Source organism: Podarcis filfolensis, assembly GCF_964270895.1.
Source record: "Podarcis filfolensis genome assembly, chromosome: 3".
In the NCBI taxonomy this organism is placed as follows: domain Eukaryota; kingdom Metazoa; phylum Chordata; class Lepidosauria; order Squamata; family Lacertidae; genus Podarcis; species Podarcis filfolensis.
In genome coordinates this window covers 114394675-114531003 of record NC_139606.1, presented here as the reverse complement: position 1 = coordinate 114531003, position 136329 = coordinate 114394675, and the positions used below count along the sequence as shown (strand labels likewise).

General features: G+C 44.6%; 1 protein-coding gene and 4 long non-coding RNA genes across 6 annotated transcripts; 2 read left to right on the top strand and 3 right to left on the bottom strand.

Annotated features, from left to right (window-relative positions):
- Positions 1-11439: 11439 nt before the first annotated feature.
- LOC310759256 lies at positions 11440-16464 on the bottom strand. Its single transcript, XR_014546287.1, has 3 exons — positions 16377-16464; positions 13937-14057; positions 11440-11567 (listed from the first exon to the last, which is right to left on the bottom strand). It is a non-coding gene; the product is annotated as an uncharacterized lncRNA (long non-coding RNA).
- A 15443-nt stretch (positions 16465-31907) lies between these two features.
- LOC310758787 lies at positions 31908-35948 on the bottom strand. Its single transcript, XR_014545903.1, has 3 exons — positions 35816-35948; positions 33601-33848; positions 31908-32086 (listed from the first exon to the last, which is right to left on the bottom strand). It is a non-coding gene; the product is annotated as an uncharacterized lncRNA (long non-coding RNA).
- Positions 35949-35996: 48 nt separating this feature from the next.
- Positions 35997-45860, top strand: LOC310758747 (uncharacterized protein). 2 transcript variants are annotated; one of them, XM_083605667.1, is made up of 5 exons: positions 35997-36158; positions 39897-40017; positions 43249-43280; positions 45204-45345; positions 45721-45860. In XM_083605667.1, exons 1-5 carry the CDS (start codon positions 36086-36088, stop codon positions 45761-45763), a joined length of 411 nt encoding a protein of 136 aa, XP_083461793.1. In that variant the 5' UTR covers positions 35997-36085; the 3' UTR covers positions 45764-45860. The 2 variants fall into 2 exon arrangements, with proteins under 2 accessions (XP_083461793.1, XP_083461794.1); XM_083605668.1 differs by lacking the exon at positions 35997-36158 and adding an exon at positions 36165-36441.
- Positions 45861-46594: 734 nt separating this feature from the next.
- Positions 46595-86269, top strand: LOC310758909. The gene is made up of 4 exons (XR_014546084.1): positions 46595-46607; positions 79030-79514; positions 80128-80534; positions 85998-86269. It is a non-coding gene; the product is annotated as an uncharacterized lncRNA (long non-coding RNA).
- Positions 77326-88741, bottom strand: LOC310758870. Its single transcript, XR_014546033.1, has 3 exons — positions 88637-88741; positions 87431-87466; positions 77326-77449 (listed from the first exon to the last, which is right to left on the bottom strand). It is a non-coding gene; the product is annotated as an uncharacterized lncRNA (long non-coding RNA).
- Between the last annotated feature and the right edge of the window lie 47588 nt (positions 88742-136329).

The window sequence follows — 136329 nt, the reverse complement described above, 5'->3', positions numbered from 1 at the left end:
TGCTGAAGCATTTGCTCCAAATTCTTCAGGTCGGGCATTGTTTTCTTTATCGGAGAAGACTGAGGCAAAGAAGGCATTGAGGAGTTCAGCCCTTTCTGTGTCCCCTGTTTGCATTTCACCATCTTCTCCTCTGAGTGACCCCACTGTTTCTTTGTTCTTCCTTTTGCTACGAACATACCCATAAAAGCCTTTTTTGTTGCTTTTAACCTCTCTAGCAAGCCTGAGTTCATTCTGTGCTTTAGCTTTTCTGACTTTGTGTCTACACTTGCTGGCTATTTGTTTGAATTCCTCTTTGGTGGTATCACCCCTTTTCCATTTTTTGTACACATCCTTTTTTAATCTTAACTCAGTTAAAAGTTCTTTAGATAGCCACCCTGGCTTCTTTAGGCACCTTCCATGTTTCCGTCTCATTGGTATTGCCTGAAGTTGTGCTTTTACTATCTCCCTCTTAACAAACTCCCAGCCATCATGAACTCCCTTTCCTTTTAGTATTACTGTCCATGGGATCTCACCCAGCACTTCCCTAAGTTTTATGAAGTCGGCTTTCTTAAAGTCGAGAAATTGAGTCCTAGTATGCTTGGCTGCTCCTTTCCGCTGTATAGTAAACTTCAGAAGAGCACGATCACTCGCGCCTAATGATCCTTCCACTTCTACCCCACTAACCAGGTCATCAACATTGGTTAGGACCAGATCTAAAATGGCTGTTCCTCTTGTTGCTTCTCCCACTTTCTGGACAATGAAGTTGTCTGCAAGGCCAGTGAGGAATCTGTTTGACCTTATGCTCTTGGCTGAGTTTGACATCCAACAAATATCCGGGTAATTGAAGTCCCCCATTACTACTATCTCCCTTCCTTTTGCATGCTTGGCCATCTGTTCCAGGAAGGCATCATCTATGTCCTCCATTTGGCTTGGGGATCTATAGTAAACTCCCACAATGAGGTCACTGTTATTCTTCTCTCCCTTAATTTTGACCCAAATGCTCTCACTTTGGCTTTGAGGTTCTAAATCTTGGATGTCTTCACAGGTATACACATCCCTGACATATAACGCCACTCCTCCTCCTTTCTTGTCTGGTGTGTTTCTCTGAAATAGATTGTATCCCTCCATTATTACATTCCAATCATGGGACTTATCCCACCAGGTTTCAGTGATGCCTATTATTTAGTTTGCTGTACCAAGAGCTCAAGCTCATCTTGTTTATTTCTCATGCTTTGCTCATTAGTGTACAGACTTTGAAGTCCATTAATCATTCCCCCGTGTCTCTTATTTAAGGATTTTTTCCTCCCACCACTAGGTCTGCGTGCTGTTTGCTCCATTCGGTCTATGACATTTGGATTATCATCTTCATCAATTGATAGACTCCTACCTTCAGCAGCACTGTCTCCCTCCCCCACATTAGTCAGTTTAAAGCCCTCCTGATGAGGTTTCTGAGATTTTTTGCAAAAACATTCCTCCCAACCGTTGTGAGGTGCAGCCCATCGCTTGCCAGAAGTCCATCTTCAAGAAACTGCAGTCCGTGATCTAAGAATCCAAACCGTTCCTGTTTACACCATTTGCGAAGCCAGTTGTTCACTTCCACTATTTTTCCCTCTCTCCCTGGGCCACATCGTTCAACTGGGAGGACAGATGAGATGACAATTTGTGCATTTAATTGCTTCAATTTCCTGCCCAGAGCCTCGTAATCTTTTTTGATCTTCTGGAGGCTATTGCTTGCAGTGTCATTGGTTCCCACATGAACCAAAAGGAAGGGGTATTTGTCAGTGAGTTTTATGATTCCTTGCAGTCGTTCAGTTACATCTTGGATCTTAGCCCCGGGGAGACAGCACACTTCCCGAGACATCTTGTCAGGCCCACAGATCACTGCTTCTGTTCCCCTCAGTAGGGAATCCCCTATCACCACTACCCGCCTCCTCTTAGGTCTGGTCGGGGTTCTTCCGTGAGCTGTCCGTTCCAAGGTCGCCTGCACATTCCCTGAGGACTGACTTTGCTGCTCGTCTTCATATACCTGATCGACTGTAATGAGGGAGAGATCCTCAAATGGAGTCTGCTCTTTGTCTTCCATGCTAGGGGAGAGGACCTCAAAGCGATTGTGTATTTCTAAACAATCAGAGTGAACCCTGGGCCTCCTACTTCTTTGAGTCACGTTTCTCCATATATCTGGCTCCTGTGTTGGTGAACTAGCCTCCTTCTCAGGGGAGTCCCCTGTCTCCTCCTTGGTGGAGACGGTGTGCTCTGTTGCTTCCAAGAAGAGCTCCAGCTCTCTAATTCTTTGGAGCGTAGCTACACGTTCCTCCAGTTGCTGGACTTTGTCTTTTAAGAGGGCAATCAACATGCAATTGCTGCAGGTAAAGCTGCCTGCAACCTTTGGCAAGATGGCAAACATTGCGCAGGAACCACAGGCGACTGCAGCTGTTCCCTCACCCTCCATCTTGAGAACGTGTCGTTGGGGGTGACTACAGCGGTCCTCCATCATAAAAAGTGTGAAGACAGGACAAATAAATCCCCCCAAAAAAAACCTAGGTCTCCCCCAACAAACGTTTGAGACTAGCTCCCCTAAATCTAAAAGATGGATCAAACTGCGCACGCCCTGCAAGCTCTGATAAGCTCCTCCCACAGCTAATCACCTGCCTCAACAGAAACCCTGCCCCCTCTGACCTTTGCACAGGGAGAGCAGCTAATCAGCCACAAGAAACACACACAAGAAAACCCCTTTTCTTCAGCTGCTGCCCTGCAAGCTCTGATAAACTTCCTCCCACAGCTAATCACCTGCCTCAACAGAAACCCTGCCCCCTCTGACCTTTGCACAGGGAGAGCAGCTAATCAGCCACAAGAAACACACACAAGAAACACACACAGAGAGCCTAGGACTTGCCAATCAGAAGGTCGGCGGTTCGAATCCCCGCGACGGGGTGAGCTCTCGTTGCTCATTGCTCGGTCCCCGCTCCTGCCAACCTAGCAGTTTGAAAGCACATCAAAGTGCAAGCAGATAAATAGGTACCGCTCCGGCGGGAAGGTAAACGGCGTTTCCGTGCACTGCTCTGGTTCACCAGAAGCTGCTTAGTCATGCTGGCCACATGACCCGGAAGCTGTATGTCGGCTCCCTTGGCCAATAAAGCGAGATGAGCGTCGCAACCCCAGAGTCGGTCACGACTGGACCTAATGGTCAGGGGTCCCTTTACCTTTACCTTTAATCATGTGGCTATATTACTTCCAGTAGGTCTCTAAGTGGGGATCATGAGTAGGAGATTGCTGTTGTGCTTATGTTCTGCTTCCCAGAACACCTTGTTTGGCCATTGCAGGAAGCAGGTGTTTTCCCTGATCCAGCAGGGCTGTTCTTATGAAGCCACAATACATGAGTGGTGAGGTCCCTGCATGGCTTGTGGGATGTTCCTCTGGAACGTTAGGTCTTGAGATATATGCCCTAAGGGGGTGCACCTAAAATAAGATTCGATTCTGAACCCATGTCACCTTGGAAAGTGAGTCACTTCAGCTCGGATCGCCTTGGGCACGACACAGTTTGGCTCAGAAATGAACCATTGTCAGAAGACAAGTAAATGTGTCTAATGTAATGATAAAAAAATCGCTTAAAAAAGGTAAAAAATGAACCATCCTCGTAGAAAGTCGAAGGCTTCATATGACCTAATTGACTATAATGAGGCTATCAACACATGACAACAAACTCTGCTTCTCCTTTTCATTTGATCGAAGTGAGAAAATGGGGAACTGTGAACAGGTGCATTAAATCATTAACCCAGTTTTCATTCTTGTGTAATATATTGGATTAGGGTGGGGGTGGGGGGTAATAATCTGAAGCTCAATCCAGGCAGGGCAGAAGTGTCATTTGGAGGTGATAACGTCCATTGGAGAGTTGTTCTTCAATCAATCTTGACTCAGGTTGTGCTGTAAGATCAACCCCTGCAGTTCAATTGCGTACATGAGATGACCATAGATCAAAATACCTCCTGATGATAGCTTGCCAGCTGCACCCCTTTATAGGAACGTACGAAGAGCCTGCTGGGTCTGGCCAAAGTCCCATATACTCCAGCATCCTATTCTCTCAGTGGCAAATTCTTCAAAGGGAAACCCACAAATAGGATTCATGAACAAGATCACTCTCCCCTTCTGTAGTAGCAGAAGCATCACTTCCTTCAGCCATGGAGGCAGAGAATAACCATCATGGCTTCTGAATTCTTGATCTCAGCCCAGGTTAGGCCACTCCAAAATGCTATAGATGGGCCTGGCTCTGAAAGATGTTTGGAAACTTCGATTAGCATAGAATGTTGTTGCCAGGTATATCAGTTTTTACAACTGATTGTATCCCATCAGTCACTGCAGAACTCCAGTGGTTACCAAGCTGTTTCCAGGGTCAATTCAAAGTATTGATTTAGACTTTTAAACCTATAAGGTAAAAGGTAAAGGACCCCAGGACAGTTAAGTCCAGTCAAAGGCAACTGTGGGGTTGTGGCGCTCATCTTGCTTTCAGGCCGAGGGAGCTGACGTTGGTCCACAGACAGCTTTCCAGGTCATGTGGCCAGCAGGACTAAACCACTTCTGGTGCAACAGGACACTGTGACGGAAACCAGAGTGCACTGAAATTCCATTTACCTTCCCGCCACAGCGGTACCTATTTATCTACTTGCACTGGCGTGCTTTTGAAGTGCTAGGTAGGCAGGGGCTGGGGCAGAGCAACAGGAGCTCACCCCATTGTGCAGATTCAAACCACCAACCTTCTAATATCACACACACACACACACACACACACACACACACATCTATAACTTAAATATTTTAAACCTAAAAACAAAGAAACCCAACGTTGCACAAGAACTTGCATCTATTGGGCAAATATGTGGCCACGTAACCAAATCTATGGCCCATCTGAAAAGCAAAGCTGCAGGAGGCAATGCATTTCAACTATGTTGCTCAGATCGTTTGGTCAATTCCTTTGCTGCACATGGAAGCATACACCAAGTTAGTGGAAGTTCGACAGGGCACCATAAACCTTTGTTTAGTTTAGATAAGAGATAGAATCAGTATGTAATCTAGCTATGTTAACACATTGCGGTTTAGCTGGGCACTTTCATAGGCTGTGGGGAAATCCACCATCAATGCTTTGAGGAAGCAGAAATAGGCATCTGAAATCCAACTCACTGTGAACTCTCCCCCCAAACCACCCCCCCAAAAAAGTGATATTTCTCATTTTCTTGCCATTCATGAACAACTTCAGAAACTGAATCACAATCACAGGTTGGCTTCACTGCATTTGAGAACAAGCATCTGGCACAGCTGTGTGGGTTTTAACCTTGTGAGCCATTAGGGCTCTACACATATATGGTGAGGCCAGTACAGCTAGGAGAATGGACCTGCAGTGTCAAAGCCTTCATACTGTATATGTGTTGGCCATGAATAGAGGCACCGGCTTGCGAGGGAATTTTTTTTTGGAGGGCTAACATTGTGAGGACTTTGGGAGGAACCGGAGGCAGAGCTGACTTCACGCACAAAGGCGCACTCCTCCATTGTCTCCCAAGAGACAGTGGATGCCAACCAATCCAAAGAACCTCAGAACTTCAAAGACAAGAATAACGTTAATATATATTAAAATATTTATTTTCATTTGTTGAGGGGTGATTTTTTTATATATATAACTATTGCAACATGTTCAACCAGCCAAAGTTTAATTGTCCTAAATACTCTGGTTTTGCTCCTAACATTAAATTGTTTGTCATTTTAGCAAATGAGAAAGCAAAACTATCAGTACAATCATGGGCTCTGAACCTGTTGTCTGTTTTCTTGGAGAGGTCTTTAACTGAACTTTAGAGGGGGGAAAGAGAGAGGAATTCTGAGTCATCTTGAATGTCACAGTTCTGATTGATTTACACACACATAGATGTCATTTTGAAAAACTGCGGCCAGATAATGAAACTATGGAAATTATCTCTAGAATGATATGGAATATGTTAGCTATTTATGAAAAGGAAAAACAGGTCTGTGGGTCAACATTTTCATGAAATCACACAACGCCCTGCAAAAATAGCTTCACTCAGCTAATCTGGTGCAGCTTTGTCAAATCTCTGACCAACACGTATACGCCCTCCATGTATGCTATTGCACAATCTACCATTCCAAAATCTCACAACCACCTATAAATACCGGACTTGTTCTCAGGCTATGCTGTTTTATTATCTCTACATGATTTTAAGACACGAGGCAACTTAAAACCATGAAGACTCCTTCCACTCTCTTCATGTTTTCCCTTTTGGTTCTCCTCATTACACCAGGTAAGTTGCATGACAACCAACAGCTGTCCATGAGATGTGGGAATGTCCCAGAAAATTCATGTTATTGGAGCAAAGCTTTTCAACAAACCACTTTTCAGAGAACTTACCCGAGGCATGCAGTGGAAAGGCATCTGTGGAGCAACTGGATTAGCTCCATTTTGTGATATATCAGTCGGTATGCACAGGGATTTCATCAGATTTCATTTGTGTGTGAGAGAGAGAAAGATCTTACTGGGAGAGGATTTTTGCAGCTGTGGAGGGGTATTAACCCTATCTTCCCTAGCTGCAGTGTCTGCAAAGATCCACCACCACCCCTTATCAGATAACAATTACACTTGAAAAAATCTTCTCTTAACATCAGTTTTTAAAAAACCCTCAAAGTGGTTCCTTGAAGAAAAATCACAATCAAGATTGATAACAATACAGAGAAAACATGGTGTCCCAATGGACAGCATGCCTTCAACATTTCTTCACACAGCACATAGTCAAACTATGGAGGCAATGATAGCAATCAACCTAGATGACTTTAGAAGAGGATTGCACAAATTCTCAGAGAAAGTTATCAGTGGCTACTAGCCACGGCCCCTATGCTCTGCTTGGCATTGCAGGAAACCAAGGGAAGAGAGAGTGCTGTTGCACTAAGGTCCTGCTTTCAGGTTTCCCACAGGCTGGCAACTATGAGAACAGGATGCTAGTCTAGATGGGCCATTGGCCTGACTCAGCAGGCTCTCCTTATGTTCCTCTTTGTCAACAGAGCCCACTTTAGTCCTCTGAGGCACAGGACTGGGGTTTAGCAGAGGGATCTCACACACAGTCCATGATGGAGGCAAGCTTTTATCTGTTGATAGTTGCCAGCCATCATCTCCCACCGAAGTGGGAGACTTTTAGAAGACATCTGAAGGCAGCCTTGTTTAGGGAAGCTTTTAATGTTTAATGGATTACTGTATTTTAATATTTTGGGGTTTTTTTTATAAGATTTTTATTAAGATTTTTACATTACAAAAAATAAAAACAAACAGAAAAAAGAAGGGAAAAAAAGTCTTTCCATCACATTATTTTTCATTTACTTGTTTCTTAGACCTCCTCATACCTCTCTTTTTTGTATTCCAGTTCAATTTATTAGCTCAGCAATTTGTTTCCCTCTTTATTCTACCCAAATCTTTATTCTTAAATTATTGTGATCTTGAAATTTTACTTTTATAAACCCATTTTTTTCATATTCTTTTAACCCATTACAGCTAGAAACCTCTTAATTTTAATCCAACATTATTCTAAAGTTCATTACTTTTACAATATCTCTGTAAATAATCTTTAAATTTCTTCCAATCTTCTTCCACTGACTCTTCCCCCTGATCTCGGATCCTGCCGGTCATTTCCGCCAATTCCATATAGTCCATCATGTATTTTAATATTTTGTTGGAAGGCACCCAGAGTGGCTGGGGAAGCCCAGCCAGATGGGCGGGGTATAAATAATAAATTATTATTATTATTATTATTATTATTATTATTATTATTATTATTATTTAGAAGGAAATGTATACTTGCCATATAAGTAACTTTCTTTTTGCAGCAAAGGGTGCTCTTATCACATTTCCCAATGAGTTTGTAAGGAGCTACAATTCATTCAGCACATGATGGAGACAGGTTTTCTCCGCCACCACCCTCTCTCCAACAATGCAGGAGAAATAAATTCAGTACTGGCCAATATTAGTGGTCTTTTACAATTATTGCTAAGACAGTACAGTGGTACCTAGGGTTACAGCTCTGGAAGGGGAATAGGGGTCTCCTAACAGCTCTCAGCACCCTTAATAATCTGCCCAGAATTCTTTGGGGAAAGTCGTGACTGTTTGAAGTGTATCATATGGCTTCATCATAGAGGTGAATGTGGCTGTAGTCTGAGCTGTGACCATCAGAGGGGGTAAAACAGTCAAACGATTCCTGTGTATGAGAAGGCCCTTTGGGTGATTCTTGGCTGAAGGAGTTAGCCTCAGGGAGCTTAAACTGCTTGAGTGTTAAGATCCCTCTGCAGGCATTTCTCCAGTGTCATTTCTCCAGTGACATGCAGCCATTGGAGAAAGGGGGCATGATGTAAATTGGGATAGGGGGCATAAAACATAAAAGGTGGCCCTGATTCAAATTAAATATGTGAATGCTCTACATGCAGGCAACGTGTAGGACTAAATCCTCATATTCAGTTAGGACAGGGAAGCAACTGGACAAATGAAGATGGAGAAGTTGTTTTAGTATGAAAGAGCAGTAGAGATGAGAGCTAGACTCTATGCATCAGAAGAGAGGTAATGTGTATAAAAACAGTGATTAGAAATGTGGATGTTTAAGTCATTATATAAATGTCTCAATTAGTATTTTTAGAAAAGAGCGGAAAGGGTTGAGATGTTGCATTGCAGGGGGTTGGGCTGGGGTCCCTTTCAACTCTGCCATTCTATTATTCTATGTACCGTATTTTTTGCTCTATAAGACTCACTTTTCCCCTCCTAAAAAGTAAGGGGAAATGTGTGTGCGTCTTATGGAGCGAATGCAGGCTGCGCAGCTATCCCAGAAGCCAGAACAGCAAGAGGGATCACTGCTTTCGCTGCGCAGCGATCCCTCTTGCTGTTCTGGCTTCTGGGATTTAGATTTTTTTTTCTTGTTTTCCTTCTCCAAAAACTAGGTGCGTCTTATGGTCTGTTGCGTCTTATAGAGCGAAAAATACGGCATGTTTAATCAGGGCTATGCAGATTAAGGTAAAAGGTAAGGGGACTCCTGACTGTTAGGTCCAGTCGTGGCCGACTCTGGGGTTGCGGCGCTCATCTCACTTTACTGGCTGAGGGAGCCGACATACAGCTTCCAGGTCATGTGGCCAGCATGACTAAGCTGCTTCTGGTGAACCAGAGCAGCGCACAGAAACGCTGTTTACCTTCCCGCCAGAGTGGTACCTACTTATCTACTTGCACTTTGATGTGCTTTCGAACTGCTAGGTTGGCAGGAGCAGGGACCGGGCAACGGGAGCTCACCCCGTCGTGGGGATTTGAACTGCCGACCTTCCGATTGGCAAGTCCTAGGCTCTGTGGTTCAACCCACAGCACCACCAGTGCAGATTAGATGTTTGAAATCAGGACTGGATCTGTAACGATTTCCTTTCTGGTGATTAATCAGTAGTCCCACATTCTCTTGCTTTTAAGAGTCAACGACTGAAGGAAGATGTCCCACGCAGCTTTGCTTGGAAAACCATCACCTCCAGCTACCATGGCAGCCTGGAAGACAGTGTGGTGTTGTGGTTAAGAGCGGTAGTCTCGTAATCTGGGGAACCGGGTTCGTGTCTCCGCTCCTCCACATGCAGCTGCTGGGTGACCTTGGGCCAGTCACACTTCTTTGAAGTCTCTCAGCCCCACTCACCTCACAGAGTGTTTGTTGTGGGGGAGGAAGGAAAAGGAGAATGTTAGCCGCTTTGAGACTCCTTAAAGGGAGTGAAAGGCGGGATATCAAATCCAAACTCCTCCTCCTCTTCTTCTTCTTCTTCTTCTTCTTCTTCTTCTTCTTCTTCTTCCTTGTGAGTTTTTCACGAACCCCACAGAAACATCTTGACTTTGTTTGCTTTAAAGCTGTTCTCTTCAATAAAAGCATTGTCACTGAGCAACTGGTTAACCGTGATTCCTTCTGTTTTTGAAGGAGGGGGCAAGGTTGTTTCATTGTCTGTAGCACAGTTTAGAACCTTGCGGATTACCCTCATGGGAACTGAACCTCAGAGAGTGGTCCACAGAGTCTGGATTGCACCCCGGCAATAGAACTCTGAGTCCCTCTAATCCAGGATTAGCCAACATCATGCCTCCAGATGTTGTTGGGCTGGAACTCCCATCATTCCTGATTATTGGTCATACTGCCTGGATCTGATGGGAGCTGGAGGGCATGGCCAGGAGGTTGGAATAGAAAGGACTCACCACATCACTGACAGTGTGGGTTGTATTCAAAGCTTCTGCCCTTTCAAGTCCTGGAAAGAGCTGAGAGGAGCGATGCAAGAACAGGCACCGCTGAAACAAAGTCAAATATGAGTGACTGGTGCCTGGGCCAATTATCCCATTCATGAATGGGCTTTTAAATAACTCCTGCCATTTTGCCAACTCCGTCATTCCACATATCACACATTTCCCCCATTTGGCTAATCGACATCACATCATCCACACAATGGAAAAGCCACACCCAGAAGTGGCTTTTACGTTGTGTGAGCCAGCTGCTGTCAGGGACCGTGCTGAGGAGGGCTGCACAGAGGAGGAATGGTAGCAGCCCCCCCCCCCCCCCGCTCCTGATCAGGATCCTGAATCTTCCCAGGAGCAGGAGGACAGTATAGATTTTGAACAGTGGTTTGCAGAGGGGCATAGTTCAGAAGGCAGAAGCTGAGAAGAAATGGGTGGGGAACAGCTAGGAGGAGGAGAACTGGGAGAGAGAGAAAGTTAACAGACTCACTGTCGTTAGAAAGCGTTCATCTACTCAGCCAAAGGTCAAGGAGAGGAGATAAGGTGGCAGCACAGAAAGCACAGTGGTTGTGAGACCAGGTGGCAAGACACGGTAGTGACATGTGTGGCCATTCCTAGGAAATGGATTCTTTGTTCTCTCGCTGTGATCATTAAAATTTCTAATTGGTAAGAAGACTCCTTTTCCTTTGTTCTACTTATCTACTGCCAAGATGGGAAGGAAGACAATTCCCTGAAGCCAGACAGCTGCTGAAATGATGGGACACACACACACACACACACATACACACACACACACACACACACCAAGAAGAACCATCTTCCCTTCAGATCAGCAGATGCAAGGTGCGTACAATGTGAATATAATTCTGCTGCAACAGGAACTATTCCATCAGATTTGGCCATTTGGTGCAATCTAGCTCATGTAAACAAGGTGGGAGATTTGGCAACCGAGTTCAGTGAAGTATAAATGGTTAAACATTAGAATTTGGGCTGCTCTTATTCAGAGACAACTTGCAGGGTCATAAAAGTGTCACTATCTCATCTGTGTGCTTTAGGTCCATTGGCATGTGGTTGTACAGGGGGTGGGGAATAAAAAAGGAGTCAAAAGAAGCAATCCATAATCTTCCCATTCCCAAACATGAACAGATCCATTTCAGTCACGAAGTTGCATTACAAGTTGTTTTTATTTAGGTGGGAGGCAATCACATCTCTCTGTGTAGTAAAATCCCAAGTGTGTGGTCCATAGAAGTTTCACAGCGGCAGGAGGCAGTGAATTCCAAGTAGGCCATTGGGATGTGGCCAGGCGGTCGCCAGTTAACGCCTGCACAGATAAGGAGGACACAGAGAGACATATTTTATTCTGGAAAAATTCGACTCGAAAGTAAATTTGGTTCATATGAAACGTACAGTCATTCCCTGACCAGCTACAGAAATGCGAAGAGGCTCATTCAGCAAATCCCCAGCTGTTAAGAGCATATGGAAAGCCTGCTTGGATCTGACAAACGATCCATCTAGTCTATCATCCTGTTCTCACAGTGGCCAACCAACTGCCTATGGGAAAACCACAAGCAGGACCTGAGCAGAGCAACATCGTCCCCTCTTGGTATTCAGAAGCTTACTGCCTCCGACCATGTAGGCAGAGCATAGCCACCATGACTAGTAGCCACGATACGGTAGCCATTGTTCAAGTAAGATGAGCGGAAGAGCACTAGATTCAGCCCACTGTTCCAAATAGCCAACAGGTAATATGTTCCTGGTCCAAGTTGCATCTTCAGATGTCTAAAAACTCATGTGTTATATCATACCTTGGTATATGTCTGGCAAGGGCTGACATGTACCGAAGATTTCCTAAGGATGCTTTTAGCCATAGGTTTGGTTCACAGTCTTTAGACTTTCGGGGAAATTGCTCCAGATCAACATATCTGCAATGGAATTCCACTGCAGAGCAGAGTATTGCGGGGGTGGGAGTGGGACTGATAATCTGAGATTTATTTCTTTTTTATGAAGTGACTAATAAATGGATTACTAAGGAGAATGATCTTTATTTAGTGCACTTTTATCAAGAGTACTATCACACTGGAAGTTCTTTAGTTTCTTAAACATTTCTTCCTTTCTCTTTCTCTATTTTCTCTCTCTCTTCTCTTTCTTTATTTTTGACTTTCTCTCTTTTAATTCCCTTTCTTCCTTTTACTTTATCTCTTCCTCTTTGTTTGTTTGTTTCTGTCTCTCTTTTGCCTCTGGGTTAATGTTTTAATTTGGATTTAAAAAATAATAATAATGAGAATAATCTTTGTATTTTTCTTTATAAACTGTATTATTATTGTTATTTTTAAAAAAGTACATCACTTCATATTTTTACCATATAAATCAATAATCATAAATACATGTGTATATAACCTGCATTTAATCAACAAGGGATCTTGATTTGCTATTGTTTAACGATAGTAAAGAGAAAACTACTTCCACCAAATTAGGCTGCTGAAATAAATAAATCTAACCAGAAGTGCATTCTTTTTGTTCTTCCACCAGCAGTTGAAAATTTTCTTATTCCAGCAGGCTTTGGGGGATTCATTGTTTTCAGGAAGGATACTACTATGATGTTTTTACTGTAATTATCTGTATGTTTATATATTCTATATTCAGTGATACCTCGGTTCTCAAACACAATCCGTTCTGGAAGACCGTTTAAGTTCTGAAACGTTCAAAAACCAAAGCATTTACTTATGGAAAACTCAATAAGGAAGCCACCTGGCACGTTCAACTTCCAAAAAGTGTTCAATGATTGAAGCATTTACTTCTGGGTTTATGGCGTTCGAAAACCAAAACGTTCACCAACGGAGACGTTTGAAAACCGAGGTACCACTGTATTGTAATTCTATTACAGTTTAATTGCTTCTTAATAATCCCCTCTCAATGTTTTTAGCTGTTTCTATTTCATTTGTAAGCCACCATAAATCCCTGCCATGGAAAATGATGGGAGATAGCTAATAATAATAATAATAATAATAATAATAATAATAATAATAGGAGGAGGAGGAGGACTATGAGTTCAGTTCAGTTCTGGTGCTCAAAACACCTTCTGAGCTCAAGATTCTTTAATTCTAAGTGTATGATTTTTCCACCCAGCTCTCATTAGTAGATTATGGTGTTCTAGTAAAAAACAAAGTAGAGCCAAAACTTAAAATCTGCTGTCTTTATGGTGTTCATTCAGGTTCTGTGAGGGACACAGATGTGGGACTCTTGTCTGCCCCATGAGAAGCACAACAGAGAACACATCCAAACCTATTTTGTGGCTGTTCACATTACATTTATATTTTTTTGCTTTTCCCACAGCCACAAGAAAGGGAGCCCCAAGTGGCAACAGGTAAATTGTCTTCCATGACAACCACTCCACCGTTACTGAACTCTCTGGGGAATCCCTGAAAAGCTTCAGAATATCACAGTTCAGAAACTATTGCTCTAGGCTTTCCAAAGTTTTGTAAGTTGGATATTAGCTAATGGGCAATGAGAGAGTTGACTCAAATGCATGGATGCTGTCTTCCATAAATTCACTTGGAGGCAGTCTGCTTTTCACTGGCAAACAGGGGTGCCAACTTGACTATTGATGGGCACTGAAGGGATCTTGACCCTGGCTCCTACGTTGGCAAAAATGTGCCTTGTTCTCTTTCAGCCAGAGATCTTTGCTCTCACCTGCAGCAGGCAATCTTTCTAGCACAATTCCCGATGCGCTTGTAGGCACCAGGACATCTGCGCCTCACACATTTTCCATGGGCTTCACGACACTGCTTGGCATTACCGATTTTAGAAAATCCTGCAGACACACGGTGACACAAAATCAAGTTGGAGCAGAACTGAGGACTTTGCAGTTTGAGGCTTCAGCATAAACAGACCAGCATTTCCTATTATTTTAGCATTGCCAAGTACGACATAGTCAATTTTATTTATTTAGCTTGTATGGTAAAACTAGGGATGTTAGAGAAGTCTGGTGAAAACAGAAAAGGAAGCAGAAATTGCCAATGTTCATTTATTCACCCCATTCTCGAATGGAAATCATTCCAACTTAGGGTTGCCATATTTCAAAAAGCGAAAATCTGGACACAAAAGTTGTTTCTGAGCTATTTTTAAGGAAATTTGCCAAAACAATAAACACTTCTGGCATGGGTTGACATACACCCAGGTTTCCCCAGACATTTTTACCGATTTTTGGAAAGTCCACACGGGCACTATTTCCGACAGATGAATCCCGGATATGTCTGGGAAATCCCAGACATATGGCAGCCCTATTCCAACCAATATGATAGATAGATAGAATATTTATTTGCATCGGCCACTAGCCATAGCAATAAAATAAAATAAAATGTACTGAAGATAGAGGTAAAAACCTAATGATAAAAAATACATTTTGGGGGTTTACATCAATATTCAAATAATAGATCTTATTCTCATTGCCCCTGCTTGCAGTTTTTGCTGTCACCTGATCATCTTGATCTGCTAAAGGAAAGGACACAGTAGCAATGGCTGAGTGACCCGGCTTGGACAATAATAGAGGGCTAATAACCTCACTCCTCAAATCCTTATAAAGAGTGCAAGCCAGAAGCACATGAACCACTGACTCAATACAGTGCTACCTCGGGTTAATTCGTTCCGGAGGTCCATTCTTAACCTGAAACTGTTCTTAACCTGAAGCACCACTTTAGCTAATGGGGACCTCCTGCTGCTGCCGCACGATTTCTGTTCTCATCCTGAAGCAAAGTTCTTAACCTGAGGTACTATTTCTGGGTTAGCGGAGTCTGTAACCTGAAGCGTCTGTAACCTGAAGAGTATGTAACCCGGGGTACCACTGTACTTCCATCTCCACAGGGACCTAACAGTTTTTCCAGTGGAATTTTTTGAAATCGACCCTCAAGTGCAGCCGAAGATGGTATATTCAATCTTGCCAAAGTGAAAGCACGTCTGTGTTTTGGAATTGTTAAATTTTGCAAATAGGGTGCCAAAGTGTCAAAATGACTAGGTGGGAAATAATCATACCATGGACGAAATTTCCTTATTGTGGCCAGGTTATTCTGTCACTCGATATCATATAGGCACTGTCTGATTAAATTATTTGCTTTACTGAAACCCCGTGTTAGTAGCTGCTGTGGTGATAAACCAGAAAAGCAAAGCTTTTGGTTGACAATTTTAGTCCAAGCACTCTCATGTGTGTTATTTACTGTTGTTGCTTTCAGTCTGCCCACATTAGGTAACTGATCACATCCCACCCATCCCATTTGCACTGAGATTCTTTGCATTGAGAAAAAAAATGGGATAGAATAACACAATGGCAACATAACTTACCTAATTTATGCAATTATGGAAATTTGCTACAACAGACAGCAAGGTGGTGTTGCTGGACTACAACTCCCATCAGCTGCAGACAGTTGTCCAATGGTCATGGCATATGGGAGGTGGAGTGCAGCAACGTCTGGAGGACCACAGACTCCCTGCTAAGTGACAGAAAAATGTAACAAGTGAAGCTTCCCCCACCATTTAATTTTCACACCAGGAAAAGCTTCCTCTACTAAATTTCTGCAAGCTAGACTCACTGCATATGTTTGCAAGGACTTGTCCAAGACTGAGCCATGGCTTAGTGGTCAAGGATTTGCCTTGCAAACAGAAGGTCCTGGGTTCTCCAGGTAGGGCTAGGAGAGACTCCTTCCAGAAATCCTGGAGAGCCACTACCACTCAGTGTAGACAATAATGAGCTAGATGGACCAATCGTCAGTAGAAGGCAGCTTCCTATGTTCCTAAGACAGGAGCTCCTTCCCATTCCACAATCAGAAGCTTCTGGGCTAACAACTGAATCTTACTTCCACACTGGTAGCAAAATAGTGTCCCCAACTGCATCTAGGCATCAGGATAAACTAGGCGGCAACAGAGGAGAATGACTATGGGCCTCAGGAGGAACACCTGGGAGCCGCTGCTGATGCCTCCAGAATTTGTGAATATCCTCATACAGTCTCATCTTCATCCTGTCCTCTACCAAAAGTTCTTACCTGCTTCTTGTCCACATGGGAGTAAGCCCCGTCAAATCACACTTGATTTTCACAGAGTTTATACAGAGACAAGGGTTGTTTAAAAAAGATGGCATTACCTGGAACCACCAGCATCATCATGCAGAGAAGCCCAAAAACAAGGTGAAGGAGCCTCATGGCTGAAGGTTCAACTGCAATCTACCACCACTGGCAACCTGAGATGGAGAGGGGATGTAATGCGGATATTTAAAGGCTTCTAGAGATGGTGACATACCAGGTTGTTGCAAAAAGGGGAAATCCAGACTTGGTTTTGCAAGCTCTTCATGTCAACAACCTGAGGCCATTTCACAGACCCAGCATTTCACCATGTTAGGGGCATCTCCAATGAACTACTGGTTCGCATTAGAGGACTACAAGGTGGAGATCTCCCTTAGCATTCCCATCTTGATATTTTACAATGCATCTTGATATTTTTTTTATAAGATATTTATTGAGGTTTTACAAAAAGAAAGTTTACAAAAATAAAACAAAAAGTCATATGATACATAAAAAAGGAAAAAGAAAAAGAAAAATACAGAGTTCAAAAGACAAATAGATACGAAAAAATTAAAAACAAGTCCGTTTTTGTAACTTTAAATTCATTTAACTTGTTTCCTTGACTCCCTCACACCTCCCCTTTTTGTATTCCCATTTAAATAATCAAATCAGCAAATCCTTACCCTCTTTCATTTATCTTAACTCTATATCTTAACATATTATAACTCTATATTTTCATCCATTTATCAATTCATTTTTGCATATTCTTATTAACTTTTGTTGCTAAATACCGCTTATTTCCAATCCAAACATCATTTTAACATTCATTAATTTTACAATATTTCTGAAGGTAGTCTTTAAATTTCTTCCAGTTTGATATTTTACAACCCATCTTGATCATTTTTTAAAGAAATGTAGGGAATGTCATCAGACTAAGTGTTCTGTAGAAGTTTAACCAGTCCCAAAGACTTCCAACAAAGTCTCAGCACTACAAAGATGTAGACATGACCACCAACTTGGATGGCTTCAGAAGAGGATTAAACAAATAATAGTAATAATAATAACTTATTATTTCTACCCTGCCCATGTGGCTGGGCCTCCCCAGCCACTCTGGGCAGCTTCCAACAAAATATTAAAATACAGTAATGCATCAAACACTAAAAGTTTCCCTAAACAGGGCTGCCTTCAGATGTCTTCTAGAAATCTGGCAATTGTTGTTCTCTTTTACATCTGGTGGGAGGGCATTCCACAGGGCGGGTGCCACTACTGAGAAGGCCCTCTGCCTGGTTCCCTGTAACCTGGCTTCTCACAGTGAGGGAACCACCAGAAGGCCCTTGGGGCTGGACCTCAGTGTCTGGGCAGAATGATGGGGGTGGAGATGCTCCTTCAGGTGTACTGGACCAAGGCCATTTAGGGCTTTTAAGGTCAGCACCAATGCACTGGGAGCCAATGTAGGTCTTTCAAATGATGGAGGATAATGTCTACTGACCCTAAGGACCATGTGCTCCCTCCATTTTCAGATACAGTTTGCCTCTGAATACCCATTGCTGGGAATTGCAAGTGGCAAGAGTGCCATTGCTCTCAGGTCCTCCTTACAGGCTTCCCATGGGCATTCAGTTGGTCATTGTGAGAACAAGATCCTGGTCTAGATGGGGCTTTGGCAGGGCTCTTCTTGTGTTCTTATTTTGTTCATAAAATTCCTAACCACCATCGCCGCCACCCCCACCCGCCTTCACCATAAGGTGCTTGGGTTCTTAATGGAATCAGTAAAAAGAGAACAGCAAAGGTCACAGCAAAGGGACCTAACAGGAAACCAGCTGAAAGATGGGGTTATCTCAAAACTTTTTTGCCCTTTTTTATTATGCAACTTCTCACTCAATGACCTCCAGGAATGCCCTCAACCTCTGTTTCTATGGCCCAGAGCTACTGCTGGGGATTTTCAATGCAACTTCCAAAGAACTGGTATGCACCAACTGGCTAGAGTAAAACTGTGTTGTGCAACATCTGCAGCCTGTTGGAACAGGATGCTGGACTAGATGGGCTAATGGCTCTTCTTATGCTCCTACAGTCTTTGCAAAAGAGTCTGGCAGGCACCTACTGTTGTCATCAAACATGTCTCGGCCCAGATTATTTATTGGACTCCAAAAGCCCAACAAATTACCTTCTAGACAGCCTATTCGTTCATCTTTTTTAGGAATAATGAATCAGATCAGTCATATCGCACTGTCCTAGTGCTAAGCTAACCCATATAATGTTGTTGTTGTTGTTGTTGTTAAGAATGGAGAGGTTTGATCTTCCTGCTGTCCATGGGACTCTCAAGAGACTCACATTATTACTAACGTATTGAACTTTATTAAATTTCAAAACACAATATACAGTTATCACACCAAACAGCTAAATATACACTTTTAAAGCACCCATAATATACAGAATATCAACAGTCACCATATTCCTATAATATCAAAATAAATATCTGTTTTTTTCTTCCTTGTCTCCCATCTCTCACTCACTTAGTAAATCAATCAATCTCCTTTGTTGGCATCGTAAGAGTACCATCATATACATAGATTGGAGCCCAGCACAGATAACAAAACATAGAAGGAGGCACTTTAGGATAAAACTGTCCAGACATTGTGAGATACAAAAGTGGCTCTTAGGACATATGGTGACCCAATTTCATGGCGTCACTCAAAAATCTTTACACATTCTCCACAACATCATTCCTACAATTAGTCAACAGACGTGGGTGGCGCTGTGGTCTGAACCACAGCGCCTAGGGCTTTCTGATCGGAAGGTCGGCAGTTCAAATCCCCACGACGGGGGAGCTTCCGTTGCTCAGTCCCAGCTCCGTTGCTCAGTCCCAGCAGTTCAAAAGCATGCCAGTGCAAGTAGATAAATAGGTACCACTCCGCCGGGAAGGTAAACGGCATTTCCGTTTGCTGCTCTGGTTTGCCAGAAGCAACTTAGTCATGCTGACCACATGACCCAGAAGCTGTCTGCGGACAAACACCAGCCTATGGAGCAAGATGAGCTTGCAACCCCAAAGTCGTCTGCAACTGGACCTAAGGGTCAGGCGTACCTTTACCTTTACCTTAGGTCACCCTGAGAGAGTTGGTGCCATAGACCCCCTCCTTCAATAAGGGGAGCAAGTACTTTTATTTCATTGCCCATTTTATGCAAAAATATATAATGTGTGTGATGGATTGGACCTGCTTTGTGCCACGAAGGCAGTGCCATTTAGAATATGGGATTCTCAAGAACCTACTTTGCAAGACTGCAGACGGCAAAACATTAAATCTTGCTAGGGAAAGAGCTCTGCATAGATGGGGATAATAAAGGATATGTAAATATGGAGCATCCTGGCCAAATGAGGATGGAATTCCCAACCCCAATGGGGAGCAGGTTTTATTGGCTGTGCTGCTAAGGGTTTGGAATAAAATCTCTATTATTCTGTGCTTGAATGTCTGGAATGCTTCTAATTGTGGGAGCATAAGCAGCGACTCAAAGGATAAGCCACAGGTTCTGATTTTCTGCTCTTAATGCCAGCCAACCATTTGGAGTGGTGGGATTCCGCCAGCATACAGAAAGTTAAAGAAGACGGATCAGACTTAAAACGTAAGTGGAGCCAGAATTTTATAGTGGTGAACCACGCTTTGGTTTCCAGAAGCCCTTGGCCTGTTTCCAGACACATGGCTGCATACAGCACACAATTTGGCAGTCCCAGGATTTTGCACAGAAATTTTGATTGGATGTGTTCCAATGATTGGTTAATTGCACCAGCCTATAATGGGATGCCATACAGAAGTTTTGGGCCTACTTTGCATTAAAGCATTAAAGACCTTTAGTGCAGCTGGGACGTTTTGATTCCCTCTGTTGAAGAAGAAACAAGTAATAGCCGAGCAAAAGTATCCACTCCATTAAGTGCGAGTTTACAATGGTTATCCCAGGAGGAGTCATATTGGAAGTGAATGCCTAGTTTTTTAAAAAATTTCAACCTGTTCCAACAGGTTACCACTGCTATATCTCTCTCTAAGCAAACGTGTTTCATATACACCCTTAATATTCAAATGTCTATAGTTTTCCATCGTACATACTATAAATCCAACTGTGTATGGAGTCATATACCATTGATAGAGCCGTTTATAGCGATTTTCTTTAACTTTAATGCAAATATATTTCACTGGCTCTTGAATAATATTTTTCTTTTTTTCTTTATTCTAACCTATTTTCCTTTGCACCTAGCTGAGGTTTCAAAGCTTTCTCCAATCCCCATAAAATTGAGATAAAACTCCTCCCTTTAAATTATAAGATCCAAGCTGAGGAATGAATTTAGCTGTTTGCTAACTTCCCTACATCTTTGATGAGCTCTAGTCTTGAAAAGAGTTTAGATCATTATGAGAATTTTGGGTCGTTAAGTGTGGATTATTTTCATTTCTTTTGACAATGTGGAAAGAAAAAGAAAAAGAAAGAAATTGTGGAATCGTGCATTTGAGAGAACATGAGAAAGTGCTGGCTACCTGAGATAAGAGGCAGAGGTACCTGCTCAGGCACCCGGAGCGGTGCGGGGGCAGGGCTAGCCAGCCTGCGAGGGTAGTGCTAGCCACCCACATGACAAGCATACCTAGCTGCTCGCCGCCCTTGTGGCGAGCGTTGGGGGGCACTGCTAGCCGCCTACGCAGCGAGCATCCCTAGCCACCCACTGCCTGTTTTGGTTTTCCCAGTAGTGATGTATTTTTTTAAAAAAAGTAATATTTATTAAGTTTTAAAAGATAAAACACAAACAATAACAACAAATAAAAACACAAAAATGAAAAAACAAAAAGAAAAATCCAACAATAAACAATACATAAAAACAAATTAAAACATCCATAGTCATACTTTCGTTTGCTTGTTTCTTTGACTTCCTCACACCTCCCTTTTTTGTATTCCGCTTCAGATTATTATTTCAGCAAATCCCTCCCATTTTACCAGAAATTTTGTCTGTATACTTAGCGTACTTTCCTCAACCTTGTTTGAGCTTTAAGTTAACCACATATAATTACATAAACTCTCACATCATTTACACAAAATCCAGGAAGTGTCTATCCACCGTTGTTCAATCTCACAAATATTTTACTTTGTTTTACATTAAACTTTGAGCTTAATATATATTTTATACACTTTGAATTTCCCAAATTTTCCCCCTCAGCACCCCCCTGGTCCCAAAAACTGCCTGTCCTTTCCATCCATTCCCTGATGTCTCTCAATCTGGAAATCTAATATCAGAGGCTCTTAAGTCCCCTCCAGGCCCCTTCTGCCGATTTTGTTTATACTCTTTGATACCAACTGACTCATCTCTGAAGTATTCCATCCTGACATTGAAGTTACATCCTTTATGCAATTCAGTTAGGTTTCCAAGGTTATAATTGTAATTTGAGTGATCTTTCAGAAGGTATATCCAAGTACCTCCAAACCCGTAGGCCCCCAGACCATCTGAGTCTTCCGAACCCAAGTCCATGTCCATATTCCAACAGTCCACAGATCCCTGTGAAATGGGATCTTTCCATTTTACCAATCCGAACTGACATCCTGTTATAACAATCTGTCCCTCAGCAAAATCCATGTCACATGTCCTCGGTTTCTAAACCTCAGTTTGCATCTGTGGAGTCGAAAGTTCCTCATGTATTACTTTAGTTTCTTCTTCCTTTCCTTCTGCCAGTTCACCATTCTTTTCCTGTTCCCCACTGTCCAATCCGATCATGTCATCCAATTTCTTATGGATCCCTTCCAACAGAAAGTTTATTTTGTGTATTTCATTTATTATTACTTCAGATGTCTGCATTTTAAATGCTCAAGGTCAATTCCCAGACTTTTATCTGCAGCTGGCACTTGTTCCTGTAGCAGTTTCAAAGTTTCAAAGTTTCCCCACTAGAGGGATACAATTTAACTATTTCCCAAGTGCCAGTTCAATTTCAAGAAGAAGTAAACAATGTTGCAGGTCTCCATTTTGAATGCAAAAGGGGGTAGAGGAAACTGTATCTTTTAAACAGCTGTCAACATCCATTTGTAAGAAAAAAGAAGTAATTTTTAAAATCAATTCTTAGCATTCAGGCAGCCTGTTCCCAGGTCAGTGCTGAGATGGTTTTGAGTCCTAATATTGTCCAAATCAAAGTTTCCCCCTACTTCCTCCAAAGGGGGTAGGTACCTTAAACAGCGGATATTTAGACTTGCAAAATAAAATTGCAGGATTTTTGCTTGTAGTGTCTTTGCTTCAGGCTATATACAAAAGCGGAAGGTGGACTTCCTGTTTAAACCTTCCCGCTATTAAATCCAGATTAACTCTTCCTCTTTAAAAATTTCCAATTAAAGTTTAATTTCTTTAAACCTTGGTCTTTATCTTAAATCTTCTAATCGGTTCTACTCACGGGTAGTTACTTTTAGAGCCGAATTGTCCAGAAAGAAATCAGCGCTCTCCGACAACAGCTGTGCGGCTTCACTCCGGGGACGAAGCGGTTGATCCGAAGCACCGCGCTGCTCACCCCGCCTTGCAACGGAGCCTCAAAAAAAGGACTCCTCACAAGCAAGGGAGGTGCAAAAGGTGCACGCCGGATCCCAGGTCCACAGGCTTCCCCCGCCTGTGGTTTCTAACGGGTCTCCGCTTTCGCCGCAGCGACAGACCCTAAATCCCCGGAGCGGTTCCCCTGGAAGATCAGGGGAAATCCGCCATTGTCGCTGGCGCTGACCGGAAGTTCCCCAGTAGTGATGTATGGAAGTGAGAGCTGGACCATAAAGAAGGTTGATCACCGAAGAATTGATGCTTTTGAATTCTGGTGCTGGAGGAGACTCTTGAGAGACCCATGGACTGCAAGAAGATCAAACCTATCCATTCTGAAGGAAATCAGCCCTGCGTGCTCACTGGAAGGACAGATCCTGAAGCTGAGGCTCCAAGACTTTGGCCACCTCATGAGAAGAGAAGACTCCCTGGAAAAGACCCTGATGTTGGGAAAGATGGAGGGCACAAGGAGAAGGAGACGGCAGAGGACGAGATGGCTGGACAGTGCTCTCGAAGCTACCAGCATGAGTTTGACCAAACTGCGGGAGGCAGTGGAAGACAGGAGTGCCTGGCGTGCTCTGGTCCATGGAGTCACAAAGAGTCAGACATAAACGACTAAACAACAGCAATAAGGCCACTCAGAGTGGCTGGGGAAACCCAGACAGATGGGTGGGGTATAATTAATAAAATTATTATTGTTGTTGTTTAAGTGTAGTTTTTTATTGCTGTTTTATTGTTGCATAAATTGTTTTGATGGGGTGCAGATGGGGCCTAAATCTATTTTAAATACATGCATGAAAAGGAGGACAAATTCTTAATGGATTGTGCCAGAATGGTGGGGATGAACTCTACAGCAATTCTAACTTGAATTGCTCACAGCTCTGTCCAAAGGGCTATTGGCTTTCTTGCTCTCTTCATCAGGGAACAAGACCTCCATTGTATGCTTATCTTCTTCCATCATAGCAGAGGCTCTCGGTGACATGCACATACCACATACACCATGCCCTGGAGCTATCTATGGCTAGTTATTTTTCTTCCTACCCCTTGGGGATTTACCAGGACTCAGTATCCTGTAAAAAAAAGAACAGGAATATCAAGTCACACAATACAATCTTTTTTAAATGGTGCCCTGCATGATGATGAGGTAATGAAACTTTTGAGAAGGAACCAAAACCTCCTAGATTACAGGTGAACGTGTGGGGGGGTGTGGGGTAATCCCCTAACTAGAGAACAGAAGGTCAAAGGTTTGAGGCCACATTTAATACAATGGGAATTCCTTCTGACTAAATGTGTTGTATGGCAAACATAGCTTTGGCAGGTCTAGTGCAATGACAGAGGGGTGGGCTTTGCTATTTTAAAAGTCCTACCTTATATTGTTCCTCTAATTAATTTAGAGATACTATTATATGGGTTAAGAAGATCAAACCTCTCCATTCTTAAGGAAATCAGCCCTGAGTGCTCACTGGAAGGACAGATCCTGAAGCTGAGGCTCCAATACTTTGGCCACCTCATGAGAAGAGAAGACTCCCTGGAAAAGACCCTGATGTTGGGAAAGATGGAGGGCACAAGGAGAAGGGGACGACAGAGGATGAGATGGTTGGACAGTGTTCTCGAAGCGACCAGCATGAGTTTGACCAAACTGCAGGAGGCAGTGGAAGACAGGAGTGCCTGGCGTGCTCTGGTCAATGGGGTCACGAAGAGTCAGACATGACTAAACAACTAAACAACAACAACAATAATGAGAAAAAGGAGGTGGTGAAGAGGAGGTGGAGAATAATAATGAATCATCTCCAGGATGGAGCTTTGTCAAAAGGACAAAATAACACAAACAACCCAGAACCCCTCAACTAAGCACACTTTATAGGGAAGGGCCATAACTCAGTGGCAGAACATCTTCTTTGCTTGCAGAAGGTCTCTGGCACCTTCACTTGGGATTGTGAGAGAAAACGGCCAGAAAGCCTGGAGAGTCTGACCTAAATGGACAACTGCTGACAAGGCAGACAAGGCTAAGTGGGATGTACCAATGATCTGACTCTGTATCTGTTCCCATGAAACATTTATTCATAGCCAGCATAATTTTGAAGGCATGAAACTGGGCTTTTTATTTCCATTATTTTAATGGTACGCAGCAAGGTGCCTTTTCATAGCAGAGCATCTTTTGCTTGTGGTCCGAAGGACAGTATTCTTCATCGCAGAAGCCTCCTATATTTTCACATTTAGCTTCACCTTCCTTTTTGTTATATTGTCCTGCACAAAAGAAGAACAATTGTGAAGGTAATAAATATACCGTATTTTTCGCTCTCTAAGATGCACATTTCCCCCTACAAAAATTAAGGGGAAATGTGTGTGCCTCTTATGGAGTGAATTCAGGCTTCGGGCAGCTATCCCTGAAGCCAGGAGAGCAAGAGGGGTCGGTGCACACTGATCCCTCTTGCTCTCCTGGCTTCGCTTCACTGGAGAAGCGCTGCGCAGCTTTCCCTCTCTGCACAGTGCCCCTTCAGCAAAGCGGAAGGAGAAATGGAAGGGGCTCCGTTTCTCCTGTCACTTCGCTAAAGGGGCACTGCGCAGAGAGGGAGAGAATTTTTTTTCTTGTTCTCCCCCTCTAAAACTAGGTGTGTCTTATGGTCGGGTGCGTCCTATAGAGTGAAATATACGGTACATGATTGTATGACCTCGGCTATATCTCTCCCCCCCAAAGGAAACACTATTAGCAATGGATTTCAAAAGGGGTGGGGAAAACAATTCTTATTTGTTGAAATTGTCCACATTATATAATGCCAGCCACCCAGAGTGGCTGGGGAAACCCTGCCAAATGGATGGGGTATAAATAATAAAAATATTGTTAAAAATATTATTATTATTGGTGAACAATGGTAGAAAGCAGAGAGATTTCTGACTGCCTTCCTGGAGTTCAGTGATGAGGGAGGTATTCCTTTAATGCAGGGGTGGGGAAAGTTCAGACCCAAGAGCCATGTACAGCCCACCTGGCCTCTCTGTCTGGTCTTTGGGACTCTATACACATCCTTGCCAACCCTGCTGAAATATACTCAGAGTCGAGAGTGGATTTCATGCTCTTTATTCAGCTCATAGTGGGGAGGAGGAATGGAAGTTCCCCCAGAATGTCTGCTTTATATACATTATTTACACAATGGGCCCCACGTGATTGGCTAATTCTGGGATTCTCCTGTAGGCCAATCAGGTTGTGGATTCAGTTCCACCTGGAGCTGGATTGGGTGGTTTCTGTGGACCAATCAGACTGCTGCATTCTGAATCCTATGGTTCTAGGACCAATCAGACTGCTGCATTTGGGATCCTATTCAACTCAGGACATAACACCTGCCTTGGGCACTTTTGTGTGGCTGGAATGTGTCCATAAACTTGTATGATGGAGGACATGGCGGAGGGGTGTCTGGTGCACACAGACCACAGCCCTCAAAACATCCTCAGACTCCTCTTGCAGCAGAGGACAGGGCTTAAAACCGCTTATGGTCCCTGCTCTTAGACCTCAGAACCCTTGTTCAACATAGGATTTAGGATAGCCTCCTTCTTCTCCCTCCCTCCTACAAACACATTAACTATTCCCAACCGCTTCCATAGAGATGTCTTTCTGCTTCTCTGTTTCCTCTGTCCTCCATCCACCTTTCTCCTCCTTTGTCTGAGGCTTGAAAAGCAGAAACAACCATTCCCGAGGCTACACCTCTGTTCTTCCAAACAGATGGTTTGGAATGGGAAGGAAACATAGCCAGCATCCCCTCCATCAAACTCAATATCCTCCATTAATAATTTGTCAGGCTGCGGGGGGGGGGGGGCAAAGCCACAGACACAAGCTCCAATTCTTTTTATAAAGTTGCTCAAACCTCCAGATGTCAGTAGACTTTCACTTGTAACTCACTAGGTAACTGGATAGAATTAAGATTGCAAGCCGTTAGAATGTAACTGTCCATCCAGTCAAAGTTAACTGTTGCAATTCTCCTTTGCTATAAGCAGAGTCTGAGTCCAATTCATAAAAAAGTTCCCTTTGCACAGCCTGTCGGCAAAGATCGGAAGCTGACTTCCTGTTTCGCTTCCGTTCTGCCAAATTGTAATTTTAGAGTCTAATTCTAAGTTTAAAATGTTTTATTGGCTTTTACCTCTAACTAGGAAGATCTGCTGCTTCTGGTGACGGATCGTAGCTTCGGCAGCAGGCTGCATTGTTGCCGAGAGTGATCTCAAGCCTCTTCCCCTTCCCTCCCATGCACACAGCAGCAGCCAGGAGGCGACCGGGGGGGGCGAGATTTCTCACTCTGCTGGACCCCTCAGGTCCCCACTCTCCTGTGGGGGTTTTTGGGGGGTGTGCTGAGCTCTAGCGCTGCCCTCCAAGCCTCTCTGCCAGCTCTGTGTCGCAGACGACACTCAGCACACTGCCATTGTCCTGCGCAGCAGACCGGAAGTCCCAATGTCTTTGTCTTTGTTTTGTAATTTCAATGCATGTCTTACCTGCAGAAAACAGAAGCAAGTCAGAAAACAGAAGGACAACCACGAAAAGCCAGCACAAACGCATTGCTGAAGTTTTACTCAGATCTCAGGTTGAGCAGCAAGAGCAGACTACTGAGGCAGAATACTCTGGTGATCGTTCTGTGCCTCCTGGACCGCTTAATAGCCACCTATTTGTAGGGTTTTGTGATATACTGACAAGTAAGCTCTGTGCATTGGTAATCCAGATGTGATGCACGTGATGACAGGAACTATTCATCAAGGATACAAAAGAGGAACATAAAGTGAAATTCATGACATTAACCGTGAAATATTTTAAGAGTTCAAGGATTCAATGGCATCTATTGTTTTAACAGTTGCTGTTTCCTGCTTTCAGTATTGTGGTCCATGGTTGTTGCTCCTCAAGGAAACACGGAGTACCAAAGCAAGGAAATACTGAACAGTGTGCATTAACTTAAGGAAGTTTTTTGGAGTCGGTGCATTGTAAATTTGATTTTATAACCCTTTGGATGACAGCTGAGTGGAACACTAAGAGCACTATTGCTATTCTGCTGGCAGCCACCCAGAGTGGCTGGGGAACTAGAGCCAGAAGAGCAAGATATATATATGTAATAATAATAATAATAATAATAATAATAATAATAATAATAATAATAATTGTTATCTGAGAAAACTGTTGTGATTGTTGTTGTTGTTTAGTTGTTTAGTCGTGTCCGACTCTTCGTGACCCCATGGACCAGAGCACACCAGGCACTCCTGTCTTCCACTGCCTCCCGCAGTTTAGTCAGACTCATGTTTGTAGCTTTGAGAACACCATCCAACCATATCGTCCTCTGTCGTCCCCTTCTCCTTGTGCCCTCAATCTTTCCCAACATCAGGGTCTTTTCCAGGGAGTCTTCTCTTCTCATGAGGTGGCCAAAGTATTGGAGCCTCAGCTTCAGGATCTGTCCTTCCAGTGAGCACTCAGGGCTGATTTCACAGAACCAAATGCCTTGAATGCAAAAGTGCTCAGTTTGCATAGGAGACTGTAGGAAAGGTGTTGTTTTGGTGCTTTGAGAGCATCCACAATATGGTTGAATGCAACTGGGGTAGATTTCATAACAAGAAGAAACTACACTGCATTTAGTCAATTCATTATTTCCTTGCTTTGGTACACTGTGTCACCTTGAGGGGTACTAGGCATGGAGTGCAATGCCTGAAGCAGAACATAACAATAGATGCTATTGAACCCCAGAACCCTGAATAAATATAATGGAGAATGCCATGGACTTTACTGTCTCCTCCTTGAACATTATGGCTTCCCAATGAATAAAATACAGAATATATGGCGATTAACTCTTTTTTTTTGCCTCCTTGATTAAGTTTATATCATCACGAGCAGTACATTTGAATCATCCATTCATAGGGCTTAGATGTCAGTGCGTTACAAAACCCCGTCAATAGATCAGCATTCAGCCTTCCATAAGACACAGAACATTAATCAAAGTATTCTGCCTCAGTAGTGAACTTCTGCACCCAGAGCATGTGGGCCTGTATATGACAGCAGCCTCCCTAATTATTCCACTCAGCTGCCAAGCAAAGGGTCTGAAATTGAATTTACAGCCCACAGAATGCTGAATGTTAATGCACTGATCAGCACTTCCTTGATTTGGTACTGTATACTGTGTCTCCTTGAGCAGTAGTAGACATGGACCACATCACCAATATAATTTTGTTAATATATTTATTAAATTTATGTACCACCATTTTATCTGAAGATAACAGGGTGGTTCACAACATTAAAATACAAAATGAAAACACAAAATACATAATAAAACAAAAGCAAAACAAACCAATGACAAATAACAAACAGAAACTAGAAACGTTATTGAATCCAGAACTCTGCATGAATAACGTCATGAACTTGACTCTTGTTTCTTGAAAATTCCCAACAGAAATGCTGAGGGGTGGTTTCTGTCATGGCTAAAGTCTTTGAGGGGAGATACTGGAAAAAGATGGAAGATTCTAGAAGGTTCATTTCTTTTGGAAATATTGTTTTGACAATCTCAAGGTCATGCTAATAAATTTGTGCACTCAGCAAGCTGGTCATTCTCTCTCTCTCTCTCTCTCTCTCTCTCTCTCTCTCTCTCTCTCTCTTACTTTCGTTTGTACCTTGCATGTCTGAAGTTCTTTTTCTCTGAAGATTTTTTTGTAACAAAGTCTTTGCATTTAGTAAAAGTTTCTATTTTACTGATGAACCTCTGACTCTGTATTTTACTTACTACACAATGCAGTTCATCAGTTTCAGTTCCTCCCTCGTTACACACCGCCATGGCCTCCTCTTGCAGTGTTGGGAACAAGACATGCACGACTTCAGTATTGTGATCCTCTACAAGAACAAAGGTGACCGCTGGACTGTAACAACTACTGTGGGATCTCCCTCCTGAGTACTCTGGGGAAAACCTTCATCTGTGTAGTCCTCAACAGATTACAGTCACTAGCTAAAAGGTTGTTGGACGCGGGTGGTGCTGTGGTTTGAACCATTGAGCCTTGGGCTTGCCAATCAGAAGGTCAGAGGTTCAAATAACCCATAATGGAGTGAGCTCCCGTTGCTCTGTCCCAGCTCCTGCCAACCTAGCAGTTCAAAAGCACGCCAGTGCAAGTAGATAAATAGGTACCGCTCTGGCGGGAAGGTAAACGGTGTTTCCGTGTGCTCTGGCTTCCATCACGGTGTCCGTTGTACCAGTAGCAGTTTAGTCCTGCTGGCCACATGACCCGGAAAGCTGTCTGTCAACTGTTAACAGAGAAATCTGAGGGCTCCCTTGGACAAAAAACAAGGACACCAACCAAGAATGCCAGAGCAAAACAGCAGCCTTGATCTTTATTGAAGACTGTTGCGACAGGACTCCCACCGGCCGCAAGGTGAAATAAGATGGAAGCCCCGAACCAAAGAGAACCCAAACTTTTATTAGATGTTAATCCCCATGTTACACCCCCCCCCCAACTACATCACTGATACATCATGGTTACATCATGAAAGGGGAGTCTGGTGGAAGTAATCTGAGCATCCTGGACCCTGCACCCTGGTTCCCCTTGCCCTCCACCAAACACCCATCAAGTGTAACAAAAGAGATATTTACATTTCCCTGTTTCCCAGCCAAGTTAATCACACCCTTTTGTGAGAGCCAGTGTGGTGTAGTGGTTAAGAGCAGTAGACTCGTAATCTGGTGAACCAGGTTCGATTCCCCGCTCCTCCACATGCAGCTGCAGGGTGACCTTGGGCTAGTCACACTTCTCTGAAGTCTCTCAGTCCTACTCACCTCACAGAGTGTTTGTTGTGGGGGAGGAAAGGAAAGGAGAATGTTAGCCGCTTTGAGACTCCTTCGGGCAGTGATAAAGCGGGATATCAAATCCAGACTCTTCTTCTTTTGTCTTCATCTGGGTTTGTTATTTCTGGAATGGCTATCTGTCTGGCACTCAGGTATCAGGATGCCAGGAATTATCACTCAGGCAGTCTGGCTGTTGAGTAGCTGAGCTCACTTGTCTATATGAATTTCTTCCCAGTTTTCCCAGTGAGCCAGTACATAGATACATTTGTCAGTGAATTCTTACATTTGGTATTGTGTAGCAGAGGCCCTTTGAATAGACAGGAAGAAACTACGATGAAGTGTTTTGTGGGGACAAATCACAAAAGCCACAAAAGTGATTGTGCTGATTTTGGTAGTGGGCTGCATGTGTATGATATCTGCTGGAGGGGCAACCCCCCCAACCTATAAATAAATTCCTGCAACAGGACAAACACTGGTTCTCTTAGCCTGAAAGCAAGATGAGTGCTGCCGCAACCCCATAGTCATCTTTGACTGGACCTTACAGTCTGTGGACTGGACTTTACTTTGACTGTGACCTTACAGTCACTTGCTGAAAGGGTCTATCCGAAGTCGCAATGCAGCTTTGGAGCTCAGAGGTCAACAGCCGACATAATTTTCTCACTGCGTTAGTTGTGGGAGAAATGTTGAGAACAAGGATGCCCTGTGTACACTGTCTTCATAGACCTGACAGAGGTCTTTGACCTTGTCAGTTGACTCACCGCACAGCTCAACAAGATAGGATGCCCACCTAATTACAGTCATACCTATTGTTACATTAGCTTCAGTTTACATCTTTTCAGGTTGCGTCCCGCGGCGACCCGTAAGTACCGGAAAGGGTTACTTCCAGGTTTCACCGCTCGCGCATGCACAGACGCGCAAAATGACGTCACGTGCATGCACAGAAGCGGTGAATCACAACCCGCCCATGCACAGACATGCAGACATCGGTTGCGTTCCTTTCAGGTTGCGAACAGGGACGGATCCCGTTCGCAACCAGAGGTACCACTGTATATGAATACGGGAAATGTTAATGTTATGGGTACTTAAAAAGTGTATATAGTTAGTTATTTGGTGTGATTCTTGGGTAATTTTTTAAAATTTAATATTGTTAAATACTAATTATCAAAAAAGAGAGTGAGGAAGTAGAGCAAATGGATGTAGAGAAGAATGACAATGGAGACAAGGCTGAGCTGGAGGGCCCAATGGTCTAACTCAGTATATATTCCCATGACACATTCATTCACAGCCAGCACAATTAGGAAGACATTAAACTGGACTTTTTATTTCCATTCCATCCTGACTTGCTCTTAAGAGGGTATGCAGCAAGGTACATTGTCGTAGCATAACTTTAATTCCGTGTGACCTGAAGGACAGAATTCTCCAGCGCAATGACCTCCTTCCTTGATACATGCTTCTTTACCTTTAATTATATAATCCTTTCCTATACAAAAGAAGAAGAATTGCATGAGAGGTGAAGGAAATAAATATAAATCGCTGTATGACTTCAGCCATAACTCCCTCCGAAATATATATATAAAATGTTTGGGGGCACTCTCATTTTGACTCAAGAAAATCACCATTTTAAAGTTCAAATCAGGGGAAATAAATACAGTAAATGGACAAAAATACAAAGATTCACAAAATGTTTAGGGGTATGCGTACCCCTGCATCCCCCCAGAAAAAAAAAACACTGCTCTTAGCAATGGATTTCATAAGAGGTGATGGGGAAACATATTAACAAGGGACTGGTTGACAATGGTAGGAAGTGGAGAAGTTTCTGATTGGCTTCATCTAGTTTGATGAAAGGAGAGGTTTTTTGTTAATGCAGGGGTGGCGAAACTCAGGCCCAGGATTCAAGTATATGCCACATTGATCCAGAATAGATTCCAATGAATAGTTAGCAGAGTAACAACTTAAACACGTTGCAGGATTCCCAAAAAATAGACCAGAGGCAATTCTATTTCATCCAGCAGAGCTTTACTGCTACTGAAAGCAACTGAGCATAATGGTCACAAATCCAATACATTCAGGATTGGCACCGTCCATAAGAAATCCAGTTGCAGCGGACCTAACTTAAACTTACAATAACTTAAAATAAGTCTAAACCTTAACGCGAAGCACACTATGTACAGAACACCACACCAGAAGGAAAAGAGATAGAGTGAAACCCAAGTTCCTTCTGGCCTTACTTTTATAGCCAGCATGACCTCTGCAGAAGAGATAAGAGAACCAGTTCAAACCAGCTGTACTCAGCTTCTCTGAAGGAATAACCCAAACATCATGAACCTTCTGCTTGTTTCTTTTGCACAGACAAGCTTCCAGAAGTTTCCAGAACCCTCTTGAATGAAGTAGAATAGGAAAGATCTCTACACATCAGATCAATACTTTCTGCACTAAGAAATGCAAACTGACAGTATAGTCCACTAAGCCTCCCTGTCAGGCCCTTGGGATTCTTCCCTATACGCCTCCTTGGCTGTTCTTGCTCATAAACTTGTGGGCCTGGATGGAGGACATGGGATTGCGTGAGTAGAAAACAACCTATGGGGCACAGTGATTACAACGCTCAGAGCATTCTCAGATTCCCCTTGCTGCAGAGGACAGGGCTTAGAGCTGCTCATTGTCCCAACTTTTAGACTTAAGGACCCCTGTTCATCATAGGACAGAATCTGGGACAGTCTCCATTCTTACCCTCTTCCCTAGAGATATCTTTTTGCTTCTCTCTTTCCTTTCCCCTCCATTCACCTCCCTCCTCTTTCTCTGTGGCTTGTAAACAAAGCCAGCATCTCCTTCATCTCCATCACACTCAATAACCCTTTCCATTCATAATTTGTCAGGCCGCAGGGGGGCAAAGTCATAGAACATAACATGGGCATGATGGCACTGGATGACTTCCAGCCCCATTTCATTCTTCTGTCATTTCTGTCTGGATGTTTTTAACTTCAATGCATGTCTTACCTGCAGAAGACAGAAGCATCTCAGAAAACAGAAGGGCAACCATGAACAGCCAGCGCAAACTCATTGTTGAAACTTGACTTGGATCTCAAGTTGAGCAGCAAGAGCAGACTACTGAAGCAAAATACTCTGATGATAGTTCTGTGCCTCCTGGAAGGTTGAATGTCCACCTATTTGTAGGTTTTTGTGATATACTGACAGGTAAGCTCAGTGCATGAGTGATCTGGTTGCAATGCACGTGATGACAGGAACTATTCATCAAGGAAAGAAAAGAGGAAAATAAAGTTAAGTTCTTGATATCAACCATGAAATTTATTCAGAGTTCAAGGTTTTAGTGGCATGGATTACTTTAAACGTTGCAGTCAATATAAAATTTGCAGCTTTCGGTATTGTGGTTCATGGCAGATGCAAATTTATTTATTTTTTAATAAAATTTTTATTAAATTTTCTGTATTACAATTTCAGATCAACATTTCACATACTTAAAATATCAACGATTTCCCTTCTTCTCTTTCCACGGTTCATTTTGCACATCTTACATCCCTGCATATTTTACAAAAACTTTACCAATCGGTTTTCCATTATTACATCCATCAAAGATTATTTACACTGTTGAATTTATCTTAATGCTGCCAGCGATTTCAGCTGTACACAGTTATTTTCCATATACTCAATAAATGTTTTGCAATCTTCTTTAAACGTATATTCTCCTTGTTCTCTTATTCTATATGTTAAGTCTGCAAGTTGTGCATATTCTGTCAGCTTAAGTTGCCAATCTTCTTTGGTTGGGACCTTGTTCATTTTGGGGTTAACAAAACACGGGGCGCGGTTGTTACATACATAAATAACCTTTGGCAGATGCAAATTTAGAGGAGCACAACTGGTTTGTCCACACTGGGCGCCAAGCTGAGAAGGCACCACAAGGGGGACTGCAACAATGACTTAGAGGTGAGAGGCAAGTGGGAGCTGAATTTTGTTATCGCACACAGCACCGCTGAAATATGAAAGCCCAAAGCCTGCCACTGCCATGGCTGTTTCTGCTCAAGGAGCCACGGAATAACAAAGCAAGGAAATGCTGAACAGTGTGCATTAACATGATGAAGTCTTCAGGATTCGGTGCTTTGTAAATTGGGTTTTATGACCCTTTGGTTTACAACTGAATGGAATGCTTTGACTAAAACAGGGAAGGCTGTTGTGAAACAGGCCCCCATGCCTAGGATGCTCAGGCTGGGAGAAAAGTCTTCCATGGGTTTGGGTGTACTACCAATCAGTTTAAGCCATATTCATTATACATTTGAGAGCAACCAACTTCTGAATGCTCCTAGAGTACCAAAAGCTCATCTTTCCTGCAGATAGATTCACCTGTTCCAGGCTCCTAGTATAGGAGGACTCAGACCATTCTCATCATCGAGCCCTCACTGGGGATAATGTACAAATTTCCTTCTCTGCCCCTGCTCCTTGATATGATGATGGTGGTGATGTTGATGCTTGCACCCCTCCCAACTGACTGGGCTGCCCCAGTCACTCTGGGTGGCTTCCAAGAGAATATAAAACACACACAATACATCAGAGATTACGGTAAAAGCTTCCTGATACAGGGCTGCCTCATAAGAAATCGCCTGCCTTCCACTGGGTTGTAATCCAATAAAATTTCCCTGACTGTTCCTGTTGCATCTCCAGCACTGAGGAAATGATTCATTTCACTGAGGCAAAGATCTACATTGGCTCCCAGTATGTTTCCAAGCACAATTCAAAGTGTTGGTGCTGACCTTTAAAGCCCTAAATGGCCTTGGTCCAGTACACCTGAAGGAGCGTCTCCACCCCCATAGTTCTGCCCAGACACTGAGGTCCAGCGCCAAGGGCCTTCTGGTGGTTCCCTCACTGCGAGAAGCCAAGTTACAGGGAACCAGGCAGAGGGCCTTCTCAGTAGTGGCAGCAACCCTGTGGAACGCCCTCCCACCAGATGTCAAAGAGAACAACAACTACCAGAGTTTTAGAAGACATCTGAAGGCAGCCCTGTTTAGGGAAGCTTTTAATGTTTAACAGACCACTGTATTTTAATACTTTGTTGGAAGCCACCCAGAGTGGCTGGGAAAACCCAGCCAGATGGGCGGGGTATAAATAAATTATTATTATTATTATTATTATTATTATTATTATTATTATTATTATACTAAGAAAGAGGTCTGTGTTGCTACTGCCAAGGCCACTTTCTCACCCTCTTTATAGAAGTGGTTTTCCTGTGTTTTTTTAGGATCCCTGGTGTTGTTATAATATCTTTCATAACCCGGTTGCCTGGGGGAAGCAGGGAATGTATGTAATTGTATGGAGTGAGGGGGAAGTGTTCTTGGCAGCCTCGGGAACTGTTGCCAAGGGAATTGGAACCTTGGGCAGGTGACCCTTGTAGGGCAGTTAGGCCAGCGAGGAAGGAGATGGGGAGGAATGTTGAGCTAGTGAGATAGAGAAAAGTGCCATCGGGGGCTTTTGAATGACATTGGATGACGGGAGACAGCACTCAGAGCCTTGGAGTGGCTGTGGTGGAGGCCAAACAAAACATCAAGGTGGAACAGAAATGGCTGCAGCTGTACACTTTGGGCTTTCAAACTGCAAGCGCCACACTTTGCGAGGCCAAAATTTGGTGCTTCCTCACCTCTCACCTTCTGTTCTGCTCAATTCACTATGCCATAGTTGCAAAGCCTGGGGCACCCCTAGGCTCAGCACCCAGTGTCACACAGCCCTAACTCGGTTTCTGACAGCTCTGGGGGCAACCAGGAGCCCACAACACCCAGGAGTAGCATGGGGGCATCACCTCATGGGGGCACCCAGGCAACTCTGCAGCATCAGGTGGGTCTTGACATGAAAAAGAGACTCATGATTAACTTCTTATTTTTTTAGGGATTTGCAGTGGCACCAGATTTCTACTTCATATTTAAATTTTGAATATGGAGGAGATTTCATACCAAGAAGAAACTACATTATATCGAGTCTGATCTTTATTCCATCTAGCTCAATATTATTTCATTTTCATTTATTATCCACCCTTCATCCAGGGTGGGTTTCCAATGATTAGAAATGCAGTTCTAAATGAGATCACAAAAACAGGGTTGGTCTGAAAAGATACATCTCAGTCATCTAAGGCCAGAGTAAACAGGTTTGTGGAATGTTGGCTGCAGCTACATAGACTGTCCTTTGACTCATCTCCTGCAATCAATATCTTCAGTGGAAGAATGTATGCTATAACCACCTGGGGCTTGACTGGGCCAAGCAGCACCACCAGTACGTTTCCGAGCACAATTCAAAGTGTTGGTGCTGACCTTTAAAGCCCTAAACGGCCTTGGTCCAGTATACCTGAAGGAGCGTATCCACCCCCATCATTCTGCCCGGACGCTGAGGTCCAGCGCCGAGGGCCTTCTGGCGGTTCCCTCATTGCGAGAAGCAAAGCTACAGGGAACCAGGCAGAGGGCCTTCTCGGTAGTGGCGCCCGCCCTGTGGAACGCCCTTCCAGCAGATGTCAAAGCGATAAACAACTACGTGACATTCAGAAGACATCTTAAGGCAGCCCTGTTCAGGGAAGTTTTTAACGTGTGATATTTTATTGTATTTTTGGTTTTATGGAAGCCGCCCAGAGTGGCTGGGGAGGCCCAGCCAGATGGGCGGGGTATAAATAATAAATTATTATTATTATTACTCTCCTCTCGCCACCCACAAATCAATCTTGACCCTGGGGTGGAGCTGCAGATGGTGTCATTGGGCCATCGTGTGAAAAAGCTGTCTCAGCAGCTCCCTTGCACCAGAGCCAGGCTGGTTGCACCCCCTAAAAACACACACACACAAAACACCCAGTGCCATGGCCTCCCAGCCCCGCTACGCTATGCCACTGACTGTCTTCACTTCAGTGTGATAGTAGGGATAACACTCTTTGTAGTACACCTGAGCATTAAAATCTAACAAATCCTTGTACAGAAGAAGACAATTATGAGCTTCAATGACATCATTCCTTTTAACTTCTGATTCCATGTCTTGTTATAGCCACATTTGCAGACTGAAACAGTTCTAAGAGGGTGGGGGGTGTTGTGTTGCGGACTATAAAATCAGTCTCTGCTAGGCTCTGGAATGTCAGGTTTCACCGAGAGCTAATATTGTTAGAATTCCTGATCCATGATTGCAGTCATGGGATTTTTGTCTATTAAAGGTAAAGGTACCCCTGCCCGTCAGGGCCAGTCGTGACCGACTCTAGGGTTGCGCGCTCATCTCGCTCAAGAGGCCGGGAGCCGGCGCTGTCTGAAGACACTTCCGGATCACGTGGCCAGCGTGACGAAGCTGCATCTGGCGAGCCAGCACCAGCGCAGCACACGGAAACGCTGTTTACCTTCCCGCTATAAAGCGGTCCCTATTTATCTTCTTGCACTTAGGGGTGCTTTCGAACTGCTAGGTTGGCAGGAGCTGGGACTGAACAATGGGAGCTCACCCCGTCACGGGGATTCGAAGTCCTAGGCACTGAGGTTTTACCCACAGCGCCATCCGCATCCCTTTTTGTCTATTACATGACGGTATATATTTTCACTCCACAGAGTGGGAAGTGACAGAGGCAGGGTGTTTGTGTTACTGTGTTCTGTGAAGTGGGACTATTGCTCTTTTTGTTCTTTTTCTCTTTGCTGTCTGATGCTAGAGAGAGAGGGAGCCATGTTGCAGTGCTCCATGTGTGTTTATATGTAAATAAAGTAGATTAGCCAAAATGCTGAGTTGCTGAGGTCTGTTACACACACTGCGAACACTCTGCGGATCCCTATGTGTGCCGATGTCTGTTGGCATCGGTCTCTGTGATGTTTGGGCTGAAGAAAGCTTACGAAGCTCCCGAGCAATCGACCAGGAGGGAGAGAACATGCCAGTCGGGCATGTGTCTCTGCCAGGGTCCTACTCGAGTGTAGGACGAGCTCCTGACAAATAAATGGCTGATCTATATTTGTATGTGCATATGTGTATGTTTGATTGGAAGCTCACAAGCAGGAACCGAGTGTGCCAGCTTGTGCCCTCCCTACTTATGATTTCACAGCAACAGGGTACTCGCCAGCCTACTGGCTCCAATCTTCAACTAATGATCACTGCTATTCTCAGCACCACCCAACTCATGAGTTTGTGTCGCTCTATTTTAAAGCCATCCAAACTGGCAGACATCACTATATATTGTGGTAGCAGGTGTTATTCTTTCACAATGTGCTGTTTGAGGAAATGCTCCCCCCCCCATGCCATGAATCTCCCAACAATCTGCTTAACTGGATGAATATTATGAGAGAAGAAGGGACAACATATCTCTATCTGGCTTTTCTATGCCACACACCATTTCATGTGCATCTATCATGATTCCCTGTTCCTTTCAGACCCAATATTTCTGAAGATAAGGCTCGCCTGTGGTCTGTAGAGACACGAGACTGAGATCAGAACATTCAGCTTTTAAAGTGGGCTCTAAAAATATGAGATTGAGGGACTGCAGTACATTTGGTTCCTCCCTATCACCTGTAAATGAAGAAACCCAAATAAGGAGTTGGGGCAGAGAAGCAAAACAATTCAGATTATTCCATTTAAGGAACATTTCAGTTCATGTCCACCGGAAGGAACAAGATTTCCCTTTGATCTGCCGAGAAGCGACTGGATATATGCAGAAGCGCCATCAAGAGAACGCTTCGTACAAATATGCCCCCTTTAAGAACCTTTGCCAGCTTCATGAACTGTTGCAACCATCCCATGGAGAACCACAGTGCCAACCTGTTTTAAGGGCTTGGTGCTTTCTCATCTCTCAGTTTTGCTGATCCTCCCCAGCGGCAGAGTCTTCCCACCTGTCTTCTTCCAAACATGAAGACCTTTTGCATCAGTTTATTTCTGGTCTCGGTGGTTCTCCTAGATGCATCTGGTGAGGAGCTATTCAAGATGGACTTTGGGAAGAGCATTTGTCAAGGTTAAGGGTTCACCAGACACTCAGTGGCTCCAGGGTGTGTCAGTGGAAGAGACAGGGGCATAAATATTCTCCACTGACTTAAACTGAGCTAACAATTGTTATCTCTCTCCCTTAGCAACTGCTCTACAACTCTCAGGATTATTTAGGGGAGAACTCTGATGAGGACTTAAAAAACAATAATACTATTCACGTCTTCAGGTTGAGAGAAAATGGGCTCCCAACATTCCATATCTTACTTTTTAGGGGTGTGCACAGACCACAAGATGAAACTTGTATCTGTAACTTTGGGGATATTTTCTGCACCTCTCCAAAAATCTATCTTTAATAGAGGGTTTCCTTTCTGTAGGCTATATGGTTCCAGCACTAAAGCGATGTATTGATGCTGACGGCTATTGCGCTATTGACTTATGTCATCCAGGTGATACATTTATTCAGCGATGCTACAGAAGGAGGCCTTGTTGTCGAAGGTGAGAATATGGGGGCGGAGGGACAAAATGGGATATAAATAAAAAGTCTAGTATGTTGCCTTGACACTTCCCCCCTGAAAACCCACTCTTTCAGCAATTGGTGGGAAACCTAAATTGCTGTTGGTTTTGATTCAGCATTAAATGTCAGGTTTTCCTGGGGGAAGCTGTGGGAACAAAAGGAAAGCACTCAGACATGGATGAGAAAAGCACAAACCAGAGCAAGGACTTCTGAGCTGGAGCAAGGACATCTGAAGTTATTTTCAGTGTCTTGGTGATTCAGATGTAAAGGGGGAAAATCCTGCAGATATGTGTCTGATCAAAATTATGCTTCTAAGCTGACTGTATAAGTCAGAGTTACAGGTAGGTAGCCATGTTGGTCTGCCGTAGTTGAAACAAACAAACAAATTTCCTTCCAGTAGCACCTTAGAGACCAACTAAGTTTGTTATTGGTATGAGCTTTCATGTGCATGTATCTGAAGAAGTATGCATGCACACAAAAGCTCATACCAATAGCAAAGTTAGTTGGTCTCTAAGGTGCTACTGGAAGGATTTTTATTTTATTTTTGTATAAGTCTGAGGTTTTCAACCTTTTTGAGTCCACGGCTCCCTTGACCAACTACATTCTTTCTGCCGCACCCCTGTGGGGCTGAGGAGCCCAGTGGTGTTACCTGTTGCCTGCAGAGCTGGCAGCCTCTCACCCTTTTTCAAACACCCTCCCTTGTGGAGGCTTTCCTCAGCCTCCTCTCCTCTCCCCTCTCCTTGGGAGTCCTCTGGGCAGCTGCTGCTGCTGCCCCTGGTCTCTGAGCTCTCCCCACCCCACACCAAAGAGAGGTGCCTCTTCACACTACCCCACAAGGGCCTGGGAGTTGTCTGTCCATTCCCAACAGCAAGGACTGGTAGACTGGCTGGCTGTGCTCCCTTGCCCACTGGTTGCTTACTCTGAGGCCACCTCAGCTCCTGGCAACCAGCCCCAGAGGCACCATTCGCCTGGGGAGCTTGTAGCCAGGGCTGCTGCAACAACCAGCTGTGTAAGCCTTTGGGAGGCAGAGATGCTAGAGGGAATCAGAGGAGAAGAGCAAGGGACAAAGGACAGTGTTGCCCACAGCACCCCTGACCACCATTAAAGGCCCCCTAGGGTACCATGGCACACTGGTTGAAAACCACTGCTATAAGGAAACACCAGGACGAGGAGAAGGGGGACAGGGCAGCTCCTTCATAACTGACAAGTGCAGCTTGCAATGAGAGGGCATGGTTTTACAAGTGCTATCCAATCAGCATGTTTTGAGTGAGGGAAATAAAACACAGTGGTACCTCGGGTTAAGGACTTAATTCGTTCTGGAGGTCTGTTCTTAACCTGAAACTGCTCTTAACCTGAAGCACCACTTTAGTTAATGGGGCCTCCTGCTGCTGCCGTACCGCCGCTGCACAATTTCTGTTCTCATCCTGAAGCAAAGTTCTTAACCCGAGGTAATATTTCTGGGTTAGCGGAGTCTGTAACCTGAAGTGTATCTAACCTGAAGCGTATGTAACCCGAGGTACCACTGTAGTGGTATAATACATACCCTCCAACTTTTCTCTGATGGAAATAGGGATGTCCTATTCATTATTATTATTATTATTATTATTATTATTATTATTATTATTACTACTACTACTACTACTACTACTACTACTACTACCACCCCACCCATCTGACTGAATTATCCCAGCCACTCTGGGCAGCTTCCGACATATATAAAAACATAATAAAACCTTAAATGTTTAAAAACTTCCCTGTGCAGTCAGCTTTCAGGTGCCTTTTAAAGGTTGTATAGTTACTTATCTCCTTGGCTTGAGGACAGCGGTGGAGCAAGCCAATCAGGCGCCTGGGGTGGTACACGTGCCCTTCACCCGGGGTCAGGGCCAGCTGGGGCAGGATGCTCCATGGGGCCTCTGAGGAGTTTGCCTGCCTCTGCCCACTCAGCCACCCTACAGCTGAGGGGGAGGCAGTGGGCGGACCATTTTGTCAGCACGGAGCCTGCGCACGCCCAAGCTAGACATGCAGGCCCCGCGGTGAGTACCGCCTGGCATTTTGTCACCCCCCAGTTGTGACACCCAGGATGGACCACCCACAATGCACCCCCTTCCTCCATCACATAACTCCATTCTCTCCAACATTTATCCAGTGAAAAGAGGGACATCATAAGGAAATGCAGGACATTCCAGGATCAAATCAGAAACTGGGATGGCTTCTGTAAATCCAGGACTGTCCCTGGAAAATAGGGACACTTGGAAGGTCTGGTAATATAATTGCTTTGCTTTCCAGCACTTCTTGCTCTTTGCATATGAGAATCTTCATTGTAATGGTAGTACTCTGTGACAGTTCACATTTATTTCCATGACTTTTGTGCAGTTGAGGTTCTCAGCACTGTGTGCTGGCCTCTCTAAAGAGTTAACAAGTCTGTGTTCTTAATATTCACCTGTTTATAAGGGTACCCCTCCTTTCCCTGAAACACCTGCTGTGTGCTATGCTTATCTTCTTCCATCTCAGCAGGTCCCCACGCTGTCATTGCAAAACATGTCCCCGGGAACAATTTGTGCCGTGGGGATTTTACTGAAGTTGGCTTAAGGTAAAAATAAGCAGAATGGGCACGGGAGGAAACTTTTTAGAAGGAAGTAAAATGTCCTTGATACCAGGGGAAAGGGGAGATATCTCCAACCCAGGGAACCGAAAGTGGGAGTCCAAGCATAGTTTGGGGTGGCCTAGTGAAAAGATCCAGAATGCTGTTTTCCATCATTCCAGTCTTCATTATATACATCAGGTTAATTCAAAGAAACTAGTCTGTGGGCTACTGAATCCGGAATGGAAGCAGCTAGACACAAGAGAAGAGTACAGTAAATCTGGTCCAATTTGTTAATGAGATAATGACTTGGATGTCTAAAAGTTAATCCATATGTTTTTTAGGTCTGTAACTAATCAGGTCTAATCTCTAGGGTTTGGCACATCTCTGATGGCACCAAGAAGTAAGTCCCATCAAATGTAAATACCTGGGAAAGTAGGCATATCATAGCACTGCTGGCCTCCTGCTTTGGGTTTCTAGGCAGAAGGTGAAAAGAAGGTGAAAAGGAGACAAAGCCATCTATTTTCTATGAGGTCCATCGCCACCCTTCTCCCCAATTCTGAAGCAACCCTTTTCTTGTTGTTTTCATCTGGTCTCACTATTTCTCCCTGTCTTTTTCTTCTTCTTCTAGAAAAAACGACATCGAAGTCGAAGTCATTCCAGGTATAATGAATCTGTGTATACATGTAGTGGGAATGGCAATGATTCTAAACTGAACGTAGGGTGGAGTCTGAGAGCAGTTTGCTATAAGGCAAATCCGGATGCATAGCCAGAATACATACATATACATTTGATACAGATTCAAATTGTTTACAAGCAGAAAGTTCCAAATACATAAATCCATAATATCCATATCCATAATAACGAGAGAGAGGGGGGGGGAGAGAAGACTGGAGGATGGGGATAGACACTAGGCAGCATGATACAAACTCCCAAATGAAAATAAAATGCACTGTTAACACAATCACTTCCACAGTATCACCCTCACCATCCATTCACACAATCACAACTATTAAGCACCTCATGCAATATTTTGACCAACCAACCAACCAACCACTCATGCTTAAATCAAGCACACTCCAGAACATGACAACCAGAAGGAAGTTATGACTTCAAAGTATTTGACAATGGCAGCAACAAAAACAGCTCTCTGCTGAAATGAGGTTTCTGGGCTTAGGACAGGGGCTGGCAACCTAAGGCCCATGGGCCAGAAGCGGCCCAGAGAGGCCATTTAACCGGCCCCTGAGCCGCCCCTGAACTGAGCTGCCCACTCGGCAAGTCCCCACACCACGCTGTGCCAATTTAGTGCAGTGCAGCGCAGGGACTCTATTCTGCGGCTCTGGAAATCGCTTCTGCACATGCCCAGACTCCGAAAATCGTGCCTGCGCAGTCACAACTTTTGGAGTCTGGGCATGTGCAGAAGCGATTTCTGGTGCCGTGGACATGCACAGATGCGATTTCTGGCATTGCGCTGCGCCGGCCCGGCCCACGGAGTTTCTCCACGGGAGTGATCCAGCCCATGCCCAGTAAGCCTTGCCGACCCCTGGCTTAGGATCTTTACACTCTTAAGAGTGTGTCCTTGGCATCTGGCTCTGGTTTGTGGATCGTGGGGTTCTAGTAAAAATGAAAGCAGTTCCCGTAAGCCTGATTTCTTCCCAAACCTGCTTTAATGGCTTTAGGGGATGGGAACATACTCCTGTTTTGTTCTTTTGCCTTTTCTGAGGAGTGGGAAATGGGAAGAGCTTGCCACTAATGATCAGGCAGAGGGGCCCATTCACAGCAAGTGATGGAATGGGGGTGCTACATCTACAGCCATGCCCCACAGAGAGTGCATATTACTACATTGTAGTTGCCTGACAGTTAACTTCCCTAGCACAAGCCTTGTCTGTAATCCTCGAGAGATTTGGTGGATGGGAAATAAAGATCATTATATTCAAAGCTAATGTATCAGCTGTACCAACAGGGGACATCATAGAGGTCTGTTAAATAGATAGAGCATTTTTGTATTCTGAGCCAGGGGGTAATGGAGATAATGTTTGTTTTGGGATTGGAAAGGTTAGTTTACGGCAGCCTTCCTTCCCAGCCTCGTGCCTTCCAAATATTTGGGACTAACAAATCCCATCAGACCCAGCCAGCAGTTGGCAAAGACTGGTTAATTGATCCATGCAAGAAGTTATTTCCCCAGGCTGATGCATCTGCAAACGAAGAAGAGAAGGAAGATAAAGCAGTCCAGATCTCTGAGTCCCTCTGCCTGTACAACCTAGAAATGTTACTGAGTAATGTGCTTTTCAGTGCTCAGGTTGCTTTAATGATTGTTAACAGACTCAGCTTTCACAACAGCTGTTGCAGGTAGACTAGGTCATATTTAGATCTCTCCATCTGTCAGTATGAAGCTAAGATATTGCCAGCACAAGCTTTGTTCAAAATAGCCTGCAGCCGACCACAGGTCTGAAACCAGTGAAAAGCACCTCCTACACAGGAACCCAAGGAATCCCAAATGTAGGAAATTAGAGTTAGATTAGCTGGTACTGGATTTACAGATGCAAGACCTGTGCTCAGTTTCCACACCTGTGTACCTGTCCAAAGGTTCTGAAATATTTAATAGTGAAGACGAATGTGACATTGTTGGAGGGGTCTGCCATTTGAACACCTACAACCCTGGGAAGTGCTGGAGTCTTCGTTATATACCACTCGGATACTGCATCCCAAGAGGTGTTTGCTGTAAAAGGTGAGTACAAAGGCTCACTCCCCACAAAATAAAAATTAATTGAGTTGGAGGTGGAATGATTCACATACTCTTGCCTGGAGTTAAGGATGGGGGTGAATTTAATTCAGTTCACATTTAAAGGTGAGCTTACCTAAATCGTGCTTTCCAAAGGCGAAAACTATGAACACATTTCTGCTCAGCAAAATGTGGGGGTCCTGCTGATACCTATCTCCTGTGTGGGGGTGCTGCTGTTTTGGCAACTTTGTGATCGGAGAATGAATTTGCTACTTGTATTACTGATACCTACACAATGACTGAGAGTTTTGAAATTAGGAAGGGATGGGTGAATTGTACATGTGGATGTTAACTCAGAATGTCAAAACCTCTAACTTTTAGGCCAGACAGCTCCTTGCCAGAAAACCTTCACCTTATATATTAAGGCCAGCCGGACTGCCTCAAGGACTTTTCACCATCTGAAGGAACTCAATGGAGTATTTGCAAAGCAATAAATGCAATGTAGTTGTGCTAATGCAAAACACTCTCTCTTTTTATTTGAAAGAGGTGGGTAGAGAATATCGTACTTTTATCCAGAAAACCAGTTTGAATGAAAATGTCTAATGCACAGGTGAGGAATCTTTGGCCCACCAGTTGTTGATGCCATCCAGTTTTGTCTAGGGGGGTTACAACTTCCTACCCCTCTGGGGTCTCATTGAGAGTTGCCCTGATTTAGGCCTTATTTTTGCAAGTAGTGGGGGGCCTAAACCTTTCCCCAAAGTTGCCCCAAGAAAACAGCTACCATCACAATAACAGCAGTGGTCAAGTTATCACAGTCTAGAAACAACAATCGCCATTTGCTAACTGGACAAAAGACACTCCTAACCACTAAGATCACCTAAACATGTTATGTGTCATCATATAACCAAGAAAATCCACAACAGATGATCAAATGATGTTATACAGATGTTACTGGAACTGTTCTGTAAACATTGCAAACTATTTCCAAGCATGAATCACCCAACAATTCAAGTACCAATTCCTTATAATGAAGTGATTTTTTGACACATACCCCTCTTTTAAAAAAGGCAGTCAAACTAGTCTTAAGTGCACACACTCTCACCCCTCAGGGTTCCATATGTTTGCATTATGGCCCAAGCAATGGAAGTCACCGACATTGTTTTGAACTGTAGCACGTTCACATCTTGAAACTGGATTTACAACGTATTCTGAATTATAGGCTGTCCTAAGCCAAACGGACCCTTGCTTGTGTGAAGCCCTTTAACTGGGTAAACTGTGTTTATTTGTCCAGGTGTCTGATCTGAAGGTGATCTGGGAAGGGGAATAAGAGTGATGACTGCATGGGTCGTCTCCATGCCTACCTGTGGCATACAGCAAAAATGGCTGCATGGAAAGGGTTATTCATATTCTTAATCAGGGCAGAGTATAGTGAGAGGACTAGTCAAAGGCGATTCAGAGCAAAGGCCCATTGTTATCCATGGAACTTCCTTGTCTTGTGTAATACCTGTATTACTTCAGCAAGCAAAATAGTACAGCCTCAGAGTTGTCATTTCTGGGCCTCATTTACTTCCACCAGATGTAGTATGAGCTGTTTTGTCAACTTCACAACAGCCATTCCACAATCCTGAGCATGGTCACCTCACCTTATTATCAGCTGTCCTCCAAAAACTAGCAGCAACAGTTTCTCAGTAGTTGTTCCTCATCTCCTCTGTTTCTGGCTTAACTGCCCTCCAAGTGTCACTCTCCCTACATTCTGACCCCCTTGGCAATGTTTGTCAAGGCTGCCCAAAACTCCTTCCCTTTACTCGTTACAATATTATTCATTCCCTGTATTCCCCAGGCAAAACAACATGAATAGATAACCTCATCTGCCACACACTATCCCTTCTCAGATGGAGAATGGTTAGAGGAGGAGCCTTTTCTGGATTACCACCCACTAGCAACAACTCGTTTTGTGAAAAATTGTGAAAAATTACTGAGGGGCAGGGAGATAGAGATGTGCACATTATTCCCAGAGGGGTGAGAAGAATGGGTTTTCCTGGGGAAAGCAGGGGGCAAGGGCAAAACTGCTCAGATACATGCTTTCTAGGCACAGGAGAAATGCAAGTCTGGGTGAGCCCTAATATTACTACAACTCTATACTGCCTTAGTCAAGCCCTGGCTGTGTCCAGTTTGGAGCACCACAGTTTAAGAAGGATATTAACACAATGGGACATGTAGAGAGGGCATCAACCAAGATGGTCAAGGGCCCGGAAACCAAGCCTTATGGGGGAGTTGGCTATGTTTAGAGTGAAGGACAGAAGACTGAGAGGTGATACATAAGGTAAAGGTAAAGGTAAAGGTAAAGGTAAAGGGACCCCTGACCATTAGGTCCAGTCGTGACCGACTCTGGGGTTGCAGCGCTCATCTCGCTTTATTGGCAGAGGTAGCTGGCGTACAGCACATGGGGCCAGCATGACTAAGCCACTTCCGGCGAACCAGAGCAGCACACGGAAATGCCGTTTACCTTCCCGCCGGAGCGGTACCTATTTATCTACTTGCACTTTGATGTGCTTTCAAACTGCTAGGTTGGCAGGAGCAGGGACCGAGCAACGGGAGCTCACCCCGTCGCGGGTATTCGAACCGCCAGCCTTCTGATCGGCAAGTCCTAGGCTCTGTGATTTAACCCACAGTGCCACCTGCGTCCCTAGAGGTGATACGTAGCCATCTTCAAATATCTGAACTGCTGTCATATGGAAAATGGTGTAGGCTTGTTTCCCTCTGTTCCAGAGGGTAGAACCAATGAATTCAAATTCACAAGGAATGAGATTCCAGCTAAACATTAGGAAGAACTTTCTGACAGAGTTGTTCAACAGTGGAACAGACTTCCTTATTTCTCAGGAATTCTAACTGTGGTTCCTGCATGGCAGGAGGATGGATATAATAACCCTTGCATCCCTTCCAAGTCTACGGTTCTACGATTCTTTGACTGTATTTTTCCACTCAGTTGTTAACCAGCTTTCCAATCTGCTGAACCTTCAGTCATTCAGCAGCTCAATGGACTGTTCAGTATTTCCTTGCTTTGGTATGCCTTGTCTTCATGAGGGATAGCAGTTGTGTATCTCAGCACCTAAAGCAGGAAATAAAATATAGATAGAGAGTTCTAAAAACAATTACTTTGTTCCTGAACTAAGAATAAATATCAGGGGTAATGTCAGGAAGTTTATGTTCCTTGAAGATTATGTCTTCCTGAGTAATAACATGCAACGTATAAGATAATAATCTCTCTTTTTTTACTACTTCTGTCATCACATGCATTGCATAAAGATCATTACGTGTCTGTATATCAAGAACCCTAGAAATAGGCAAGCATTCAGCCTTCAAGAAGACATTCTCCCTCAGTTGACTTCTCTTGCCGTTCAAGTTGAGATCCATCTGAGTCAAGCTTCAACAATGCATTTGCACTGGCTTTTCATGGTTACCCTTCTGTTTTCTGAGATGCTTCTGTTTTCTGCAGGTAAGATATGCATTGAAATTAAAAACATTCCAACCTAAATAACAGAAGAATAAAATGGGGTTGGAAGTCATCTGTTACCAGCATGGCCAGCTTTTGTTCTATGAGAGTATAGTGGTTAACAGCAGTGGACTTGTAATCTGGTGAACCAGGTTCGCTTCCCTGCACCTCCGCATGCAGCTGCTGGGTGACCTTGGGCTAGTCACACTTCTCTGAAGTCTCTTAACCTCACTCACCTCACAGAGTGTTTGTTGTGAGGAAAGAAGGGAAAGGAGAATGTTAGCTGCTTTGAGACTCCTTCGTGTAGTGATAAAGTGGGATATCAAATCCAAACTCTCCTCCTCCTCCTTCTTCTTCACGTGAAGACAGAAACAATTCGTGAAGGAAGCAAAAATGATATGCTTGAGGAAGCCATATATCAAATCCAAACTCTTCTTCTCTTCTCCTTCTATGACTTTGACCCCCTGTTGGCTTAAAAAATATTAATTGAAAAGTTATTGAGTTGGAACCAAACCCATGTCTACTGCCCAGTTGTACTACAGGAGAGTAGAGGTGGGAGAAAAATAAGGAACCATCCTTCTGCAATAGTTACTTGATCTCTGATTATGAATATGGTTTGTATGTTTTTATTTGTAGACAGAAATGCACAAGTACTCAGGATCTGAAAATATAGATTTTTAGTAACACAAGCCAAAACAGAGATTATGGACATAAAGGAACAGCTGTCACCTATGGGCTAAAAGAGTGTATTTCCTTCGAATTGGGAAAGTACCTACATGGTGAGGGAATTCCACAGTGGGGGTTTCAGCAACATCAGCTAACCATTACTACAAATTTGCAAGCTATCTAGTTAAGCGAAAGCAACTCAGCAGATATGTTAAGCAGAAATAACTAGTATCATATCTTGATACACCACAGTTTTCCTCTATAGTGGAATCTAGACACATATTTAAAAACACACCGTGAAAATGCTTTTTTAAAAAAAAAAGTTTTGAAAAAATATATTTAATTTGCCATAGCTCACCATTGCCATCTACCGTCACATCTGTATAATGCACTTTACAACACACTTAAAACATTTTATTTGCAGCTGTATAGCTGAGTCCTATATCTATCTATTTATCTATCATTTAGCACCTGACACTTGTTGTTTGCCATCTGCCATGCATATAATCTATCATCTGTCACCTAGCAATCATCTATCATCATCTATCTTTGGGATGAGCAAAGCCTTGCCCTGCCACAATGCTCTCCAAGCTATTTGTGGATGGCAAAATGAGAGGGATCATTTTATCAAATATTCAGTGTGGTGGGGAGAGTAAAATTCTCCTATAGTTTCCCCATCAGCCTCTTCCAGCATGGCCAATCTGGGATAATAGGAGATATTATCCAACAACATCTGGAGGATGCCAGGTTGTGGACGTCTGCATGAAAGACTAACATGAGTTTTGTGGGAAGTGTCGGCCAACGAGAGGTGGGGTTCACATGATGGTGAACGTAATAGGCATAGACAGGTAAAAAACTATTGAGGAAGCAGCTGAATGTATACATATTTAAGATGGTGACATGTAAGAATCATGGAACACATCTGTTTCTCATACATTGTTGGGCAATCTCAACAAATGAGAATGGTTATTAATCTCACCTCTTACTGCACATCTAGCTAGGCCTCCCCAGCCACTCTGGGCAGCTCCCAACAGAATATTAAAAACACAATAAAGCATCAAACATTAAAAACTTCCTTAAACAGGGCTGCCTTCAGATGTCTTCTAAGAGTCAGATAGTTGTTTATTTCCTTGACATCTGGTGGCAGGGAGTTCCACAGGGTGGCTGCCACTACCGAGAAGGCCCTCTGCCTGGTTCCCTGTAAGCTCACTTCTCGCTGTGAGGCAACCGCCAGAAGGCCCTCGGAGCTGGACCTCAGTGTCCAGGCAGAGCCAGAGCATGCACCACTCTGGCAAGAGGGTCTGCAGGCAGGTAGGGTCTCAGCCTGTGTACCAGATGGAGCTGGTAGACAACTGCCCTGGACACAGAATTGACCTGTGCCTCCATGGACAGCTGTGAGTCCAAAATGACTCCCAGAATGCGCACCTGCTCCTTCAAGGACACAGTTGCCCCATTCAGGACCAGGGAGTCCTCCACACCTGCCTGTCCACTGTCCCCTCAAAACAGTTTGTCTTGTCAGGATTCAGCCTCAGCCTGTTAGCCGCCATCCACCCATATTAGTAAAATGCATTACTAATAGTGTTTCTTTTTTGCAGAAGATATGGCTGAAGTAGGATGACTGATTTATATTTGTTTTGTCCTCCACTCATGGAATCCATCATCAGTAGAATGCTTCTTTTGTGGAGGATAATCTCCAAATAAAACTTTAGTCACGACATCGGGAGGAGCCGGGGCAGAGCTGAATGCAGCAGCAGCACAGCTTCAGTGGCTGGCAGTTCCTCCTCTCTGGCAATCAGCCTCCTCCTCTCCCTCTTCCTCCTTTCTGCTGCCACCATCAGCCAGAGGCTGCTTCCTTCCCCTCCATGGCAGCAGCAGAGGGAGAGAGAGCCAGCCACTAAAGCCAGGGCATGCTTGGTTCCATGCTTGGTCTACTCTGCCTGATGATTTTTTTGGAACATAGTGGGGAAGCAGGCTTCCCCAAAAAAATTATTGGGAAGCCAAAAGGGCTGGGCCCCTAGGATATAGTGCCCCTGGACATCACCCTCCTGCATATCCTCCTAATAGCAAGACAAAATGTGATGGAAAGCCCAGTTTAATCTAATCATCATTACAATGGCTGTGAATGAATGTTGGCTACCCCACCCCTCCCAATTCTACTGGGAGGGAGGGAACAAAATATCAGGTGCTATTAACGATACTACACTTTCCACTACTGAACAAAAGATTTCAATTATTGGACAAGTCCACCAAATTTGTTTCATATATGTCCTTGAGTGTCCACATCTCCAGCACTTCTCACTGCAGCTAGCATATATATATTTACAGTGGTACCTCGGGTTACAGACACTTTAGGTTACAGACTCCGCTAACCCAGAAATAGTACCTCAGGTTAAGAAATTTGCTTCAGGATGAGAGCAGAAATCACGTGGTGGCGGCAGCGGGAGGCCACATTAGCTAAAGTGGTACCTCAGGTTAAGAACAGTTTCAGGATAAGAACGGACCTCCAGAACGAATTAAGTTCTTAACCCAAGGTACCACTGTGTCTGTGTGTATGTGTATAACTGAGTCTGTATGGAGTCCTATACCTTTGGTTTATGTGCTTCCTTTGTGCAGGAGAAACTGAGAATGAAAAGTTGAGAGGCATACAAGCATGTGAGGCTAAAGGAGGGCGCTGCGCTGATACCCGCTGTCCTGAGGGATCCGTGGAAATAAAAGTTTGCTATTACCTGTCACCTTGCTGCGAACCCACCAAATAGCAAGACACAATGAAATGGAAATAAAAACACCCAGTTTAATGTCTTCATAATTATGCTGGCTGCTTATGAATGTTCTGTTTGTCGGGTTTCAAGCCTATATAAGTAGAAACTGGCAACTCTCCAGGCACCCGGCTTGATCTCCTGTTGACCTCCCTGTCTGCATTCCTCAGCAAGATCCAGGCAAAGGTCGCGATAGGCGATCCTTCTCAGCGTGAGAAGAACACACACCCTCTTTGTTGCCCCCCCAGCAGGGGAAAGAGATAGACAGAAACGTATTTACATGCCTTTATTTCTGTCTTTGCAGCATTACAAAAAACATGACTGCTCTCTTCAAACTCCAGCAGTCTAGTGACTAACACTTCCTGTACTTCCTGTACAGCTCATATTACACTCTGAGCAAATTCCGGTGCTTCGCACCGTGAATTGACTGTCCCTCTGTTTCCCACGGACAGTCCCAACATCATGTGATGTTTTCAAGCTAGCAGCTCGTAGCTGCATTGCTTCTATATCGTAACACTGTTTTGCACAGAAACTACAAGGTTCCAATCAATGGACTCCCCCAATCCTGAATCTGGTGCCTTCTGAATGCAGACTATGTGTCCTGCCCTTGAAGAGGACACAGAAACATCAATTGGTCGAAAATGCATTGATCAGATTACTGGCTGGGGTTCATCCAGACCTCATATAAATCCTGTTTTAAAACAGCTTTGCTATTTGACGGTTCATTTCTGGGTCCAATTCAAGGTGCTCACATTACTGTTTAAAGCCCTAGATGTCTCAGGCCCCATATACATAAAAGACTGCCGCCTGCCCTACAGACCCTCACAGGTGATATATAATAATTTATTATTTATACCCCACCCATCTGGCTGGGTTTCCTCAGCCGCTCTGGGCGGCTTCCAACAAAACACTAAAATACAATAACCTATTAAACATTAAAAGCTTCCCTAAACAAGGCTGCCTTCAGATGTCTTCTAAAAGTTTGGTAGTTATTTTTCTCTTTGACATCTGGTGGGAGGGCGTTCCACAGGGCGGGTGCCACTACTGAGAAGGCCCTCTGCCTGGTTCCCTGTAACTTGGCTTCTCGCAGGGAGGGAACCGCCAGAAGGCCCTCGGCACTGGACCCCAATGATAAGAAAGATTGGCAGAGGGAGTTTTACCACTGTCATCAGAATCTCAAAGGAAAGGGCAATCTCAGTAGCAGCCACTAAGCTGTGAAATTCTCTTCTCATGGAGATGTGTCTAGGACCTTCATTATAGAGCTCTGATGGGCTGGCCAAGTTGGGATGATGCAGATGGAGGACCTGAGAGAGGGCTCCAGTGGGATGTAGCAACCCCCACTGTGAGTGGAGGAATCTGCCAGTGAAGATCCTGGGAGGGCGCTTCCTCAACTTGCTCTCTCGCCTTATCCATCCCTGCCATGGCAGCTGCAAGATCCATCCCTCTCTCTGTCTCTGCCTTGCTCTCTAGGCTTGGAAGAGCTGTTCTTTGACACACCTGCTCTGGTATCACTGGATACATGGAGTAACTCTGTCAGTCTAGAAGGGAAGTTCCACTGGTTCCAGCCACCTTGCAAGAGCCAGAGACTCCTTCCCCCGTTACTTAGGTCTAAGAGGAGTTGAAAGAGAAGGGAACAGAGGGCTCAGCCCACCAAGTGGCTGCAGAAATGCTTACAGCCTTTATAAAAGTGCCCCAGAACTGTGTCAGTGTCAGATCATCATCTATGGCTTCTGGCCAGTTAGAGCACTTGCCTTTGTATAGCTGCACATAGGATTAGCTTGTCTATTGCCTGAATTGCCTGCATTTGCATATGTCCCATGGTATACAAAACATTAAAGCCTTGTATTGTGTTTCATGGAACCAGGAGGAAAGCTTTCAGAGAATCCTGAAAATTACTTCTGTATCCTGGCATTTGACACTTGAGATGCATATCTTTTTCAGGATACCTGTATTATTTCTGTAATTTCAAGCAGTTTTAAACTGTTTTTTAAATATTGCTTTAATTGCTGTCGCCCACCCTGTGACCTTAGAATGACGTGCAGGAAATACATTGTAGTTATCATCATCAAAGTTACTGTGACATTAGCCCATACTAGAAATTGTGATGGTAGCGACCCGTAGTAAAATAAGGTTACACTTTTTGAATTTAGTTAGGCACCAAGTCCTTACACAACTGCAATGCTTTGGTGTCTACAGCTTCACAAGGAAGGAGGATGGGAAGAAAACCAGAACAGCTTGGTCTCACCTATGTGACCTCCTTGGTCCACAAGGCCATGGAATAGAGCATTAGCCTGAGTCCCATATCGTTCACTACCACCGTGTAAACAAGAGGAAGGGAAGGGTGAATGAGTAACTGGTGGCAACAACTGTAGTGCCAGACCACAACATTGACAGTGGTAGAAGTCCCAGTGGTGATGTTAGTGCTGGGGTCCCAGGGGCCCAAAGGGTGTCTGTCCATGTCAATCCCTGGAAGCATGTTGTGATATGTTTGCTAATTACTTCAAGGATGAAATAAGCAATGTTGTAGAATAATCATGGTGCTGAAGGAGAATAATCCGTGGTAGAATAATGGTGCTGGAGGAGAATAATCCATGGTGCTGGAGGAGACTCTTGAGAGTCCCATGGATTGCAAGAAGATCAAACCTATCCATTCTGAAGGAAATCAGCCCTGAGTGCTCACTAGAAGGACAGATCCTGAAGCTGAGGCTCCAATACTTTGGCCACCTCATGAGAAGAGAAGACTCCCTAGAAAAGACCCTGATGTTGGGAAAGATGGAGGGCACAAGGAGAAGGGGACGACAGAGGACGAGATGGTTGTATAGTGTTCTCGAAGCTACCAGCATGAGTTTGACCCAACTGCAGGAGGCAGTGGAAGACAGAAGTGTCTGGCGTGCTCTGGTCTAGGGGGTCACGAAGAGTCGGACACGACTAAATGACTAAACAACAACAACAGAATAATCCATGTCTACAATCCATGTTGTAGAATATATGAACTCTTTTGTTCATCTCTACAACATCCATTCAATAAATTTAGACATTCAGGGCATCATCTGGCCTTACCAACAAGAACCAGTGAAGATCATCCACACACCCATTTCTATTCTTCCTTTACATTTGAGTGGGGTGAGATAGTGAATGTAGCGAACCAGTGCTTGGAATCATGAATGAACTGGATGAGGGTTAATTGGAATTCCATCTGGATAGGATGGAGAAAGTTGTGGGTGGGAAGATAGATCAGGATCTACTGAATCTGGGTGCTTTGCAGAAGAGTGGCCAAGGTTTCAGATTCCTAAATTATACTGCTGGAATTAAGAAAGTCAACCAGCTGAGTAAACAGGAGTAGTTTTGTGTGTATGAGAGGACTACAAACTCCACTCAAGTCTGGTGCTCAAAAGTCTTTAACCCTTTTGTAAATGTACCGTATTTTTCGCTCGATAACACGCACCTGACCATAACACGCACATCGTTTTTAGAGGAGGAAAACAAGGGAAAAAACATTCTGAATGAAACAGTGGATGTATCATTTTTGTGCTTCATGCTGTGGCCACAGACATGTGATCTGATGGTGAATTTGGGGTGACCCAATGCAAAGATCCTGAGGATCCATGTTTTGTAACCACGTTTTTGCACCATTGCAGCCCCAGGCAACAGTGGGTGCGTGATTTGGGGGGGGCAGGCTGTAGCCATGGACATGCTATGTGATCTGATGGTGAATTTGGGGTGACCCAATGCAAAGATCCTGAGGATCCATGTGGATCCATGCTTTTTAACCACATTTTTGCACCATTGCAGCCCCAGGCAACAGTGCGTGTGTGATTTTTGGGGGGCAGGCTGTAGCCATGGACATGCTATGTGATCTGATGGTGAATTTGGGGTGACCCAATGCAAAGATCCTGAGGATCCATGTGGATCCATGCTTTTTAACCACATTTTAAGTGGGGAAGGAAGGAAAAATACAGAATGGACAAGGAGCACGAGAGGGGTGTGCAGAGAAGCAGCTGGCTAAGAATGCAGGAGAGGGGTATAACGGGAGGGAGGAAAGGAAGGCAAAAGTTTTCCCTCACCTACCCACCCAAGCCAGCCAGCTCGCGCTCTCTCTCTCTCCCTCCTGCATGTTTTCAGCAGCACCGGAGCACAGAGACGACACTCTGCTTGCCTGGAGGGGAGGGGCTTTCCCTGCTCTTTGTTCCGTTTGAGCAAACACAGCAAAGAAACAGAGGAGGGTGGGCAGTAAGACCCTGAGGCAGAATGCAGGAAAGCAGCCACTTCCTCTTTTCAGGTTTCCCTTCTCCGAGACGCGCGATTTGATTTTTGCCTGATTTTTTTTGCCATTTGGCTCCAGGGACCACACATTCGCTCAATAACACGCACAGACATTTCCCCTTCCTTTTTAGGAGAAAAAATCTGCGTGTTATAGAGGGAAAAATACGGTATTTTGCACCAGTATCATCTAACCAGGAAGGGGGAGTTCAGGCCTGGATAGGGCTGAACTCCTTCAAATCCGGTACCCAACTCAAGGATCCTATTAGATCCAGTTTTGTCACTGGAGGCTTTGGTAGCATCATGGACTTGGGGTGTCTTGTAGCAGCTGAGTGTGCCAGTTGTGGTCCTGCCTGTATTGATACTCCTGGCCAAGATCATGCACTTTCTGATAACCCCCAAATTAGACTACTGTGATGTGTTGCGCATGGACTTCCTTTAAATGCTGTTTAGCAATGGCACCTAATCCAAAATGCAGCTGCAAGCTTCTGGACCACAACAATTGCCACCAGAAACTGTAGACCTGAGCAGGAAACATCAGGAACATTCCACAATGTAACTGAGACAGAATCATATCTGACAACAGACATTTTGGAAACGAATTTTAAATCTGTATTTTTGACTTACCGTATTTTTCGCCCTATAGGACGCACCGGCCCATAGGACGCACCTAGTTTTTTGGGGGGGAAATAAAGGGGGAAAATTTATCTCCCCCCCCCCCGCCGTGGATATCTGCCCGAAGCGCAGGGCGCTCTGCTTCCTAAGCCTTAGCGCAGGGATTTCCCGCAGGGCTCCCTAGGCTGCGGATGTCTGCCCAAAGCGCGGGGTGCTCTGCTTCAGCGCGCCCCGTGCAGCAGGCTGCTATCCGCAGCCTAGGGAGCCCTGCGGGAACTCCCACGGGCTCCCCAGGCTTGCTGATAGCTTCCTGAAGCGTGGAGAGTGAGAGGGGTCAGTGCGCACCGACCCCTCTCGCTCTCCACGCTTCAGCGAAAGCCTGCATTCGCCCCATAGGACGCACACAGATTTCCCCTTCATTTTTGGAGGGGGAAAAGTGCGTCCTATAGGGCGAAAAATACGGTACATTTAATGAGTGGGATATGCTGCTTTATTTGTGTCGACATTAGCACAAAGTGAGCTCTCTTGGCTTCTATCACTGAAGATGCATAAAATGAATGGATCTGAATCTTATTAATCTTTGCAGCACTTTTCATTCTGCTTACACTGGGCTGGAATTATGGAATTCCTAGGGCAGTCTGATTTATGAGGAATGCAGTAACCTCCCACCTCCTTACAAGTCTTGGGTTTAGCTTGTCCTGCAAAGTGAGGAAGACCACAAATGTAAAGGAGGATAAAATCTGGATTTGCCTGGCAGGCTGATCAGTCATTTACTTCACTGGAGCTTAGGTGACAATTCTTAGGTGAGCATTCTTTCTCCACTCCCACAACAATGCCTTATCATAGGAGCATGTGAAGAAGCTACTCTGCGTCCGGTTACACTATGTATCTACCTAGCACAAAGGGAGGAGGGACAAGTAGAAGAAGAAGAAGAAGAGTTTGGATTTGATATCCCGCCTTTCACTCCCTTTAAGGAGTCTCAAAGCGGCTAACATTCTCCTTTCCCTTCCTCCCCCACAACAAACAATCTGTGAGGTGAGTGAGGCTGAGAGACTTCAGAGAAGTGTGACTAGCCCAAGGTCACCCAAAAGCTGCATGTGGAGGAGCGGAGACGCGAACCCGGTTCCCCAGATTACGAGACTACCTCTCTTAACCACTACACCACACTGGCTCTCCACAAAAGGAAAGAAAAGAGGGGAAAGCGGGTGACAAAGAAAGAGAGAATGAAAATGTGGTGCTGAAACTGGTTTTCCCAGTAGTGATGTATGGAAATGAGAGCTGGACCATAAAGAAGGCTGATCGCCGAAGAATTGATGCTTTTGAATTCTGGTGCTGGAGGAGACTCTGGAGAGTCCCATGGACTGCAAGAAGATCAAACCTCTCCATTCTGAAGGAAATCAGCCCTGAGTGCTCACTGGAAGGACAGATCCTGAAGCTGAGGCTCCAAGACTTTGGCCACCTCATGAGAAGAGAAGACTCCCTGGAAAAGACCCTGATGTTGGGAAAGATGGAGGGCACAAGGAGAAGGGGACGGCAGAGGACGAGATGGTGGGACAGTGTTCTCGAAGGTACCAACATGAGTTTGACCAAACTGCGGGAGGCAGTGAAAGACAGGAGTGCCTGACATGCTCTGGTCCATGGGGTCACAAAGAGTCAGACATGACTAAACGATGACTAAACCCCCCTAGTCTTCTTCATAAACTTGTCTGCCTATTGAGAATGCCAATAACCAACCTTACCTGGAGGTTTCCACCCAGGACCTCCCCTGAGAAGAATACTCAGAGAGGTAATACCCAGGGGAGGAGTCTGTGACAACCACATGGTCCATAAAAGTCAATCATGAGAGAGGAGGCTGCCAGCTTCTCCTCAGTCACACTACTCACTCCTGTTTGCACCCTTTCTAAGTAGTGTGAGCTGTTGCCACAGGAGCCAACTCCTATGGGCCAAGGGGTCTCCAGCCCCACCCCATTCCCGTTGATGGGCATTGCCATTCAAATGTGTTAGCTGTGCCATGTGATCAATTAGATGGGGCAGAGCTTATCTGGGCCCTATCCCCAATATTTTGTTCAGGTTGGCACCCCTGGCTGTTGCTAGTTGCACATTTTTTGAGGGCTGAGTGGGAATTTTAGAGGTAGCCCCAAATTGGCAGTGGGACCCCCTTTTGCCTTACTTCAGACTGCTGAGGGTCAACTGTTTGGGGGTGGCATTTTTTTCTTGATTGCTTGGATTGGCTTTTAGTCCAGGCAGGAAACATAATTTGAAGATTTGCTGGTGTGATACCAGTGACATTATTAAGTTTGGGATTCTCTTGGATCACCTGGGGCCAGCTTGGGTTTGGGACTCCAAGGTGCCTGCATTTCATAGAATCAGAGTTGTAGAATTCCAAGTCACCCTGGTGGTTTTCTCATCCAGGCCCCTGCAATGCAGGGATCTCAGCTAAAGCATCCATGACAGATGACTATCCAACCTTTGCTTAAAAACCTCTAGTGAGAAAGAAGAGTTTTGGAAGAAGAGGAGTTTGGATTTGATATCCCGCCTTTCACTCCCTTTAAGGAGTCTCAAAGCAGCTAACATTCTCCTTTCCCTTCCTCCCCCACAACAAACACTCTGTGAGGTGAGTGGGGCTGAGAGACTTCAAAGAAGTGTGACTGGCCCAAGGTCACCCAGCAGCTGCATGTGGAGGAGCAGAGACGCGAACCCGGTTCCCCAGATTACAAGACTACCGCTCTTAACCATTACACCACACTGGCTCTCCAGTGTCCAGGACATTCCGAGGGACTCTGTTCCACTGTCAAACAGCTGATTGTGATGTTTAGCATCATGAATTCATTGGCTCGGATCCTACCCTCTAGAACAGGAGAAAACAAGCTTGATCCATCTTCCATGTGACAGCCCTTGATAACTATCATATCTCCTCTCAGTCCCTTTTTTCCCATGCTAAACATACCTAACTCAATCAACCGCTCCTCAAAGGACTTGGTTATCAGATCCTTGATCATCTTGTTCACCCTCCTCTGCACGCATTCCAGCTTGTCAACTGTCTTCATAAATTACAGTACCCAGAACTGCCTAACAGAATCTCCAAAAAGTCGCAGAGCCCTGAATGCAAACTCCATTGTCTTCTGAGTCAGAGGGATGTCAACCAACCTCCTGATGCCATGGGTGTTGTTGTGAGGTGTATTTATTTATTTATACATACATACATACATACATACATACATACATACATACACCACCCATCTGGCTGGATTTCCCCAGCCACTCTGGGCGACTCCCAACAGAATATTAAAAACATGATAAAACATCAAACAGTAAAAACTTCCCCAAACAGGGCTGCCTTCAGAAGTCTTCTAAAAGTCACAGGGCGGGTGCCACTACTGAGAAGGCCCTCTGCCTGGTTCCCTGTAACTTTGCTTCTCACAGTGAGGGAACTGCCAGAAGGCCCTCGGCGCTGGACCTCAGTGTCCAGACTAAATGATGGGGCTGGAGATGCTCTTTCAGATATACTGGGCCAAGGCCACTTAGGACTTTAAAGGTCAGCATCAACACTTTGAATTGTGCTTGGAAATGTACTCGGAGCCAATGTAGGTCTTTCAGGACTGATGTTTTATGATCTCGGCAGCCACTCCCAGTCACCAGTCTAGCTGCTGTCATGTTGCTCCTACATAGTGCAGGCTGCTGGATCTCCCAACAGCTATTCTGTCCCACATTGCTGTTTCGTTCAGCCTCCACAAAAGCCATTTCATGATCATGAGACTCTCCTTTGTCATCAGATGTCCTGCAAAAGCTCTTAACAGCATTTTATTTATTCTCCGTAATCCAATATTTCTCCCCATTTCCACCCTTGCTGATTGCTTTGGTATTCAGTGCCTCCTTTAGGTATTGCAGTGGATCACAGTACCTAGAGCAAGAAGTCATATTCAGACAGAAACCATTAAAACAATAAGTGATATTAAACCTTTCAACTCTGAGGAGATATCAAGCTTAATGCCATGAAATTTACTTTCCGTTCCTTGAGCATTATGGCTTCCTGAAAAATAACATGCAACATATATGGTAATTACCTTTCTTTTTGTTTCCTTGATTAACAGTTTATATCATCACATGCATCGTATCTGGAACATTTATGCACAGACTTTATGTTTTAGTATATCGTGAATAGTAATAAATAGGAGGGCATTCTATCAAAAGAACATTCTGCCTCAGTAGTCCACTCTTACTGTTCAACTTGAGATCCGAGTCAAGCTTCAACAATGCCTTTGTGCTGGCTTTTCATGCTTGTCGTTTGAGTGCTGCTTCTCTTTTCTGCAAGTAAGACATACAGTGGTACCTCAGGTTACAAACCACTCTTGCAAGACAGTCCACGGGCAGGTAGGGTCTCAGCCTGCGTACCAGATGGAGCTGGTAGACAGCTGCCCTGGAGACAGAATTGACCTGTGCCTCCATGGCCAGCTGTGAGTCCAAAATGACTCCCAGGCTGTGTACCTGGTCCTTCAGGGGCACAGTTACCCCATTCGGAACTAGGGATTCCTCCACCCCCGCCCACCCCCTGTCCCCCCAAAACAGTACTTCTGTCTTGTCAGGATTCAACCTCAATCTGTCAGCCACCATCCATCCTCCAACTACCTCCTTGCACTCACACAGGACCTTAACCACCTTCACTGGTTCCTATTTAAAAGAGAGATAGAGCTGGGTATCATCCGCATACTGAGGTGAGGTGTAAGAAGCATGGAACACACTTGGTTCCTGTACATGGTTGGGCAATCTCAACAAATGAGAATGGTTTTTTCCCCTCACCTCTCATGAAATCCATTGCTAATAGAGTTTCCTTTTTGTGGGAGATATGGCTGAAGTCACACAGTGATGCATATTTATTTCCTTCACCTCTCATACAGACCAATATTATCAGAGTGCTTTCTTTGTATAGGAGATATATCTGCATATGACCCAGCTGTGGTAAATGCAATCCAAAATGGTAAAGAAGAATGTATGAGAAAGAGAGGCTTATGTGAAGGACACACCTGCTCCCCGGGCTATCATCACATATCATGCTGTGTAAGGAAGAGAAAGAAAACGTAATGGAAATAAAAGATCCTGATTAATGGAGTCACATTAATTTTTATTTTTTAATAATATTTATTAAGTTTTCCGATTTTATACTCCAATAAAAACCACTTTAAAACATTCCAAATTACAATAGAATAAAAAATGCAAATATAAATGTCAAATTTTATATCTTTGGGTGACTTCCCATGCTCTGAATTTCACGAAGTGCTGATCATCTAATATCACATTGCATTTCTTAGTTAATCAATAATCCATTCCGATGTTAGTCCTACATATAATATTCATTTATTTTTGCAACCACTGGTCTATTCAACTTTCGCCTTCTTAGTTCTGTGTGAAATGTTTTTCCCTGATATTTTCCACAGTACAGCAATTCCATTTTCAGTTTCTGCTCATAGGAGCCATAATATGCCACATCTCAAACAAAGAGACGCCATTAGCACCCAGGCAGACACCTGGAATTCCCCTCTGTAATCTCGCTCCATCTCTCAACATGCTGGTTGTTGTTGTTGTTTAGTCGTGTCCTAACTCTTCATGACCCCATGGACCAGAGCATGCCAGGCACTCCTGTCTTCCACTGCCTCCCGCAGTTTGGTCAGACTCATGCTGGTAGCTTCGAGAACACTGTCCAGCCATCTCATCCTCTGTCGTCCCCTTCTCCTTGTGCCCTCCATCTTTCCCAACATCAGGGTCTTTTCCAGGGGGTCTTCTCTTCTCATTAGGTGGCCAAAGTACTGGAGCCTCAGCTTCACAATCTGTCCTTCCAGTAAGCACTCAGGGCTGATTTCCTTCAGAATGGATGCGTTTGATCTTCTTGCAGTCCATGGGACTCCCAAGAGTCTCCTCCAGCGCCATAATTCAAAAACATCAATTCTTCGGCCTTCTTTATGGTCCAGCTCTCACTTCCATACATCACTACTGGGAAAACCATAGCTTTTACTATACGGACCTTTGTTGGCAAGGTGATGTCTCTACTTTTTAAGATGCTGTCTAGGTTTGTCATTGCACAACATGCTGGTACCTCTGCCAAAACAGAATAATCCAGTCCAGGATTCTTTCCATCCTTCCCAGAGTCCTTTTCCAATTAGTATTATAATTCAACCGCAATGGCAGCAGAGTGCTCTTTCAAGCCTGCTTGTGTATTTCAAACTGTTGCCTTTTGGGGGAGGTTTACTAGGTAAAACTGCAAGTACAAATATATCAAAAGAGAATAATAAAGGCTCACCTCCCCCTGGGGCTATAGGATTAATCCATCAGTTAAATTAACAAGCAGGTCAGTCCCTTATGCTGTTTATGATTTAGGATAGATTTCCCCCTTCAAACCCCCTCCTACAAACCCTAAACCATTCTTACCCTTTTCTAAAGACTTGCTTCTGCTTATCTCTTTGCTCTGTCCTCCTTCATTCTTTCTTTTTGGTTTCTAAAGCGGGGGGGGGACCTCTCCCTAAGCCTCTGTTCTTCCAACCCTATCCCCCACCCTATCATGGGGGCTTCAATCAAAACAGGTGGTGTAGGTGGGAAGGAAACAAACTCCTCCAATCCTCGCTCAATAGCCTTTCAATTAATAACTTGTCAGCCTGTTGTTGTTGTTTAGTCATTTAGTCGTGTCCAACTCTTCGTGACCCCATGGACCAGAGCACGCCAGGCCCTCCTGTCTTCCGCTGCCTCCCGCAGTTTGGTCAAACTCATGCTGGTAGCTTCGAGAACACTGTCCAACCATCTCATCCTCTGTCATCCCCTTCTCCTTGTGCCCTCCATCTTTCACAACATCAGGGTCTTTTCCAGGGAGTCTTCTCATGAGGTGGCCAAAGTATTGGAGTTTCAGCTTCACGATCTGTCCTTCCAGTGAGCACGCAGGGCTGATTTCCTTCAGAATGGATAGGTTTGATCTTCTTGCAGTCCATGGGACTCTCAAGAGTCTCCTCCAGCACCAGAATTCAAAAGCATCAATTCTTCGGCGATCAGCCTTCTTTATGGTCCAGCTCTCACTTCTATACATCACAACTGGGGAAACCATAGCTTTAACTATACGGACCTTTATTGGCAAGGTGATGTCTCTGCTTTTTAGGATGTTGTCTAGGTTTGTCATTGCTTTTCTCCCAAGAAGCAGGTGTCTTTTAATTTTGTGACTGCTGTCACCATCTGCAGTGATCATGGAGCCCAAGAAAGTAAAATCTCTCATGCCTCCATTTCTTCCCCTTCTATTTGCCAAGAGGTGATGGGACCAGTGGCCATGATCTTCGTTTTTTTGATGTTGAGCTTCAGACCATATTTTGCACTCTCCTCTTTCACCCTCATTAAAAGGTTCTTTAATTCCTCCTCCTCAATTTGTCAGCTTACAGTGGGGCAAAGCCATAGAACACAAGCCAGCCAAGCTTCCAATCCCAATTTTTGTGAACGGTCATTTCTTTCCAAATGCCTTTTTATTTCAATGTATGCCTTACCTGCAGAAAACAAAAGCATTTCAGAAAACAGAACAGCAACCATGAAAAGCTACCACAAACACATTTTTGAAGCTTGACTCGGATCTCAACTTGACCAGAGTGGACTAGGAAGGCAGAATGCCCTGATGGCAGTTCTGTGTTTCAGGAAAGCTGAATGCCCATCTATTTATAGGAGTTCATGATACTTTGGCACATAAGCCCTTTTCATGAATGCTCCTGATGCAATGCCTGTGATTTAAGGAGCTATTCATCAAGGAGACGAAACAATTATTAGCATACATGTTGCATGATAATCTTTAGGAAGCCATAGTAGTAAAGGAACAGAAAGTAAAGTTCGTGACATTAAGCACAATATTTACCACTCAAGGAGACACAGTATGCTAAAGCCAAGGAATACTGAACAGTGCATTAACTTAAAGAAATCTTCAAAATTCAGTAGGTTGCAAATTCAATTTCAAACCCTTTGGTTAGCAATTGAGTGGAATAAAATGACCACAACTATGAAGGCTACTGTCATATACAAGCCTACATGCCTTGGGTGCAGAAGTGGCCAGGATATGTTATGTACTGAGCTGAATCCTAGAACAATAGGATCCAGAATGCAGCAGTCTGATTGGTCCGTAGGAGCCACCCAATCCAGCTCCAGGTGGAAGTGAATCAGTGACCTGATTGGCCTGCAGAAGCAGCCAATCAGGCTCCTGGGTGAAGTGAATTGGCAATCTGATTGGCCTGCAGGAGCATCCAATCAGGCTTCTGGAGGAGGTGAATCCACAACTTGATTGGCCTGCAGGAGCAGCCTGTAATTAGCCAATCACGAGGGGCCCATTGTGTAAATAATGTATATATAGCTAGACGTTTTGGGGGAAGTTTCATTCATTGCTACTATGAGCTGAATAAAGAGTATGAAATTCACACTCGGACTCCGAGTATATTTCAATGTATCTGGGAATTTTGGGGATATACTCCTGTCTGTAATCCTGGGGCAGGGGGCAGTGCCAATAATTTAAAGCCATATTCATTATACAATATATTAACGTTCTAAATTCTTGGGCAATGCTGTAGGCGTAACTCTTTACCTTGACCTTTCATAACTGAGATGTTTATCAAGTTAATATGCGGTACAGTATTCCCTTGCTTTGGAACACTGCATCTCCTTAAGCAATAGCAGCTGTGGACCACAATACCTGAAACAGATAATAATTTATTGAAACACTTAAAATAATAGATGCTATTGAACCCTTCAGCTCCTGGTTAAGATCATGCTGAATTTTATTTATGTTCCTTGAAAACTTTGGCTTACTCAAGCATATCATTTTTGCCTCCTTCATGAATTGTTTCTGTCTTCACATGAAGAAGGAGGAGGAGGAGGAGGAGGGGGGAGGAGTTTGGATTTGATATCCCACTTTATCTTTTTTTAAAAAAAATAATTTTTATTAACAGGCCAATCACATCACATTATCCAAATCACATTAGTTCCAAATTATACAGCCAAATTTTTTAAATTTTGTTGGGGGTACCCATACATCAAACTCCGAACGGGTCCAAACATCACTTATATTGCTGCTTTAATTAAACAGTTCTATCCAATTCAATCCAGATAGTCCTTTATTACTTTCTTCATCTTCTTGTTGTTATCACATATTCCTTTCTTTGCGATCTCTGATAATCTTCACAAGCGGATTAGAAACAGACATCCTCTGTGTGGGTTTTGCACTCTCCAAAGATCATATCACTTAGGGACAGCCGCCATTCCACGCTTCCATAAAAAAAATTATCTTCGGTCTGTCCTTTAATTTTCTCAGGCTTGCCAAGTATATCAGGAGGGCTCTGTCAGGTTAAGATCACATTCCAATCATCATTCACATTCCGATGGTCCTGATCCTCCTCCCCCTGTCTTTCTTTCTTAGGCAAGCCTGTCTTAGCGAGACGCCATTTAAAGCTGCGTCATAAAATTTTCCTCCGTTCTCCGTTGTTTACCAATCATCTCTTTAACTATAATCCACTCCACACAGTTCTTGAATTCCTGCTTGTGATTAATAAAACGCAATGATCTTCTTTCTGGGGTGGAGGGTTATTAATATTCACATAAGGCAAAGAAAAGAAAAGTTTTTTCCTCCACCCCCCTTCTTTTTCACTCCAAACATACCAGTCTCTTAATGGTGGTTCATCACTTGATTTATTTGTCCCATCCGTCGCTCCGGTCACAGAGATCCATTAATCAGCAGTCTTATCTCCTGGACTTTGCTTGATGTATGTGCTTTAGCTTCTTTCCAATTATATGTTTCCAATTATATTTTCGAGCTAAAGCGAACCAGCACGCGCTGATTGGAACCAGCGTCAGGAAGAGCCAACCTCATCAAGGGCTCGTGCCAAGTGACCTGCACCCCCTTCTTTCGAATCCGGGGGTGCGTTATGGACACCGCTGGCAAGGCAGTCCCCCCCTCTCCTTGGGGGGGGCAGGAAGACTGCATACTTCCCATAGCAGCCTCTTAATTACCTCGTATGGGTCGGAGAGATGTTATTGTCAGCCATCTTCCAATGCGCCACCTGGTGGCCCCCCTGATATCCCACTTTATCACTACCCGAAGGAGTCTCAAAGCGGCTAACATTCTCCTTTCCCTTCCTCCCTAACAACAAACACTCTGTGAGGTGAGTGGGGCTGAGAGACTTCAAAGAAGTGTGACTAGCCCAAGGTCACCCAGCAGCTGAATGTAGAGGAGTGGAGACGCGAACCCAGTTCACCAGATTACGAGTCTACTGCTCTTAACCACTACACCACACTGGCTCTCATGCATTGAATGTGGCTCATTCATACACAGGGTTACATGTCAGTATATCACAAATCCTTACAGAGTGGTACCTCAGGTTAAGTACTTAATTTGTTCCGGAGGTCCGTACTTAACCTGGAACTGTTTTTAACCTGAAGCACCACTTTAGCTAATGGGGCCTCCTGCTGCCGCCACGCTACTGGAGCATGATTTCTGTTCTCATCCTGAAGCAAAGTTCTTTACCTGTAGCTCTATTTTTGGGTTAGCGGAGTCTGTAACCTGAAGCGTATGTAACCTGAAGCATATGTAACCTGAGGTACCACTGTATCCAGAAGATATAGAACGACCATCAGAGCATTCTGCCTCATTAGTCCGCTCTTGTGGTTCAACATGAGATCCAAGTCAAGTTTCAACAATGCCTTTGCACTGGGTTTCATGCTTGCTTTTTCTGTGCCGATTATCTTTTCTGCAGGTAAGACGCACACACTGAGATGAAACACCTTTGGACATACATGACAGAAATGGGGTTGTAAGGCATCTAGTACCATCTTATGTTCTATGGTCTTCACAGGAGGGCTGGCACAATAGACAAAGTATATACAACAGTATCAAGGAAGCAGAAAACAATGTTGAGGAGGTGAGATGTAAAGAAGCATGTAATTCACATGGTACTTATCGGTTGTTTGACAATCTCAACAAATGAGAATGGCTATTTCCTCTCATGAAACCATTGCTGTTTCCTTTTTGTGAGTGATTTGGCTGAAGTACCGTATTTTTTGCTCCATAAGACACACTTTGTTCTTCCTAAAAAGTAAGGGGAAATGTCTGTGCGTCTTATGGAGCGAATGCATGGGCCCTGGAGCCGAATTGCCCAGGGGAGAAAAGCAGATCACGCTTTTTAAAAAAAAAAAGAAGAAGAGGGAAGCCGCTAATCATTTGCCGATCGGGGGAGAGATAAGGGATGCTAGAGATAAAGGAGGCTGCCTAGGAGGGGGGAGGTAAAGAAAGCAAACTTGCAAAGGGGGAAAACAGGAAGACTAAAGCAATAAGGACAGAAATTAGAAGAAAAGGAGGAGCAAAAAACTGCTCCAGCTCAGGAAAAGACACTAAGGCAAACAAGAGGGAAGGGAGTGTTGAAAGGAAGCAGCTGATCGGTGGGAACGGGAGAGAGATAAGGTACACTAGTGGAGGCTGCCTGGGAGGGGGGAGGTAAAAGCCCATGGATCCTCAGGATTTTTACATTGGGTCACCCCAAATTCACCATCAGATCACATATCATGTCCATGGCTACAGCCTGCACCCAAAAAATCACGCACCCACTGTTGCGTGGGGCCGCAATGTTGCAAAAACGTGGTTACAAAGCACAGATCCACATGGGTCCTCAGGATTTTTGCATTGAGTCACCCCAAATTCACCATCATATCACATGTCTGTGGCCACAGTATGAACCACAGGTGTGTCTTATGGAGTGAAAAATACGGTAATACAATGATGTGTATTTATCTCCTCCACCTCTCATACAGACTAAAATTAACCAAGTGCTTCCTTTTCTGCAGGAAAAGTACAGTGGTACCTTGGTACTCAAGAGCCTTGGTTCCCAAACACCGAAAACCCAGATGTAAGTGTTCCGGTTTTCAAATATTTTCTGGAAGCCGAATATCTGATGCAGCTGTCAGCTATTGTTTCCAGGTGCTATTGCTTGCACCAATCAGAAGCCACACCTTGGTTTTTGAACATTTCGGAAGTCAAATGGACTTTTGGAATGGATGCAGTTTGGCCCTTTTGTTTTTACTTATTGTTTTGCATTTTTGTTTTTGATGCTTTTTTGGTTAATTTGTTTTTGTGATTGATTGATTGATTGGTTGGTTGGTTGGTTGGTTGGTTGTGTAACTGCGGAAATGGATAAAGCCCCCATCCAAACATTGGCTATCATCAGTGCAGGTAAGAAAAGAATTTAATTTTAATTTTTATCATCTACAGTACAGTCTTATTTATTTTATAATACAGTACATTGATTGTTGCTTTCATTTTATGGATCAATGGTCTCGTTAGATAGTACAATTTGTGTTAAATTGATGTTTTAGGGTTGTTTTTAAAAGTCTGGAACAGATTAATCCATTTTGCATTACTTTCTATGGGAAAGCACGCCTTGGTTTTGGAATGCTTTGGTTTTGGAATGGACTTCCGGAACGGATTAAGTTTGAGAACCAAAGTACCACTGTATCTGCAAATGGCCCAGCAAGGGCAGATGCAATGAAAAGGATATTATAGAGCTGGAAAAGGGCAGACAAAATGATCAAAGCTTTGCGAGAAGCAAAGCTACAGGGAACCAGGCAGAGGGCCTTCTCAGTAGTGGCACCCACCCTGTGGAACGCCCTCTCATCAGATGTCAAAGAGATAAACAACTACCTGACATTTAGAAGACATCTGAAGGCAGCCCTGTTCAGGGAAGCTTTTAATGTGTGACATTACCCAGATGGGCAGGGTACAAATAATAAATAATTATTATTATTATTTTTTTATTATTATTATTATTATTATTATTATTATTATTATTATTATTATTATCAATGGGATGGAGCAAGTCCTCTATGAAGTCCTCTATGAAGCAGCATTAAGGACTTTTTAATTTTGAGAAAAAGCAAGTAAGAGTAGACATGAGACAAGTATGTAAAATTTTGCATGGCATGGAGAAATGGATACAGATTTTCTTTTTCATCCTTCTGTCACATTGCTAGAAGTCATGGACATCCAATGAAGCTGACTGTTGGAAGATTCAGGACACATAAAAAAGGTGCTTCTGTATGTAAAGGGAAAGGGAAAGGGACCCCTGACCATTAGGTCCAGTCGTGACCGACTCTGGGGTTGCGGCGCTCATCTCACTCTATAGGCCGAGGGAGCCGGCGTTTGTCTACAGACAGCTTCCGGGTCATGTGGCCAGCAGGACTAAGCCACTTCTGGCGAACCAGAGCAGCGCACAGAAACACCATTTACCTTCCCGCTGGAGTGGTACCTATTCATATACTTGCACTTTGACGTGCTTTCGAACTGCCAGGTTGGCAGGAGCAGGGACCAAGCAACGGGAGCTCACCCCGTCGTGGGAATTCGAACTGCCAACTTTCTGATCAGCAAGTCCTAGCCTCTGTAGTGCATGGCTAAAACTATGGAACTTGCTCCTACAGGAGGCAGTGATGGCCACTAATTTGGATGGCTTTAAAAGAGGATCAGACAATTTCATGGAGGAGAGGGCTATTGATAGCTACTAGCCATGGTGGCTATATTCTGCCATCACAGTAAGAGACAGTAAGACATTAATGCTTCTGAGTACAAGTTGTTGGAAATCACAGGTGAGTCATGCTTGCAGGTTTCCCAAAAGGGGCATCTGGTTGGCCACTATGAAAACAGGATGCTGGACTAGATGGGCCACAGGCCTGATCCAGCAAGCCCTTAGGAGAGGGCTCTGATGGCCTGGGACTCAGGCTCAGAACCAGAGGAGTCTCAGTCCGCACTGGATCCTCTGCCTCAGGTGGCATCTGAACCAAGTCTGGGGCCTGATTCTGAAGAGCCCCAGTCTGCACAGGTTCCCCTGCAACAAGCACCAGCTGGGCCGAGTCAGGGGCCTGAGCCTGCCCTAGCTCCAGATGCGGGGATTACCTCGTTACCCTCTACTGGGCAATCACATACAGCTGCTCCACTACCAGTTGGGTCAGGAGAGGCTGAGGCAGGCTCTGGTCTAGTAACCCACCGACATCTCCCAAGCTGCAGAGACTCAGGTCTGAGAGAAGGAGAGACCTGAGTACTCACAGGAGGAGTGCTCGCCTTCAGGCAAAACAGGGAGGTGAGTCACTGGGGGATCAGGACCGGCCGTTGCCCCAACAGAGATAAAAGGCTGTCGGACCCCGCCCCAGGTTGCGGGAGCAACATTGCCGCTTGCTGGAACCTGCCTGAGACCCTGTGCCTGACCTAGCCTGGTTTCCTACCTTTTGACTTGCCTTGGCCATGTTGGACTGACTCCTTGCAGAATCCTTGGATTCGGGACCGGACCTGGACCGTGTTGCTCAGGTTTACCCCTGGGCCCAGCACAAGGGCAGCCACAACACCCCTCCCAGGTGTGGTCATATTTTTTCCACTCAGCTCCTTGTCATCCAAGGGTCATGAAACCAAATTTTCCATCCACTGAATCCAAAATATTTTATTAGGTTAATGTACTATTCAGTATTTCCTTGCTTTGGTACACCATGTCTTCTTGAGGGAAAGCAACCCTGGAGCACAATACCTAATGCGCGAAATAATATATAGGGAGAAACCTTAAAACAATACATGCTATTGAACCATTCAACTCTAAAGAGATACTGTGCGTCATGTGATGAACTTTACTTTCTGTTCCTTGAACATGATGGCTTCCTGATGAAAAACATGCAACGTAGATGGTAATTAGCATTTGTTTATTTTTGTCTCCTTGATTAATAGTGTTGGTCACCACGTGCATCGCATCCAGATCATTCATGCACTGGGCTTACAGAACATTATATCACAAACCCCTATAAATTGGTGGGCGTTCAGACTTTCAGAAGACACACAACTATCATCAGAGCTTTCTCCTTCAGTAGTCATCTCTTGCTGTTCCACTTGAGAAAAAGTTTCAACAATGCCTTTGAGCTGGCTTTTCATGCTTTCCCTTTCTGTGATGTTTTTTCTTTTCTGCAGGTAAGATATACACTGAAATTTAACAGATTCAGAACAATAAAATTTGACTGGGAGGGGGGGCGCTTCTAGCACCAGCGTAGCCAGTTTATGTTCTATGGCTTTGCCTCCCCTGCAAACTGAAAAACTATTAACTGAAAGGGGATTGATAGTGGTGAGGACAGAGGAGATCCTGAGTTCGTTTCCTCCCCACTCACACCACCAATTTGGAATCAATCCCACATGTACGGGAAGAAAGTGGGATTGAAGAAGGAAGAAATATGAGGGGCTTAATTCTGCTTTATGGGACGCGGGTGGCGCTGTGGGTTAAACCACAGAACCTAGGACTTGCCAGTCAGAAGGTCGGCGGTTTGAATCCCCGCAACGGGGTGAGCTCCCGTTGCTCGGTCCCTGCTCCTGCCAACCTAGCAGTTCAAAAGCACATCAAAGTACAAGTAGATAAATAGGTACCGCTCTGGCGGGAAGGTAAACGGCGTTTCCGTGTGCTGCTCTGGTTCACGAGAAGCGGCTTAGTCATTCCGGCCACATTACCCAGAAGCCGGCTCCCTTGGCCAATAAAGTGAGATGAGCGCCGCAAACCCAGAGTCGGCCACGACTGGACCTAATGGTCAGGGGTCCCTTTACCTTTACCTGTAATTCTGCTTTACAAGCCACAGAGAAAGAAAGAAAGAAAGAAAGAAAGAAAGAAAGAAAGAAAGAAAGAAAGAAAGAAAGAAAAGAGGAGGAGGATGGAAGACAAAGAGAATCAGAAAGACATATCTATGGAAGAGTGGAAGAATGGTTGATGTGATTGTAGGAGGGAGGGAGAAGTAGAAGACTGTCCCAAATCCTGCCTATTATGAAAGGGGCTCTTAGGTCCAAGGCCAGGGACCACAAGCAGTTCTAAGCCCTATCCTCTGGCATAAGAGGAGGCTGAGAATGCTGATTCCTTAAAGAAGCTTGTGCCAGACAGGGTAGGGCTGCAATCCCATTCTCATGTAAACATGAAGATGCACTGCCCATGAGTAGCATCCTGAACAGAGGCAAGCAACAGGTATGACTGTTGAAAACATTCCTATGCTGCCAAGCGTACTATGGCAATCTGGAGAAGGGGAGGAACCCTTCCATAACAATTAGTAGATCTCTGATTTCACATGTTGATTTGGTTTGCATGGTGTTACCTGTGGACAAAAGCACACAATCTTTCAGGCCCTGAGAATACAGATTTGGACTAACACAGCCAAGGGCTATTGACTAATAGAGGTCAATGAATTATCCTTTGGCCTAAGAGAATGAATTTCCTGGAAATTCAGAAAGCACCTTGTTGGGAAGGGAATTGTGCAGGGGGAAGGGCCAGCATCATGTTTATTTTGCTCTAGGAGCCTTAGTTTGGTCAGAATCAAGTATATACTTCCAGAGTTAACGCCAAATACATTACTTCTGGTAAAGGAGCCACCATAGTCAGTAGAGGGCAGTGGCGTAGCGTGGGGGTGCAGGGGGGGCCGGCCGCACCGGGCACAACATCGGAGGGCACTCGCACTCGCAGCTCTCTGCCCCTACCTGGCTCCACGGGTTAGGGGGCGCAATTTACTTGCCTTGCCCCGGGTGCTGACAACCCATGCTACGCCACTGGTAGAGGGCCATGAAAAATTGTGTCCCGGGCTTTTTAGACTGGTCTACCCATGTACTATCTGAAACCAAAGGGGTACACTGGTTGCCACATGTGGATTCCCCCCCCCCAACTCTCCTACCCCACTATTCAGGGATGGTGGGAGTTACTGCAGAGTTGTCATACGTCTGGAATTTCCCAGACATCACCGGGATTCAGCCATCAGAAACAGTGTCCGGGCAGAAATAGCTGAAATGTCCTGGCAAATCTGGACGTATGGCAACCCATGTCCTTTAAAAAAACTTCAACAACTTTGGGCCAAAACAGCTCAACAACTTTTGTGTCTGGATTTTCACTTTTTGAAATATGGCAGCCGTAATTTACTGTCTGATGGCGTCTGGAGGCTGGCAGGTTTTGTCAACTTACTTTGGCATGAGTTTGGTGGCAGGTACAGATTGCTTAAAAGGTATTGGGGAATGAGCTGAATTTTTTTTAAAAAAAATGTGGGATACATGCAACACACCAGGTTCTTGTATACTTTTGGACCATCACAACAAATGAGAATGGTTGTTTTCCCCCACCTCCACTGCTAATAGACTTTCCTTTCACAGGAGATATGGTTGAAACCATACAATGATGTGTATTCATCTCCGCCACCTCTCATACAGACCAACATTACCAGAGTGCTTCCTTTGTGTAGGAGATGCTGCTGTAATCAAGCCTGGCCATCAACCAGCTGTAAGAGCATGTGAGACAGACGGAGGCTACTGCGATGGAGAAATTTGTCGTCCGGGTTACTCACGACCAAGGATGTGCTAAGACAATATCCCTTGTTGCATACGCTATTAAAAGTGGGACAAAAAAGAATGGAAGTAGAAAGTCCAGTATAAGGTCTTAATTATTGTGCAAAACAAAGTGGAATGGAAATAAAAAGTCCAGTTTAAGGTCTTCACTATTATGCTGACTGTGAATGAATTGGGTTATAAGAACATATACTGAATCAAACCACTGGTCTATCTAGCTCAACCTGGTCTGGATTGTCAGCATCTGTCAATTTAGCTCAAGCGTTCCAGAGTTTGTCAGAGTTTGCATACGACCAAGCTGTAATGGCTCTCCTCCTCGTCGTATCTTCAGAATCCATCGACCTCTGCTCCAACGGTAATTAACGACCTAAGCCTTTAATGAGGCTTCAGGCATGCTCCCATTACGCAGAGTATCCAAACAGCAGCAGAAGGAGAGAGAAATGTGTGCTACATTGCTACGTTTATTTCTAACTACTCAGGACAGAAAGAATATGCAGCTGCCCTCTGTGAGAGAGAGAACAACAGGAAACCAGCAACATTAACATCCGTCTCCAGTCACCCATGAGACTTCCAACAGTCTGGAATGTCAACAGTGTCTTGTGACTCCAAAAACTGCACAGTGGAATAACAGAAATCTAACATTTATATGGTTTCAGCTGCTCTTTTAAACATATGCCACAGATTACTGCCTTCATAGCTTCCCGGAAAAGTGTGGGACTTATTATGGGCTCTGAGTTTTCCCTAAAACAGTGCTCCAGACCCTCCTGAATAATTTGTCTGCAACTCTATGTGGATAGCAGAGTTGGACTGAACCTTCACACTAGGACAACCCAGTGGAGGAGGCCCATCTCACCAACTTAGAGAGCCAAGTGTTATCTGTGATTTTGATTGGCCCTGTTTTTGCTTGGACCACCTGGCTCATCAACTTTTTGATTACTAAAACAAAATCCAGCTTTGCAATATGTTCATGGTGGTACAAGGAAAATCTAAAGCTTTGGTCATAGGGATGATGTTCTGCCCATACTCCACTGCCATAGTTGCTTTAGTCAAGATTTCTGCATTGTAGGAGGTTGGACAAGATAACTCTTTTTGTCCCTTCCAACTCTACCATTCTATGATTTAAAGTTTTACAATTTCTTTACCACAACTCAAATAATGTTATCTAGAGACTTGGGCATGCCTTTGGTAAACAAATATTTCAAATACTTGGGAAGGTTACGTCACTAAAAATCTGAACAACTTATTTGCGATGAATAATGACACAATATGGAAGGCTTTTCTAGTAGGTTTGCAACGATGAAATAAGCCGACTTATTGCTTATCTACTTGTATTGCTACTTTTAAAAAGATGGTTTCAGCAAAGCTTTCATTTGTGTTCTATGTCTGAGACATAGCCAGGCAGTAAGTAGCCCAAGATCACCCAGGGAGCTATTCGTAGATGAGTGCTACTTTTAACTCTGGTCTCCTACACCCTAGTCTGTTAAATGTCGTTCCACATTCTGGAAAGAAGGCACAGAAGTGAATAATTCAAGAGGGGTCATCTTTTTCCACATGGCTTTTTGGGCTTAGTTAGGCACTAACTGCTTATAAAACAGCAATGTTTTAGTGTGCACAGCTTTGCAAGCTATGAGGATTGGAACAAAGCTAGAACAATCTGCCCTTGCCTAAGAAGAAGAAGAGTAGAAGAGTTTGGATTTGATATCCTGCTTTAGCACTACCCTAAGGAGTCTCAAAGCAGCAAACAATCTCCTTTCCCTTCCTCTCCCACAACAAACACTCTGTGAGGTGAGTGAGGCAGAGAGACTTCAGAGAAGTGTGACTAGCCCAAGGTCACCCAGCAGCTGCATGTGGAGGAGCGGGGACGTGAACCCAGTTCACCAGATTACAAGTCTACCACTCTTAACACTACACCACACTGGCTCTCTTCTCCCCGCCTAGGTGGAGTCCCACCGACATGACCCCCTTGGACTTATACTGCCCTACCAGGTCAGAGGCTACCAGCTACCACTGCCATTGTACCGAGCTTATGGCCATCAGGGTCCCCAGACTCTGAGCTTTCATTTTTAGAAGAACCAGTTTCTAGCCCTCCAGGGAAAAAATGTTACAAAAAGAAATGTGCAGGTATACCTCTGAGCAGGTCCGTCTTAAGCATATCCGGCGCTGTGGTGCAAAGATCCCTCCATCCCCCACCCCCGTTTCCCATAGCTGCCGACCTTTTTTAGGGAGGATGGCACTGCTGGCGACGTGCCCAGCTTTGCGGGGCTGGAGGAGGGAGGCAGAGGCTGGAGGGCAGCTCCTCCAGCGGGGAAGAGGTGGAGGCTGGACGCGGTGGCTCCCAGCTCAGCTGGCTGCTTCGTGCCATGGTGGCCACGACAGCCAGAGTCTCCAGGTGCAGTGCTGCTTCAGTGTGGCATGGCGGGCGAGGGCAAAGACAGTGAGCTGATGCCAGGAGGTGCCCTCCAGAACTTGGCACCCTGGCGGCCTGCACCACTAGCCTCTATGGGTAAGACGCCCCTGCCGCTGAGACAAGTCAGCCTGGCTTTTCATGACTTTGTGTGTTCCCACCCAGTGAATGAAATAAATGTTGCCATTGACTCAGTCGTTGCTTGGCAGAGAGACAGGAGCTTGGTCACAGAGAGTGCCCGTGATCTGCGAATAAGTTTCAAATCTGTATTTTTTGACATACATTTTAATGAGTGGAATAAAGTGTTTTATCTGCGTTGACATGATAACAGAGTAGCTTTCTTGGCTTCCCCAGCTGAAGAGCCATCACTTTTTTCAGGAAGTTGGCATTATGAAATATGCGCTGACATGGATCTGAACCTCATTTTACCTGGCAGCACACTTCATGCTTGCCACAGTCAGAAGCATGGTATATTTTCTTGCACTTTTTCTTAGGCATGCATTCACCTCCGATTATCTTACAAGCTGTTCCTTTAGCAGTTTCTGTAAAGGGGGGAAATGACCACACATTTAGAAGAGATGAATAAGAAGGGTAAAATTCTTATTTGACTGACAGGCTGATCAACATTGTCACAAACATGGCTGAACCTCAGGCTATAATTCTTTCTCTTCGACTCCAAAAATTCCATACAATAAAAAACCCCAGGTTAAGAAGCTAACTTATGACATGTTAGAGCAAGTGAGAAAGGACCATTTGTTTCCAGGAACTGTGAGAAGATTCTTGAAGATTCTCCAAGCATTCAGGTAAATAGCTATGGGACACTGAGGCATTTGCCCTCCTAGGTGTGTTACATCATACTGGGTTCATAAGGAAAAGGTTAACTAATTGTAAAATGACTAACCAATGGGAACCCAAGGGGAGTTAGAGTTAGAGTTAGGGTGGTTGAGAAGTCAGTCTGGAGTTAGAGAAGAGACAGAGAGGATAAGTCTGTGGGTTGGGCTAGTCTGATGTGAAAGAGTGAGAGAATCTGTTAAGAGGAGTCAGTCAAACAGTTGAAATAATCAGTCAGAAGGTATTAGGAAGGGATAGGCCGGTAAAGAAGTTAAGAAACTGACAGGAATATTATCTGAGAAACCATAAAATTGTTAAGGCTTATAAAATAAACTTGTTTATTTGGTTCAGTTTTAACAACGGTCTGGACTCAGTGTTTTACCCAAGAGTAATGGGTTGGTGGCAGCGGGGAAGCGAGCACAATGGTGGCACAGGGGTAAATAGACTGTTAAATGTCCAGGGACCCTGTATGATCGCCACAGGCACTTATCTATGGACATGTGTGATTCCCACAAGGGAGAGACTGCTGAGCTGTGTGCAAGCAGCATTTAGGACTGAAGTGTGCCTTACTATCAGTGCAGTAGTAAAGTTGTAAATAGTCTTCTACCAACAAGATGGTGATTGCCTTTCAAGGAAGCAGTGCTTGACTGAGCTTTATTGCTTCCATGAGTGTTTTACTATCAAATTGCCTATCACCTGTGTGCAATTTGAACCTTCAACGCTTAAGCTGCGCAGTCATTACTCTGCCACGCAAAGGAGCTAGCATTCACGTAAGGAAGTGTTGCTAGACCACCCTCAAGATTTACAGTTGCAGATCGTGAAATCTTCTTCACGACAGCTCACACTGCCTAACTGTCCAGCACGGGGGGGGGGGGGGAGTGACAGAAGGAACTGAGAGAAGGGAAAGGGGGTGGCAGAAAGAGGAGGAACAGACCAAGGAAAAATGGGTGACTGAATGAGATAGAGCAGAGCCACGGAAGAATAAGGCAAGGGTGAATGAAAGAGAGAAGGAAAAGAGGGAAGGAAAAGAGAGAAGGAATGCTCTCTCTCAAAGAGAGCAAAAGAAAAGAATGAGGCACCATAGATTTAGCGCTGTGAATTAGGTAAAGGTAAAGGGACCCCTGACCATTAGGTCCAGTCGTGACCAACTCTGGGGTTGCGGTGCTCATCTCGCTTTATTGGCCAAGGGAGCCGGCTTACACCTTCCGGGTCATGTGGCCAGCAGAACTAAGCCGCTTCTGGCGAACCAGAGCAGTGCACGGAAACGCTGTTTACCTTCCCGCTGGAGCAGTACAGTGGTACCTCGCAAGACGAATGCCTCGGAAGACGAAAAACTCGCAAGACGAAAGAGTTTTTCGTTTTTTGAGCTGCTTCGCAAGACGAATTTCCCTATGGGCTTGCTTCGCAAGACGAAACGTCTTGCGAGTTTGTTTCCTTTTTCTTAAAACCGTTAATACTGTACCAAGTTTGAAGCGGGAACTGGGCTGGCAGGGAGCGAGCGAAGGAGCGACCTACCTTTTCCAATTTCAGCCTTGGGGAAGGAGAGCGTCTCGCTCCGCGAATGAACGCAAGGCAAGAAAAGAGCGGGAGCAAATCTCTTCCAAGCGTGATCGTGAGCACGACAGTTAGTCCTGAGTTCCGAGCAGAGTAACCCGATACGAGAGAGAGAGAGAGAGAGAGAGAGAGAGAGAGAGAGACTCCGGAGACAGAGCGTGTGCTTAAAAGCGCACGAAAGAAAGATTGCAGAAGGAGCCAAAGAACAAATAACGGACTTGGGCGTGATACGGAAGGGGGGAGCATGTCTTCTTCACCTTCTTCTTCGCTACAATATATCCATTTATTTCCAATTGTCAATGTCAAAAGGGACTAAAATCTATAAAATTCATAGAAAATCAACGTGCCAATTTGCTCAATTTCTCTAGGACTCCATGACACCTCCCCTGTCCTCCATAATCCCTCAAGCAAGGTGTCAAGACCCTAATCCTGTCAAATCACTCTGCCAAGCCTTTCCTCCAGGCAATGCCAGTACATGGACCATTGTCTTCTCATCACCCGGTACTCAGGATGTGCTTATCTGCGTATATCTCCAGCTCTGCATATCCCCCCCTCCCTCCTCCATATGTTAATCCTGTATAACCCAACCTCTTCTTAATGTATTCATGATGTAACTGGGATGTGTTTTGCACTGTATTCTGGGGCATGGAGGGAAGTTTCAAAAGTTCATGTCACCCCTTTCTCGCTGTTCAATCTCGCCTTGAACCTGTTGCGCAATAAACTTGGATCTTCTGCAGCTTGCTCCTGTCTCCGGCTGAGCTCCGCAGGGACCCGCGGACTTAGTCCGACGAGCTGGGTGGCAGAGCAGCCTCGCACCCAGATTTTACCGTAACAGGCGCAACAGAAGCGGGATCTAGCAGAACGACGCAGAGGGATCCTCTTCTGGAGAGGGCACAGAGGAGGCAGGTGGGCTGGGATCCAGCAGATCTGGCTGGGTCTCTGCGCCGCCTCTGCCTCTGCCTCTCTCTCTCTCTCCCCCTCCCCACGTGGCTGCTCCATTTTGCCCTAACTGCACGAAGGCAGGAGGAGGGGGACCAAGGAGGAGGAGGAGGAGGCATCCACTGCGCTTGGGCCGCCGCGAAGGCGCCTTTGTGGGGGTGGGAAGAAGCCGGGAGCAGCTGCCGAGACTGTGGGGAGCCCGGCGGCGTGGCGCAAGGTAACGGGGGGAGCAAGGGAGAGTCCGCGCCGGGCGCTTTGTGCGTCCGCCCTCGGTTCCTGGGCTCGAACTTCCTTTGGCACCTCGTGGAGAGAGAGGGAGAGGCACCGGCTAAGGACTGTTGCTACAAGAAGGAAAAAAAGTATCTTTGACTGACTTTGGCTACTCTCAACTTGAAATATGTATTTTGTTGCAAAGTAAAGATACTTGCAGGACATTATTGATTTGAAATCTCCAGAAAGAGAAAAGAATAATTGAAAGGGACTAGAAGGACCTTTGTTTAATTTTCTGGAGAGTGTGGGACTAATCAGAAAGTAAAAAACTGACTTTACGCCCTCTAGAGGATTTATAAATTGTTTCAGCAACAAGTGGAGTTTAAAATCTGAGAACTTTGTCTGACAGCATAAGAGTGTGGGAATGACCTTGACTAAAAGACTTTGTTATGGCAGATGGTAAAGAGAAAGAGGATTCACAAGAAACAACCTTGAGATCTGGCAGACAATACAAAGTGGATTTTTCCAAGCAAAGAAGGGCCTCTGTAACAGGGGCCTCTGGAATTACAGCTGTCTCAAAGGCAAAAGTGAAGACAATGTCTTCAGAAGAATCATTTGCTAAGGTTTTGGAGAAGATAAACGATTCATTAGAGGAACTAAAAAAGCAAGGTGTAGAAACCAAAGTACAAATTGCTGAAACAAATAAGAAAATTGAAGAAATCTCTGGGAAAATTGATTTAAATACAAAAAGCATAACCGACCTTGGGAACAAAGTGAACTCAAATGCAGAAGCAATTGGGAAATTATTGGAAGATTCATCTACAACACGAAAGATAGCTGAGGAAGCCAAAGAAATTGCAACTGCTGCTGAGGAAAAGTTTCCACCAGTTTATAAGAAACTAGATGAGTATGAACTGGCACTCTCTATGCAGGATATGCAACGTAAGGAGAGGAACTTAAGGATCAGACTTGTGCCGGAAAAGGAAGGAGATAACCTGGTGGACTATTTGACAAAAGAATTTTCTGACTTTTGGAAGCAGGAGTTGGGCAAAGAAGAATTTAAGATAGAAAGCGCATTTAGATTGGGAGTAAAGCAGAGGAAGAACAGACCCAGAGACTGCTTAATAACTCTAAGATCAAAGGAGGAGCGAGACAAAATATTGAACCTGCATTTCCAAACAACCCTTCGAATTGAAGATTTTCATATTGAGATCTTTAAAGACATTCCCAAAAGTATTTTGGACGCAAGAGGATTCTACAAAGACTTGGTGACACTGCTGAAAAGGAACTACATACCATTCAGGTGGGAATTTCCCCAAGGCTTGTCTTTTAAATACAAGGGGAAGAAAAGAAGAATAAAGACAGTGAGTGATAAAGACAAGTTCTTGGGAGAACACGAAGAAGACCTACAGAAAGAGACATTTCCAGGACAAGGGCATCCGTCATTGGATAAGGACACAGAACCACCGACAGACGAGGAACAAAAACAGGGAGCTGTAGGAGGAAGGGGTAAATAATCCCATCATGGCTTTGCAACTTCTAACCTGGAATTGTAACGGTTTGAACATTCCCAGAAAGAGAAAAAATATATTTCACGCTTTAAAGAAAGACCAATTGGACTTGATTTGTTTACAAGAGACTCATGTGACAAGAGCACATAGAAAACTATTAATAAATAAAAGATTGGGACAAGAATTTATATCTTCAGACAGAGTAAAAAAGAGAGGAGTGGTGATCTATGCAAAAGAAAAGTTGCAACCGAAACAAATCTTCAAAGATGACCAAGGAAGATATCTGGCAATTGAAATTCAATCCCAAGGAGAAAAGTATCTGATAGTGGGAATCTATGCACCAAATGAAGGGAAAGCTGAATTTTTTAAGAAGTTGCATGAAATTCTGATGGACCATATGGATTATAACTTAATTTTGATGGGAGATATGAATGGAGTAGTTTCAACAAATATGGACAAAGCACAAAGACAGGTAATAACAAAAGATGGAAGACTACCAAAGACTTTTTTCAAAATGACTGACAATATGGACTTGATTGACATTTGGAGAACAAAACACCCATTAGAAAGAGAGGGAACCTTCTTTTCTGAAGCCAAAATGACATGGACAAGGATTGACCAAATCTGGGTGACTAGCAGTATGGCGCCGAATATAAAGAAAGTGGAAATCTGCCCAAAAACCTTCTCCGACCATAATGCAGTAAAGATGGTGATGAAGCAAACAACAACTGGCTCTTTTAGATGGAGAATGAATGACAACTTATTCAGAGACGAGGAGATTTGCAAGAAGGCCCAAAAAACTTTGAAAGACTATTTCGAAATTAACTTGAGGACTAAAGTAGAAAAAAGAATAGTATGGGACGCAAGTAAAGCCGTGATGAGAGGGTTTTTGATACAACAAAATACATTAAAGAAGAGAAAGCAAAATGAGAGGAAGGAAAAAATTTTGGAAAAGATAAAAGAAGGGGAAAAGAAACTAAGATCGAAGCCGAAATCGCAAGAGATTTTAAGAGAGATTAAATTCCATCAAACACAATATATGGAGCTGATGAATCAAGAATTAGAGTGGAAAATCAAGCAAATGAGACAAAAGACCTTTGAATCTGCTGATAAATGTGGCAAGCTACTGGCCTGGCAAATAAAGAAGAGACAAAAACTCAACACGGTAACAAATATAGAAGTGGAAGGAAAGAACATAAGTAACCCAGCGGAAATTAGGAATTGCTTTCAGAACTACTTTAGACAACTTTACACACAAGGGCCGCAGAAAGAAATGGACATACAACAATTCCTCGAGAAAAATGGGCTGAAAAAGGTTTCACAGGAAAGTAAGTTAATTTTGAACCAGGAGATATCAGCACAAGAAATAGAAGATGCCATTCAAGGCATGGCGTTGGGCAAATCCCCCGGGCCGGACGGACTGACTTCCAAGTACTACAAAGTTTTGAAGGAAGGATTGATACAACCTTTGAAGGAAGTCTGTAATGAGATTATGGAGGGGAAAAGGGCACCCGATACGTGGAGAGAGGCCTACATTACACTTATACCAAAGACAGAGACTGAAAAGACTCAACTTAAAAACTACCGACCCATCTCGTTACTAAATGTGGATTACAAAATTTTTGCTGATATTTTAGCAAAAAGATTGAAAAGAGTTTTGATGGAGGAGATTCATGGGGACCAAGCAGGCTTTCTCCCGAAAAGGCATTTGTCGGACAATGTAAGGAATATAATTGACATTTTGGAAAAGTTGGAAGTGAATATAAACACTAAGGCTGTTTTGATATTTGTGGATGCCGAGAAAGCCTTTGACAACATTTCTTGGAATTTTATGCTGAAGAACCTCCGGGGGATGGGGGTAGGCCAAGGGTTCGAGAATGGTATAGGTGCAATATATTCTGAACAGAAAGCAAAATTAATTGTAAATAACGTGGTTACAGAAGAGTTCAAGATTGAAAAGGGGACACGTCAGGGGTGCCCTATTTCCCCACTACTTTTTATATCGGTCCTGGAGGTTTTGCTTAATATGATTAGGAGGGACCAGTTGGTTAAAGGGATTCAGGTCGGAGCTAAACAATACAAATTGAGAGCATTCGCAGATGACTTAGTACTTACATTGCAAGAGCCAGAAGCTAGTACGAAAAAAGTTTTGGAAATAATCCAAGAGTTTGGTCAATTGGCAGGATTTAAATTGAATAAGTTAAAGACAAAGGTATTAGAGAAAAATTTAACACAGACTGAAAAAGAAAGGTTTCAGAATGAGACAGGGTTGACCGTGGTTAAAAAAGTGAAATATTTGGGTATAAACATGACAGCTAAGAATGTGAACCTATTTAAAGACAATTATGAAAAAACTTGGACAGAAGTGAAAAAAGATTTGGAGATTTGGTCAAACTTAAAGCTTTCCTTGTTAGGTCGAATCGCAGTTATAAAGATGAATGTACTGCCAAGAATGTTGTTTTTGTTCCAAGCATTGCAAATAATGGAAAAAATGGATTGTTTCAAGAAGTGGCAAAAAGATATATCTAAATTTGTCTGGCAGGGCAAGAGGCCCAGAATTAAATTTAAGATATTAACGGATTCAAAGGAAAGAGGGGGGTTTGCCCTGCCAGACTTTAAACTCTATTATGAAGCGGCAGCTTTTTGCTGGCTGAAAGAATGGCTACTTCTTGAAAACACAGACATTTTGGATTTGGAAGGTTTTAATAACATTTTTGGGTGGCATGCATATTTGTGGTATGACAAGGTTAAAGCACACAAAAGTTTTAAAAACCATATTGTCAGAAAAGCATTATTAAATGTTTGGATTAGATATAAAGATCTGCTGGAAAATAAAACTCCAAGGTGGCTGTCGCCAATGGAAGCTAAGGCAGTTAAAAAGTTAAACATGGAGTCGAAGTGGCCAAGATACTGGGAAATATTGGGAAAGGAAGGGGATAAATTGAGATTGCAGAGTTTTGAGAAATTAAAAGGGAAGGTGAGAGATTGGCTGCACTATCATCAAATAAATGAAGCGTTTAAATTGGACAGTAAAATTGGCTTCCAGGTGGAAAAATCAAAATTGGAGACAGAATTGTTAGAACCCAGTACTAAGAATTTGTCAAAAATGTACAACTTGCTGCTGAAATGGAATACACAAGATGAAACGGTTAAATCAGCTATGATTAAATGGGCTCAGGACATTGGTCATAATATTTTGTTTGCTGATTGGGAAAAGTTGTGGACCACCGGGATGAAATTTACGGCATGTAATGCTCTAAGAGAAAACATTATGAAAATGATATATAGGTGGTACATAACCCCAGTCAAGCTTGCAAAGATTTACCATTTGTCTGATAATAAATGTTGGAAATGTAAAGAAAAGGAAGGTACATTCTTTCACCTTTGGTGGACGTGCCCGAAGATTAAGGCATTCTGGGAAATGATCTATAATGAACTTAAAAAGGTATTTAAATATACTTTCCCTAAGAAACCAGAGGCCTTTCTCTTGGGTATTGTCGGACAGGGGGTGTTAAAGACGGATATAACTTTCTTTTTGTACGCTACAACAGCAGCTAGAATACTTATTGCGAAGTACTGGAAGACACAAGAACTACCCACACTGGAAGAATGGCAGATGAAGGTGATAGACTACATGGGCCTGGCAGAAATGACGAGCAGAATCCGAAACCAGGGAAGAGAAGCAGCGCAAGAAGAATGGAAAAAGTTCAAGGACTATTTAAAGAAATACTACAAAATTAATGAAAGTTAGAATGATGTTGGACTGGAAAGTAAACGGTTACTATTAGCAAGGGTTAAGACAAGGAGAATAAGGAAGATTAGATTAAATTTAAATTAAAATAAGGGAAGATTTGCTGAGTAATTGATAAGAATTTGGAATACAGAAAAGGGAGGCATGAGGAAGTCGGGGAAGAAAGGTATAAGAAATTAAGATATGAAATGGTACATGTTTTTTGTTTTGTTTTTGTTTTTGTCTGTTTATGTATTTGTTATATTTTGTTATTGTTATAAAAACCTTTAATAAAAAATTATTTTTAAAAAAAAGAGAGAGAGGGAGAGGAGCGGGCTGGGGCTTTGATGTGGGACGCGGTTTGGCGGAGCGAAGACGCGGCAAGGCTTGGCGACAGAGGAAGGGGGGCTGTTTTCGTGGGGAGGTGGGAGGGGGTGTCTTTGCCTCTTCCCGGCAACAGATCCTCCAGGCTGGGGAAACTCCTCCTGCTGGGGAGCGACCCGCTTTGTGCTTTGCCCGCTATCCCATTATAAAAGGAGTACTGTAATAATGTTCATAATACAGTACCAGGGTGCATCCGTGCTTCACAAGACTAAAAATCCACAAGACGAAGAAACTCGCAGAACGAATTAATTTCGTCTTGCGAGGTACCACTGTACCTATTTATCTACTTGCACTTTGAGGTGCTTTCGAACTGCTGTGTGGGCAGGAGCAGGGACCGAGCAACGGGAGCTCACCCCGTCGCGGGGATTCGAACCGCTGACCTTCTGATCAGCAAGTCCTAGGCTCTGTGGTTTAACCCACAACGTTACGGGTGTCACCCAATTAAAACAAATTTACTGTATGACTTTTAGAGAATGAATTGATTGGTTATATTTTGAGAAACCTTCATAAGCGTGGAACAATAGTTCAAAAGCCAGAAGCGCAAGCTGCCTGTACATGATGCACTGGTGTGTAGCATTTCTGTAGAGACATCCCACAAGGGTGAAAATGGGATTCATCCCAACTACAGCTTTTAAAAGGATGTTATACTAAATTATATATAAATATATAAATTATATATAATTTTTAAAAATGCTGCCTGTGGAAGTGCAGTCATCTATCTTTAACTGATTAAAACCATTGAACTGATTGGTCTAGTTTAGGGATAGAGAATCTGGGTCCTGGGTCCAGATGTTGCTTTCAGCCTCAACCAGCATAGCCAGTGGTTAGGGATGATGAGAATAAAGAGATAAATAGAAAGGACTGTAAACTTTTTCAATATGCAGTAACAGCGGCAAGAATATTACTCGCCCAGAAATGGAAACAGGAACAATTACCAACATTGGAGGAGTGGAGAATGAAGCTGATGGACTATGCAGAACTTGATAAACTGACAGGGAAGATTAGATATCGACGAGATCAAAATTCATCGAGGACTGGGGAAAGTTTGTTGAGTATTGGGAAGGTATAAGTGATAAAGAAATAACGCTAGTGGCATTTAATGAAGCTCTGTAAAGGTCTAAGAAATATTGTAAAAAAGGGAAATAGATATGGTAGGGTGTGTTAAAAGGCAACAGCAAATTTAGGAAATGTGTAAACAGGTAAAAATTCGGATGATTGTCAGAGAGGCTGAAGGAAGTCTAAAAATGTGAAAATTTGTGAAAGTTGTAATGTGGTGAGATACGAATTTTTTTATTGATGGAAAATTAATAAAAATATTATATAAAAAAAAGAGAATCATAGTTAACTGTTCTTATTTGTATTACCTTTTTTCCCTTTGTTCGGTGTGTTACCTTGAAACCCTGCCAATGAAAAAGAAGGGGTATAAATATAATAATAATAATAATAATACTAATAATAATAATAATAATAATAATATGTCAGGGGCTGGCAAGAGTTGGCTGGTGAAGGGGCGAGGAGAGAGGGAACCCAGGAGGACTCCCCTACTGGAAGCCTGAGGACCCAGTACTGACAGGCCTCATAAGGACTGCTGCTGCGGCTGCTGCCCAGCAAGGACTGGTGTATTTGGGGAAAAGTTTTGTTGGGAGTTTTTGCTGTTGTTACTGATATTAACTGATACTAACTAAACGGCCTCGGCCCAGTATACCTGAAGGAGCGTCTCCACCCCCATCGTTCAGCCCGGACACTGAGGTCCAGCTCCAAGGGCCTTCTGGCGGTTCCCTTACTGCGAGAAGCAAAGCTACAGGGAACCAGGCAGAGGGCCTTCTCGGTAGTGGCACCCGCCCTGTGGAACGCCCTCCCACCAGATGTCAAAGAGATAAACAACTACTTGACATTTAGAAGACATCTGAAGACAGATGTTTTAAATGTGTGACATTTTAATGTATTTTTAATCTTTGTTGGAAGCCACCCAGAGTGGTTGGGGAAACCCAGCCAGACGGGCGGGGTACAAAAAATATATTAGTAGTAGTAGTAGTAGTAGTAGTATATTACTGATATTAACTTTGTAAGCCTCCTTGAGCATTGTTTTAACTGTGGAAAGGCAGCAAGTTGTGGGGTAACAAAAACAAATTATTTATACCCCGACCATCTGGCTGGGTTTTCCCAGCCACTCGGGGAGGCTTCCAACAAAATATTAAAAATACAATAAAACATCAAACATTAAAAACTTCCCTGAACAGGACTGCCTTCAGACTGCCTTCCATGTCACACATGAGGAGAAACCTTCCCTCTTCCACAATTCTTTCACCAGTGCCAGAAGTAACTCCGAGGCAGCTGCTGGAAGACTCTGAATAGGAGTCTTGGCTCAATTCTAAAGAGATGGCATACAGCGTCTCCACCCTCACCCCCCTCAATAACCTTTCCATTTAAACTTTCTTAGGGTGCGAGGGGACAAAGCCACAGTGCACAAGCTGGCCACACTGGTAGCAGACGCCTTCTAACCTCATTTTATTCTTCTGTCATTTACGTCGGAATGTTGTTGTTTTTCTATTTCAGGGTAGATGTCTTACCTCCAGAAAAGAAAAGCATCATAGAAATGGCAAGCATGAGAAGCCAGCGCAAAGGCATTGTTGAAGGCTGAACAGCAAGAGCAAACTATAGAGGCAGAATGCTCTGTGTCTTCTGGAAGGCTGAAGGTCCACTATTTATAGTAGTTTCTGAGACATTAACCTGTAAACCTTGTGCATGAATGATTCTGATGCGATGCATGTGATAGCAGAAAATACTCCTCAAGTTAATTACACTGTACATTGCACTTTATTCTTCGGGAAGCTATTAAGTTCTAAGAACATAAAGTAAACCTCATGATATTAGGCACGAGGTTTAATAATCGTTAAAGGGTTCAATAACATTGGTTGTTTTAAAACATGGGTAGGCAAACTAAGGCCTGGGGGTTGGATCTGGCCCAATCGCCTTTTAACCTCGGCCAGTGGATGGTCCGGGAATCAGCGTGTTTTTACATGAGTAGAATGTGTCTTTTTCTTTAAAATGCATCTCTGGGTTATTTGTGGGGCCTGCCTGGTGTTTTTACATGAGTACAATGTGTGTTTTTATTTAAAATGCATCTCCGGGTTATTTGTGGGGCCTGCCTGGTGTTTTTACATGAGTAGAATGTGAAGAAACTGAAATTGACCAATTCTATGAAGACTTACAACACCTTATAGAAATGACACCAAAGAACAATGTTCTTCTCATTTTAGGGGAATAGAATGCTAAAGTGGGGAGTCAAGAGATAAAAGGAACAACTGGCAAGTTTGGCCTTGGAGTTCAAAACGAAGCAGGGCAAAGGCTAATAGAGTTCTGCCAAGAGAACAAGCTGGTCATCACAAACACGCTTTTCCAACATAAGAGACGACTCTACACATGGACATCACCAGATGGGCAGCATTGAAATCAGATTGATTATATTCTCTGCAGCCAAAGATTGAGAAGCTCAATACAGCCAGCAAAAACAAGACCTGGAGCTGACTGTGGCTCAGATCATCAGCTTCTTATAGCAAAATTCAAGCTTAAACTGAAGAAAGTAGGAAAAACCACTGGGCCGGTAAGATACAATCTAAGTCAAATCCCTTATGAGTACACAGTGGAAGTGAGGAACAGGTTTAAGAATTTAGATTTGGTAGACAGAGTGCCTGAAGAACTATGGATGGAGGCTCGTAACATTATACAGGAGGCAGCAACTAAAACCATCCCAATGAAAAGGAAATGCAAGAAAGCAAAGTGGCTGTCCAACGAGGCCTTACAAATAGCGGGGGAGAGAAGGCAAGCAAAATGCGAGGGAGATAGTGAAAGATACAGGAAATTGAATGCAGATTTCCAAAAAATAGCAAGGAGAGACAAGAAGGCCTTCTTAAACGAGCAATGCAAAGAAATAGAGGAAAACAATAGAATGGGGAGAACCAGATATCTGTTCAAGAAAATTGGAGATATGAAAGGAACATTTCATACAAAGACTACCATAATAAAAGACAAAAGTGGAAAGGACCTAACAGAAGCAGAAGACATCAAGAAGAGGTGGCAAGAATACACAGAGGAATTATACCAGAAAGATATGGATGTCTCATACACCCCAGGTAGTGTGGTTGCTGACCTTGAGCCAGACATCCTGGAGAGTGAAGTCAAATGGGCCTTAGAAAGCACTGCAAATAACAAGGCCAGTGGAAGTGATGATATTCCAACTGAACTATTTAAAATTTTAAACGATGATGCTGTTAAGGTGCTACACTCAATATGCCAGCAAATTTGGAAAACTCAGCAGTGGCCAGAGGACTGGAGAAGATCAGTCTACATCCCAATCCCAAAGAAGGGCAGTGTCAAAGAATGTGCCTACTACCGCACAATTGCACTCATTTCACACACTAGCAAGGTTATGCTTAATATTCTACAAGGCAGGCTTAAGCAGTATGTGGACCGAGAACTCCCAGAAGTGCAAGCTGGATTTCGAAGGGGCAGAGGAACCAGAGACCAAATTGCAAACGTGCGCTGGATTATGGAGAAAGCTAGAGAGTTCCAGAAAGACATCTACTTCTGCTTCATTGACTATGCAAAAGCCTTTGACTGTGTCGACCACAGCAAACTATGGCAAGTTCTTAAAGAAATGGGAGTGCCTGATCACCTCATCTGTCTCCTGAGAAATCTCCATGTGGGACAAGAAGCTACAGTTAGAACTGGATATGGAACAACTGTCTGGTTCAAAATTGGGAAAGGAGTACGGCAAGGCTGTATATTGTCTCCCTGCTTATTTAACTTATATGCAGAATTCATCATGCGAAAGGCTGGGCTGGATGAATCCCAAGCCGGAATTAAGATCGCCGGAAGAAATATCAACAACCTCAGATATGCTGATGACACAACCTTGATGGCAGAAAGTGAGGAGGAATTAAAGAACCTTTTAATGAGGGTGAAAGAGGAGAGCGCAAAATATGGTCTGAAGCTCAACATCAAAAAAACGAAGATCATGGCCACTGGTCCCATCACCTCCTGGCAAATAGAAGGGGAAGAAATGGAGGCAGTGAGAGATTTTACTTTCATGGGCTCCATGATCACTGCAGATGGTGACAGCAGGAAAATTATTCAGGAAATTAAAAGACGCCTGCTCCTTGGGAGAAAGGCGATGGCAAACCTAGACAGCATCTTAAAAAGCAGAGACATCACCTTGCCAACAAAGGTCCATATAGTTAAAGCCATGGTTTTCCCAGTAGTGATGTATGGAAGTGAGAGCTGGACCATCAAGAAGGCTGATTGCCGAAGAATTGATGCTTTTGAATTATGGTGCTGGAGGAGACTCTTGAGAGTCCCATGGACTGCAAGAAGATCAAACGCATCCATTCTTAAGGAAATTAGCCCTGAGTGCTCACTGGAAGGACAGATCCTGAAGCTGAGGCTCCAAGACTTTGGCCACCTCATGAGAAGAGAAGACTCCCTGGAAAAGACCCTGATGTTAGGAAAGATTGAGGGCACAAGGAGAAGGGAACGACAGAGGACGAGATGGTTGGACAGTGTTCTTGAAGCTACAAACATGAGTCTGACCAAACTGCGGGAGGCAGTGAAAGACAGAAGTGCCTGGCGTGCTCTGGTCCATGGGGTCACGAAGAGTCGGACACGACTAAATGACTAAACAACAACAACAACAACAACAAAGAATGTGTCTTTTTATTTAAAATGCATCTCTGGGTTATTTGTGGGGCCTGCCTGGTGTTTTTACATGAGTAGAATGTGTGCTTTTATTTAAAATGCATCTCTGGGTTATTTGTGGGGCATAGGAATGCGTTCATATATTTTTTCTTCAAAATACAGCCCAGCCCCCCACAAGGTCTGAGGGACAGTGGACCGACCCCCTGCTGAAAAAAGCTTGCTAACCCCTGTTTTAAAAGGTCATTCATACTGTAAAAAATATTTCCTGCTTTGGTTTGTTATGCTCCATGGCTGCTACCCCACAAGGAGACACAGTGTACCAAAGGAAGGAAATGCTGAACAGCACATTAACCTGATGAAATCTACAGGATCCAGTTGATGGTAAATTTGGTTTCATGCCTTTTGGATGGAAATTGAGTGGGAAGCTCAGAAGCCTGAGGAGGCTGCTGTCATATACAGGCCCACATGCCTTGGGTGTAGAAGTGTCCAGGATGCCTCCAGACAGAGAACCAGTGTGGTGTAATGGTTAAGAGCGGTGGACTCGTAATCTGGGGAACCGGGTTCGATTCCCTGCTCCTCCACATGCAGCTCCTGGGTGACCTTGGGCTAGTCACACTTCTTTGAAGTCTCTCAGCCCCACTCACCTCACAGAGTGTTTGTTGTGGGGGAGGAAGGGAAAGGAGAATGTTAGCCACTTTGAGACTCCTTCGGATAGTGATAAAGCGGGATATCAAATCCAAACTCTTCTTCTTCTCTTCTTCATGCTCCAGCACTGGGGTGCAGAGAGCAGGCGGAGGCAGGGCTAGCGCATATCCCGGGGGCATGGCGCGCCACCCGCAGACAGCATGGCACGTGTCCTGGGGACGTGGCATGCTGTCTGCGGGGGCGTGGCACCCAGCACGGGTGGGGGGGGCAGCCTCAATGGCACTCCACCGGGATCATGCTGCCGGGGACGGTGCGCTCCCCCCCCACCCCTCTTCCTCCGCCAGTGTCTCCAGGAAGATATTGGAAAGACTCCTGCCTGCCATTCTGGGCAACTAAGGCCCATCAATATTTTAAATTGTTGTAATTCACCCGGGGACCTTAGTGTTGAGGGTGGAGGTATGAAATAAAGCAAGCAAACACATAAATATAAAAATCTGTTGCTGTGTTATTCCATCTACGGTTGTGAGTCAGCTTATGACAGTGTCTTCTCATTATGAAATCTCTCCCTGTTGAGAGCTTGTGGGTGCTGTCAGAGCACCAAAACCTCCTCTTTTCTTCAGATAGCTATTGAGGTGTCCCAGGATCCTAGTATAGCCATGTTGGATCTCTTCTCATCATTGAGCTCTCCCTGGAGTTTGCCTGCCAATTTCCTCCTCCATGCTCTCGCCCCAAGTTATTTCTGTAAGGAATTTTAAGCTTGTTAAAAGTTCTGTGAGATACCATGAAGACTAACCTGTCCTATCCTGAAGCCATCCTCGTGGAATCTAGTGGGGGTTACTTCTTAGAATTGTATGGTTATTGTAACCTACACTAAAAATTGTAATGGCAGGGACCCCTTCTAAAACTAGGTTATACTTTTTCTGTTTCATTAGGCGCTAAGTACTTACAGAGCTGACGCAGGTGGTACTGTGGGTTAAACCACAGAGCCTAGGACTTGCCGATCAGAAGGTCGGCAGTTTGATTCCCCACGACGGAGTGAGCTCCCATTGCTCGGTCCCTGCTCCTGCCAACCTAGCAGTTCGAAAGCACGTCAATGTGCAAGTAGATAAAGAGGTACCGCTCTGGTGGGAAGGTAAATGGTGTTTCTGTGCGCTGCTCTGGTTCACCAGAAGCAGCTTAGTCATGCTGGCCACAGGACCCAGAAGCTGTCTATGGACAAACGCCGGCTCCCTCGGCCAATAAGGTGAGATGAGTGCCGCAACCCCAGAGTCGGTCACGACTGGACCTAATGGTCAGGGGTCCCTTTACCTTTACCTTTACCTTTACTTTCAGAACTGCCATGCTTTAGTGGCTAGAGCTTTGCAAAAGAGGAGAATTGGGAGAAAGCCAGAACAACTTGGCTCCACCTTGGCCATGCCCCATCCCACCAGATCCAGGGGCTACCAATTACCACTGCTGATGTACCAGACTAACAGCCAGAAGGGTTCGAGACTCTAAGAAAAAATATTATGAAAAGAAATGTCAGGTATAATTCTTCCTGGCTCATCTTTTCTTTCTGTGTTTTAGGCCAGTGAATGAAATCAGAGCGGTCACTGACTCAGCCGGGACTGTGTATCACTATCATTGCCTTGCAGAGGTAAAAAACCTGGCCACAGGCAGTGCCTTGTGATCTGCAAATGAGTTTCAAATTCGTATTTTTGGCATACATTTAATAAGTGGAAAACAGCGCTGTGTTAACATGAGCACAACTTAGCTCTCTTCATTTTCCCATGGAAGATCCATCTCTTTTTTTCAAGAAACTGAGACTAAGATATACCATGCAATAACGTGGAGTTGAATCTCATTATAGCTGGCAGCACACCTCACGCTTGCCGCAGTCAGAATCAGTATGTATCTTCTGACAGTTTTTTTTAGGAATGCAGCGACCTCCGATTGTCTTACAAGCAATTCCTTTAGATTCTCCTGAAAGAAAGGGAAATGACAACATATTTAGGCAGATGAATAAGGAGAATAAGATTCTGACTTGGAGGACAGGTTGATCAAACACCTCTGGAGCTCAGGTGAATCATTATTTCTCCCCCTCCCCCCCCTCAGTTCAACAATACCTAATCATATGAACACATTAAAAAGCTACCTTATTCCAGTTCATTCTGTGTATCTAGCCCAGAGGGAGAAGTGACAGAAGGAAATGAAAAGGAGGGTGGCAGAAAGAAAGGGAGAAACAGAGAGAAGGGAGAGAGAAAATGTACTGATGAAAGAGAGAAAGATAAAGAGTGAGATAACATAGAGAGATTTTATGCAGTAAATTTCTTTCCATATTTTACATAGTTATTTTAATTAGAGATGTCACTCAATTTTTTTAAAAGTGGGTTTTTTTGAGTAATAATTAATTGATTGTATTTTGATAAATTTGCATAGTTCATAAGCAAGATTCATAATCTGCCCGGATATGATGCACTGATGTGTATCATCTTTGAGGGGACATTTCTCAAGAGTGAACATGTACTGCTTTCCATTTGCATCTTTTAAAGGGACATTCTACCACATTTTAAAAATGATGCCTGTTGAAATGGGGTCACCTATTCTTACAGGTGCAGTACACCTGGGGCCAATCCCAAACAGGTGGCATTGGTGGGAAGGAAGCAAACACAGTCTATTCTCCATCCTCATCACCTTAACCATCACTCCTAACCTTTCTGTTAAGAATATGTCAGGCTGCAAGGAGACAAAGCTACAGAACACAAGCTAGCCATGCTGGTAGTAGATGCCTTCCAGCCCCATTTCATTGTTCTGTCATTTATGTCTGAATATTTGAATTCCAGTGCATATCCTACCTCCAGAAAAGGGAAGCAACACAGAAAGGACAAGCATGAGAAGCCAACGCAAAGGCATTGTTAAAGCTCGACTTGAATCTCACGTCAAACAGCAAGAGTGGACTTCAGAGTCAGAATGCTCTGGTGATACTTCTGTGTCTTCTGGAAGACTGACTGCCCACCTATTTATTAGAATTCATGATATACTGATGCGTAACCACTTGGCATATGATGACAGAAAATATTCATCAAGCTGAAGTCCGTCCGTCCCCCCCCCCCAAAAAAATAATAATTAATTATTGTATTCATTACATGTTATTCTTAAAGAAGCCTTACTATTCAAGGAACAGAAAGTAAAGGTCATGGCATTAAGCACATTTACTCAATGCTCAAGAGTTCATTAGCATCTATTGTTTTAAAAGTTTCTATACATATATTATTTTTGACAGTCTATTGGCTGGTTTAGCCTCCTTCAGTAGACTACTTTCCATATAGGTAAACCTGGATGCTGTTATACATATTTAGAAGGAACTTAGCTCATCAAAACCCTTCACCTTTTTACTTGAGAGTTGACTTAAGATATGCTCCCCGTCCCCCTGTCAATTTGAGAAAAAGTGGCATAGCCAAGAAACTCACTCGGTGACCTTGGGACAATTAAGAATGGTGAAATTGAAACAGGGGGCCAAATTCTGTAGATTTTATTCAGAGCTCAGAGCCCCTCTCATAACTCTGCTTTTATGGACGAATACACGGGTGGCGCTGTGGGTTAAACCACAGAGCCTAGGACTTGCCGATCAGAAGGTCGGCGGTTCGAATCGCCATGACAGGGTGAGCTCCCATTGCTTGGTCCCTGCTCCTGCCAACCTAGCAGTTCAAAAGCACGTCAAAGTGCAAGTAGATAAATAGGTACCGCTCCGGCAGGAAGGTAAATGTCGTTTCTGTGTGCTGCTCTGGTTCACCAGAAGTGGCTTAGTCATGCTGGCCACATGACCCGGAAGCTGTACACTGGCTCCCTTGGCCAATAAAGCGAGATGAGCGCCGCAACCCCAGGGTCGGTCACGACTGGACCTAATGGTCAGGGTCCCTTTACCTTTACCTTACTATTTAAATTACCTCTTGTCTGTTTGGAATTCATATGTTACTAGAAATGTAGCTAGATTTTGTGCAATAGCCATTAGTCAAAGAAAGCAAAAGATTGTACAGCTGTACAAACCGTCATAACTCATAATAATAAATTTTCTTGTTCATTTAAACTTTTAATTGTCTTTTTATTCCCTTGGACGTGTATTTCAAGTCCACTTAATTAGTAATATTGATTGTTAAATTCCATATTGATTGTTTATGTAAATAATTATGCATACATTTTGGTTTTAGTATGCTAGCTGTTTTGTTGTTGTTGTTGTTTAGTCATTTAGTCGTGTCTGACTCTTCGTGACCCCATGGACCAGAGCACGCCAGGCACTTCTGTCTTCCACTGCCTCCCGCAGTTTGGTCAAACTCATGCTGGTAGCTTCAAGAACACTGTCCAACCATCTCCTCAATCCTTCCCAACATCAGGGTCTTTTCCAGGGAGTCTCATGAGGTGGCCAAAGTTTTGGAGCCTCAGCTTCAGGATCTGTCCTTCCAGTGAGCACTCACAGCTGATTTCCTTCAGAATGGATAGGTTTGATCTTCTTGCAGTCCATGGGACTCTCAAGAGTCTCCTCCAGCACCAGAATTCAAAAGCATCAATTCTTCGGCGATCGGCCTTCTTTATGGTCCAGCTCTCACTTTCATACATCGCTACTGGGAAAACCATATCTTTAACTTATACGGACCTTATGCTGGCTGTTTTGCTGTAACAATAAACATTCATTGACCTTGGGACAGTCATAGCCTAACCAACCTCACGGGGTGAAGAAGATTTTTGAAAGGGAAAGGGAACCATTGTATGCTGTCAAGTTGGTAGGCTCTCCCACACAAGACACAGTCTCTGACAGTTTTATTTATTCAGCAATTAATGGGCTCAGCAGTCTGAGCTTCATTAACTCATTCATCACTTTTGGAGTCAGTTGCCGGATCTAGCCTCTTTTTCCAGTGGAAGCAAGGTACTCCCCGCCTCTTCCCCCTCCTTTTTCCTGTCACTCGCTTTTTGGCTAAACAATTCAATCTGCGGCTTTTTGGGGACTCTAGTTCTACCAGCCCTTCCTGCTTCTCTTTGACATCCTGTTCTTTCAGCTGTTACTTTCCGAATCGCTAGCCTGTATTCCTGAGCAATCACTGTGTAAAGGAGTCAGATTCCGACTTCTCTCTGGCTCTTCCCACTCCAATTCGGGTTCTTCTTTATCTGTCAGCTCTGGCTCTCCCCCCCTCCCCTTCGGATTCCATTCCATCTGTCAGAAAGGGAACATCTCTGACATATGCCATGAGAGCCAGTGTTGTGTTGTGGTTAAGAGCAGTAGACTCGTAATCTGGGGAACCGGGTTCGCGTCTCCACTCCTCCACATGCAGCTGCTGGGTGACCTTGGGCTAGTCACACTTCTCTGAAGTCTCTCAGCCCCACTCACCTCACAGAGTGTTTGTTGTGGGGGAGGAAGGGAAAGGAGAATGTTAGCCACTTTGAGACTCCTTCGGGTAGTGATAAAGCGGGATATCAAATCCAAACTCTTCTTCTTATAAGGTGTGATATAATAATGTAATGTAATATTTCCCATCATATTGGTGGCATGCAGGGGCAGTACCCAATTGCTAGGGGGAAAGTCATGGGGATTTAAACAAGGTAAGTGCAAAGTGTTTAATGGTCGTTGTATTTGTGTTCGTTTAAAAACCAGTTAAAAATTGTGTTTTTTAAAACAAAAAAGCCCATGGGACAAGACCTACTGCTGTTCTCCTTAGGGCTGACACTCAGCGAAGTCTGCACAGATCATGTTTTTCCTGATAAAGGGTTAACTCCAACTTTGAATGGTGCAAATTACTGCCAGGTCACTCTTGACAGCTATTGAATGAAACTAGAGATGTCATTGACTCAGCTCTGACTCTCTGCTGCCCTATAGCACCATTGTCTGAAAGAACTGAGGCACAGAGAGTGCCTGTGATCTGCAACACAGCACCCATCTGCTGTGAATCTAGTGGCTTTCCACCTAAAGTGGTGGCCCAGCAGCCAGGGGAGCAAAGCATTAGCTCAGCTCCCATAGCAAGCACCACTGTGGTGCAAACAGGGTGAGCAAGTGACTTAGACAGTGGTGGTAGCATGCAGCAGTAGTGCCATGTCACAATTGGCCAAGGTCCCAATGATGACAACTGCTATTGTTGGGCCACCAAGGGCTGCCTGACCATATGAAGCCCTGGAAGCATGTTGTGTTATATTTTCCAATTATTTCAAGGATTTAAAAGGTTCATATCCTCCTCAAAATGGATGCAATAGGTTTAGATATCCCATCTGGACAGGGCAACATCTGGCCTTCTCTGAGGGCCCCGTTCCTGCCTCTCTCCACCTGGCCCAGGGTGGGACCTGACAGGCCTCTGAACAACAGAGAGGGTTCTTTTTAAAAATGTTTTAAAATTATTCTTTTACTCTTTAGTTTTAGGGTGGGATAAATGTTGGAGTTGGGGTTAGGGATTTGTTTAATTTTAGTATGACTGTAACTTTCTATTATAATTTTTCGTTTCTATTGTTTTATTGGTTTTTTGTGTGGGTTGTATTTTGCTTTTAAAGGGCGGGGTCAGGGCTGCCTGGGAGTGGGACCCAGCCAACAGAATGGCTGGGGCAGGTTCCATGGGGGGGGATGCACTGGGACACCCGATCTCAGTGATCATGGGTAGGAGGCGGAGTTTGTTAGGATATTTCCGTTCCACCTTAAAAGGGAGCAGGATGTTTGTATAACAGCCTGCGTAAGTTCCTGTCTCACAGGATGTTTATGCTATATGTTCCTTTCGTTTTCTGTTGGTTTTGCCTGAGCAGTCGGAGCAGACGGTCATGATTTCTTTGTTCTGACCATCGCCAAATAAACTGTAAATATGCTGTCCTGCTGTGCAACTTTTGCTGTGTGAATTCTGCTGTTAAGAGTGTGCACTAAGCCAGAGGCTTAGTGTCGCTAAATTGCTGATACTGCGTGACTACGGGAGGTCGATGGATCGTCCGGCACCGAGCTTGGGGGCTCAGATGGACATTATCTCCCTGGCAGTATCCCAACAACAGGTTATGGGCCCAGATTCACGGCACTTGCAGGAGAGTAAGACAGCGACAGACTGCTGAAAGGTATGTTGGAAAAGCGAAAGCAGAGGCTTTTCTGTTTGCCGTGGCAAGAGCTTTTGATGTCCGGCTGGCCTAATTGGCCTGGGAGCCGAGCCAAGCAGGCTTCGTGATTTATGAGAGCCGAGATAAGGAGTCTCTGAAGTGAAGAAGACTCACGGCTGGCGTTAAGAGGTGGAATGGAGTTTTTCCAAGCCTCTGAAGCTGCTCAGTGCCCAAAGTTAAATCGGGACAATTATGAGACCTGGGCAAAATGGTGTGAGAGTTTATTGCGTCAGTTTGGAGTGTGGCAAACTGTCAGTGAAGCCCCTCCAGTTCCTCTGACAGGGAGATGGGAGGCTCAGAATTCGAGAGCCATAGACGTAATAGTCTTGTCCGTCTCTCTGGAGGAAATTGCTACGCTAGCTGGCAACACGACTGCACGTCAGATGTGGAATGCTTTGAAGATAGCCCATCTGCCAGTCATCCCAGCCCAGAGTTTGACTGCATCGGAGGTCCTGGCTGTTTCCCAGAATGCGAGTGAATGCAAGGATGCCGAGGGCACCGGTTGCAAGCTGCAGGGGGAGCTGACTGTGATGTCATCCCAGGCAGCATTCCAGCCTCCAGGGGGAGCCAAGGAGTCGGCAGCTGAGAGCTCTGTTTCCCATGGGAGCCAAGGTCAACTTTGCAGAGGCCGGAAGGCCAGAAGTAAACAAAGGAAAAAGCCTGCAGATGGCCCGAAGCAGAAGGGGGGTGAAAGGCCCACGCCAGTGGAAAACAAGGCTTTGTTTGCTGGCACAGCTTCACCAAAGGCTAAAGGCAAGTCTGATGGCCAGGAGCAGGGGGGCAAGCAGCAAAAGCCCACGCCAGTGGAAAACAAGGTTTTGTATGCTGGCACAGCTTCACCAAAGGCTAAAGGCAAGCTGCAAAAGCCCACGCCGGTGGGAAACAAGGCCAAGGCCAGGTTTGTTATTGACTCTGGGGCGACGCGCCATCTCACCAAAGACCGCCATCTGTTTATCTCCTTCACACCTCAAGATGGAGAGGTCCACCTGGCTGATGGAAGGACTTTGCAAGCTACAGGAGTTGGGACTGTGAAACTTGCAAGTTTGCATACTACCATCAGAGATGTACTTTTTGTTCCAGGAGCTGCGGACAATTTGATTAGTGTACCACAGCTGACTGGGCGTGGTTTTGAGGTTTCCTTCAAGAGGACTGTCTGTGTCATCAGAAAAGACAAAGAGGACATGTGGCATGCAAAGTTGATGGATGGTTTGTTCTGTCTAACTTATGATGACAATGCTGTTAAATCTAATGCTGTTTCTTGTTGTGTTGCACAAACTAACAAGGTTCTTCATGCAGGGTGCATTCACGATGCACATAGAAGATTTTGTCACCTCTCTTGGCAAGCGCTAGCCAAGATGCCTGAGTTGGTTGAAGGTTTGGACATCAAACCTTGTAAATTTCACATGAAATGTGTATCTTGTGCAGAGAACAAGGTGAAGGTTGCTCCAAAAGGCAAGGAGTCTAGCAGGCAGGCTTCCAAACCCTACCAGCTAGTTCACGCAGACCTGGTTGGGCCTCTAGCGCCCTCTTTGGGAGGAGCAAGGTACTTCATGGTTCTAATTGATTCTTTTTCCAGGTACATTCATGTGTTTATGCTCGAGCAGAAATCGCAAGCATTTCCTAGGTTCAAGGCATTCTGTGCTTGGTTGGAGAATGCTCATGGTAAACGTATTGGTTGTCTGTTTACTGATCGGGGCGGGGAGTTCACTTCTCAGCAGTTTGAAGCTTTCCTGACTGAGAAGGGAATCCAGCATGACTTGTCAACGCCTAGATCGCCATGGATGAATGGGCTTGCGGAGAGAGCAAATCAAACGTTGCTGCAAGGAATAAAAACCTTGTTGCATGATGCCAACCTCCCTGAGAAGTTTTGGGGGGAGGCTCTCTCGAATTTTGTTTACACTTTTAATCGCAGACTGTCATCACCTATTGGCTGCACTCCCTATGAGAAGATGTTTGGTAAGAAACCTAACACCAAGCACTTGAGAATCTTTGGTTCTGACATGTGGGTACACACCCCACAAAGCAACAAGCTTGGGAAGCGTGGGGCACATGGTTTGTTCATGGGGTACGATAAAGGTGCATACAGAGTATGGATGACTAACTCAAAATCCATAAAGTTCACAAGGAGTGTTGAGTACAATCCTAAGTGGGGGGAAAATGTGGGAATTTTCCAGAGTTACCCAGAGGAGGATGAAGGTGATGTGAAGAAAGCAGATCATGCTGAGAAAGCTGAGGAAACTGAGAATGATGATGAGGATGATGGTGATGATCAGAGTTCGGATTCCAGTTCAGCGGGCGGCGCTGCTGCTGCTGTCAGTGACAGTGATGACACAGCAGACTACAAGAGCGCAAAGGCCTCAGTCAGACCATCTGATGCGTCTGACAATGAACTGGAGGAACCACTGTTCACCATTGGTCACTTTTCTCCTAAGAAGGAGGAGATGAGTCCAGAAGACTTGCGTCTAGTTCGCAGGTCTGAAAGGGCGACCAAAGGCAAACCTCCAAAGAGATTTGCTGATGAGTTTGCTAAGACGGCAACTGCTGTTCTTAGTAGCTCAGAGAAGGTGTGGGAACCTTCAAGCTTCAAAGAGGTCCAGGAGTTAACCTCTAAAGATGCTGAGCCTTGGCTTAATGCCATGAAGGCTGAAGTTGATTCCTTGAACAGGAACCAGACTTGGGAGCTGGTACCGGTAGTCCCAGGGATGAGACTGGTTGGCAGCAAATGGGTCTTCAAAGCCAAGACAGACCAGAATGGCAAGGTTGTCAGACACAAAGCCAGATTGGTTGCCAGAGGTTTTTCACAGGTACCAGGGCAGGATTACCACGAGACCTACTCACCCACGGTCAAATATGAGAGCATTCGGCTGATGCTCGAGATCGCTGCGGAAGAGAAACTGCATGTTTCCCATCATGACATAAATACAGCTTTTTTGTACGGGATTTTGGAGGAGGAGCTGTACATGCTTCCACCTGACGGGATGCAGATACAGAAGGGAATGGTCTGTAAACTGCGGAAATCCTTATATGGTCTCAAGCAGAGTGCCAGGTGTTGGAACACAAAACTCACTGAAACGTTGCTTTCTCTAGGTTTTCACCAGGGCAAAGCTGATCCGTGTGTGTTTGTCAAGGAGGAGGGACAAAACAAACTGTATTGTTTATGTTTTGTTGATGATCTTCTGATGTTTTGGAAGAATCAGGCTTTCTACCAAAGCACCCTAGCTCAGCTGAAGGAGCACTTTGACATGAAGGATCTTGGTGAGGTATCCAACTATCTTTCTCTGCAGGTGGAGAGGGACCAAGCAGGTAATTTTCTGGTACACCAAACACAGAAAATTGCTGATGTATTAACCAGGTTGAATTTGGTTGATGCAAACCCAGCAGACACACCGATGGTGACAGGTTACCAGGTAGACAGTACTGCTGAAGCGTTTTCTGACACAACGCTGTACAGATGCATTCTAGGCAAGTTGAATTTCATTGCTAGATGTTCAAGACCTGACATTGCTGTAAGCACTAACCTGCTTAGCAGACATGCTAACAATCCTACTGTTCAGGATTGGAAAGCTCTGAAGCGCATAGCCCGGTATTTGAAAGGGACTATGCACTACAGGCTGAGGTTCACCAGTCAGAAGACTGGAGGTCTTGAAATCTTTGCAGATGCAAGTTTTGGAAGTGACACCACGGATGGTACAAGCACTTCTGGAGTGTGCTACATGTACAACCACTGCCTGTTTGACTGGTTGTGCAAAAAGCAGACGACAGTTAGCCTAAGTTCCTGTGAAGCAGAACTCAATGCTCTGTCATTTTCACTCATGGATTGTGAATGGTTGATGCAACTGTTTAAGGACATTGGGGTTTCTGTGAAATGTCCTATACAAGTGTATCAAGACAATAGATCTTGTTTGGCTTTGCTGAACTCGGAGAGTTGCAAGCAAAGGACCAAGTACTTGCAGATTAAGCTACATCGTGCAAGAGAGTGTATTCAGAAAGGACTCATTCAGGTGTCCTACATGCCAGGAAATGAAATTCCTGCTGATCTGTTGTCTAAGGTTGTTAACAGAGAACAACTTAAGGTTTACGTACAAATGTTGCAATTGGGTTGAACCACAGGTACTACAGGTTACACGGAAAGGGGGAGAATGTTAGGATATTTCCGTTCCACCTTAAAAGGGAGCAGGATGTTTGTATAACAGCCTGCGTAAGTTCCTGTCTCACAGGATGTTTATGCTATATGTTCCTTTCGTTTTCTGTTGGTTTTGCCTGAGCAGTCGGAGCAGACGGTCATGATTTCTTTGTTCTGACCATCGCCAAATAAACTGTAAATATGCTGTCCTGCTGTGCAACTTTTGCTGTGTGAATTCTGCTGTTAAGAGTGTGCACTAAGCCAGAGGCTTAGTGTCGCTAAATTGCTGATACTGCGTGACTACGGGAGGTCGATGGATCGTCCGGCACCGAGCTTGGGGGGCTCAGATGGACATTATCTCCCTGGCAGTATCCCAACGCTAAGACCAGACCATGTCATTACCGAGGAAGCATTATTTAGTCGCTCTTTGAGGACTATCCCTGCCTCTGGGTCTGGTCTTGACAGGATGGATACTGGAATCAGCAAGGGAGACCCACATGACCTGAAGGTGCTGATGTGCAATGCCAGGTCAATTACTCATAAGATCACTGCCATCCATGACTTGATCATGGATGGAGGACTTGACCTGGCATGTGTAACAGAGACTTAGTTGGATGAAGCAGATGGGCATGTCCAAGGCTGCTTCTTGTCCACCAGGTTTCTCTTACGCACAGCACCCCAGACCTTGTGGGCAGGGGGGGGTGCAGTGATTTTTAGGAAGTCATTAGCTTGCACCAGGCATCCTATTGGGAAGACACAGTTTTCTGAGTGCATGTTCTGGAAGTTGGGTAATAGGGGCAGTACAGGATTCCTTTTGGTGTAACGACCTCCCTGCTGCACCAAGGATTCCCTGCCCGAGCTACTTCAGTTAGTGGCGGATGCATAAGAAGGTCTGAAGGCACCTGGACATGTGCTAAGGACTCTGATTAAAGTTAAAACTTCACCAGTGGAACCCCTGAGTCTGGACCCACCCTGGAGTGGGTCAGGACACGGGCAATGAGACGACGTCCCAACCACACCAGAAGCTAGTTGTTCTATGCGGAAGGGGAAGCTTGAGGAGTCATCAGGTGTAAGAGAATGGGAGGGGACGCCCACCACATTGTGCTAATCCGTAGGGGCACCACCACCCCATCCAAGCAGTGTTCTGGTGGCCACGTGGGTTGCTTTGAGAAGGCTCAGGATACATTAACTAAATAACTAAATAACACACAACATTAATTGACTTCCCTTCATCTCGGTTTCAGAATATATTATGTGATTTTTTTATCTGCAGTTTCTTTTCCTCAAAAGACTCTTTACGTCACAAGTGTTACGTCACACCTACTGTGATTTTTAGATTTTTTACCTCTTTTTCCATGTATGTCATAAATTTATTCCATTCTTTATTAAACTTTATGTCTTTTTGATTTCTTATTTTCTGTGTCATTTTTGCCAGTTCTAAATAGTCAAATAGTTTGGTTTGCCATTCGTTTATAGTTGGGATTTTTGATGTCTTCCAATTCTGCACTATTAGAGTTCTGGCAGCCACTGTCGCATACTGAAAGAGTGTTTGGTCTTCCTTTTTGATTTCCTCCCCAATTATCCCCAGCAGAAAGGCTTCGGGTTTTTTTATAAAGGTATATTTGAGGATTTTTTTTAATTCATTGTAAATAGATTCCCAGAATTTTTTCCCAGAATTGGTGTTTTATGTTAGGTGATGTTTTTTCTTTTGTTCTTTTCCCAACACTGGGGTGGGGTTCCAGCCTTTGTGGAGCAATCCCGCTGAAACACTTTACAGTAAATAAACTTTCTGGATTCCTTCTTCAACCCGACTCACAAGTAGTTAATGGTACTAGTGAGAGAGCAGATCTGCATTGCAACAAAAGAGGAGCAACACAAATGTGTGTGTGTGTGTGTGTGTGTGTGTGTGTGTGTGTGTTTTATGGGGATGAACTCTCCACGAAGCCATAAGTACAACCAGAGCTACACTGGGGTACAGTGGGCGATTGTCCCAAATAACTGGTCTGAGTTGTAGGAGTATTTGGCTGCAATGGAGCTTAGGGAATTTGGTCATGCTATTCAGTGATCTTTGTTGGGCTAGGCAAAAGCTGTTGTGCCATGCCACAACTAACCGAGGTCCCAACTGCTATTATTGAGACTCCAAGGGGTGCCTGACCATGTGAAGCCCTGGAAGCATCTTGTGATATATTTTCCAATTATTTCAAGGATTTAAAGGGTTCATGTCTTCCACAACATGGATTCAGTACATTTAGATGTCCAGTCTGGACAGGGCATCACCTGTCTCAACAAGAAGCTTCTGGTGAAGGTTGCCCATACCCTGACAATGCTCATTGCACCTGAGGAGAAACATTGAATCTGCTACATTGGTGCCTTGAATTGTGAATGAACTGGAAAGAGGTCTAAATTGGAACTCAGTCAGGTGAAGATGGAGTTTTTGAGCAGCAGGAGGGGAGAAGATAGGATGGATCTACTGGATCTGAATGCTTTGCAGGAGATTGACCAGGGATTCGGACTCCTAAGTGATACTGGTGCAATAAATATATTTGACTTGTTTGATTAAACAGGAGTGGTTTTGTGTGCATGGAAGGACCATGAGTTCCATGCAATTCTGGTGCTCAGAAGTTTTTGATCCTTTTTTGCACTTCTCTCAGTATTCATCTAGCCAAGAACGTGGAGTTCATCTTTGGATATGGTTGAACCCTTTCAGACCAGCTCAAGGGGTCTCTTGGATCCAGCTGTGTCACTGGGGATATAAGTGACATCAGGTGGTTGGGGACAATCTTTCAGCCATGATCCTGTCTCAAACAAAACACTGGCCATGATCATTCACACTCTCATATTCTCCAAATTGGACTACAGTAGTGTGTTGCTCAGAGGTGCCTTTGAAAATTATTTTGCTAAAACAGCTAATCCAAAATGCAGTTGGAAGCTTCTCGACCACAACAATTGTCAGCTGCATTTTGAGAAAGCTCAAACCTGAGCAGCAAACTTCTGGAATATTCTGTATTGTAATTGGGATGCAGTCAAATCTTGCAACACATATTTTAAAAATGACTTTCACAGCTGCATTTTGACATGTTTTTAATGAGTAGAATATGCTGCTTCATCTGAGTTGAGCAGATATAAGATTTCTTGGCTTCCCCGACTGAAGATCCATCTCTTTTTTTCAGGTAGTCGAGGATAAGAACCATGCACTGGCCTGGAGCTGCACATCATTTTTACTTGCAGCACAGTTTTTGAAAGGCACAGTCATTATATTTATGGCTTTTTGGGAGGCAAATTCTTAAGGAGAACATGGGATTAGTGCAAATGCCTCCCAGTTGTTTACAATCCTGTCCGAAAGCGCCTGTAAGAGGGGAAAATGGCAAGAAATTTAGACAAATAAGGAGAATGAGATACTGACTTGCAAGGCAGTCTGATCAGCAAAGAGAGAAGGGTGATTTAAAGAGAAAATGTACAGAGTGCAATAGCATGGAGAGATTTATTGATGTAAATCATTTTCCTGTTTTTTCACATTTATTTTAAATTGGGCTGTCACCAAAAACGGACCCTGATACCTGGTGCACAGGAGTCGCTTATTCTTAGTTGACTAAAGTATTTTCCTTATTTTTCATATTTATTTTAATTATGATTGTCACCCAATTGAAGAAATTAATTCACTGTGTGATTTTTAGAAGAATAACTGATTGAATTTCAATAAATTTGCTTGTAAGCAAATTCAGAGTCAGCTTGCATGCACTAACTGTATAAGATGTACTAATATGGATCATCTTAGAGGAAACATCCTCAAGGGTAGAAACGTGGTTCTTCCATCCACAGAGTGGCTACTGGAATTATGCCACCTGAGGCACCTACCTCAGTCTGCCTCATGGATGGGACCGGTGGTACTACATGACTTCCAACCCCATTTTTTTGTTTGGTTATTTATGTCTGAATGTTTTTAATTTCGATGTATGTTTTACCTTCAGAAAACACGATCATCCCAGAAAACAGAAGGGCAACCACGAAGAGCCAGCACAATTGCATTGTTGAAGCTTGACTCGATCTCAAGTTGAGCAGATTAGTGAAGCAGAATGCTCTGGTGAGAGTTCTGGAAGACTGAATGCCCAACTATTTACAGGGATTCATGATGGAATCTTCAGGATTCAGTGGGTTGTAAAATCTATTTGGTTGATGTGCTGCCAAATGCGGCAGTTCTTTCCAAGAATATCAGAACAAAAGGAATGAGGAGGTGGAAGGGAAACCAAAACAGTTTTATTAACAAACAAACATACATACAAAGCACAACACAAAACATACCCAACAAGGGCCACCCAATCTCCCCTTCAGCTGCCCAGATCCCCATGTAGAACAGCAGGAGAAAGACCCTGACCGTAGGTCGCCAAGCATCAGGTCCTTTGATCTGGGCAGAAACTCACCTGGCCCCTCCCACCTATGGCTTTTATAGCCTGCCTTGATGTAATCATGTGCACCTGGCATTACTCATGATTAATACAGAGTGGCTGAGTGTCTCCCACTACCTGCATCTGGCATCCAGCCAGCACTTGCAGCACAGAAGAACCCAATAAATTCCCGACAGGTGTGTGAAACACAAGAATCCAACTGGGGATGTTAAAGGGTGACATATACTCGGAGTCAAGAGTGGATTTCATGCTCTTTATTCAGCTCATAGTGGTGAGGAGGAATGAATGTTCCCCCAAAGTATCTGCTTTATATACATTATTTACACAATGGGCTGCATGTGATTGGCTAATTCCGGAATTCTCCTGTAGGCCAATCAGGTTGTGGATTCACTTCCATCTGGAGCTGGGTTGGGTGGCTCCTGCAGACCAATCATACTGCTGCATTGTTCTAGGACCAATCAGACTGCTGCATTCTGAATCCTATTGTTCTAAGACCAATCAGACTGCTGCATTTTGGATCCTATTGTTCTAGGACCAATCAGACTGCTGCATTTTGGATCCTATTCAACTCAGTACATAACAAAGGGAAAGGGACATGCCACCTAACTCCTCGAAATACAATTGTCTCCCGCATTTTCACTACAGTTGAGTGGAATAATATGACCACAACTAGGAAGGCTGACAGGCCCACATCAGAGGCACCAAGTTGCCCCCAAGATTGAGGGGGCCTGGCATGCGACTTATGCATGAGACATCACACTGTCGGGTAGGAGGTCAAGGGCTCTGGAGGAGCTGGTCACTGAAGTTAGGCCATGTTCAGCTCTGTGCTTGGCTTCCTCCATCCCTCAACACTGAGGGGGCACAACCTCCTTCCAACAAATATTGTAGACCCTCCAAGAGTCCCTACTTTCCAGGGTCAGTCTCAGATTTTAAGAAGTGTCCCAATTTCTTATTCGATAACAGAATGTCCCATTTTTCCTTAGAATGTATCTACTGTATTTTCATCAGAGAAATGCTGTAGGGCATGGGAGTCAACTCCTAGGGACTGATGGGACTTTGGCCCCCACAATAAAATATTTGAGGGGGTGACCCCCCCCCCCAAAGTTGATGATCATTCCCATTCAAATGTTCTGTGTACACTGTATCATATGATCGTTTATGTGGGGCAGGGCTTACCTGGGCCCCCACAATATCTTATTCAACTTGGCACCCTGTTGGAGGGTATGGAGTTATCCGAACCTCAGGTCTTCTGATGGCAGCCCTGGGGAAGCATTGCCAGGGGACTGCGAATCGGCAGTCAGCTCCAGAGCTTCTCCCACCCTCCCCTCCCTCAGTTAAGTCTTCTTTTGCAGGTTAACCTCTTCTCCACAGGTACGCAGGCGCTGCTACGTCAGTGTCGCTGTTGAAGGACCGGAAAGGAATTTTCCTGCATTGGCAGGTTTTGCCTTTCCCGTAGCAAAACGTCACAACTTTGGCAGTTTCAGGCCTTGGGCGGAATCCTTTAGTCTATCTTCCTAAATTGGGGGTGAGGGTGAAGCGGTGACCGATGCCCCCCTTGCAGCGGTGATACCAGGGTTCCCAATTAAAGGGGTCTGGAGGGGAGGCACTGGCCATACGCAGAGAGGTCGTCATTGCTCTCCCCTCCAACGGCAGCAAAACGGGGGGTGGGCTCTCTGTTCTCCAGAGCCAGCCCAATCCCCACACATTCTGGATAACCCTGAAGTCTCCCATGTCCCCAACTGGGGACTGGGAAGGATAAACACCCAATGCCTGAGCCAAGGTCCCCCTACATCTGAAACTTAATAAAGTTGTGGCGAATTTTAATCCCATAGCACGTTGTCTTGAGTCATTATTCCGCTTGGGGGTCGCCTGGGGTTAGGGGGGTTCTGCCTGTCCACGCAATGACTTTTACACCTGCATTTTTTACATATTTTTAATGAGTAAAATACACTGCTTTATCTGTGTTGAGCAGAAATAAGCTTTGTGGTTCGAGGACCCGACCCCCGCAATGTGGAAAGAATACACAAGGACACGTTATATAAGGTTAATGGGCAAGGAAAGGCCACAACTTTATTGATTACAGCAGTGAAAAGGTATTGGCTTAGGCATTGGATCTCTCAAGCAAGTGGGTTTATTCACCAGTAAGTGGAGCCTGTTGATGCTAATCCAACTATAGGCTCTCCCCTGATGTCACCGAGGGTCGTGCCATGGCCTCCCGCCAAGCAGGCATCGGACAGAAATACACGACCGCCAGATTCCTTTAACGGAATACCCCTAAATTGAAGGCATAGGCGATGGCCACACCTAGCTCTTCGACACACCACAACACATTATTCCAATGCCTAACCTACCCACCAATACCACAAAAGTTGTGACGATTGCTACGAGGTAGGCGGAAAAACCAAAAAGCCTAATGCCAAATGGAAAAACTCCTACCAGGCCCCCTAGACAACCAGGGCGACCAACCTAAGGTCCATAGCAAGGCCAATGACCTAAGCCCTAACTCAAAGGGAGTGGAGGGTGGGTGACTCTCGGCGAGACGATGAAGAAAGAGGCCGGGGAGAGGCTGGCGCCGCAGCAAAAGGCTGCTGAACATGCCCCTTCCAGGCACCTGGTTGGATGCCTGCCGAGGGGGCGTGGACGCCAGCCAGGTGAGGGGGAGGCAGGGGGCTAATGCCCCCTGCTAGGGGCGGTGCTCGGCTCCCGCCCACAACCACTCCCCTCTCTTGCAGGGAGGAGAGTCTTTCTTGGCTTCCCCAACTGAAGATCCTTCTCTTTTTTCAGGGAGTCGAGGTTAAGAAACATGCACTGGCCTGGAGTTGCACATCATTTTTTCACACAGCACATTTGACTACTGCCACAGTCAGTTTTGCTGATGTATTTGTTGCTGGGGCATTTTCCCGTCTGAGAAATGCAATTGCCTCCCTGTTCTTTACACGTCTTTCCTTTCATGCAGCACACTTGATTCTTCTGACAGTCTGAACCTTCAATGTATTCTTTAGTGCGGCCATTTTGTTTATTCCTGACAGGAATGCAAGTGCCTCCCAGTTGTTTATAAGCCTTTCCTTTGGATCCTGTAAGAGGAGTAAATGGCAAGAAATTTAGACAGATAAATAAAGAGAATGAGATACTGACTTGCAAGGCAGGCTGATCAAATGAAGAGAGAAGCTGTGACTGGAAGAGAGAAAATGAACAGAGTGAGATAGCATGAAGAGATTTATTGCAGTAAATTGTTTTCCTTATTTTCCACATTTATTTTAAATTGGGCTGTCACCAAATCGGACCCTGCTGCCTGGTGCACTGCAGTTGCCTATTCTTAGTTGACAGGAGTATTTTCCTTATTTTCTATAATTATTTTAATTAGGATTGTCACCCAATTGAAGAAATTTAATTCACTGTGTAACTTTTAGACGAAGAATTGATTGGATTTCAATAAATTTGCTTGTAAGGAAATTCAAAGTCAGCATGCATGCACTAACTGTATATGATGTGCTTATGTATATTGTCTTAGACTCAGAGGGAACATTCTCAAAGACTTCTCCCCAAATTAAAAAATGCTGCCTTCTGAAGTGGAATCCTCCATTCTTATGTGATTAAAAATATTTAACTGATTCATCTAGCTTAGGAATGCCCCGTGCTATTTTTCTAGGAAAAGAGGTGCCGGAACTCACCACGAATGCCTCCCTTGTTCTCTTATAAGTTATAACAGGAATGGCGGCCACCTGAGAGGTGCTGGACCTGAGTTCTGGTGATTTCAAGCCAAATAAAAGCTCTGGGGATGGAAAATATGGGGCCTAGCTCCAGATGTTGTTGTCACCCACAGTCAGCAAAGCCCATGAAGGGAGTTATATACCAGAAACATCTCAAGGTCCACAGGTACCTTGAGCCTTTATGGGAGCCTTTCAGGGAGAGCCTTTATGAATTGATTGACAAGATAGAAATATTAATTATCAAGTAGAAAAGAAGAAGAAGTTTGGATTTGTTACCCTGCTTTATCACTACCCGAAGGAGTCTCAAAGTGGCTAACATTCTCCTTTCCCTTCCTCCCCCACAACAAACACTCTGTGAGGCGAGTGGGGCTGAGAGACTTCAGAGAAGTGTGACTAGCCCAAGGTCACCCAGCAGCTGCATGTGGAGGAGCAGAGACGCAAACCCGGTTCCCCAGATTACGAGTCTACTGCTCTTAACCGCTACACCACACTGGCTCTCCTAGGAATCAACAAAATATTACTGAACTGTCAAAAATATATATGTACATTTTGCGGAATAATAAAAAAGCTGATGGAAAACAGATGGAAGGAGAAATAAAATTCCTCAGTGTAGTAGAGCATATTGTAAGGCCCAACAATTTCAAGGTTTAGTGTTTCAAAGGGCATTCTAATGCTATGAATGACAGCAGAGTTGTGCTAAAATCCTGCAATCAATTATTCGATTGAACAAGGAATTTTTGATTAAAGATAACTGTTGAATAATGGCAGCGCAAGATATTTGGAATGCTGATTAAAATGGTGTTAAAGGTATTTAACACCTATTTACCTATATGGTGTGACGACAATATGTTGTTTCTTGAGATTTAAAAATGTTAAATAATAAGAATGTGAAAGACAAGCAAGTGGAGAAGGTGGTGGAGTAGAAAAATTCATCAATTCTCTTAAGAACTGTGATCAGGCAAAGGACAAAAAGAAGAATTACCCAGATCCCCTAAGTTTAGCACACATTACAGAGAAGGGCCATAGCTCAGTGCCAGAGCATTGAGGTCTGGATTTCTAAAGAACAAACTTCTCTCTTCAAGGTTTAACATCCCAGGTTCAATAATTGGAAAATAGCAGTCCTAGATATTCGAAATAACTTTTAAACTGATGTTACAGGTATTTATGAAATGTGTCTATGTACAGCGGTGGCCCATACTGTTTCACCACCTGAGGCAAAAAGGGAAGAAGGCATCCCGTGCTATGTGCCACCACCAAAGCCTACCTAACTTGGGATTTGCAGCTGTGGCTTCCACATGCCAGTGAGATCTCATGGGGCTCCCATGAGATCTCTTTGGAAACCAGTAGCCTCCTCAGCCATATCTGCTCGCTTTTCCAGTGGCACAGGAGGTGCCTGTGGAGGTGCCCACAGAGGGGCCCCTTGAATTATGCCACCTGATGCATCTACCTCAGTCTGCCTCATGGATGGTCCAGGTGATACTACATGACTTCCAACCCCATTTTTTTGTTTTGTCATTTATGTCCAAATGTTTTTAGTTTCAATGTATGTTTTATCTTCAGAAAACACAATCACCCCAGAAAACAGAAGGGCAACCATGAAGAGCCAATGCAATTTCATTGTTGAAGCTTGACTCAGATCTCAAGTTGAGCAGCAAGAGCTGATTAGTGAGGCAGAATGCTCTGGTGAGAGTCTTGTGAATGCCCAACTATTCATAGGGATTTGTGATATACTGACACGGAAGCCCTCTGCATGGATGACCTGGCATGATACACGTGATGACAAAATCTATTCACCAAGAAGAACTCGAAAAAATTAATTACCGTATAGGTTGAACATAATTCTTCAGAAAGCCATAATATTCAAAGAACAGAAAGTACCATTCAGAAAGTACCATTCAGCTCAATGGTTCTATAGCACTTATTATTTTGAAAGTTTATGTCTATATATTATTTCCTGCTTTGGGTATTGTGGTCCATGACTACAACCACTCAAGAAGACACATTGTACCAAAGCAAGGAAATACTGAACAGTGCGTTAACCTGATGGAATCTTCAGGATTCACTTGGCTGATGACCTATACAGGCCCACATCAGAGGCACCAAGTTGCCCCCAAGATTGAGGGGGCCCGGCGTGCAACTTGTGCATGAGACATCACACTGTGTGGTAGGAGGTCAAGGGCTCTCTCTGGAGGAACCGGTCACTGAAGTTGAGCCATGCTCGGCTCCGTGCTTGGCGTCCTCCAGCCCTCAACATTGAGGAGGCACAACCTCCTTCCCACAAATATTGTAGACCCTCGAAGTGCCCCTGTTTTCCAGGGACAGTCCCAGATTTTCAGAAGCTGTCCCAATATCTTATTTGATAACAGAATGTCCCATTTTTCCTTAGAATGTATCTATAGCATTGTCATCAGAGAAATGCTGTAGGGCATGAGAGTCAACTCCTTAGGGCTGATGGGACTTCGCTGCCCACGATAAAATATTTGAGGGATGACACCCCCCAAAAAAGTTAATGATCATTCCCATTCAAATGTTTTGTGTGCACTGTATCATGATCATCATTGTCATTATAATTTACTTATACCCCGCCCATCTGGCTGGGTTTCAGTAAAATACAGTAATGCATCAAACATTAAAAGCTTCCCTAACCAGGGCTGCCTTCAGATGTCGTCTGGTAGTTGTTCTGTTTGACATCTGGTGGGAGGGCGTTCCACAGGGCGGGTGCCACTACCGAGAAGGCCCTGTTGGGTGTAGTGAAGGGTTAACCTTCTGTGCCTCGAGCCTGAGAGGAGGCGCGTACAAGGGAAGTACGCCAGGATGTGACGAAAGCAGCTTGGAATGCTGTGAGCTGAGTGGAAAGCGAAAGCATTTCTGTTGTGTCGCTGCAAGCTGAGAGGGAAGGACGCAGAGAAAATGCAGCTACACTCTGATGGCTGTTATGGATTGTAAATACGCTGTTTTGTTTCCAATAAAGAGGTATTAGGATAGAAGAAACATCTGGACTTTTTTTACTGCCCTTTCACACACAGACGCTGTGTAATTCTGCTAATTGCTTTACAACCGCTCCAAAGCCACACTACGTATACAGAAGCTGCAGAGACTCGCAGGGGAGCGTGGCTGGGCGCCAAACAATAAAGCAATAAATCTATCGGAAGAGGTTATGGGTCGACGCGAAGCGTGTGAGAAAGGGCTTTGGAAGACTTTAAAAACTGAACGTCAGCTTGATCAACTGCCAGGGCTTCAAAGAGAGCAGAGGGCAGATCGGAGGAGGCTGACGGAGAGGGAGCTGAGAGCCACGTCGTCCGGAGTGCCCGGTTTGGCTGCTGAGTGAGTACTTTTGCAAAAGGCCAACAGAAGGGAGGCAATGGCTCAGCCCCGAGAACATGGCTTTGAGCTTAAGCTGCCATGTCAGAAACTGGGTAGCCAAAATTGGCTGCAGTGGAGCTTTCAAGTGGAGCTTTTGCTAGTGGGGGAGCAGCTTTGGGACGTAGTCCAGCCACCACAGAACGCAGCTGGGAAAGCAGAGGCTGAAAGGGCTGCAGAGCAAAGTGAAGTTGAGAAGCGTGTGCTTGCTTTTTTGGCAGAGAATGTGGATGCTCATCTAGTGCCAGTTGTCCTGGGTGCAAGAAGGCCAGAGGCCGCTTGGCTAGCACTCTGAGAAGCTTGTGAAGCTGGGGTGGGAAGCAAGGGCCGAGACGTGGCTGCATCCGAAGGGGAGAGGCAAGATGGCGCCGGCCACATTCTTGAGAGTCAACACACAGCTGGGAAGAGCTGTGAGCCCCCACAGGGGGGCGAAGGGACTGTTGCTGGCAATGCTGCTGGTGCTTTTGCTGAGCCTGGGAGCTGTATGGATGCTGCAACGTGTCTGTGTGAGGAGCCTGGAGAGAGGCCAAGTGTTGGGAGCCCTTTACCCACCAGAGGGGGTGCAGGAAAACGTCCTGGGGGCCCTGTGAGCAGTGGGGGGGCAGTGAGCAGTGAAAGCTCAGAGACGCCTCTTTCTCCAAAAGCTGCCAAGAGTTGTTTACGCCAAGAGCTGAAGCCTAGCCGTGCTGGAGGCTTCAAGGCCGGCCACCTGCAGCAAGTAAAGATAAAAGCTGTGGAGTTGTGTGGGAACGCTGAGACAAGTCCGGTCTCCAAGGCAACTGAGAGAGTTGCATCTACGGAAGCTGTGAAGGTCGTGGGCAAGTTTTCCTGCCGGGGGGAGTCTGTTGCCATGACAACCAGAGAGGACATCTGCAGAGGCCCCAAGGAGAGGGGCAGCGAGAAGATTGTTGCCATAGCGACCCAGGAATGTAAACAACAAGACTTTCTCACTGTAATAATCGACTCAGGAGCCACAAATACGCTGGTGCCATCTCCTGGTCTTTTGAGAAATTGCAGGACAGTAGAAACTGAGAAATTTGTGATGATTGCAGATGGAAGCAGAAAAAGACTAACTGAGACAGGCTTTTTCTTCTGTCCCTTTCTTAAGCACGGAGTCAAAGCTTATGCAGTGCCCGGTTTCATAATAAAACCTGACTCATGAGTAGTTAATGTTGGCATCCAGGGGTTGAACGGCCAGTTGGCTAGCCCCCAGCTGAATCGTCTGCTTCCTGCTGTCACACTGCGAAGATACTCCTATGGAGAGAGTCAGAACTTACAGGGTTAAGAAGTTCTGAGTGACGTCTCACATTCTTTGAGGCGTGGCGTTAGAACACGGAAGTGGGAGTGTTCAGTGTCTCTGAGAGAGAGAGAGAGAGAGAGAGAGAGAGAGAGAGAGAGAGAGAGTGAGTCTAGCCAGATCCGGAAGCGCATCGAAGATGAGTGCTCTGTCGCTGGAATTTATGATCTGTTGTTTTTGTACGAGATTAAAGCTCTTTGTAAGATAAGGAAGAAATCGAGCGTCTGACTGATTTACTGCACACAAGGCTGCTTCTACCGCTGTGTACTTAACTCTGCTAACTGCAGCTGGGGGCCCGGAGCAGCAGAGACACGCAGGCGGAAGCGTGTGGGCTCCGTGGGCAAGCTAAGCTGCCAGTCAATTTCACCAAAGGTTATGGAAGGTCAGCTGACGCTGTGAAGCAAGCCAAGTCCGTGCCGGTGTGTGCTGGATCTCCTGCCAGGGAGGGCAGTGGAGAAAAGCTGAAAGCTGAAGAGACGCTGGAGCCAGCTGGGAGGAGCTGTGCTGTACCGGGTGCTGGAGAAGCTACTACTGTCTGTAAGTAAGCTGGGCCCCGGGGGAGAAGATGGCAGACAGCCATGAATCGTGTGCAGTCCCTTTTGAAGAGGTGGACGGGAAGGAGCCCTGGGTCGCGTGGCAGGCACTGAAGATAGTGGGAGCCAGACCAGACGAGGGGGCCAGACGCTGCACAGAAGCTGCAAGTCCAGGAGGGGCTGTGGGACGCCCAGGAAGCCCAAGGGGGGCTGGAGCTGTGTCTGGAAGCTGCTGCGATGCTTCGACACGCCAGAGCGATGGGCAGCTGTGTGCTGGAGAGCTGCTGAGAGCTGGGAAGAGGAAAGCAGTGGCAAGCTGTTCCTCTGGAAGCTATGCGCCCAGGAATGGTGGTGCAGGCCAGTCCAAGGGTCTTGAAAGTGCCCCGGCTGTTTGGCAGGGGCTGGAGAAGGTTTGCAAAGAAACCACCAAGCTGGAAGCCAAAGGCCGCATCCCCAAGTGCAGAAAAGCCTCAAGGAGTGCTGCTGGCAAGAGTGGGGGGGCACAGAAGTCCAAAGGCCACTTTGTAAAGTTTTCCACTCGTCGCTGTTTTGTTTGCGGTTCCCCAGACCATCTGCGCAGCTGTTGTCCACAGAGAGGGCAGGATATTGCCAAGGACATTTCCCATGGGAACCAGCCCGGCAGGAGAGGCCAGCGTGGGAAGGCGCAGGGACGGCCGGAAGGGGAAGGAGGTGCTTATCAGCTGTCTGCTTCAATGGCTGTTTTGAAAGACACCTGCAAAGGCCCCAAGGAGGGGGGCAGAAGGAACTCTGTTGCTAAGGCAACGAAGGACAGTGTGCTACGTTGGGTGGTTGATTCTGCTGCAAATAGACATCTCGTGCCTGAGACACCTGGTGTCCAGATAAAGAACTGCAGAGCTGTTTCAGCTGGGAAATCAGTGTGTTTTGCTGATGGGTCACAGAGGCTTGTAACAAAAGCTGGGAATGTTTATGTTTCTCTTTTGCAGGCGCAGCTGGAGGTCTACGTAGCGCCAGGAATGAAACATTGTCTTTTGTCTGTACCATGTCTCTTACAGGAGGGGTATATGGTTTGTTTTGAGAACAATGTCTGTACAATTTCCAGAGGGGGGAAGCAACTGGTACGTGTTGAGAAAAGTCAGAACAACCTCTTTGTTCTAGAAACACCTCTGGAGGGAGTGGGGAATGCTGGGAAAGCTAACATTCACACTCATGTTTCATGTGCATGCGTGTGGCACAAGAGGATTGCACATGGGCCTTGTGATGACTTGCAGATGTTATCAGAATGCACCAAAGGGTGCAAGGTAAGAGAATGTGGTGAAACCCTAAGTTGCAGGGCTTGCAGGAAAGCCAAGAGCAAGGGATACAGTTATCCCAGGGTGGAGAGAGTAACCACAAAGCCTTTTGAGCTTGTGCACGCAGACCTGTTTGGGCCTATGCCTCAGCCAAGTCTGGGCAAAGCCAGGTTTCTGCTGATTTTGGCAGATGATTTCACTCAGAACTCTTGGGCTTTCTCGCTGAGAACGCAGGAGGAAGCAACGCAACTGGTCAGGGATTGGGTTGCGGAGGTGGAACAGAGGTTCTCCACCAAGGTGCAGGGATTCAAGTGTGACCGGGGTTCAGAGGTCACTGGGTCTGCTCTAAAGAGTTTCTTTCGCCAGAGGGGGATACGTCACAAGGTGACTTCGCCTCAGGAGAGTGGCGTGGCGGAGCTGAGGAGTAAAGCTCTGGTTCAAGTTTCAGAGGTTCTACTGTGTGACTCTGGGTTGCCTCACAGTTTCTGGGGGGGAGGCAGTAAAAACGGCCAATTTCACGATGAACAGGTGCTACAATTCAGTGGTAGGTGACACCCCGTATTTCTTGCTCAACGGACAGAAGCCGCAGGTGCATTTCTTCCGTTCATTTCATTGCAGAGCCTTGGTGCCTGTACCAAAGTGTCTGCAGCAAGAGGGTGGTCCAAGGTACCAGGAAATGATCTTCTGTGGGTATGAGCCTACGACAAAGGGGTGGAGATTTGCATACCCAGAAGGTGATCAGACCAAGCTTCTGATCAGTAAACATGCTGAGTTCAATGAGCAGCAGGGAAGTAGGTCAAGGCGCAAAGTCAGCCATGACATTGTCTCAGATTGTCTGTCTGAATCTGAGGAGGAGGGAGAGCCAGGTAATGGTGATCTGGTCGATGATCAGGATCAGCACCAGGGGGAGGCATCTCCACAGGTTGTGAAAGGAGTGTGCAAGAGTGAGCCCTCATCTCCTGTTAGAGTAATGGAGAAAGCTCACAGACGAGTCAAGTCAGAGGGGGAGTCGTCTGATGAGAGAGACGCACTTGCTGGCCCCAGTGGGTCAAACGAAGAACCCCAGTTTGTGCCCAGGCGGTCTTCTCGGGCAACAAAGGGAATTCCACCTGAGAGGTTTCGAGTCACAAATGCGTGGGTTGGTCTCGCACAGTGCGAACCAGAGATTTGTGAGGAGACTCACCAGGCAGGTGGGAAGGTGTGGGACACACAGAGGTCTGTAAAGGTGTGTTCACAAGTCCTCTCAGAATGTGATACGAGAGGGGGTATGGAGAGAGTCAGAACTTACAGGGTTAAGAAGTTCTGAGTGACGTCTCACATTCTTTGAGGTGTGGCGTTAGAACACGGAAGTGGGAGTGTTCAGTGTCAGAGAGAGAGAGAGAGAGAGAGAGAGAGAGAGAGAGAGAGAGAGAGAGAGAGTGTGTCTAGCCAGATCCGGAAGCGCATCGAAGATGAGTGCTCTGTCGCCGGAATTTATGATCTGTTGTTTTTGTACGAGATTAAAGCTCTTTGTAAGATAAGGAAGAAACCGAGCGTCTGACTGATTTACTGCACACAAGGCTGCTTCTACCGCTGTGTACTTAACTCTGCTAACTGCAGCTGGGGGCCCGGAGCGACAGAGACACGCAGGCGGAAACGTGTGGGCTCCGTGGGCAAGCGAAGCTGCCAGTCAATTTCACCAAACCTCCAACCTCTGGTGTGACATAAATCAGTGACCCAAGTCTGCTGACATGGGCAAACTTTATTTAGAAGAGCAAAACTGCGCAATGAAAGGCTTGAGGCTGTTGAATGTCTTTCTTTAAATGTAAAGGTTCATCATTGTTCCACCTGATGTGTATGTCTTTAAGGGGCCAGAGCAAGGGCCAGAGCAAAATAACGAGACCCAGCTTTACAGCTGTGAAACATAGCAGGTGCTGCTAAGCTGTATCAGCAATTGGGTGTAGTATATAAGGAGCAGCATTGCCCTGGGGGATGGGTTGGTGGTTGGGTCATGGTTTGTTGTTGATATATTTAGTGTAAATGGAGTTCTTGTTTTTGTTATTAAAACCTTGTTTAAGTTATTTTTGAGTCCCTTTTTAATGCATGGTCTCCCCAGCAAGCTCTCTGCAGCGCTACTACACTGCAAATAGCTAACAGAGGCATGTGAAGACATACTAAACAAACTACGGATTTATTAAACATAAATCAGGACAAAGAAACGTCTCGTCTCTCCTTGCCGTCCTTCCGAGAGAGACAGAGAAGCAAAAGCAACACAACGGAAGTTCCTCTTGCTCCAGCAAACAGTGCTGGAATGTAAACAGACATGTGACACACGACAGTTCCATGTCTGAACCTAAAGGTGGAATGGAATCTCCAACAGTTAATGGTACTAGTGAGAGACCAGATTTGCACTTCAGCAAGAGGAAGGCAACACAAATGGTTTTTGTTTGTTTTTAAAGTGAAGGAACTTTCCAAGAAGCAATAAGTACAACGAGAGTCTTATTGGGGAACAGTGGGAGATTGTCCCAAATAACTGGACTGGATTGTGGGAGTATTTGGCTGCAATGGAGATTACGGAATTTGGTCATGCTATTCAGTGATCTTTGTTGGGCTAGGCAAAAGCTGTTGTGCCATGCCACAACTAACCGAGGTCCCAACTGCTATTATTGAGACTCCAAGCATACTGTGATATATTTTCCAATTATTTCAAGGATTTAAAAGGTTCATGTCTTCCACAACATGGATGCAATACATTTAGATGTCCAGTCTGGACAGGGCATCACCTGTCTCAACAAGAAGCTTCTGGTGAAGGTTGCCCATACCCTGACAACGCTCATTGCACCTGAGGAGAAACAGTGAATGTTCTACGCTGGTGCCTTGAATTGTGAATGAAATGGATAAGGCTTTAAATTGGAACTCAGTGTGGTAAAGATGGAGATATTGAGCAGCAGGAGGGGAGAAGATAGGATGGATCTACTGGATCTGGATGCTTTGCAGGAGATTGACCAGGGATTCGGACTCCTAAGTGATACTGGTGCAATAAATATATTTGACTTGTTTGGTTAAACAGGAGTGCTTTTGTGTGCATGGAAGGACCATGAGTTCCATGCAATTCTGGTGCTCAGAAGTCATTGATTCTTTTCTGCACCTGTCTCAGTACTCATCTAGCCAAGGACGTGGAGTTCATCTCTGTATATGGCTGAACCCTCTCAGACCAGCTCAAAGGTCCTCTTGGATCCCGATGTGTCACTGGAGATATAAGTGACATCAGGGGGTTGGGGACAATCTTTCAGCCATGGTCCTTTCTGGATCAAAACACTGGCCATGATCATTCACACTCTCATATTCTCCAAATTGGACTACAGTAGCGTGTTGCTCAGAGTTGCCTTTGAAAATTATTTTGCTAAAACAGCTAATCCAAAATGCAGTTGGAAGCTTCTTGACCACAACAATTGTCACCTGGATTTTGAGAAAGCTCAAAGCTGAGCAGGAAACATCAGGAATATTCTAAAATGTAATTGGGATGGAGTCAAATCTTTTAACAGATATTTTAAAAATGAGTTTCACACCGGCATTTCTGACATGTTTTTATTGAGTGGAATACACGGCTTTATCTGTGTTGAGCAGAAATCAGCTTTCTTGGCTTCCCCAACTGAAGATCCATCTCTTTTTTCAGGTAGTCGAGGATAAGAAACATGCACTGGCCTGGAGCTCCACATCATTTCTTGCAGCACACTTGACCATTGTCACAGTCGGTTTTGCTGATGTATTTGTTGCTGGGGCATTTTCCCTTCTTAGAAATGCAATTGCCTCCCTGTTGTTTACAAGTCTTTCCTTTCACACAGCACACGTAAGAGTGGACACAGTCGGAAGATTTAATGTATTCGTTAGTGTTACAATTTTGTTCATACCTGACAGGAATGCAGCGGCCTCCCAGTTGTTTACAAGCCTTTCCTTTGGATCCTGTAAGAGGAGTAAATGGCAAGAAATTTAGACAGATAAATAAAGAGAATGAGATACTGACTTGCAAGGCAGGCTGATCAAATGAAGAGAGAAGCTGTGACTGGAAGAGAGAAAATGAACAGAGTGAGATAGCATGAAGAGATTTATTGCAGTAAATTGTTTTCCTTCTTTTCCACATTTATTTTAAATTGGGCTGTCACCCAATCGGACCCTGCTGCCTGGTGCACTGCAGTTCCCTATTCTTAGTTGACGGGAGTATTTTCCTTATTTTCCATATTTCTTTTAATTAGAATTCTCAAATAATTGAACAAATACAATTCACTGTGTGACTTTTAGAATAATAATTGCTTGAATGTCAATAAATTTGCTTGTAAGCAAATTCAGAGTCAGCATGCATCCACTAATTGTATATGATATACTTATGAATATTGTCTTAGAGGAAACATCCTCAAGGGGAAAACGTGGTTCTATTTACCTATATGGTGTTATTACAACATGTTGTTTCTTGAGATTTAAGAATGTTATGTAATAAGAATGTGAAAGACAAGCAAGTGGAGAAGGTGGTGGAGTAGAAAAATTCATCAATTCTCTTAAGAACTGTGATCAGGCAAAGGACAAAAAGAAGAATTACCCAGATCCCCTAAGTTTAGCACACATTACAGAGAAGGGCCATAGCTCAGTGCCAGAGCATTGAGGTCTGCATTTCTAAAGAACAAACTTCTCTCTTCAAGGTTCAACACCCCAGGTTCAGTATAACCATTGCACAATAGCAGTCCTAGATATTTGGAATAATAATAATAATAATAATTTATTTATACCCTGCCCATCTGGCTGGGTCCCCCCAGCCACTCTGGGCGGCTTCCAACAAAACACTAAAATACAATAACCTATTAAACATTAAAAGCTTCCCTAAACAGGAATAACCTTTAAACTGATGTTACAGGTATTTATAATACGTACATTGGCAGCCCATACTGTACAACCGACAGTGGGTTGGTAGAGGTGGAAAATGCATTACGAAAACAAGTGCAATCTGTTTGTCTTCTCTCCACAAGGGGGTTTTGGATTGTGCCCCATATAGGCTTCTTGAAACCAGCGCACCAGTCCCAGTCAGGTGACAAGCTTTGGGTTGAAGGAGTTGAAGGATGAATCACTGGCACAGTGCTGGGGAGGTCCATTTATCATCCCATTCAATGTTGAAAATTGGAATGCTTTTTGAAATGGTGTTAAAGGTTTTTATAATATATGTTTAATAATAATAATAATGTTTAATAATAATAATAATAATAATAATAATAATAATAATAATAATATATTTATACACCGCCCATCTTTCTGGGTTTCCCCGTATTAAAAACACAAGAAAACATCAAACATAAAAAACTTCACTAAACAGGACTGTCTTCTGATGTCTTCTAAAAGTAGATAGTTGTTTATTTCCTTGACATTTGATGGGAGGATGTCCCACAGGGCGGGCTACACTACCGAGAAGGACCTCTGCCTGGTTCCCTGCAACCTCGCTTCTTGCAGTGAGGGAACCACCAGAAGGCCCTTGGAGCTGGACCTCAGTGTCTGGGTTGAACAATGGGGGTGGAGACACTCCTTGAGGTAGAAGAATGTGAAAGAGCAAGCAAGTGGAGGAGGTGTTGGAGAAGAACAATTTATCAATTCTCTTAAGAACTGTGATCAGGCAAAAGGGGGAAAAAGAAGAATGACCCTGAGGCGTTCAATTTAGCACCCATTACAGAGAAGTGCCATAGCTCATTGCCAGAGCATTGAGGTCTGGATTTCTAAGGAACAAACTTCTCTCTTCAAGGTTCAACGTCCCAGGTTCAATATAACCATGGCATAATAGCAGTCCTAGAAATTCGGGTTAGCTTTTAAACAAATGAACATATATTTATAATATATGTCTATGTACAGGGGCAGCCCATCCTATTTCAACACAAAAAGGCAAAAGGGGAAGATGGCATCCCATGCTGTGCGCCCCCACCAAAGCCTAGCTTACCAGGGTTGCGCAGCTGCGGCTTCCACATGCCACTGAGATCTCAAGGGGCTCCCATGAGATTTCTCTGGAAACCAGAAACTTCCTCATCCATTTCTGCTCGCTTCTCCAGTGGCATAGGAGGCACCTCCCTCAGTCTGCCTCATGGATGGGCCCAGTGGTAATACATGACTTAAAACCCCATATTTTTCTCTGTCATTTATGTCTGAATTTTTTTTAATTTCAATGTATGTTTTACCTGCAGAAAACATGATCATCCCAGAAAACAGAAGGGCAACCATGAAGAGCCAGCGCAATTGCATTGTTGAAGCTTGACTCAGGTCTCAAGTTGAGCAGCAAGAGCAGAATCTTGAGGCAGAATGCTCTGGTGAGAGTTCTGTGTCTTCTGAATGCCCAACTATTTATAGGGATTTGTGATATACTGACACGTAAGCCCTCTGCATGGATGAACTGGCATGATACACGTGATGACAAAATCTATTCACCAAGAAGAACCCCAAAAGTTAATCACCATATAATCACATTATTCTTCAGAAAGCCATAATATTCAAAGAACAGAAAGTAAAATTCATATCATTAAGCATGGTATGCACTCATGTGGTTCTATAGCACTTATTGTTTTGAAAGTTTCTGTCTATATCTTATTTCCTGCTTTGGGTACTGTGGTCCATGACTGCAACCACTCAAGAAGACACACTGTACCAAAGCAAGGAAATACTGAACAGTGCATTAACCTTCAGAATTCAGTGGGTTGTAAAATCGGTTGAGTGGAATAATATGACCAAAACTAGGTGGGCTGATGGCCTATACAGGTCCACATGATAGGCACCAAGTTGCCCCCAAGATTGAGGGGGCTCGGCGTGCAACTTGTGCATGAGACATCACACTGTGTGGTAGGAGGTGAAGGGCTCTGGAGGAACCGGTCACTGAAGTTGAGCCATGCTCGGTTCCGTGCTTGGCCTCCTTCACCCCTCAACAGTGGGGGGCCCAGACTCCTTCCCACAAATATTGTAGGCTCCCCAAGTCTCCTTATTTCCCAGGGACAGACCCAGATTTTCAGAAGCTGTCCCAATTTGATACCAGAATGTCATGCTTTTCCTTAAAATGTCTCTCTTGATGTGTCCTGGGCTATTGATGTGTCCTGGGCTATTGATGTGTCCTGGGCTCCTAAAATAAGAGAGTTCGGATTTTTGTGATCAGGAGCAAATTTCCTTCCCCCACCCTCCTGGCCACTACCTCCATTTCATGGCATACCTCCATTTCATACCTCCTCCATGAAAATAGCTGTTTACTTGGCTGTTTTCCTATGTCGTTTAGGCTGAAATTTCAATTCAGTGGAGCAGGGTCAAGATATTAACTGATATGCATGAAATTTCATATAGAGCTATATAATCCTTAGCTTAGTAAGGTAAGACCTCTGGAGCAGGCATTTTCAAACAAAAGTTTTTTTATGAACCTCCCTACTGCCCTACCCTCCCCTGGGCTTCCCGGGTCCTGGAAAGTCAGCCTATGTGAAGAAAATGAGACTAGGCTGAGTAGATTAGGACTTGCCCTGCCTTCACCCTGCCCCCTGCCCACAGCCGATTGGCCAGCTGGGTTGGGGCGGGGCGAAAGCAAGGCAAGGGCGAATCTACTCGGCCCAGTCTCATTTTATTCACATAGGCCGACTTTACGGGCTGCTGGCAAAGCCTGCCAAGGCCGCTGCCTGTCCTGCGCACCCCCTTCGGGCCCCAATCCCCCTCCAAAAAGCCTCTGCTGCCCCCAAAAGCAGAGCACGCGGGAGAGTGCCAGCTAAGCCACCCCATTTTGCCCGCATGTGGCACCGGGAGGAGAAGTTCAATGCCGCCCTGGGCGCTCAACAGGCCGGCCTCCCCTTTGTCCCCAGCCTCCCCTGCTATAGCTAGGACCCACCCCCATCACTCACACACCCCAGTCTCCCCTTCATGAAGCTGGGACCCCCCCTCACACTCCAGTCTTTCCTGCATGAAGCTAGGATGCCCCTCACTCACTCACAACTGATGTTACAGGTATTTATAATATGTACATTTGTGGTCCATACTGTACAACCGACAGTGGGTTGGTAGAGGGGGAAATGCATTACGAAAACAAGTGCAGTCTTTCTCTCTCTCCTGTTTTGTCTTCTCTCCACAAGTGGGTCCTGGATTGAGCCCCATATAGGACTCTTGAAAACGACACACCTGTCCCAGACAAGTGACGAGGATTGGGGTGAAGGAGCTGAAGGACGAACCACTGGCACCACACTGGAGAAGTCCATTTATCATCCTGTTAAAAGTTGCAGAGGTTCCTCCAGGATTCACTGTTTTGTCATAAGAAGGTCTGAAGGCACGTGGACGTGTGCTAAGGACCCAGACTCTGACTTAAGGTTAAAACTGCAGCAATGGAACCCCTGAGTCTGGCCCCTCCCTGGAGTGGGTCAGGACACGGGCAACGAGACAACGGCCCAGTGCTACAGCAACACCCAAAGCTGGTTGTTCTATGCAGAAGGGGAAGCTTCAGGAGTCGTCAGGTGTAAGAGAATGGGAGGGGACGCCCACCACATTGTGCAAATTCCATAGCGACACCACCACCCCGTCCAAGCAGTGTTCTGGTGGCCATGTGGGTTGCTTTAAGAAGGCTCAGGATACAGGGAGGTGGAAAGATTTTGCTCCTAGAGGATGAAAGAGTTTTATTACCTTGGCCCCACCCTCCAAATCCCCAAGCACAACCACCAGCAGCCCCAATCCAAATAGGGCAATAGCATTTACACCCCTTTGGGTGAAAATAGGGTGGCTAACGAGGCAATTATTTTTGCTGTATCATCTAGTGGCCCAGGATTGTCAAGTTGACAGTGGTGGGAAGAAGCCCCACCCTCAACAACTGTAGCTTGAAATGGGGGAATGTGGAGGGGCAAGGCCCCCAAAATTGTGATAATGTGGACCCCTGCGTGTGACTGTGAAAAGGAACTTATAGTAGCCTATCGCTTTAAGAAATTGATGAGAAAGCATTTCACTTTCCATGGAGCCCCCACCATGGGAAGAGAGGAGCTAAAACGCTTATCACGAAAACACAATAGCCGTACAAACAGCTACACACGCAGGTTCACAGCATACACATTACAAACCACAAGAGCTTTTGCTACAAAATGTATCCATGCGAAGGTTATGCATATGCACAGTAAATGTTGAGTGATGTCAGCTAATGAATACGACCTGAATACGAATATGCTTATGCTAGAAGCGCAGGCGCACTAAAATGAAATGTAACGAAATAAATTCTTGCTAACGACATCTTGTACACTTCCTGGAATGAGGTAATGATGCACATGATTGAAGGAAATCTTAATGCTTTGTGGAATAAACCTGTAAGTAACACACACACACTTGCTCTGGGGTGGGGTTCCAGCCTTTGTGAATCAATCCCACTGAAACACTTTACTGCAGTAAATAAACTTTCTGGATTCTTTCTTCAACCCGACTCACAAGTAGTTAATGGTACTAGTGAGAGAGCAGATATGCATTGCAACAAGAGGGAGGCAACACAAAAGGTTTTTGTTTATTTTTAAGGTGGAGGAACTTTCCAAGAAGCCACAAGTACAACCAGAGGCTCATTGCGGTACAGTGGGAGATTGTCCCCGATAGCTGGAATAGGTTGTGGGAATATTTGGCTGCAATGGAGAGTGGGGAATATAGTCAAGTTCAGTGATCTCCAGCAGGAAAGGCAAAAGTTCTTGTGCCTTGCCAAAACTGGCCGAGTTTCCAATGGTGACAACTGCTGTTGTTGAGCCTACAAGGGGTGCCTGACCATGTGAAGCCCTGGAAGCATACTGTGATATATTTTCCAATTATTTCAAGGATTTAAAAGGTTCATGTCTTCCACAACATGGATGCAGTACGTTTAGATGTCCAGTCTGGAGAGGACATCACCTGGCCTTCTCAACAAGAAGCCTCTGGTGAAGGTTGCCCATAACCTGACAATGCTCATTGCACCTGAGGAGAAACATTGAATCTGCTACATTGGTGCCTTGAATTGTGAATGAACTGGAAAGGGGTCTAAATTGGAACTCAGTCAGGTGAAGATGGAGTTTTTGAGCAGCGGGAGGAGAGAAGATAGGCTGGATCTACTGGATCTGGATGCTTTGCAGGAAATTGACCAGGGATTCAGACTCCTAAGTGATACTGGTGGAATAAATACCATATATTTGGCTTCTTTGGTAAACAGAAGTGGTTTTGTGTGCATGGAAGGACCATGAGCTGCATGCAATTCTGGTGCTCAGGAGTCTTTGATCCTTTTTTGCCCCTGTCTCAGTACTCATCTAGCCAAGGTCATGGAGTTCATCTCTGGATATGGTTGAACCTCTCAGACCAGCTCAAGAGGCCTCTTGGATCCCGCTGTGTCACTGGGGATATAAGTGACATCAGGTGCATGGGGACAATCTTTGAGCCATGGTCTTGTCTGGATCAAAACACTGGCCATGATCAATCACACTCTCAGAGTCTCCAAACTGGACTACAGTGGTGCCTTTGCAAACTTTTTTGCTAAGACAGCTAATCCAAAATGCAGTTGGAAGCTTCTTGACCACAACAATTGTCACTTGGATTTAGAGAAAGCTCAAAGCTGAGCAGGAAACATCAGGAACATTCTAAAATGTAATTGGGATGGAATCATATCTTGCAAAACCGATTTTAAAAATGAGTTTCACACCTGTATTTCTGACATGTTTTTATTGAGTGGAATACACGGCTTTATCTGTGTTCAGCAGAAATAAGCTTCTTTGGCTTCCCCGACTGAAGATCCATCTCTTTTTTCAGGTAGTCGATGTTAAGAAACATGCACTGCACATCATTGTTTCACGCAGCACTGTTGACCATTGCTACAGTCGGCTTTGTGGATGGATTTTTTGCATTTTGCATCCTTAGCAATGCAATTGCCTCCAAGTTGTTTACAAGCCTTTCCATTAGATCCTATAAGAGGGGGAAATGGCAATAAATTTAGACAGATAAATTTGTCGCCAGGCAGACTGGTCAACAAAGAGAGTAGGGTGACTAAAAGAGAGAAAATGAACAGAGTGAGATAGCATAGAGATTTAATGCTGTAAATTGTTTTCCTGATTTTCCACATTTATTTTAAATTGGGCTGTCACCAAATCGGACCCTACTGCCTGGTGCACTATTCTTAATTGACTATTCTCCCAGTATGCCCCACGGAGGACCTTAAGGTTCATAAACAGCAACACCCTAGAGGTCCCGGGCCCTAAGGAAGTCAAATTAACCTCAACCAGAGCCAGGGCTTTTTCAACACTGGCTCCGGCCTGGTGGAACGCTCTGTCTCATGAAACCAGGGCCCTGCAGGACCTGATTTCTTTCCGCAGGGCCTGTAAGACAGAGTTGTTCCGCCTGGCCTTTGGCTTGGAATCAGTTTGATTCCCTCCCCCTCTTTCTTTTTTCCTTTCTCCTTCTGTGATGGAATTCGTATTTGGGGTCTTCTCTGGCTTTTTTCTGGCCCATATAGGACCAGTCAGGATAGTGAGCCTTGGTGAAGACTTGACATTTTCATCCCCAAAGAAGTTTTTGATATGAGTTTCCACTGAAATGAGGCTGCATTTTAATGTTTTAATATTTTAATGTTGTATTTTAATCTTGTTTTTAAGTTGTATTTCAATCAATTGTTTTTATATCGGGTGTTAGCCACCCTGAGCCCGGGGCTGGGGCTGGGGGGTATAAATAAAATTTATATTATTATTATTGTTGTTGTTATTATTATTACTACTACTATTATTATTATTATTAAAGTATTTTCCTTATTTTACATATTTATTTTAATTAGGATTGTCACGTAACTGAAGAAATACAATTCACTGTGTGACTTTTCAAAGAAGAATTGATTGAATTTCAATAAATTTGCATGTAAGCAAATTCAGAGTCAGCATGCATGCACTAACTGTATATGAGATACTCATGAATATCATCGTAGTCATGCTGGCCACATGACCCAGAAGCTGTACGCTGGCTCCCTTGGACAATAAAGCGAGATGAGCACCGCAACCCCAGAGTCGGCCATGACTGGACCTAAAGGTCAGGGGTCCTTTTACCTTTACCTTTTTACCTATATTTATAATATATGTCTATGTACAGGGACAGCCCATCCTATTTCAACACAAAAAGGCAAAAAGGGAAGATGGCATCCCATACTGTGCGCCACCACCACAGCCTAGTTTACTAGGGTTGCGCAGCTGCAGCTTCCACATGCCACTGAGATCTCAAGGGGCTCCCATGAGATCTCTCTGGAAACCAGAAACTTCCTCATCCATTTCTGCGCGCTTCTCCAGTGGCATAGGAGGCACCTCCCTCAGTCTGCCTCATGGAGAGGACCCAGTGGTACTGCATGACTTCCAACCCCATTTTTTGTTTTGTCATTTATGTCCAAATGTTTTGATTTCAATGTATTTTTTACCTGCAGAAAACATGATCATCCCAGAAAACAGAAGGGCAACCATGAAGAGCCAGCGCAATTGCATTGTTGAAGCTTGACTCAGATCTCAAGTTGAGCAGCAAGAGCAGAATCTTGAGGCAGAATGCTCTGGTGGGAGTTCTGTGTCTTCTGAATGCCCAACAATTTATAGGGATTCGTGATATACTGGCACGTAAGCCCTCTGCATGGATGAACTGGCATGATACACGTGATGACAAAATCTATTCACCAAGAAGAACCCCAAAAGTTAATCACCGTATATATTGCACATTATTCTTCAGAAAGCCATAATATTCAAAGAACAGAAAGTAAAATTCATATCATTAAGCATGGTATGCACTCATGTGGTTCTATAGCACTTATTGTTTTGAAAGTTTCTGTCTATATCTTATTTCCTGCTTTGGGTATTGTGGTCCATGACTGCAACCACTCAAGAAGACACACTGTACCAAAGCAAGGAAATACTGAACAGTGCATTAACCTGATGAAATCTTCAGAATTCAGTGGGTTGTAAAATTGGTTGAGTGGAATAATATGACCAAAACTAGGAGGGCTGATGGCCTATACAGGCCCACATGATAGGCACCACGTTGCCCCCAAGATTGAGGGGGCTCGGCGTGCAACTTGTGCATGAGACATCACACTGTGTGGTAGGAGGTGAAGGGCTCTGGAGGAACCGGTCACTGAAGTTGAGCCATGCTCGGTTCCGTGCTTGGCCTCCTCCACCCCTCAACACTGGGGGGCCCAGACTCCTTCCCACAAATATTGTAGGCTCCCCAAGTCTCCTTATTTCCCAGGGACAGACCCAGATTTTCAGAAGCTGTCCCAATTTGATACCAGAATGTCATGCTTTCCTTAAAATGTCTCTCTTGATGTGTCCTGGGCTCCTAAAATAGGGGTGTTGGGATTTTGGTGATCATGAGCAAATTTCCTTTCCCCACCTTCCTGGCCACTACCTCCATTCCATGGCAGTTGTTCCTTCAAAGAATTGCCTGGTTAACACCGGGTCGAAAGCACAGGACAAATTATGTATCTCTTCATGTGCAATCTATTTCTTGTGTTCTTTTAATATTCTTGCTATTGTTTCCTTGTTTCCAGTTCCTCAGGAAAATTTGGGAAAATACAGTTGTTAGCAGTGAAGGGAACAAATCCTGGGCACACAAGGCCATTTGGTGGTTTTCCCCAACCCTGCAAGAGAGCAATGAGAGACAGAAATCACCTCTTCCTTCCTGTTTGCATTTATGAAAAATTACACAGTAAGTCATTGGCACAACAGTTTTGTTTTTTTATTATTAAAACCGGGAGGTCAAAGCATTGGAAGAAACTGGAGATTTCCTTTACAGAAAGTTGTTGGGTTGCAGCAAAGGCTTGGCTAATCTCCTGAATGTTAGGCACATCAGATTGGTTAGAAAAGGGAAGGCATCTTTTACAAAAGGTCTGCTGAGATATAAGGATTCTCTGGGATATCATCTGGGATATCTTTCTGTAAGTCGTCCCTGAAAAACAGAAGAGAACACAGTGAGACTCACAGGCCTCACAATGTCATCTACTTTGTGCTGCAAGCTCTAGAGACAGTGCAGGAAGTCAAAGCACTGGCAAAAAGGGGAGGTTATTCCTACAGAAAATGCTTGAGGTGCTTTGATCTGAAAACCAAGTTGCACAGAACTAATACACACATGCACACACGTACACAGAGAGATAGAGAGTATAAAGACTTTGATCCAAAGATCTCAAGGAAAAGTTCTATTTCCAAAATAGCACGTTCCCACTTGCGCTCAGCCCACACCTCACAAGGTTGGACAGTTGAGAAGTGGAGGAGGCATGAGGAGAAGGACCAAAGAGGAAAAACTGAGGAGAAAAGCTAAGGCTTGAATATTATAATGCAGTGTGCTCTTAATAGCCCATGTGTTATTAATACTTGTCTGGGAGAAGGGACTCCATAACTGAACTGTCCTGAGAAGGAGGCAACACAAATGTGTTTTTAAGGTGGATGAACTATCCAAGAAGCCATAAGTACAACCAGAGGCTCATTGGTATACAGAAGCAGATTGTCCCCAATAGTTGGACTGGGTTGTGGGAATATTTGGCTGCCATGGAGCTTAGGAAATTTGGTCTGAGGTCAAAGCCACTTTGAGTTTGATGTCAGCAACTACCGCTCTTGGGTCTTCAGAAACTGCCACCAAGGACTTTTAAGAACCAAATGTAAATAATAGTTCTTCTTCTTTGGCGATCATTCAGAGCTGAGTAAGATTGCCTTCCATGAACACGGTCTTAACAGTGAGTGACTGTGGAGGCCAATTCTGGATCCACACATCCTTCCACAGTGGGGACATAGGTTTTCGGGAGGAAGTTGATTATGGTGAGGGTTTGCCAAATGTGCCTTCCTCTTAGTATGTTTCTCCCTTTCGGCCTGCGTTCAAAGTGCCTTCAAAGTCCATGACACCATTGGCAAAGGCTGTTCTCCAACTGGAGCGCTCGCAGGCCAGTGTTTCCCAATTGTTGGTGTTTATACATTTTATTAGATTTGCCTTGAGAGAGTCTTTAAACTTCTTTTGCTGACCACCAGCATTACGCTTTCCATTTTTAAGTTCAGAATAGAGTAGAGTGGTACCTCTAGTTATGAACTTAATTCGTTCTGGAGGTCCGTTCTTAACCTGAAACTTGAGGCGTGCTTTCGCTAATGGGGCCTCTTGCTGCCGCTGCACCAATTTCTGTTCTCATCCTGGGGCAGAATTCTCAACTCTAGGTAACTCTTCCAGGTTAGCAGAGTTTGTAACATGAAGCATTTGTAACCTGAGGCGTTTGTAACTCAAGGTACTACTGTAATTGCTTTGGAAGATGATAATCAGGCATCTGAAAAACATGACCAATCCAATGAAGTTGATGTTGAAGAATCGTCACTTCAACACTGGTGATCTTTCTTCCAAAAGCTGTTTTCTGGTCCTGCTGGATCTCTCAGAGACATATGATACTGTTGACCACGCTGCCAGACTGGTTACTGGGAGCAGCTGCCAGAACCATATAACACAAGTCTTAAAGGATCTACATTGGCTCCCAGTACATTTCCAAGCACAATTCAAAGTGTTGGTGCTGACCTTTAAAGCCCTAAACGGCTTTGCCCTGTATACCTGAAGGAGCATCTCCACCCATATCATTCAGCCCAGACACTGAGATGCAGCTCCAAGGGCCTTCTGCTGGCTCCCTCACTGTGATAAGTGAGGTTACAGAGAACCAGGCAGAGGGCCTTCCTGGTAATTGCACCCACCCTGTGGAACATCCTCCCGTCAGATTTCAAGGAAATAAACAACTGACTTTTAGAAGACATCTGAAGGCAGGCCTGTTTAGGGAAGTTTTTAAAGTTTGATCTTTTATTTTGCTTTTAATATTCTGTTGGGAGCCACCCAGAGTGGCTGGGGAAACCAAGTCAGTTGGGTGGCATATAATTAATAAAATGCTGCTGTTGCTGTTCTCTGTTCTGGTGATACTTCTTCAATCCTTCTTTCTTGCAGCCCTCCTCTTAAAGGAGCCACATTCTTACACAGAGTATCCCTTTATAAAACCAACCATCTTAGCTGAAAAATTGTCCTGTCTCTAGTGCTGGTGTCTATCTCATGCCTAAGCCTATTATATCAGTAACCAGAATGTTTTTGAATGAATTGGTGGCAGGAGAAAATTTAAGAATTACTATAAGAGCTCTCTATACTTTCAGGATTCAATCCTACACCTGTTTTCTACAGAGGACCAACTGAGAAATCAAGAAAAAGGAGGTTATAGCAGCTGAAAGTTGGATCCACCAATGTCTCCTTCCCACCCAAAGATATGGCTGAAGTAGAAGTAGATGAACTCTTCATGTGTGCTTCATTGGGGACTAATGATGCCTATACAGAACAGAAGAAACCTGGGGGGGGACCCATTGGCAATCAAAGGACTGTGTGTTCTGAACAGCACCGTAATAATACAAATCACAGTAATGAGACTAAATGCAGTTGCAAGTGATCCTCAATGACCCTGATTATCTGGATCCACTTCAATGGTTTTACTACTTAATCAGCCTTTGTTGTGCTGCATCGGGAGAGAGACGTGGAGAATACAAAACTGCTACTCTTACTCAGTGTCTCAGCAACTTTTGATACCATTGACCATGGTATCCTCCTGGATCAAATGTGTGGGAAGCGTATCAGAGGCCCTGTGGTACAGTAGTTCTGTTCCTACCTAGTTGTGCAGAAAGTAACATTGGAGAAATGTTCTTCAACTCCTTGGCACCTGTGCTATTGGGTTCCATCGTGCACTATTCTGACCCCAATGTTGTTCAATATCTATATGAAGACATTCGGAGTGGTCAGTAGGAATTTTGGAGCATGGTACCATAAGTATACAGTCATACCTTGGTTCTCAAACTCCTTGCTACTCATACGTTTTGGCTCCCGAACGCCGAAAACCTGGAAGTAAGTTTTCCGGTTTTGGAACATCTGACACGGCTTCCGCTTGAGAGCATGAAGCTCCTCCAGCCAATCGCAAGCTGCATCTTGGTTTTCGAACGGACTTCCAGAACAGATTACATTTGAGAAGCAAGGTATGACTGTACTGATACGCAGCTCTACTCCATAACATAAGAGCTGAATCAAAATATTTTGTGCAAGCTCTGGATCAGTGTCTTAACACAGCAGTGGACTAGATGAAGGCCGATAAACTGATTTTGGGCATACTGTTCAGGCAGCCCATTCCTTTCAAACAGGAATGAAGTATCACCTTAGGTGAAAGTTCTGGTGGAAGGAAAGAACCACCTTCATGGAAGTAAAAGCATGGGAAAGTCTGAAATGCTGTCAAGCCATGGCTGTATTCCTGACAGGCTGGGCTCCCATCTTTTGCAGCAGCTTGGAAGAAGGTGCTGGTACTTTGTCTTCACTACAGACCAACAATAACCTCAAGGCTTGATTCTTGCAATGTGCTCTGTATGGAACTATATTTGGGCCCAGTCTGGAGACTCCAGCTAGTGAAATATTGTGTTGCTAGGCTGTTGATGGAGACAGACTATTGCCAGCACAGAACTCCAGTGCTCAAAGGTCTGCACTAGCTGCATTAGGTGCCAGCTTGAATAAAATATGGGAGGGGGGAGGTAAGCCCCTGCCCTGCATAATCAATCACATGATGCAGCACAACACACCATTTGAATGGCAATGCCCATTAACTTTGGGGGGAGGCGGGGCCCTCAAATGTTTTATTGGAGAGGGCGAAGGACCTTGGCCCTTAGGAGTTGGCTCCTATGTTCGCTGCCCATACCCTATCAGAGAGCCAATGTGGTGCAGTGGTTAAGAGCGGTATACTCGTAATCTGGTGAACCGTGTTCGCTTCCCCGCTCCTCCACATCCAGCTGTTGGGTGACCTTGGGCTAGTCACAATTCTTTGAAGTCTCTCAGCCCCACTCACCTCACAGAGTGTTTGTTGTGGGAAGGAAGAGAAAGGAGAATGTTAGCCATTTTGAGACTCCTTCGGGTAGTGATAAAGCGGGATATCAATTCCAAACTCTTCTACTCTTCTTCTTCTTCTTTTTTCTTCTTCTTCGTCTTCTTATATCAAGGCAGTTTCAAGGTTATTGTATTAACTTACAGGGCCCTTAACAATTTCGGTCCAAGATACCTCAGGGACCACCTAATCATAGAAGTCTTGGGGGGAATCATCGTCAGTGGTCCCTTCCAGATTCAGAAGCCCAATTTTTTGGAGCT

Excerpts from the sequence above, each read along its gene's own strand:
- LOC310758747 (XM_083605667.1), top strand. The coding sequence starts at position 36,086 with ATGACATTGGATGACGGGAGACAGCACTCAGAGCCTTGGAGTGGCTGT. Across the intron at positions 36,159-39,896 it reads AGGCCAAACAAAACATCAAG|GCTATATGGTTCCAGCACTA; the intron begins GTGGAACAGAAA and ends TCCTTTCTGTAG. Across the intron at positions 40,018-43,248 it reads AGGAGGCCTTGTTGTCGAAG|AAAAAACGACATCGAAGTCG; the intron begins GTGAGAATATGG and ends TTCTTCTTCTAG.